Source organism: Bombina bombina, chromosome 1 (assembly GCF_027579735.1).
Source record: "Bombina bombina isolate aBomBom1 chromosome 1, aBomBom1.pri, whole genome shotgun sequence".
In the NCBI taxonomy this organism is placed as follows: Eukaryota; Metazoa; Chordata; class Amphibia; order Anura; family Bombinatoridae; genus Bombina; species Bombina bombina.
The window spans coordinates 164,469,267-164,613,445 of record NC_069499.1 but is presented as its reverse complement, the minus strand read 5'-3'; positions in this window follow the sequence as shown (position 1 = coordinate 164,613,445).

Below are 144,179 nucleotides of genomic sequence, written 5' to 3'. Positions count from 1 at the left end.
AAAACTGGCGGCGGAGGATTTTGCGGGCGATGTTGCATATGTAATGGAGGCCATAGTGTGTGGATGTGGACACTAAAAAAAAACATAATTTATGTAAGAACTTACCTGATAAATTCATTTCTTTCATATTAGCAATAGTCCATGAGCTAGTGACATATGGGATATACATTCCTACCAGGAGGGGCAAAGTTTCCCAAACCTTAAAATGCCTATAAATACACCCCTCACCACACCCACAATTCAGTTTAACGAATAGCCAAGAAGTGGGGTGATAAGAAGGAGCGAAAGCATAAAAAAATAAGGAATTGGAATAATTGTGCTTTATACAAAAAATCATAACCACCACAAAAAGGGTGGGCCTCATGGACTCTTGCTAATATGAAAGAAATGAATTTATCAGGTAAGTTCTTACATAAATTATGTTTTCTTTCATGTAATTAGCAAGAGTCCATGAGCTAGTGACGTATGGGATAGTAGATATCCAAGATGTGGAACTTCCACGCAAGAGTCACTAGAGAGGGAGGGAAAAAATAAAGACAGCCAATTCCGCTGAAAAATAAATCCACTACCCAAATCAAAAAAGTTTCAATTTTTATAATGAAAAAAACTGAAATTATAAGCAGAAGAATCAAACTGAAACAGCTGCCTAAAGTACCATTCTACCAAAACTGCTTCTAAAGAAGAGAAAACATCAAAATGGTAGAATTTAGTAAAAATATGCAAAGAAGACCAAGTCATTGCTTTGCAAATCTGATCAATAGAAGCTTCATTCTTAAAAAGCCCAGGAAGTAGAAACTTACCTAGTAGAATGAGCCGTAATCCACTGAGGCGGGAATCAACCCGACTCTGAATAAGCATGATGAATCAAAAAGTTTAACCAAGATGCCAAAGAAATGGCAGAAGCCTTTTGACCTTCCTAAAACCAGAAAAGATAACAAATAGACTAGAAGTCTGTGTGAAATCTGAAAAGCTTCAACATAGGATTTCAAAACTCTTACCATATCCAAAGAATGTAAGAATCTTACCATAGAAGTCTTAGGAAAAGACAATAATTCTTCCCTAATGTTGTTAGAAATCACAACTTTAGGTAAGAATTGAAATGAGGATAGCAAAAACCACCTTATCCTGATGAAAAAATCAGAAAAAGGAGACTCACAAGAAAGAACAGATAATTCAAAAACTGTTCTAGCTGAAGAGATGTCTAAAAAGAACAATACTTTCCATGAAAGTAAATAATGTCTAGAGAAAGCATATGCTCAAATAGAAGAGCCTGTAAAGCCTTCAGAACCAAATTAAAACTCCAAGGAGGAGAAATTGGCTTAATGACAGGTTTGATAAGAACCAAAGCCTGAACAAAATAATGAATAACAGGAAGGAACACTGCCTTATCCTGATGAAAAATCAGAAAAGGAGATCCACAAGAAAGAGCAGAAAACTCAGAAACTCTTCTAGCAGAAGAGATAGCCAAAAGGAACAATACTTTCCAAGAAAGTAATTTTAATGTCCAGAGAACGCAAAGGTTCAAACGGAGGAGCCTGTAAAGCCCTCCGTACCAAATTGAGACTCCAAGGAGGAGAGATTGACTTAATGACAGGCTTGATACAAACCAAAGCCTGTACAAAACAATGAATATCAGAATGAATAGCAATCTTTCTGTGAAAAAGAACATAAAGAGTAGAAAAATTGTAAAATTCTAGGAATTCTAAAAGAATGCCAAAAGAATTTATGAGAAGAACACCAAGAAATGTAAGTCTTCCAAACTCAATAATAAATCTTTCTAGAGACAGATTTACAAACCTGTAACATAGTATTAATCACTGAGTCAGAGAAACCTCTATGACTAAGAATCAAACGTTCAATCTCCATACCTTCAAATTGAATGATTTGAGATCCTAATGGAAAAAATGGGCCTTGAGATAGAAGGTCTGGTCTTAACGGAAGTGTCCAAGGTTGGCAACTGGCCATCCGAATGAGATCCGCATACCAAAACCTGTGAGGCCATGCTGGAACCACCAGCAGTACAAACAAACGCTCCATTAGAATTTTGGAAGAACTAGAGGCGGAAGATATAGGCAGAATGATAATTCCAAGGAAGTGTCAATGCATACGCTACTTCCACCTGAGGATCCCCGGACCTGAAATAGGTCCCTGGGAAGTTCCTTGTTAAGACGAGATGCCAACAGATCTATTTCTGGAAGCCCTCACATCTGAAAAATTGAAAAACATATCTGGGTAAAGAGACCATTCTCCCGGATGTAAAGCTTGATTAACAGAGATAATCCGCTTCCCAAATGTCTATACCTGGGAAAAGGACCACAGAATTTAGATAGGAGCTGGATTTAACTCAAGCAAATATCTGAGATACTTTTGTCACAGTCTAAGGACTGATAGTCCCACCCTGATGATTGACATACACCACAGATGAGATATTGTCTGAAAAAAACAATAAACGTCTCTTCTTCAAAAGAAACCAACTGAAGAACTCTGGGATTGCACGGAGTTCCAAAATATCAAATGGTAATCTCGCCTCCTGAGATTCCCAAACCCCATGTGCTGACAGAGAACCTCAGACAGCCTCCCAACCTAAAAGACTCGCATCTGTAGAGATCATGGTCCAGGTTGAAAGAATCGAAGAGACCTGTAGAACTAAATGATGGTGATCTTAACCACAGAATCAAAGATAGATAAACATAGAATTCGAAGATTTAAAAAGTGAAATCCTAGAATCCCTGCACCATTATTCAGTATAAAAAACTGGAAAGGTTTTCTATGAAAATGAGCAAAGGGAATTGAATCCAATGCTGCAGCCATAAGACCTAAATTTCCATGCATATACATCAACTGAAGGAACTAATAGAGACTGAAGGTACCGACAGATGGAACCCAATAAAAAAGTCACTTGTCTGTTAGAGACAAAGACAGTGACACAATCTATCTGGAAACCTAAAAAAGGTGACCCTTGTGTGAGGAATCAAGAGCTTTTGATAAAAAGATCCTCTAACCATGTCTTGAAAAAACAAAGTTGAATCATATGAGATTACGTAGTCTCAGAAAATAAAAATAATCTGAATGAAAACAGAAAATGAAGATATGCATCTATTGTATCTAATGAAAACAAATAATGCTATCACTGACCAAAAAAAGGCAGAATAGACCATATAAATACCAATCTAAAAGATGGTACATTTATATAATAAAAAGATTTTCTATCTTTGGAACAATGAATAGTTTTGAATAAAACCCCAAAACCCAGTTCCTAAAAAAGGAACTGGAATAAATACCCCAGAAGATTCCAGATCTGAGCAGCGCTTGAGCCCCAACAGGTGATCAGCCGCACTTCAACATTACCCAAAATATATAAGACTGAAACACATTAAGGAAAGTGTTAGCCTTACTGGAATAGCTGGAATATAATAGAGAAAAAAAAAAAACTTCTCATAGACGGTTTTACTCTAAATTTTATTCTGTACCCAAAATCTAAGAAATTTGGACTGAATAGAACCAAAACACTTCCAATTAAAAACATGTTACTTGAGTAAGAATTTAGAATTTGGTTCCTTAGTAAGAACAACCAAACTAAAATAAGCTTAAAGTTTTAGTCTTAGAACTCAATCTTGAAGCCCAGAGTAACAGTTAAGAATTGAATCCAATATGAACCAAATAATTGATTATCTTGGAAAAAAAGAAATAAGGATTTTTTAGAAATCACAAAATTCTTCTAGCTAAAAACAGCTAAAGACATAGATTAAACCTCATTTGTGAAAATATTCAATAAAATGAAATTATTAGCATGTTAATCCAATTAAAGGACCAGTCAACACACCGGACTTGCATAAACAAATGCAAGACAACAAGACAAATGCAACAGCACCCAGTCTGAACCTCAAATGAGCAGAAGACTTTGTCCCTTAACAATGCTAAATAAAACATAATCTGATACTTGATCTTAAAGTAAACAGAAAAATGAAGCAAATGCAACATCATCCAAATAAATCACAGGTCCAAGAAAAGAACCTGAAAATAAATAATTTTCCTTAAATAAGATACAACCATCTAAAAGGAAAATAAATACTATTTTGCTATAGAAACAATAGCATATTTTAGCAGGAGTAGAGATAGCCCCATTAAATTTGGAGAACCCTCAAAATTGAATTTAACTGCCGGCAAAGAATATAATTTAAAACCTTTGAAAAAGGAAGAAAATTCTCAGCCTATTCCATTCCCTAGTATGAAGAAATGGAAAAAAAACTCTGAAAACACAGAAGATAAAATAAGCAGAAATAAAATGTTAGCTAGTTTTGAAAAAGAACTAGTTACCTCAATATCCAAAATAATCAACACCTTTTCAACAAAAAACAAATGTACTCTAATAAAAAATAAAAAAGTAGATTTGTTAGTGTCAATTTCTGATGAAGAAAATTCTGAAAGCGAAAAAAACATCATCAGAGAAGGATAATCCAGTATGTTGTTGGTCATTTGAAACTTCATCAAAAGAAGTTTGAAAAAGACCTAAAAATTTCAATAGAAGGCGCAAAGTCAGACAAAGCCTTTAACATAGAATCAGAAAAATATTCATATAAATTTTCTAAGTATATCTTGTACATAAGATGTAAAAAGAATAGCAATACATAAAGCATAAATACTAATGGATTCTGCATGTAAAAGTTTATCATGATAACTTATTACAAACCATAGCTAAAGATAAACATTCATAACATTTAAAATAAATTAACTTAGCTTTGGTAGGACTTATCTCAGTCAACCGGAATCCTTCAGTATGTTCTGATCCAGGAATAGTTTATGGAAAATCTTGCAATATGTAATAGAAAAAAACAACATATAAAGCAAAATTATCAAATTCCTTAAATGACAGTTTCAGGAATGGGAAAAAATGCAAAACAAACAAGCCTCTAGCAACCAGAAGCAACAAAAAAGTGAGACTTAAATAATGTGAGAAAAAGTGGAACAAAAATGACGCCCACATTTTTGGCGCCAAGTATGAAGCCCACATTATTGGCGCCAAGTACAACGCCCATATTTTTTGGCGCCAAGTATGACGCCGAAAAACGACGCCCACATTTTTTGGAGCAAAAAAAATGTCTGAACACACATGCGTCAAAAAAATGAAGTAACAACGAACAACTTCCGGCGACAATTACGGCGCCAGAAATTACAATTTTGCGCCAAAAAAGTTTGCGCCAAGAATGACGCAATAAATTGAAGCATTTTCTGCCCCCGCGAGCCTAACAGCCCTCAGGGAAAAAAGTCAATTGAAAATTTTCAAGGTAAGAAAAAAATATTTATTCATATGCATTATCCCAAATAATGAAACTGACAGTCTGAATGAAGGAATACTGATTATCCTGAATCATGACAAATATAAGTTTAAAGACATATATTTAGAACTTTACATATAAAGTGCCCAACCATAGCTTAGAGTGTCACAAAAAATAAGACTTACTTACCCCAGGACACTCATCTACATATAGTAGATAGCCAAACCAGTACTGAAACGAGAATCAGTAGAGGTAATGGTATATAAGAGTATATCGTCGATCTGAAAAGGGAGGTAAGAGATGAATCTCTACGACCGATAACAGAGAACCTATGAATTAGATCCCGTAGAAGGAGACCATTGAATTCAAATAGGCAATACTCTCTTCACATCCCTCTGACATTCACTGCACTCTGAGAGGAAAACCGGTCTCCAGCCTGCTGCGAAGCACATATCAAAGTAGAATCTAGCACAAACTTACTTCACCACCTCCCTGGGAGGCAAAGTTTGAAAAACTGAATTGTGGGTGTGGTGAGGGTGTATTTATAGGCATTTTAAGGTTTGGGAAACTTTGCCCCTCCTGGTAGGAATGTATATCCCATACGTCACTAGCTCATGGACTCTTGCTAATTACATGAAAGAAAAAGCCAGCATTTTATAAACTGCTACAAGGGTAATTCAAAAGGGTACAGCTGTTTTGCTTCCATTGTCAAGATAGAAGGCTTACATAATTTGAAAATATTTTTAAACTTATCTTTTTATCTTTTTTTATCTATGTTTTTTCCCAGCAGTCAAGGGGTGTAAACCAGTTCTCTACTGCTATAGTGGTAAACTCAATGCTATGTCTATATCACTGGAAGTCGGTGGGTGTAAAACAGTTCAATATATCCATAGTGGTTAAAAGGACAGTCTATTCAAAACTTTCATGATTTAGATAGGACATGCAGTTTTAAACAACTTTCCAATTAACATTTATCATCAAATGTGCTTTGTTCTCTTGGTATTCTTTGTTGACAGCTAAACCTGGGTAGGCTTATATGCTAATTTCTAAGCCGTTGAACTGCCTCTTATCTCAGTAAATTTTGACAGTTTTTCACAGGTAGTCACTGCTAGTTTACATGTCATATAGATAACATTGTGCTCACCTCCGTGGACTTTATATATACACATATAGAGACATATATATTTACATACATATACATAATTAGACATGATTATGTATGAATCTCAATGTTAAAGGGACAGGAAACCCCAACAATTTCATTCATGATTTGCATAGAACATACCATTTTAAACAACTTTTCAATTTACTTCTTTAATCAAATGTGCTTAATTCTCTTGTTTTCCTTTGCTGAAGGAACAGCATTGCACTAATGGCAGCTAGCTGAACACATCTAGTTAGCCAATCCATCTAGTTAGCCAATCACAAGAGGTGAATGTGTGCAGGCACCAATCAGCACTTTTTAGTGAATTTAAAAGTGTCTTAAAATGATCTGCTCTATCTGAATCATCCAAGTTTAATTTTGACTTTTCAATCCCTTTAAAGCCCGTTGGTGGCTTTTTGTTCTAACACCCGAGATCTCATATCTTTGAGCCTTTATAGCTTTGGCATGCAATTTTTTTAAAATAATTTTTATTAGAAAGTGTTATTTTGATTTTAACTGCACTTTGAAATGTATTTTTGATGTGTTTTGTGACACTTTTATTTTTGCAAAACAGTTAACCACAGCTCTTAGTTTGCGGTAATGATTCTAGCGTAAATCTGGATTGCGCTCAACTTGTAATATCAGTGCAATTTAAATGGAGCACAAACTTTCACAAAAACCCTTGCAAAATCATTTGCACGCCATTTATCTCGCACAGTAAAAAAGAAACGCTAGCAACCAGGAAAAAGCAATAATTACAACTGTAACACTTTTGTAAAGTTTGTCATTATATTAAATTATAAAATATTTGCATGTCTGTTATATAAGGGTAAAGTAGTTACACTACAGAGAATAAGAATTGTCAGAAACTGTGCTGACACAAACAAGGGGGTACCTGTGGCCAGGTCAGTCGTTGATTTTTCTTGCCTAAACCTTGTTCAAGCATGCAGGATTCATAGCCATTGCCTCGGTGAAATATCTCATTTTACAGTGGTGCCTTGCTACTTCACAGCAGAGTCAAGTTGTCTTAAAGGGACACTGAACACAAATATTTTCTTTTGTAATTCAGATAGAGCATGCAATTTTAAGCAACTTTCTAATTTACTCCTATTATCAATTTTTCTTTGTTCTCTTGCTATCATTATTTGAAAAAGAAGGCATCTAAGCTTTTGTTTGGTTTAAGTACGCTGGACAGCACTTTTTTTATTGGTGGATGAATTTATCCACCAATCAGCAAGGACAACCCAGGTTGTTCACCAAAAATGGGCCGGCATTTAAACTTGCATTCTTGCATTTCAAATAAAGATACCAAGAGAATGAAGAAAATTTGATAATAGGAGTAAATTAGAAAGTTGCTTAAAATTTCATGCTTAATCTGAATCATGAAAGAAATTTTTTGGGTACAGTGTCCCTTTAATGTTTTCCTTATACATCTCTAGCAAGGGTATGTTAAAATCCCTCACACAACAGACTTCTATTGGAGAGTCAGTAAAATTTATATTGGATAACGCCTGAGCTCTAAGCCAATGGATCACAAAAGTCTGTTTAAGTAGTGGAGTTCATTGTTTAGTCCTGTGCTATACTATTTGCATTAACTTAAAGGGTCATTAAACGCCAAAATTTTCTTTCATGATTCAGGTAAATACAATTTTAAACAACATTCCAATTTACTTCTATTATCTAATTTGTTTCATTCTTTAGATATCCTTTGCTGAAGAAATAACAATGCACATGGGTGAGCCAATCACACGAGGCATCTATGTGCAGCCACTAATCAGGAACTACTAAACCTATCTAGATATGCTTTTCAGCAAAGGATATCAAGAGAATGAAGCAACATAGATAATAGAAGTAAATTACATAATTGTTTAAAATTGCATTCTCTTTCTAAATCATGAAAGAAAAAACTTGGGTTTAATGTCCCTTTAAGCATAAACAACTTCCCACACATAGATACACATACATTTTTGACCCCTTCATATTCCCTCCCCTTGTCATATACCATAACCCGTTTATTCTGCCACAAAACTTTTTTTTCTATTAATAAACCTGTTTTTCTAAGTATTATGTCTAATGTTATAACTTAAATTCTTTATTTCAATAGCATTTTCATGTGTTTTGTTATGCAAACAAGTGATAATTGTTTTCTTCAGCTCTCAAAGCACAATAAATTGGTATTTTTAATTGTGCTTGAGCACAACACTTAAAGTGATATGAAACCCAAATATTTTCCTTTTTGATTTAGACAGAAGATATAATTTTAACTCTTTGAGTGCTAAGCACTTTCCCACCTGGGTGCTAAGATTTTTTTAAGGTTTATTTTATTATTTTAATTTTTGAACAAAAATGTTTTAACTTTTTTTTTTTCTTTTCAGACCCCCAATACTTACACTGTTGGAAAGGTTAGGTGATTAATTTTCTAGGGGGTCTGTAGCTGCTTTGATGTCTGAGATACAGGCTTCTAAGCATCATGCCCCATGCTAGTTAAGTATAAATAAAGTTGCGCAGTGACGTCATCACGTTATTGCACATGACGTCACCACGCAAAACGGGAAGCCCTGGCGATGCCTGTAACTCTACAGGCACGATCACCGGGGTAGGAGCGGGTGGGAGCCCCCAGATCTCCCTCAAGGTGGGAGAGTGCTAGTGACGGCTCAGACTAGCACCGTGACCAGAGTGGGAAACTCTGTGACGGCTCAGAGCCGTCATTAGCACTCAAAGGGTTGAAAAAAGTTTCCAAATTACTTCTTTTATAAAATTTGCTTAGTTCCCATGATATTGTGTGTTGAAGAGATACCTAGGTAGGCATCTGGAGCACTATATGACAGGAAATAGTGCTAATGTCTAGTGCTCTTGCAAATGGATAACACTCATTCAAAACCACTGCCATATAGTGCTCCAGAAATGGGCCGACTCCTAAGCATATGTCCTTGCTTTTCAAAAAAAGATACCAAGCGAATAAATAAAAATTGATAACAAAAGTAAATTAGAAAATAGTTCAAAATCACATGCTATGGGGCCGATTTATCAAGGGTCGAATGGCCTCTGATGCCCCTGTTTCCGTGCAAGCCTTCACCGGAAACAGCAGTTATGAAGCAGAGGTCTTAAGACCGCTGCTCCATAACTGGTCCGCTGCCTCTGAGGCTGTGGTCTGCAATACGCCCAATCCTATACTATCAGGTTGATTGACACCCCCTGCTAGCGGACAATTAGCCGTGAATCTGCAGGGGGCGGCATTACACAAGCAGTTCACCAGAACTGCATGTGCAATGTTAAATTCCAACAGCGTATGCTGTCGGCATACAGCGATGTCTGTCGGACATGATACGCTACAGCGTATCATGTTGGACAGACAATGATAAATCGGCCCCTATGTCTGAATCATGAAAGAAAAAGTTTGGATTTCATATCCCTTTAACTCACCACGAGTGCAATAGTGCACTGATAGCGCTGTTTGCACATTCCATTAAAAGTATAGAGGGCACTAAATAAGTTTCAGCCACATTAACATGCTTTGGATAAATAGACAGTCTAGACCCAATCAGAGGCGTAACTAGAAACCACAGGGCCCAGGTGCAAGAATCTAAGAAGCCCCCCCCCCCCAAAAAAAAAAATGTGAATTTGATACGTCTTTTTTTTTTAACATTTAACACAGAAAAACAAATGTGAATCAGATTACATGTCTGCAAAAGGAGGTACCCTGTGCCCACAGTATGTAAGATGGTCTGACCCCCTATTACTATATATAATGACACTGTTTAACCCACCAGTACTGTACATAGTGAGTTAGTGACACAGTCTGTAATCTGCCGGTGAGATGGCTGGCCTGCCCCTACCCGCCCCAGTACTTTATAAAGTGACCACAGTAGTCTATGATAAGGTCCAGCCCCCCCCCGTACTGTATATAGTGGAACTGTATAAAGACACTGTTTACCCCCGCCCCCCCCCCCCTTGCTGTATTAACAAGGTATGTAATTTGCGGGTTCCACAAACATACACACACACACATACATGCATGCATACACACACAGTCACATACATACATGCATGCACACATACACACACACACACACACACACACATAAACACCAATGGGTAAAACAGAAACACTAACCCCTGTAGTCAGAGACACTAGTGAAGCATCACATCACACTCACATGATATCAGTGCAGGCCAACGTTTTTTTTATTGAGGGCCCAGTCGCAGTTGCAACCTCTGCACCCCCTGTAGTTCCGCCCCTGGACCCAACACATAATTTTGATTACTTATTGTTAGATACCATAGAAGCATCATACAACTGGTCCCACATCTATAAGCTTGTAAGAAGAACATGAAGCATTTAAATATTCATTGTTTGTTAGGAGCCAAAAATGGCCACCAAGCTACGTCCACCTATTGCATGCATATTTTTCTATGTTACGTTTCTCCAATCACGATTGACTCTTGAATAAGTTTTCCTACTTGCACACGTTGATTTACATGTGCAATTTGAAATAGCTAGCTGAAAAATATTAAACATGCACTGCTAAATTGTCATACAAGGAAACAGCTAACTGGACAAGAAGAAAGCTTGGTCGTCATTTTCGGCTGCTAACAAACGATCATTATTTAAAAGTTTCATGTACTTCTTACAAGTTCATAAATGTGTAACGCTTTGCAAGATACCTGTCTGGTATGTAACAATAAATAATAAGTATTGGGTCTAAACTGTCCCTGTAAAATTTGTAGTCATCAGCTCGTAATAACTGATTGAGTGTTATTGTTTGCGCTAGGCTGATTGATAATCCACCCTGTGCTATCAATTGTGCTTCATTTGTAATCTATGTTTAAACTTCCCAAATGTAAAGTCCAACTCTTAAGCCTCAAGCATTTCAGTTCCCAAGTAGGACACAGATGGTGATCCATTTGGGGGCAGCAGTTGAATGTAGCAGCCAATCACTTGCCATATTCTGCTCATGAGCTTCGCTAATTGGCTATCACCTAGATTACAAGTTCTGAGCGCTATAGGGAAAATAAAAAACGCAGCAAAAGTTGCGTTATTTAACCTGCCATTACAAGTTTAAAAAAAAAAACAGCTTGTGCGGGCGATATGGCTGCGTTGAGCTCCATACCGCACACAAAAGCAGCAGTGTTTTAACGTGCTCGTTCACGCTTTCCCCATAGACATCAATGGGGAGACCCGGCAAAAAAAAAGACCTGCGATCGCAGAAACAAAAGCTCCGTAATGCAGCCCCATTGATGTCTATGGGGAAAAAGAAAATGCAGTTTAAACCTAACACTCTAACATAAACCCTGAGTCTAAACACCCCTAATCTGCTGCCCCTGACATCGCCAATGCCTGCGTACAGTTATTAACCCCTAATCTGCCGCTCCCGATATTGCCGCCACATAAATAAAATTATTAACCCCTAATCTTCCGCTCCCAATATCGCCGCCACTATACTAAAGTTATAAACCCCCGCTCCGCGCCGGCTGGATGAAGATCGAAGAGGCCGCCTGGATGAAGACTTCTTGCCGCATGGATGATGACTTCGCCGGCTGGATGGATCCTTCAAGCGGGACTTCAACAACTGTAAGTGGATCGTCGGGGGTTAGTGTTAGCTTTTTTTAAGGGTTTTTCGGGTGTTTTTTTTACATATTAGGTTTGGGCAATGTAAAAGAGCTAAATGCCCTTTTAAAGGCAATGCCCATACAAATGCCCCTTTCAGGGCAATGGTTAGCTTAGGTTATTTTATTTGGGGGGGTTGCTTGGGTGGTGGGTTTTACTGTTGGGGGAGTGTTTGTATTTTTTTTACAGGTAAAAAAACATATCTTTGGGGCAATGCCCCACAAAAGGCCCTTTTAAGGGCTATTGGTAGTTTATTGTAGGCTAGGATTTTTTATTTGGGGGGGCTTTTTTATTTTGATAGGGCTATTAGATTAGGTGTAATTATTTTGAATTTTTTATAATTTGTTATTTTTCGTAATTTAGTGTTTGTTTCTTTGTAATTTAGCTTTTTTTGTAATTAGAGTAGTGTTAGGATTTTTTAATGTGTAGTTTAGTTTTATTTAATTGGTAGTTAGTTTAATTTTAGTTTAATACTTATAATAGTTTAATTGTTAGTTTAAAATAATTTTTTTAAATTTGACAGGTAAGTTTTAATTTAATTTAAGATAGGGAAGTTGTAATTTTTATATAAAGTTAGGGGGTCGTTAGGTTTAGGGGTTAATAGATTATTTTAGTATATTCTGTTGTGGGGGGCTTTCCGTTTAGGGGTTAATAATTTATTTTAGTTTATTTCGTTGTGGGGGGCTTGCGGTTTAGGGGTTAATAGGTTTATTATAGCGGCGGTGTTGACGGGCAGCAGTTTAGGGGTTAATAATATTTAAATAGTGTTTGGATGCGGGAGGGCGGTGGTTTAGGGGTTATTAGGTTTATTATAGTGGCGACCATGTCGGGTAGCGGCGGAATAGGGGTTAATACATTTTATTAGTGGTGGCGGTTTAGGGTTAAGGAGTTTATTATAGTGTTTGCGATGCGGGAGGGCCTCAGTTTAGGGGTTAATAGGTAGTTTATGGGTGTTAGTGTACTCTGTAGCAGTTTAGTTATGAGTTTTATGTTACAGATTTGTAGCATAAAACTCATAACTACTGACTTTAGATGGCGTTACTGCGCTATGGGAATCCCATGAAAAGACTTAATTTTTACAAGTGCGGTACTGACGTTGCGTTACAGGCTAAAAGGTGTGCGTTACACCTATAGTGACAAGACTTGTTATGGCTCCGATGCTGTTTTAACACTGAAAATGCCATATTTTCAGAATTACGAGCCGCAACGCAAAACTCGTAATCTAGGTCTCTCTCTCTCTCTCAGGTGTGAATGGGGAGCAGGTGTGTTAAATTTGGTGTTATCGCTCTCAGACTCTCTCATACTGGTCACTGGAAGTTCAACATGGCACCTCATGGCAAAGAACTCTCTGATTATCTGAAAAAAAGAATTGTTGCACTACATAAAGAGGGCCTAGGCTATACGAAGATTGCCAAGACCCTGAAACTGAGCTGCAGCACGGTGGGCAAGACCATACAGCGGTTTCACAGGACAGGTTCCACTCAGAACAGGCCTCGCCATGGTCGACCAAAGAAGTTGAGTGTACGTGCTCAACATTATATCCAGAGGTTGTCTTTGGGAAATAGACGTATGAGTGCTGCCAGCATTGCTGCAGAGGTTGAAGGGGTGGGGGGGTCAGCCTGTCAGTGCTCAGACCATACGCCGCACACTGCATCAAATTGGTCTGCATGGCTGTCGTCCCAGAAGGAAGCCTCTACTATAGATGATGAACAAGAAAGCCAGCAAATAGACAAGCAGACTAAGGACATGGATTACTGGAACCATGTCCTGTGGTCCGATGAGACCAAGATAAACTTATTTGGTTCAGATGGTGTCAAGTGTGTGTGGCAACCAGGTGAGGAGTACAAAGACAGATGTGTCTTGCCTATAGTCAAGCATGATGGTGGGAGTGTCATGGTCTGGGCCTGCATGAGTGCTGCCGGCACTGGGGAGCTACAGTTCATTGAGGGAACCATGAGTGCCAACATGTACTGTGACATACTGAAGCAGAGCATGATCCCCTCCCTTTGGAGACTGGGCCGCAGGGCAGTATTCCAAAATGATAAGACCCCAAGCACACCTCCAAAATGATTACTGCCTTGGTGATGGACTGGCCAAGCATGTCTCAAGACCTAAACCCTATTGAGCATCTGTGGGGCATCTTCAAATGGAAGGTGGGGGAGCGCAAGGTCTCTAACATCCACCAGCTCCGTGATGTCGTCATGAAGGAGTGGAAGAGGACTACAGTGGCAACCTGTGAAGCTCTGGTGAACTTCATGCCCAAGAGGGTTAAGGCAGTGCTGGAAAATAATGGTGGCACACAAAATATTGACACTTTGGACTCAATTTGGACATTTCCACTTAGGGGTGTACTCACTTTTGTTGCCAACGGATTAGACATTAATGGCTATGTGTTGAGTTATTTTGAGGGGACAGAAAATTTCCACTGTTAAACAGGCTGTACACTCACTACTTTACATTGTAGCAAAGTGTCATTTCTTCAGTGTTGTCACATGAAAAGGTATAATAAAATATTTACAAAAATGTAAGAAGTGTACTCACTTTTGTGAAATACTGTATATAGAATATTTATTACAGACCATCCCCTGAATACATTGGAAAAATTATTTATCAGTTTTTTTGTATAACATAATTGATCAATAAAATGAAAGTTACTTGAGTGCTTTAATTCCTAGATACATTAAATATATTCCAGCAGATACTGAAAGCCTCTGCAATATTAAATTACATGTATATCAACAAAATCAATATACAATTTAAAAAGACTAACGGCTAGATTACGAGTTGTGCGTTAGGCCGGTCCTAACGCTGCTTTTTAATGCCCACTGGTATTTACGAGTCTTGCAGGTACAGGTGTACCGCTCACTTTTTTGGCCAGACTTGTAAATACCGCAAATCCACATAAATTGCATATCCTATTTTTTCAATGGGACTTGCATAGCGCCGGTATTATGAGTCTGACAAAAAGTGAGCGGTAGACCCTCTCCTGTCAAGACTGGTACCCCATTTTAAAGTCAGTAGTTAAGAGTTTTATGGTACAACGCCGTAGCATAAAACTCTTAACTAAAGTGCTAAAAAGTACACTAAGACCCATAAACTACTTATTAACCCCTAAACCGAGGCCCCCCCACATCGCAAACACTAAAATAAATTGTTTAACCCCTAATCTGCAGAACCGGACATCGCCGCCACTATTATAAATATATTAACCCATAAACTGCCGCACTCCCGCATCGCAAACACTAGTTAAATATTATTAACCCCTAATCTGCCGTCCCCAACATCGCAGACACCTACCTACATTTATTAACCCCTAATCTGCCGCCCCCAATGTCGCTGCCACTATATTAAAGTTATTAATCCCTAAATCTAAGTCTAACCCTAACCCTAACACCCCCTAACTTAAATATAATTTAAATAAATCTAAATAAAAATAACTATCATTAACTAAATTATTCCTATTTAAAACTAAATACTTACCTATAAAATAAACCCTAAGCTAGCTACAATATAACTAATAGTTACATTGTAGCTAGCTTAGGGTTTATTTTTATTTTACAGGCAAGTTTGTATTTATTTTAACTAGGTAGAATAGTTACTAAATAGTTATTAACTATTTAATAACTACCTAGTTAAAATAAAGACAAATTTACCTGTAAAATAAAACCTAACCTAAATTACACTAACACCTAACACTACACTATAATTAAATTAATTCCCTAAATTAAATACAATTAAATACAATTAAATAAAATTAGCTAAAATAGAAAAAACAACAACACTAAATTACAGAAAATAATAAACAAATTAAAAGATGTTTAAACTAATTACACCTAATCTAATCCCCCTAACAAAAAAAGTCCCCCAAAATAAAAAAAGCCCTACCCTACACTAAATTACAAATAGCCCTTAAAAGGGCCTTTTGCAGGGCATTGTCCCAAAGTAATCAGCTCTTTTACCTGTAAATAAAATTACAAATCCCCCCAACATTAAAACCCACCACCCACACAACCAACCCTACTCTAAAACCCACCCAATACCCCCTAAAAAAAACCTAACACTAACCCATTGAAAATCACCTTACCGGGAGAAGTTTTCATCCAACCAGGCCGAAGTCCTCAACGAAGCCAGGAGAAGTCTTCATCCAAGCCGGGGCGAAGTGGTCCTCCAGATGGGCAGAAGTCTTCATCCAGACAGCATCTTCTATCTTCATCCATCCGGCGCTGAGCGGGTCCATCTTCAAGATATCCGGCACGGAGCATCCTCTTCCAACGAAGTCTTCTTACTAAATGACGGTTCCTTTAAGTGACGTCATCCAAGATGGCATCCCTTCAATTCTGATTGGCTGATAGAATTCTATCAGCCAATCGGAATTAAGGTAGAAAAAATCCTATAGACTGATGCAATCAGCCAATAGGATTGAGCTGGCATTCTATTGGCTGATTGGAAAAGCCAATAGAATGCCAGCTCAATCCTATTGGCTGATTGGATCAGCCAATAGGATTTTTTCTACCTTAATTCCGATTGTAATTTAGTTTAGTTTATTTAATTGTATGTAATTGTAGGTAATTTATTTAATTAATTTATTGATAGTGTAGTGTTAGGTTTAATTGTACCTTAGGTTAGGATTTATTTTACAGGTAATTTTGTATTTCTTTTAGCTAGGTAGCTATTAAATAGTAAATAACTATTTAATAGCTATTGTACCTAGTTAAAATAAATACAAAGTTGCCTGTAAAATAAAAATAAATCCTAAAATAGCTACAATATAATTATTTGTTATATTGTAGCTATATTAGGGTTTCTTTTACAGGTAAGTATTTAGTTTTAAATAGGAATACTTTAGTTAATAAGATTTAATTTATTTTGTTAGATTAAAATTATATTTAAGTTAGGGGGGTGTAAGGGTTAGACTTAGCTTTAGGGGTTAATACATTTATTATAGTAGCGGCGAGGTCCGGTCGGCAGATTAGGGGTTAATACTTGAAGTTAGGTGGCGGCAATGTTAGGGAGGGCAGATTAGGGGTTAATAAAATTTATTATAGTGTTTGCGAGGCGGGAGTGCGGCGGTTTAGGGGTTAATATATTTATTCTAGTGGCTGCGAGTTCCGGTCAGCAGATTAGGGGTTAATAAGTGTAGGCAAGGTAGCGGCGACGTTGGGGGGGGCAGATTAGGGGTTAATAAATATTATGTAGGTGTCGGCGATGTTAGGGGCAGCAGATTAGGGGTTCATAGGGATAATGTAGGTGGCGGCGGTGTCCGGAGCGGCAGATTAGGGGTTAATAAGCGTAAGGTTAGGGGTGTTTAGACTCGGGGTTCATGTTAGGGCGTTGGGTGCAGACTTAGAAACTGTTTCCCCTTAGGAAACAATGGGGCTGCGTTGGGAGCTTAACGCTGCTTTTTTGCTGGTGTCAGGTTTTTTTTCATCCCAAACTTCCCCATTGTTTCCTATGGGGGAATCGTGCACGAGCACGTTTTGGCAGCTTACCGCTACCGTAAGCAACGCTGGTATTGAGGGTTGAAGTGGCGGTAAATTAGGCTCAACGCACCCTTTTTGGAGCCTAACGCAGCCCCTCAGACAACTCTAAATACCAGTGTTGTCTTAAGGGTGCGTTGGGAAAAAAGCTGCCTTAGCTACGCAGGTCTTTACAGACAAAACTCTAAATCTAGCCGTTTGTGTTTTGAAGCCACAACCTAATAAAATGGGCTGAGCTTGTAGGTATAATCAGATCTCATTACTTTATCACATTGTGTACATATACCTGCTTCTTTATCTTATATCTGTTCAAAAATCAATCACCAATACTTGGAGAGAACAATAGAAAATTAACATTTTATTACCTTATCTCTTCTATAACCCACTGGGAGTGTAATTTCTTCTACTGACTGTCTTAACATAGCTTGGCCTCGAGGCCAAACACTTTAAGGATAGGTGTGGATACTACAGGCTACATAAACTATTTCAAATGCCAATATAAGGGCAATGGAAATACAATTTAATACACACGCAGGTAAAGTGGATCATTGGGAACAAATTAAAGGGGAGGAAATTTTTGAGTAAACTGTCCCTTTAAAGTCACCTCAGGATACTGAACCATTCTTTGTACTCCCTTTCTCTATAAAAATATTTTCCAACACCAGAGGTCACCTAAGGTTTGAACACCCTTAATCTTGCACATGCATATTTATCAGTTTGCCCATATAACATTGAACCTGCTCATGAATCACCTTGCAGATTGTCTTTATCAGGCTGCTCCAGCCTCCAGCTCATCATGTTAAGTACATCAATCAAAGCAGACAAGTGGCTGCAGCCCCAGACACTGCCGGCTTGAGGGATGGCAACATTATATTAGCTGAAGTACCCATGATTCATGTGGTAAATGTGCAGCATACATTTCAGCTCCCTCACCTCACTCATTATCTGTATAAGTAGTTCTGTCCTGGATAGACTAACCAGCAAATATTTTCTTGCTTTGAATGTATATAATATGTAAAGACTATTCCTTTAAAGGGTGATTTTTGTTATTATAATGCATATGAAAGGGCAGCATATAAACATATTGAAATTGTCATTTTTCCCTGGATTAATGTTAAATAAAGTTGTTCTCATTTAGGATGATCGAAAGTACAAAAGTGCCGACTTTACTCTTTAAAGGCAGCATCACAGAGGGGCAGTTTATTATATATCGCAATAGGTGGTGATGCTGGCAAAATATTCCAAGCAGTATTGGCACTGACATTGGTGATGTAAAGTAAAGGATTCCTTTTAAATATATAGCACTAAGCCTAATAACTATACCTATGTACCTCTTAGCCGTCATAACCAACCACTGCAAACTAACCCTGCACTAACTAACTCCTAAACCGCCAATATCCCACAATAAATTCCCTAACCTATTAACCCCTATACCGCTAATAGCCCACCGCAATAAACTTCCTAACCTATTGACCCCTAGACAGCCAATAGCCGACCGCAATAAACTCTCTAACCTATTAACCCCTATACTGCCAATAGCTCACAGCAATAAACTTCCAAAACTATTAACACCTATACCACCAATAGCCCACTGCAATAAACTTCCTAACCTAACCTATTAACCCCTTGACCGCCAATAGCCCAACACAATAAACTTCCTAACATATTAACCCCTATACCGCCAATAGCCCACCACAAATAACTTCCTAACCTATTAACCCCTATTCCGCCAATAGCCCAACGCAATAAACTTCCTAACATGTTAACCCCTATACTGCCAATAGCCCACCGCAATAAACTTCTTACCTATTAACCCCTATACCGCTAATAGCCCACCGCAAAATAAAACTACACTTTTCAACTCCTATACAGCCAGTACACCTATTAAACGCCACAACCCCCAACGCAAACTATCCCGACACTAAACTATCTAACCCCTAACCCTCCCACCTCTGAACTAAAAACCCCTAAATTACCAAAAAAAACACAGACTACATTTACAAAAAATAAAAAAAAATAACATTACAGAAAATAAAAAACAAGACTACTAAAAATAAAACTACAGTTATGCCTAAAGTAAATGGAATAAATTGACTACAATGTCCATTTAATGTCTCCTAAAATCACATTTCAGAATAGAATTTGAAAGAAAAAAAATATTGTGCAAGTGAGAGGGGAAAATGCTGCAGCTTATGGCAATTTTGAATGATAAGGTGATATAAATACACTTGTGTTCTAATGGTGCTAGCTTACTATAGGTTAGATAAAGTCAAGCTCAAATGAGAACATGAGATGTGTTATTTTGCACAAATATTAATGCACAATGGGATATTACAAGTTGTTGGTTAAAATGTTTTTCCAAAGCATTTTTAACACACCAAGGGCACGATCACATAGTCCACGTAAGTTTTAGCGCAACTGCTGAAACCCACGTCGCCCGTAAGTTAACCTAGCACATCGAGTGAATCACATAACACACGCCGCCATCAGCATTCCCTCTAAGGCCAGTTTTCTGTGCGGCCCAGCAATGAAACAGTTAATTGGATCAATTAACAAACATTTATATAATGCAGACTGCAAGATGTGGTTCACTAATTAACCGTTTCATTGCTGGGCCGCTCACAAAACTTGCCTTAGAGGGAACACTGGCCACCATATGATATACTGGCGTAAGTAGGCCAAACTGGCGATGTTCAGAAATGTGCACAACTCCACATTTCTGGCATCGCCAGTACTTTACACCAGTATTTTGCATGCGTAATTGGAGAATAAATAGTAGGAGTGTTTTGAGTTGACTTCACATGTAAAAATTGAAACCGAAACCAATTAATAAACCTACACAATTTGGCAGCACTATACAAATAAATGATAATAATAATAATACACATCAAAACGACATTCCAAACCCCTATATAAACCCATGCATAACCACCATATTTGGCCTGTGATTGGATTGTTCATTGAGCTACAACACAGGGCCCAGGAGAGGAGGTATAGATAGAGAGAAAGAGAGGCGCAAAGAGGAGCTGTAGAGTTAATTAGTATTGGATTAGAGTAGTAGGACACTGAGACATATTTGAACATATTGCACACATTACATCCATACATATACACATACACCACACTTTTATTTTCATACACCTGACACATTTATTATTTTTTTCTTATACAGTGTGATAGGCTGAGTGCCTGGTTGTGATTGTGTGTGACTAGAACATGGTGGGTAATCAGGGTGTGCATTGTTTGTCAGGTGTGATGTTGTGCTGTTTGTGATTGGTTTAACACACTTGCAGAGGGCGGATACTGGTTTGATTTATTAAGTGGTTATGCAAGGGTTAAATGTTTAATATGTGCGCCTGAAATGTATGTGAGTGCGCATGCGTTAGATGTTTGTTCAGCCTTCCAGGGATTTACGCTGCTTTTTTACTGTGCGCAAGGTTTGCTGGGCCTGCCTATGTGTGGCGAGCTGAAACTGGAGTAAAATATATCCATTCTGCACACGTAAGTTCATGCGCTTCCTTTGTGATAGCCATGTAAATCTACGCGTGTAACTTGTGTGCTCCGTCAGGTTTGCGATCGCGCGATTAGAGAAAAAAATGGAAAAGCTGGTTTTAGCGCACGCCCTATACTTTTAATAGAAGCCGACAGCAGTGGCCTGTTTGCACTAGCTCGCAATCTGAAATACTTCTTACATATAAAAGAATTTTGAAAGAAATTGGTATTAAATATTAATGATTGATAGTATGCATTCAAAAACACACTAAAATGCTTTAGAAATAAATGAATAAAGGTGAATTAAGGCATAATAAATGTGACATGATAGGTTAAAAATAATAAAACAAAAATGTTAGTTGCTTCCAAAGCTTTCGTTTCATCAAAAATAAATTTTTTGTTTTAGTTCATGGTCGCATTCGTTTCAAACGCATTTTGTGAGAAATTTTCATTTTAACTAAAATTTTCATTTTGAGCTTCAGTGTAGATTTTTGCCATTTTGAAGCAGTAATCGGCTATATAAGCTTTAGTTTTGATATTCTAGGTAATTTTTAAACATTCTTTTATTTACACATCTCATTTTTGTGCACTGGATTTTTGGTAAAACTAAAAAAATATACTTAAAGGTAAATAATAAACTTAAAAAAAAAAGTTCTGTTTTGTTTTTTTAATAACTATTAACTTAAAGGGACACTAAACCCAAATATTTTTCTTTCATGATTCAGATAGAGCATGCAATTTTAAGCAACTTTCTAATTTATTCCAATTATCGTTTTTTTTCGTTCTTTTGCTGTCTTTATTTAAAAAAAGCAGGAATCTAAGCTAAGGAGCCGGCCCATTTTTGGTTCAGCACCCTGGATAGAGCTTGCTAATTGGTGGCTACATTTTGCCACCAATCAGCAAGGGTAACCCAAGTGCTGAATGAAAAAGGGGCGGCCCCTAATCTTACATTATTGCTTTTAATAAAGATAGGAAGTGAACAAAGAAAAATTGATAATAGGAGTAAATTAGAAAGTTGCTTAAAATTGCATACGCTATCTGAATCACGAAAGAAGAAATTTGGGCTCAGTATCCCTTTAAAACAGTCCACAGCAGCCGCTAGCAGCAATGCAATAAAAGGTAAGAAGAACTTTTTCAACTTGCAAGTATTATAACTTAAAAACAGAGAACCTGTTTTTTTTAAACTATTAACTTAGTACTACTGAACTAAAAAAATGTCCCTTTAAAAGAAGACACTAGCAGCGGCTAGAACTTTTGAAACTTAATATAAAAAACATAGTGCAGAATTATGTAACATTAATTTGAACGTTGCCTGGCACTTTAATGACCTGACAGGTAAGAACATTCTAAGTAACAGAGCCTGAAGGTAACAAATTATCCCTAGGGGCCTTATATTCAAAAGCTCACCGGTATGGAGAGAAATCATACAAACTCTTTGGGATTTTTTTATATTTTTTTAGAGCTTATATTGTAATGTAGGGGTCTCATATACAAAACCCTGTATAGTGAGTTCAATATTTTTCAAATTAAAATTTGCAATTCTAAACAATTTTTAGGGATCTCTCCATACTGACGAGATGTCTTAGATCATCTCACCTGAGCGGGGAGCTTTTGAGGCCCTAGGTGAGATGTTGATTTGTGGAGCCACTTTGGTACTTGTTTAGGGTTGGATCACTCCCTCTCTGTTTTTATTATAGATGCTGTATTTTATTTAACCATTGAATGTGATTATTTTCTTTAAAGGAATTTGTAAATTCCATGTGCATTTAACATTTACATGCAACAACTTCTAACACATTTATCATTTAGCTTTAGTGTCTTCAGTCCGTGCCAAGGCTAGGACACAAGAATATTTAGTGTTGTCAGATGCAAACCTAGTCAGCACAGATAATTTAGTATGACATTTGCAGCTGAAGTAGCAAATTAGGTCAAAGTTAAAGAGATGTAAGATCAATAAACAAGTTTCTTAGATTTTTCCATTTCCACAACTAAAAAGCTCACATACTTAAAGGTATATGAATGTCAAATTCGGAATGCACAGTAGAAGTTTTCAATATTAAAGGGACATTTAACACTAAATAAATGCTAGATGGAACGATGCATTCAATGAAAAGATTAGTCTGAGAATAACATGTAGATGTATTTTTTAAAGTTTCATTAGCTGTTTAAATATTGACAAAATAAGTGTAAAGTTTTAGAATCTATAAAACAATGGGAGCTGCCATGTTGTAACTTAGGTTACCTTCTCTGCTGTGGCCAATTAGAAACAGTTTTAAATAGGTCACTAGATTGTGCAGCCAATGGCTGTGTGGAATATAACGGTGTTCTGCACTTTTATTTTTAGCAGGAACTGAAAAGCTTCAATTTCAGAATGGAATTACAGGAAAAGGGGACAAAATAAATAATGAAAGTATATTGCACAATTTATAATTTTATATTACTATCTCAAAGTGTTTAATGTCCCTTTAAATGGACAGTCTACTTCAACATTTTTATTTGTTTAAAAAAGATAGATAATCCCTTTATTACCCATTCCCTCGTTTTGCATACCCAACACTGTTATATTAATATACTTTTTACCTCTGTGATTACCTTGTATCTAAGTCTCTGCAGACTGCCTCTTATCTCAGTTCTTTTGACAGACATGTATATTTTAGCCAATCAGTGCTGACTCATAAATAACTCCACAGTAGTAAGTACAATATTATCTATATGGCACACATGAAATGGTGCTCTAGCTGTGAAAAACTGTCAAATTGCATTGAGATACGTGTCGGCCTTCAACGGTTTAGAAATCAATTTGAGCCTACCTAGGTTTAGCTTTCAAAAAAGAAAACTAGGAGAACAAAGTAAATTTGATGATAAAAGTACATTCGAAAGTTGTTTAAAACTGCATGCCCTATTTGAATCATGAAAGTTTCATTTGACTAGACTGGCCCTTTAAAACTAGAATTCTTAACACAAATGTGAGAGAAGATATCTGCAGCGATACTGAAGTAGCTTAATACCTAGTACAGTCTGAACTTAAAAGTGCAGTAAAAATATTCTAAAAATAATTGTTAATAATGTCTAAAACCATAGAAATCACAAATACAATATACAATAAAATTAGTCAATATAAAATGTACATTTAAAATTGAGCTTAATACAAGTGCACTCAATAAAAGTCCATATGCAATAATGATAGTCCGTTTACTGTGTTAGTTTTCTTATCGGAAGCAACTTTTTACCAATGTGTCTGAAATGACAAGGTATCCTTAATCCTTGCCACAAGTAAAACAATGGGCAGACAAATACAGTTGTTCTTAATTACTTACGCCACCGACATCTGTTCCACTGTCCAATTTTGTAACAGCGTGTTGCAATTTCTAGAAAAAACACCTTTATTTGTCTGGCCATTATTTTACTTGTGCCAAGGATACCTTGTCTGCATGCCTACCATAGTACCAAGGATGCCATGTCTGCATGACTACCATAGTGTCAAGGATACCTTGTCTACATGTCTACTATAGTGCCAAGGATACCTTGCCTGCATGCCTATCATGGTGCCAAGGATACATTGTCTGCATGCCTACCATAGTGCCAAGGATAGTTTGTCTGTATGCTTACCATAGTGCCAAGGAAACCTTGTCAGCATGCCTACCATAGTGCCAAGGATACCTTGTCTGCATGCCTACCATAGTACCAATGATATATTGTCTTCATGCCTACCATAGTGCCAAGGATACCTTGTCTGCATTGTTACCATAGTGCCAAGGATACCTTGTCTTCATGCCAACCATAGTGCTAAGGATACCTTGTTTGCATGCCTACCATAGTGCCAAGGATACCTTTCTTTCATGTAATTAGCAAGAGTCCATGAGCTAGTGACGTATGGGATATACATTCCTACCAGGAGGGGCAAAGTTTCCCAAACCTCAAAATGCCTATAAATACACCCCTCACCACACCCACAAATCAGTTTTACAAACTTTGCCTCCCATGGAGGTGGTGAAGTAAGTTTGTGCTAGATTCTTCGTTGATATGCGCTCCGCAGCAGGCTGGAGCCCGGTTTTCCTCTCAGCATGCAGTGAATGTCAGAGGGATGTGAAGAGAGTATTGCCTATTTGAATTCAATGATCTCCTTCTACGGGGTCTATTTCATAGGTTCTCTGTTATCGGTCGTAGAGATTCATCTCTTACCTCCCTTTTCAGATCGACGATATACTCTTATATATACCATTTCCTCTACTGATTCTCGTTTCAGTACTGGTTTGGCTTTCTACTACATGTAGATGAGTGTCCTGGGGTAAGTAAGTCTTATTTTTGTGACACTCTAAGCTATGGTTGGGCACTTTTATATAAAGTTCTAAATGTTTGTGTTTAAACATTTATTTGCCTTGATTCAGGATGTTCAACGTTCCTTATTTCAGTCAGTTTCATATTTGGGATAATGCATATGAATAAATCAATTTTTTCTTACCTTAAAATTGGACTTTTTTCCTGTGGGCTGTAAGGCTCGCTGGGGCTGAAAATGCTTAATTTTATTGCGTCATTCTTGGCGCGGACTTTCTTGGCGCAAAAATTTTCTTGTCATTTCCGGCGTCATACGTGTCGCCGGAAGTTGCGTCATTTTTGTGACGTTTTTGCGCCAAAAAATGTCGGCGTTACCGGATGTGGCGTCATTTTTGGCGCCAAAAGCATTTAGGCGCCAAATAATGTGGGCGGCTTTTTTGGCGCTAAAAAATTTGAGCGTCATTGTTGTCTCCACAATATTTATGTCTCATTGTTTATTGCTTCTGGTTGCTAGAAGCTTGTTCATTGGCATTTTTTCCCATTCCTGAAACTGTCATTTAAGGAATTTGATCAATTTTGCTTTATATGTTGTTTTTTCTATTACATATTGCAAGATGTCTCAGATTGACCCAGAATCAGAAGCCACTTCTGGAAAAACGCTTAACTGAGTTTCAGTTCTACCAAAGCTAAGTTCATTTATTTTAAATGTTATAAATGTTTATCTTTAGCTATGGTTTGTAATAAGTTATTATGATATACTTTTACATGCAGAATCCATTAGTATTTATGCTTTATATATTGCCATTTTTACATCTTATGTACAAGAAATATTTAGAAATATTTTTCTGATTCTATTTTAAAGGCTTTGTCTGACTTCGTGCCTTCTAATAAAAAATTTTTAGGTCTTTTTCACTTTTTTTTTAATTATTGAAGTTTCAAATGACCAACAACATACTGATTTATCCTTCTCTGATGATGTTTTTTCTCTTTCAGAATTTTCTTCATCAGATATTGACACTAACAAATCTACTTTTTTATTATTTTTTTATTAAAGTACATTTGTTCTTTGTTGAAAAGGTGTTGATTATTTTGGATATTAAGATAACTAGTTCTTTAAGACTAGCTGACACTATTTCTGCCTATTTATTCTTCTGTGTTTTCAGAGGTTTTCTTTCCAATTCCCCATACTAGGGAATGGAATAGGCTGAGAATTTTCTTTTATTCCTTCTTCAAAGGTTTTAAACTATATTCTTTGCCAGCAGTTAAATTCAATTTGTAGGGTTCTCCAATTTTTTAGGGCTATCTCTACTCCTACTAATTATGCTATTGTTTCTATAGCAAAATAGTATTTATTTTCCTTTAGATGGTTGTATCTTATTTATGGAAAATTATTTAGTTTCAGGTACTTTTCTTGGTCCTGTGATTTATTTGGATTTTGCAATTGCTTAATTTTTGTTCTGTTTACTTTAAGATCAAGTATCAGATTATGATTTATTTTAGCATTGTTAAGGGACAACATTTACTAGACTAGGTGCTGTTGCATTTGTCTTGTTATTTTGCATTTATTGATTATGCAAGTCCACTGTATTGTCTGTTCCTTTAAACTATCATGCTAATAATTTCATTTGTGTCTTCATTTTATTCAATATTTTCGCAAATGAGGGTTAATCTATGTCTTTAGCTATTTTAGCTAGAAGAATTTTGTGATTTTTATAAAATCCATATTTCTTTTTTTCTAAGATAATCAATTATTTGTTTTATAATTGGATTCAATTCTTAACTGTTACTCTGGGCTTCAAGAGTTCTAAGACTAAAACTTTAAGCTTATACTAGTTTGGTTGTTCTTATTAAGGAACAAATTCCTGAATTCTTTCCCAAGTAACATGTTTATAATTGGAAATTTTTCAGTTCGAAATCAGCTCCCTAATATTGCGATGTACGTGCCGTATTCCAGCTTGGCTGGCAAGGGGCAGGTTAAGACTTTTTTGAAATTTATTTGGTTCTATTCGGTCCAAATTTCTTTGATTTTATTCCAGTAAGGCTAACACTTTCTTTAAGTGTGTTTCGGTTCTATATATTTTGGGTACTGTTGAAGCATGGCTGGGCACCCATGGGGTTCAAGCGCTGCTCAGACCTGGAATCTTCTGAAGTATTTCTTCCAGTTCCATTTTTGGGAACTAGGTTTTGGAGTTTTATTCAAACTATTCTGCCTTTTGGTCAGTGATAGCATTATTTGTTTTCATTAGATACAATAAATGCATATTTTCATTTTTCTGTTTTCATTCAGATTATTTTCTGAGGATGCGGAATCTCATATGATTCACTTTGCTCTTCAGGACATAGTTAGAGGATCTTTTTTTCAAAAGCTCTTGATTCCTCACAAAAGGGTCACCTTCTTTAGGTTTCCAGATATTTGTGTCTCTGTCTTTGTCTCTATCAGACAAGGGACAATTTTATTGTGTTCCGTTTGTCGGTACCTTTAGTCTCTATTATTTCTTTCAGTTGCTATATATGCATAGAAGTTTTAGGTCTTATGGCCACAGCATTGGATTTAATTCCCTTTGCTCAATTTCAATAGAAAGAACCTTTTAGGTCTTTTATGCTGAATTATGGTGCAGGGATTCTAGGATTTCGCATTTTAAATCTTCGAATCCTAATATTTATCTCTCTTGATTTGGTGGTTAAGATCACCATCATTTAGTTCTACAGGTCTCTTAGTTTCTTTCAACCTGGACCATGATCTCTACAGATGCGAGTCTTTTTGGTTGGGAGGCTGTCTGAGGATCTCTGTCAGCACAAGGGGTTTGGAAATCTCAGGAGGCGAGATTACCATTTGATATTTTAGAACTCCGTGCTTTTTCAGAGTTTTTTTCAGTTTGTTTCTTTTTGAAGAAGAGACATTTAATGTTTTTCAAACAATATCACTATTATGGTGTATGTCAATCATCAGAGTAGGACTATCAGTCCTTAGGTTGTGACAGAAGTGTCTCGGATATTAGCTTGGGCTAAATCCAGCTCCTATCTAAATTCTGTGGTTTTTATCCCAGGTATAGATATTTGGGAAGCGGATTATCTCTGTTAATCAAGCTTTTCTTCCGGGAGAATGGTCTCTCTTACCCAGATATGTTTTTCATCTCATCTGAATAGAGAACTTCCCAGGGGCCTATTAAGGTCCGGGAATCTTCAGGCGGAAGTAGTGTATGCATTGACATTTCTTTGGAATTATCTTTTTGCCTATTTCTTTCCGCCTCTAGTTCTTCTTCCAAAATTCTTATGGAGTATTTGTTTGTTATGCTGGTAGCTCCAGCGTGGCCTCTCAGGTTTTGGTATACAAATCTCATTCGGATGGCCAGTTGCCAACGTTGGACATCTCCGTTTAAACCAGACCTTTTCTTTCTCAAGGCCATTTTTTCCATCAGGATCTCAAATCATTAAATTTGAAGGGAGTTTGAACGCTTGGTTTTTAGTCATAGAGGTTTTTCTGACTCATTGATTAATACTATGTTTCTGGCTCATAAATCTGTCTCTAGAAAGATTTATATTGAGTCTGGAAGACCTACTTTTCTTGGCATTCTTTTAAAATTCATAGAATTGTATTATTTTTTTTCAGGTTGGTTTGGATAAGGTTTTGTCTTCAGTTCTTTGTTAGGACAAATCTCTACTCTTTCTGTTCTTTTTTCACAGAAAGATTGCTAATCATCCTGATATTCATTGTGTTGTACAGGCTTTGGTCCATATCAAGCCTGTCATTAATTCAATCTCTCCTCTTTGGAGTCTCAATTTGGTGCTGAGGGCTTTACAGGCTCCTCCGTTTGAAACTATGCATTTTCTGTACATTAAATTACTTTCTTGGAAAAGTATTGTCCTTAATGACTCCGTCATTAATACTATGTTACAGGCTCGTAAATCTGTGTCTAGGAAGATATATTATCAAGTCTGGAAGACTTACATTTCTTGGTGTTCTTCTCATCATTTTTCTTGGCATTCTTTTAGAATTCCTAGAATTTTACAGTTTCTTCAGGATGGTTTGGATAAGGGTTTGTCTGCAAGTTCCTTGAAAGGACAAATCTCTTTTTCACAGAAAGATTGCTAATCTTCCTGATATTCATTGTTTTGTACAGGCTTTGGTTCGTATAAAACCTGTCATTAAGTCAATTTCTCCTCCTTGGAGTTTGAATTTGGTTCTGGGGGCTCTTCAAGCTCCTCCGTTTGAACCTATGCATTCGCTGGATATTAAATTACTTTCTTGGAAAGTTTTGTTTCTTTTGGCCATCTCTTCTGCTAGAAGAGTTTCTGAATTATCTGCTCTTTCTTGTGAGTCTCCTTTTCTGATTTTTCATCAGGATAAGGCGGTTTTGCGAACTTCATTTAAATTTTTACCTAAGGTTGTGAATTCTAACAACATTAGTAGAGAAATTGTGGTTCCTTCGTTGTGTCCTAATCCTAAGAACTCTAAGGAAAGATCGTTGCATTCTTTGGATGTAGTTAGAGCTTTGAAATATTATGTTGAAGCTACTAAAGATTTCCGAAAGACTTCTAGTCTATTTGTTATCTTTTCTGGTTCTAGGAAAGGTCAAAAGGCTTCTGCCATTTCTTTGGCATCTTGGTTAAAATCCTTGATTCATCATGCTTATGTCGAGTCGGGTAGAACTCCGCCTCAAAGGATTACAGCTCATTCGACTAGGTCAGTCTCTACTTCCTGGGCATTTAGGAATGAAGCTTCGGTTGATCAGATTTGCAAAGCAGCAACTTGGTCTTCTTTGCATACTTTTACTAAATTCTACCATTTTGATGTGTTTTCTTCTTCTGAAGCAGTTTTTGGTAGAAAAGTACTTCAGGCAGCTGTTTCAGTTTGATTCTTCTGCTTATAATTTCAGGGGTTTTTTTCATTATAAGATTTAAACTTTATTTTGGGGTGTGGATTATTTTTCAGCGGAATTGGCTGTCTTTATTTTATCCCTCCCTCTCTAGTGACTCTTGCGTGGAAGATCCACATCTTGGGTATTCATTATCCCATACGTCACTAGCTCATGGACTCTTGCTAATTACATGAAAGAAAACATAATTTATGTAAGAACTTACCTGATAAATTCATTTCTTTCATATTAGCAAGAGTCCATGAGGCCCACCCTTTTTTGAGGTGGTTATGATTTTTTTGTATAAAGCACAATTATTCCAATTCCTTATTTTATATGCTTTCGAACTTTTTTCTTATCACCCCACTTCTTGGCTATTCGTTAAACTGATTTGTGGGTGTGGTGAGGGGTGTATTTATAGGCATTTTGAGGTTTGGGAAACTTTGCCCCTCCTGGTAGGAATGTATATCCCATACGTCACTAGCTCATGGACTCTTGCTAATATGAAAGAAATGAATTTATCAGGTAAGTTCTTACATAAATTATGTTTTTCTGCGTGCCTACCATAGTTCCAAGGATACTGTTTCTGATTGCCTACCATAGTGCCAAGGATATCTTGTCTGCATGCTTACCATAGTGCCAAGGATACCTTGTCTGCATGCTTATCATAGTGCCAAGGATACCTTGTGTGCATGCCTATCATAGTGCCAAGGATACCTTGTCTGCATGCTTACCATAGTGCCAAGGATACCTTGTCTGCATGCTTACCATGGTGCCAAGGATACAATGTCTGCATGCCTACCATAGTGTCAAGGATACCTTGTCTGCATGCCTACCATAGTGATAAGGATACTTTGTCTGCATGCCTACCATAGTGCCAAGGATAGCTTGTCTGCATGCCTACCATAGTGCTAAGGATACCGTTTATGCATGCCTAACATAGTGCCAAGGATACCTTTTCTGTATGCCTACCATAGTGCCAAGGATACCTTGTCTGCATGCCTACCATAGTTCCAAGGATACCATATCTGCATGCCTACCATAGTGCCAAGGGTACCTTCTCTGCATGCCTACCATAGCAATGTGGAGACATGGGCCTCTATTTATCAAGCTGTCAACCGCAAATACACTGGAATTCCGCAGCGTATTTGTGGCAAGCCTGATTCGCCCTAGTTATCAAACCCTACAGACCGGCAAAAGTAGAATTTAGTGACGTAACATACGATCCACCGGACTCAGTACGACACAGATCGATGGTTACGTCACTCCAGATGTTCTGAATGCAAGTTCGGCACAATCTGACTACTTTTGGAAGTTATCAAAGAACTAGCAGGTACGCTCGCCACTTTTCCGGCCCAGCGTACCTGGTTTTCAATATGCCATAGGAATCAATGGGAGTCTGACAGCAGCGAAAGTTCATGTTCGCTGCTGCCCGATATCCCATTGATTCCAATGGGAACGTCTACACCTAACACCCTAACATGTACCCCGAGTCTAAACACCCCTAATCTGCCCCCCCAACCCGCCGCCACCTACATTATACTTATTAACCCCTAAACCGCCACTCCCGGACCACGCCGCAACTCAATAAACTTATTAACCCCTAAACCGCCACTCCCGGACCCCGTCGCAACTCTAATAAATGTATTAACCCCTAAACCGCCACTCCTGGACCCCGTCGCAACTCTAATAAATGTATTAACCCCTAAGCTGCCGCTCCCGGACCCTGCCGTCACCTACATTATACCTATTAACCCCTAATCTGCCGCCCCCTATACTGCCGCCACCTACATAAAGTTATTAACCCCTATCCTGCCGATCCCGGACCCTGCCGCAACGAAATAAATTGATTAACCCCTAAACTGTTGCTCCCGGAGCCCACTGTCACCTACATTATATTTATTGACCCCTAATCTGCCCCCCCACACCGCCGCCACTATAATAAACATATTAACCACTAAACCTAAGTCTAACCCTAACACCCCCCCCCCAACTTAAATATAATTTAAATAACTCTAAATAAATATTACTATAATTAACTAAATTATTCCTATTTAAAACTAAATACTTACCTGTAAAATAAACCCTAAGATAGCTACAATATAACTAATAGTTACAGTAGCTATTTTAGGATTTTATTTTATTTTACAAGCAACTTTGTATTTATTTTATCTAGGAACAATAGTTATTAACTAGTTTTTAACTATTTAATAACTTCCTAGTTAAAAAAAAAGACAAATTTACCAGTAAAATAAAACCTAACCTAAGTTACAATTACACCTAACTCTACACTATCATTAAAATAATTAAATAAATTAACTACAATTAAATAAAACTAATTACAATTAAATAAAATTAACTAAATTAAAGAAAATACAAAAATAATTACAAGAATTTAAAACTAATTACACCTAATCTAATCCCCCTAATAAAATAAAAAAGTCCCCCAAAAAATAAAAATCCCTACCCTATACTAAATTACAAATAGCCCTTAAAAGGGCCTTTTGCGGGGCATTGCCCCAAAGTAATCAGCTCTTTTACCTGTAAAAAAAAAAAAAATACCCCCCCAATATTAAAACCCACCACCCACACACCCAACCCTACTCTAAAACCCACCCATACCCCCTTAATAAAACCTAACACTACCCCCTTGAAGATCACCCTACCTTGAACCGTCTTCACCCAGCCAGGCACAAGTGGATCTCTAGAGGGGAAGAAGTCTTCATCCGATCTGGGCAGAAGAGGACCTCCAGACTGGCAGAAGGCTTCATCCAGGCGGCATCTTCTATCTTTATCCATCCGAAGTGGAGCGGGTCCATCTTCAAGCCAGCCGACGCGGAGCATCCTCTTCTTCCGACAACTCCCGACGAATGAAGGTTCCTTTAAATGACGTCATCCAAGATGGCGTCCCTTCAATTCCGATTGGCTGATAGGATTCTATCGGCCAATCGGAATTAAGGTAGGAAAAATCCTATTGGTTGATGCAATCAGCCAATAGAATTGAGCTTGCATTCTATTGGCTGTTCCAATCAGCCAATAGAATGCGAGCTCAATCCTATTGGCTGATTGGATCAGCCAATAGGATTGAACTTCAATCCTACTGGCTGATTACATCAGCCAATAGGATTTTCCTACCTTAATTCCAATTGGCTGATAGAATCCTATCAGCCAATCGGAATTGAAGGGACGCCATCTTGGATGACGTCATTTAAAGGAAACTTCATTTGTCGGGAGTCGTCGGAAGAAGAGGATGCTTCGCGTCATCTGGCTTGAAGATGGACTCGCTCCGCTCCGGATGGATGAAGATAGAAGGAGGTCCTCTTCTGCATGGATCGGATGAAGACTTCTTTCCCTCTGGAGGTCCACTTGTGCCCGGCTGGGTGAAGACGGCTCAAGGTAGGGTGATCTTCAAGGGGGTAGTGTTAGGTTTTATAAAGGGGGGATTGGGTGGGTTTTAGAGTAGGGTTGGGTGTGTGGGTGGTGGGTTTTAATGTTGGGGGGTATTGTATTTTCTTTTACAGGTAAAAGAGCTGATTACTTTGGGGTAATGCCCCGCAAAAGGCCCTTTTAAGGGCTATTTGTAATTTAGTATAGGGTAGGGATTTTTATTATTTTGGGTTTTTTTTTTATTTTATTAGGGGGATTAGATTAGGTGTAATTAGTTTAAAAAACTTGTAATTATTTTATTATTTTCTGTAATTTAGTGTTTGGTTTTTTTTGTACTTTAGTTACCGTAATTTTATTTAATTGTAATTAGTTTTATTTAATTGTAGTTATTTTATTTAATTATTTTAATGATAGTGTAGTGTTAGGTGTAATTATAATTTAGGTTAGGATTTATTTTACAGGTACTTTTGTATTTATTTAAGTTAGGTAGCTATTAAATAGTTAATAACTATTTAATAACTTTTGTACCTAGTTAAAATAAATACAAACTTGCCTGTAAAATAAAAATAAATCCTAAAATAGCTGCAATGTAACTATTAGTTATATTGTAGCTATCTTAGAGTTTATTTTATAGGTAAGTATTTAGTTTTAAATAGGAATAATTTATTTATATTAATTTAAATTCTATTTAAGTTAGTGGGTGTTAGGGTTAGGGTTAGACTTAGGTTTAGGGGGTTAATAAATGTTATATAGTGGCGGCGACGTTGGGGGCGGGAGATTAGGGGTTAATACATTTAATGTAGGTGGAAATGGGGTCCGGGAGCGGCGGTTTAGGGGTTAAACATTTTATTTAGCTGCAGCAGGGTCCATGAGCGGCGGTTTAGGGGTTAAACATTTTATTTAGTTGTGGCGGGCTCTGGGAGCGGCGGTTTAGGGGGTAAACCAGTATAGTATAGTGTGGGTGCTTAGTGACAGGGTAGCAAGAAAGCTGCGAATAAGCCGGTGAGCAGCGAGATCGATGACTGTTAGTTAACAACAGTCCGCTGCTCATTGCACTGTATTTGGTGCGCGGCTTTTTTACAGTTTTCTTGATAATTTTGACGAACGTATTCAGGTCCGTGGCAGCGATGTTAGGCGATCTTAGGCGAGCGTATTGGTGCCATTGAATGCAAGAAAGTTGACGGCTTGATAAGTAGGGGTCATGGAGTATCTGAATTTGCTGATTTAGAGAAGTTTCATTATCGACAGCACCAGAATATGGGTGTGTAAATCCTTTTACAGGTTCGATGTAAATCTTATATGGAAAATAACTTGAAAACCCTATTGGCTATTAAAATTTCCATGGCATGCTAAATGGCTTTATAGGGTGTATATAAATAATTAATAATATACTAAGAACTCTCTCAGGAGAGGAACGTAGGCCATGGTTGCACTCTGTGATGGAGGAACACAAGAAGTTACTTATATATTTTTTTGCAGGGCAATTCAAATTTATTTCATACAATCTATCTTAAATTCATTTTGTTTTACTTGATGTCAATGTTGTTCTTTATTACTTAAACCACCGACATCTGGTCCACTGTCCAATTTTGTAACATCTCCAGCGTGTTGCAATTTCTAGAAAGAACATTATTCTACATTATAACATTATTATTATTTGTCTAACATTATTATTATTTGTCTGGCCATTATTTTACTTGTGCCAAGGATACCTTGTCTGCATGCCTACCATAGTGCCAAGGAAAGCTTGTCTGCATGCCTACCATAGTGCCAAGGATACCTTGTCTGCATGACTACCATAGTGCCAAGGATACCTTGTCTACATGCCTACTATAGTGCCAAGGATACCTTGTCTGCATGCCTATCATAGTGCCAAGGATACATTGTCTGCATGCCTATCATAGTGCCAAGGATACCTTGTCTGCATGCCTATCATAGTGCCAAGGATACATTGTCTGCATGCCTACCATAGTGCCAATTATATATTATCTTCATGCCTACAATAGTGCCAATTATATATTGTCTTCATGCCTACCATAGTGCCAAGGATACCTTCTCTGCATTGCTACCATAGTGCCAAGGATACCTTGTCTTCATGCCAACCATAGTGCCAACGACACCTTGTCTGCATGCCTACCATAGTGCCAAGGATACTTTGTCTGCATGCCTACCATAGTGCCAAGGATACCTAGTCTGCATGCCTACCATAGTGCCAAGGATACTTTGTCAGCATGCCTACCATAGTGCTAAGGATACCGTTTCTGAATGCCTACCTTAGTGCCAAGGATACCATTTCTGCATGCCTACCATAGTGCCAAGGATACCTTGTCTGCATGCCTACCATAGTGCCAAGGATACATTTTCTGCATGCCTACCATAGTGTCAAGGATACATTTTCTGCATGCCTACCATAGTGCCAAGGATACCTTGTCTGCATGCCTACCATAGTGCCAAGGATACCTTGTCTGCATGCCTACTATAGTGCCAAGGATACCTTGTCAGCATGCCTACCATAGTGCTAAGGATACCATTTCTGAATGCCTACCTTAGTGCCAAGGATACCATTTCTGCATGCCTACCATAGTGCCAAGGATACCTTGTCTGCATGCCTACCATAGTGCCAAGGATACATTTTCTGCATGCCTACCATAGTGTCAAGGATACATTTTCTGCATGCCTACCATAGTGCCAAGGATACCTTGTCTGCATGCCTACCATAGCAATGTGGAGACATAGAGTGTCTGAATTTGTTGATTTAGAGAAGTTTCATTATCGACAGCACCAGAATATGGGTGTGTAAATCCTTTTACAGGTTCGATGGAAATCTTATACGGAAAATAACTTGAAAACCCTATTGGCTATTAAAATTTCCATGGTATGCTAAATGGTTCTATAGGGTGTAAATAAATAATTAATAATATACTAAGAACTCTCTCAGGAGTGGAACGTAGGCCATGGTTGCACTCTGTGATTGAGGAACACAAGAAGTTACTTATATATTTTTTTGCAGGGCAATTTAATTTTATTTCATACAATCTATCTTAAATTTATTTTGTTTTACTTGATGTCAATGTTGTGTTTATATTCTATATTATATTCAAAATCATTCAGTAACTAAGATGCATATGTATGGAATGCATTGATAATATTGCTTTGTACTGTTTGTTCTTTTTCATACCAATAAAGCTGAATTTAAAAAAAAAACTTTATATTATTGCTCAAATCATACTTTAAACAATGAAGGTATTTATGATACATAAAATAAAGAAATAATCAAAATGTTCATTTAAGATAGCAATGTAATATGTTAAGTAAATTGCTGATAAATATAGGGAAATATCACGACTAATAGTTAAAGGGACATGAAACACAAAAAGTTTCTTTCAGGAATCACATAGAACATACAATTTTAAAGAACTTTGCAATTTACTTCTATTAACTAATTTGCTTTGTTCTCTTGGTTTACTTTGTTTAAAAACAAACCTAGGTTGGTTTAGGAGCTGGGAGCAAGCTGCTAATTGGTTGCTGCACATATTTGCCTGTTGTCATTGGCTTACCAATGTGTACAACTAGCGTGTAGTAGTGTACCACTGCTCCTTCAACAAAGAATACCAAGAGAATAAAGAAAGTTAACAATAGAAGTAAATTATAATGTTGCTTTAAATTGTATTCTGTATCTGAATAATGAAAGAAAAAATGTGGGTTTCATGTGCCTTTAATTAAAAAATGCTTTCAAACACATTAGGCACTGGCAATCGTCATAAACAGTGAATTAAACTAGAAGCTGTCCAAAGGAGGGCTACTAAAATGGTACATGGTCTAAAATATAAAACGTACAAAGAAAGACTCTATGATCTAAATATGTATAGTTTAGAGGATAGAAGGGAAATAGGTGACATAATAGAAACCTTCAAATATATGAAGGGACTTAATAAAATAGAAGCTGAAAGCATTTTTCACAAAAAAATAAATGCCAAAACAAGGGGTCACAATCTAAAGTTAGAGGGTAGCAGATTCAGGAGAAATTTGAGGAAGCATTTTTTTTACAGAAAGGCTGATGGATTCGTGGAATAAACTTCCATTTGAGGTGGCAAACACAAAGACTGTAAAGGAATTTAAAAATGCCTGGGACATGCATAAGGCTATCCTAAAGAAAAAGTAACATGTAATATGGGTAGACTTGATGGGCCTTTTTGATTCTTATCTACCATCAAATTCTATGTTTCTATAATTGCTTAGCTAATATGTTATACTTTCACTTTTCCCTCGAAAAGCTTGTAGTTCACCTGCTTCTTAAGTTTTTTTATTCTAGGTTGCAGCTGTGATATCGCCATGTTGCAGCCCTCTCTGCAGGGACAGAACTACAGGGGGTGCAGAGGACACAACTGCGACTGGGCCCCCGAGGGTGGGAGCACAGCTTTTTTTTTTCAATAAAAAACGTTGACCTGCCACTGTCTGCACTGATATCATGTGAGTGTGACATGATACTTCACTAGTGTCTCTGACTACAGGGGATAGTGTTTCTGTTTTACCCATTGGTGTTTATGTGTGTATGTATGTATGTATGTGTGTGTGTGTATTTATGTGTGTGTGTGTGTGTATTTATGCATGTATGTGTGTGTGTGTATTTATGCATGTATGTGTGTGTGTGTATGTATGTATGTGACTGTGTGTGTATTTATGCATGTATGTGTGTGTGTGTATGTATGTATGTGACTGAGTGTGTATTTATGCATGTGTGTGTGTGTGTGTGTATGTATGTATGTGACTGTGTGTGTATTTATGCATGTATGTGTGTGTGTGTATGTTTTTGGAACCAGCAAGTTCCAGACCTTGTTACTACAGCATGGGGTAAACAGTGTCACTATACAGTACCACTATATACAGTACAGGGGGGGCTGGACCATGTCACAGACTACTGTGGTCACTTTATAAAGTACTGGGGCGGGTAGGGTCAGGCCAGCCCTCTCACCGGCAGATTACAGACTGTGTCACTAACTCACTATATACAGTACTGGTGGGTTAAATAGTGTCACTATATACATTAATAGGTGGTCAGTCCATCTCACAGACTGCGGGCACAGGGTACCTCCTTTTGCAGACATAATCTGATTCACATTTTTTTTTCAGTGTTAAATGTTAAAATAAAATAAAAATTATATGTATCAAATTCACCTTTTTTTTTGAGGGGCTTCTTGGATTCTTGCACCTGGGACCTGTGGTTTCAAGTTATGCCTCTGTCTCTCTGGCATCCAAAGGGTTAACTCTATTCATATCTAAACTTAGCCTAAAATTTGCAATATTTTGGCAGCCATGGTGTTTACATTAGATAAATGTTTCCAACAAAGGGCTAGATTACAAGTGGAGCACAATTTTAGCGTGTGCCCGTAAACTGGCAAATTACCAGCCATCACAAGTGCACTTTACGCTCAAATTCATTAACCAGAGATTAGATCTCTGGTTAATGGGGGGGGGAAATGTCCCCCAATTTTCTCCAAAATACAGTGTACAGTTAATTTAAAATAACTGCACAAAGCAGTTATAAGGGGTTTAAGTGCCTTTAGATTGCAGTCTATTGGAACTGTGATTATATATTGTTAATATTTATATGTAATGTATGCTTATATACATATATATTTATGTGTATATAAACACATAAATATATAAGGCTGCACCGGTATTACTAAGTGGAGCGCAAATATTGCGCTTGCGAAAGCACAATTTGGCAATAAACTTGTAATCTAGCCAAAAATTTGTCTAGGCTAGAATTTGTAGCAGCAAAGAAAATCCATAATTGAAGGAACAATTGTTGGAATAAGTTCACCTCATATTTTAAACTGTGGAATGCACAAGGTATTTAGTACAGATATAGGGGTCAATTTATCAAACCCGTGTTTTTTATGAAGTAGCGGTCTAAAGAAATCATTTCCGCTCGCACATTAATAAATTGACCCCATGGTGTGTTTGCAGCAGATATAGGGACCAATAAAAGGATCATTTTGCATGTTGCAATAATGCTCCTAATAATGTTATACATTGTGCAAATACTGCTGCCATTTAGTGCTTAAAAATATTCACCTAGATTACGAGTTTTGCGTTAGAGGCTGTGCGGTGCTAACGAGCAGTTTTCCCTCACCACTCACTTACCTGCAGCGCTGGTATTACGAGTTTTCAGAAACCCGTCGTTAAAAGACAAGAAGTGAGCGTTGAGCAAAATTTTGCTCATTACCGCACTCCAATACCAGCGCTGCTTAAGTCAGCGGTGAACTGGTTGCACGTGCTCATGCACGATTTCCCCATAGGAATCAACGGGGAGGGCTGGCTGGAAAGAAATCTAACACCTGCAAAATGCAGCGTAAAACTCCTTAACGCAGCCCCATTGATTCCTATGGGGAAATAAAATTTATGTTTACACCTAACACCCTAACATGAACCCCGAGTCTAAACACCCCTAATCTTATACTTATTAACCCCTAATCTGCCACCCCCGACATCGCCGACACCTATATTATACTTATTAACACCTAATCTGCCGCTCCGGACACCGCCGCCACCTACATTATACTTATGAACCCCTAATCTGCTGCCCCCAACATCGCCGCCACCTACATTATATTTATTTACCCCTAATCTGCCGTCCCTGATGTCGCCGCCACTATAATAAACATATTAACCCCTAAACCGCCGCACTCCCGCCTCACAAACATTAGTTAAATGTTATTAACCCCTAATCTGCCGTCCCTAACATCGCCGCAACCTACCTAAATTTATTAACCCCTAATCTCCTGCCCCCAATGTCGCCACCCCTATATTAAAGTTATTAACCCCTAAACCTAAGTCTAACCCTAAACCTAACACCCACTAACTTAAATATAATTAAAATAAATCTAAATAAAATTCCTATCATTACCTAAATAATTCCTATTTAAAACTAAATACTTACCTATAAAATAAACCCTAAGCTAGCTACAATATAACTAATAGTTACATTGTATGTAGCTTAGGATTTATTTTTATTTTACAGGCAAGTTTGTATTTATTTTAACTAGGTAGAATAGTTATTAAATAGTTATTAACTATTTAATAACTACCTAGCTAAAATAAAAACCTAACCTAAGTTATACTAACACCTAACACTACACTAAATTAAATACAATTACCTAAATTAAATTAAATTAGCTAAAGTACAAAAAAAAAAAAAACACAGAAAATAAACAAATTACAGAAATTTAAACTAATTACACCTAATCTAATAGCCCTATTAAAATAAAAAAGGCCCCCCAAAATAAAAAAAAACCCTAGCCTAAACTACCAATAGCCCTAAAAAGGGCCTTTTGCGGGGCATTGCTTCAAAGTAATCAGCTCTTTTACCTGTAAAACAAAATATAAACAACCCCCTCCAACAGTAAAACCCACCACCCACACAACCAACCCCCCAAATAAAATGCTATCTAAAAAAACCTAACCCCCTGAAGATCGACTTACCGGTAGATGTCTTCATCCAAGCCGGGCGAAGTGGTCCTCCAGACAGGCAGAAGTCTTCATCCAAGCTGGGCAGAAGTGGTCCTCCAGACGAGCAGAAGTCTTCATCCAAGTCGGGAAGAAGTGGTCCTCTAGACGGGCAGAAGTCTTCATCCAGACAGCATCTTCTATCTTCATCCAAATAGAAAATAGGATTGAGCTCGCATTCTATTGGCTGATTGGAACAGCCAATAGAATGCAAGCTCAATCCTATTGGCTGATTGCATCAGCCAATAGGATTTTGTTTACCTTAATTCCGATTGGCTGATAGAATTCTATTCTATTCTTGGATGACGTCACTTAAAGGTACCTTCATTCTGTTTTAGTCATCGGATGAAGAGGATGCTCCGTGTCGGATGTCTTGAAGATGGACCCGCTCCGCGCCGGATGGATGAAGATAGAAGATGCCGTCTGGATGAAGACTTGTGCCCGTCTGGAGGACCACTTCTGCCCGGCTTGGATGAAGACTTCTGCCCGTCTGGAGGACCACTTCTGCACGGCTTGGATGAAGACTTCTGCCCGTCTGGAGGAACACTTTGGATGTAGACATCTCCCGGTAAGTCGATCTTCAGGGGGTTAGTGTTAGGTTTTTTTTTTTTTAAGTGTGTATTGGGTGGGTTTTATTTTTTAGATTAGGGTTTGGACGGCAAAAGAGCTAACTGCCCATCCAAATGCCCTTTTCAGGGCAATAGGGAGCTTAGATTTTTTTAGATAGTATTTTATTTGGGGGGTGGTTGTGTGGGTGGTGGGTTTTACTGTTGGGTGGTGTTTGTATTTTGTTTTACAGGTAAAAGAGCTGATTACTTTGGGGCAATGCCCCACAAAAGGCCCTTTTAAGGGATATTGGTAGTTTAGTTTAGGCTAGGGTTTTTTTTATTTTGGGGGGGGGCTTTTTTTATTTTAATAGGGCTATTAGATTAGGTGTAATTAGTTTAAATTTCTGTAATTTGTTTATTATTTTCTGTAATTTAGTGTTTGTTTGATTTTTGTACTTAAGCTAATTTAATTTAATTTAGGTAATTGTATTTAATTTAGTTAATGTATTTAATTATAGTGTAGTGTTAGGTGTTAGTGTAACTTAGGTTAGGTTTTATTTTACAGGTAAATTTGTCTTTATTTTAGCTAGGTAGTTATTAAATAGTTAATAACTATTTAATAACTATTCTACCTAGTTAAAATAAATACAAACTTGCCTGTAAAATAAAAATAAATCCTAAGCTAGCTACAATGTAACTATTATTTATATTGTAGCTAGTTTAGGGTTTATTTTATAGGTAAGTATTTAGTTTTAAATAGGAATAATTTAGTTAATGATAGGAATATTTATTTAGATTTATTTAAATTATATTTAAGTTAGTGGGTGTTAGGTTTAGGGTTAGACTTAGGTTTAGGGGTTAATAACTTTAATATAGTGGCGGCGACGTTGGGGGAGGCAGATTAGGGGTTAATAAATTTAGGTAGGTGGCGGCGATGTTAGGGACGGCAGATTAAGGGTTAATAATATTTAACTAATGTTTGCAAGGCGGGAGTGCAGCGGTTTAGGGGTTAATATGTTTATTATAGTGGCGGCGACGTTGGGGGCTGCAGATTAGGGGTTAATAAGTGTAGGTAGGTGGCGGCGACATTGGGGGGTGGCAGATTAGGGGTTAATAAATATAATGTAGGTGTCGGCGATGTTGGGGGCAGCAGATTAGTGGTTCATAAATATAATGTAGGTGGCGGCGGTGTCCAGAGCGGCAGATTAGGGGTTAAAATTTTTATTTTAGTATTTGCATTGCGGGAGGGCCTCGGTTTAGGGGTTAATAGGTAGTTTATGGGTGTTAGTGTACTTTTTAGCACTTTAGTTATGAGTTTTGCAGTAAGGCCAAAGAAGTGTGCGGTCACCCTAAACCTTCAAGACTCGTAATACCAGTGGGCGTAAAAAGGCAGCGTTAGGACCTCTTAACACTGCTTTTTTACCCTAACGCACAACTCATAATCTAGCCGATTGTTAGCCAAAGGGGGCATAACAAAGGTACCTTAGTGTCATAAAAACTTGAAATTGTAAATCCTTTTAGCTCTTCATTAAAGGTATCACATGTGCTATTGTTTGTTTGTTTTTTTGTTTTTTTTAAAGGACTTTATTGGTAAAGCAATAAACACTAAACATAGCACTTTCCTCCACTATGGAAGTACTTTGTGTGTTTGTGTTTTCTGGGATGAAGAACTATTAATAAACTTACTACTGTGATACTGTAGCAGCTGCCATGATTGATATGACTTTGTGTGGAATATGTTAAATATGTTTTATGTTGCTAATATCGGCAATTAATTCCATAAAACTATGCTTGTCTGGATCACGCTCCTTAATATATGAAGTGTTATCTGGGTGTAACAGCGTCATTTACCACATCCTTAGAGTTTAAATATATATTTATCTGGTTTATGCTTTTCCTCTTGAATATTTATTTATATTCCTCTTTCCATTTATTTATCTGTCAAAACTATATATATTTTTTTTAAGTAGACACCCTAAGGTATTGATCTTGGCCCATTTTGGTATATTTCATGCCACAATTTAACCGCAAAATGCAATCATATAAAAAAAAATTGTTTCACAAACTTTGAGTTTCTCACTGAATTACAGTACCGCTTGTGCAATCATGACACAAATTATTGTAAAATCTTCTCTGGGATCCCCTTTGTTCAGACAATACATTGCTTTGTTATTGGTTTTTGGTAATTAGAGTGCCGCTAATTGCAGCTGTAAAACCACATTTTTATTATTCCCGGCAGTGAAGGGGGTTAATCAGGAAGCTTGTAAGGTTAATTTTAGCTACAGTGTAGAGATTACCCTACCACCTGACACCTCCCACGCTCTGATCCCTCCCAAATAGCCAAACCACCGCCAATACACAGACTTCTTTCTAGCATTATAACAAAATTTGGCTCATCGCTTCAACAGGCAATACGCCAAGCAGGATAAATGAGCAGTATAAATTATGGTAAGAAATGTAACATCTGTATAAATCATTGTTTAACTGTGTTTGTGTGAAACCCAAAATTTTTATTTTATGATTCAGACAGAGCATACAATTTACTGTGTATGATGAAACATGGTCATCATCCACACAAGGAGTTAAGTATGGATGACAACCATGTGTTTTCATCCAGGGGAGGGGCACTTTTAGAGCTCATTGTGCCTCCTACACTTACCCCCAAATCCCTGGTGGTCTAGTGAACCGGCATCACATGGGGAATCAAGAAAATAGATGAGAGACGGCAGCTCCATATGACTTAAGGGAGCTGGATAGGGGGGGTTAATATTTAAACCCCTCAATCTCAGCTCCCTTAAGTCCAAGAAACCCCTAAACACCCAGAAGCCCCTCTTTAAAATAAAGTCCCTATAAAGGTTTTTATAACTAGGTAGCACTCTGGTAATAGTAATCACCTGGCATATATAAATGTGTATTTTGTCAAAGCTTTAAACATATACCCAAAGTGTCTTTTCTTACATGTGACTAACCATTCTTATTTTTACTACAGACTTTAGGGGAAAAACCACACACATTTTTACATCCTTGTTTTTTTTTTAAATTTATAAAAATATATATTTTTTTAAACATTTTGTTGTTGAATTCTCATGTGTTATGACATATACATAAAATATTGCCGGAAACAGCAGTTATGAAGCAGCGGTCTTAAGACCGCTCCTCCTTAACTGGTCATACGATTGGGCTGATTGACACCCCCTGCTAGCAGCCGATTGGCTGCAAATCTGCAGGGGGCGGCATTGCACAAGCAGTCGGAATTCATCGATGTCTGTGGGACATGATCCGCTGAGCGTGTGTGTGTGTAAGTTTCTCACTAAATAATTACCTACAGTGGGGCTTAAATGTTATCAGCATCTGAAAACTCCAAAACAGAAATTCACTACTGGGAGCTAGCTGGTGATAGCTACAAACCTATTCACTCACCAGATATGTTCAGCCATCTCCCAGTAGTGCAATGCTGCTCTGGAGCTGACTTTATCTATGTATTTAACCCCTTTTCAGTTATATACCAGCAGTAGCGCAGTAATAAAATGCTCTAACACATTACATTTTTATGACCCTTTCATTTATACCAGGACAGGTTATATTACTCACAGCACGGGTGCAGAATTGGTCGTTATGCCCACTGTGAGAATGACGTCAGGAAAAGAATGAACGTTGAAGGGGACCAGTTGTAATATAAGGTTACATGAGAGCTTTTATCGTGTTATAGAAAGTGATTTTTGTTGTTGTTGTTATTTAGAGGCCTGAGGAAAAAATCTGTACTGTGAATCTTGTATGTTCTTTTAGTACTACAAATGTATTAAATAATTTTGGTGTATCGGGGGAAAATGAATAAGAGGAGAATCGACTTCTATTGCCTCACTGGGAAGCCATATAGATAAAGGACAGAGGGTACTAACTATTTCTAACTTGAATTTACTTGTATTATTTGCTGATAGGATTTAGTTTATGGATTGCATGCTTTAATCATATTAACTCATCTATGTAAGGTTTAGATTATACATTTGCACAATCACAGGAGAGCTGATCTGTTGTTCTGTTTTGTGATGTGTACTCTGGATGCGTTTTATGTTTTATATAGAAGATATTTTCAATAATAAATTATCTTTTTTTATGTTAAGTGCCTGTCTTCCTGTGTTCTGCTATAGGCAAAATTAGACACAGCCTCAGTGCACTCGCAAGTTCATTCATGCATTTACTGAGCATCTGTATTCATCTGTATGTATCGCTGAAGAATTTTTTACTTAGCTATAATCTGTAATATTCACAAAGAATAAATCTTTCAATGGATTCAGCTGAATAACAAGCCGTATGAAAAGGCTGCAGTCCGTCTTTAATATGGATTCATGGGAATTGGTGATTGGGAATTATTATATTACTTATTTTAGCTTTTGATTTTGTTAATAAAAAGTTTTTAGAAATTAGTGTTTTATTCTTTATACCTTTGCTGAAATCACCATTCAAGAAAAAAGCCTTTTTGTAAAATGCATTTTCTAGCTACTGCAGTACTTTTATTGCAGGCCCCAATATTTGCCTGTATTCTATAATGGCCTAATACCAGTCATACAGACCATGCAAGTACAGGTAGCCCTCAGTTTACGCCGGGGTTAGGTTCCGGAAGGAATGGTTGTAAATCGAAACCGTTGTAAATTGAAACCCAGTTTATAATGTAAGTCAATGGGAAGTGAGGGAGTAAGGTTCCAGGCCCCTCTCAAAATTGTCATAAGTAACACCTAATACATTATTTTTAAAGCTTTGAAATGAAGACTTTAAATGCTAAACAGCATTATAAACCTAATTAAATAATCACACAACACAGAATATATAATTAAACTAAGTTAAATGAACAAAAACATTTGCTAAACAGCATTATAAACCTAATAAAATAATCACAACACAGACTTTACTTGCATTTTTCTGCAAACAGTTCTTTCTATGCATTCCAATCTGGACTGATTTATAGACAAGAAGATCTTGTTCCTTTGCAAGCTGCTCGATAGCTCAGGTCTGGTTAAACTAACTGATTTCAGCTTGCTTGGCTTGCATATCTTTGCTGCAACACAAGCGGACAGCTCCACCTACTGGCTTTTTAATCAATGCACTGCTTCTCAATGCTTTTCAATAGCAGTCACATGACTGAAAAAAAAGGTTGTTATTCTGAAACGGTGCAAATTGAACCGTTGTAAACCCAGGGCCACCTGTATACCTAAAACTGTGAGGGAGGAGCAGACGGGTTGTGCAGCCCAGTAGTAGAATAGGGGTAGTTCATGCAGGTTGTTATGGCAGTTTATCAGTGCTAGAAATGGTGTTTAAAGGGGCACTAAACACTAGATACATTTCATGCACCTCCCCTTAATCATGGCTGCAATTAGCAATTTTGGAACCTGTTACACTGCAGGTATCGGAAGGAGAGTTACTGCACATGCGCAAGCAGGTCAGCACTAGAATATAGTGAAAGGTAGATTTCAACATAGCTGCAGCCATAAATAGAGGGAATGACCTTAATGCTATACTTATAAAATGTGTGTAATGTTTAATGTCCCTTTAATTAGTCACCTGCATTAATATTAGGGATGGGCGAATGTTTTACAACATTCAAAAAATGAAACAAATTTTAACGCATTTGTTTGTTAGTTTTGAATTTCGATTGTTTGTACAACATTCAAACATTCGTTTAATGTAATAGTATTTCTAATGTTCTCTTTAAATGTAATATTCGTTTTGAAGTTTTCTAATTAGATTCGAATTGTGCAATATTCAAATTTGAAAAATTAGAATAGAAATATTTGTAATATTATTTCTAATGTTCTCTTTAAATGTAATATTCGAATTAGACAATATTCTAAATTCATTGGTGTCAGTAGGATATTAATATGGATCCCACTGACACCAATTAATTATTACATAATTAAACCACTGTAAAAGAGCGAGGAGAGAGAGAGAGAGAGAAAGAGAGAGAGAGAGAGAGAGAGAGAGAGAAAGAGAGGGAGGAGAGAGAGAGAAAGAGATGGAGGAGAGAGAGAAAGAGAGGGAGGAGAGAAAGAGGGAGGAGGAGAGAAAGAGAGAAAGAGAGAGGGGAGGAGAGAGAGAAAGAGAGAGAGAGGGGAGGAGAGAGAGAAAAGAGAGAGAGGGGAGGAGAGAGAGAGAGAGGAGAGAGAGAAAGAGAGAGGGGAGGAGAGAGAAAGAGAGAGGGGAGGAGAGAGAAAGAGAGAGGGGGAGAGAGAGAGAGAGAGAGGGGGGAGAGAGAGATAGAGAGAGAGAGAGAGAGAGAGAGAGGGGAGGAGAGAGAGAGAGAGAAAGAGAGAGGGGAGTAGAGAAAGAGACTATATATATATATATATATATATATATATATATATATATATATATATATATATATATATATATATATATATATATATATATATATATATTTCTTCCAAACCTACTGCAACCCACTCCCGATGCTTACCGGGCCCTGGACCGGTCCGGCTAATATTTACTGGGCCTTGAGGTCACTTAGGTTGAGAAACACTGTTCTAAGTAGAAAATATATTTGTATCTATTGTGTATAAATTTACTAAATTCCCTAACACATGATCTAAGGAGCTTCTGAATAGTGTTTGTTAAATTTCATGTTACATTCGAAATTTCTAATATGGATATTCAATCTAATTATGAACATTTGGAAACAAAAGTAACATTCGAGAAATGGAAATTTAGTTTTTAAAAGAAAAAAAAATGCTGACTTAAAGGGACAGTCTACTCCAGAATTGTTATTGTTTAAAAGATAAATAATCCCTTTATTACCCATTTCCCAGTTTTGCATAACCAACACTGTTATATTAATATTCTTTTTACCTCTGTGATTGCCATATATCTAAGCCTCTGCTGACTGCCCCCTTGTTTCAGTTCTTTTGGCAGACTTGCATAGTCAATAATTGTTGACTCCTAGGTAACTCCACAGGAGTGAGCACAATGTTATCTATGTGGCACACATGAACTAGCACTGTCTAGCTAGGCCTTATCTTGAATATTGTGTACATTTCTGAAAGCTGTGGCTAGACCCTATTTGAACCACTACTGATAATGACAGTGCCACAGCATACAGACAGCCTTATAGAGTCTAATAACAGTGGGTAATCCATGACACTCAAGTTACAGCACTCAATAAATAATTACAGCTTTGACTTTCTATTGGAGACACAAAACATGAAAATCCTATAATTTTTGCTATTACGTGTAGCAAATCGCCATTCTCCCGCTGACCTATTTTTGTCATGGGCTCCTTAAACAGTGTGTAAACATTTTTTGGGGGTAGTGTAAATGTAAAGGGTTAAAAAGAAAAGAATCTTCCCTGCTTATTAAGCAGCCACTATGAGAAATGTGCTACTGTTACTTTAAGGTGACCTGCATAGGATCTCCAGAAGAATCTAAATAAACCACAAGTTGTTCAAATGAGGAATATAAAATGTTAAATGATTTAAATGTTTAAAAAATGCAAATGAAGCAGTAGGGTTAATGCACATCCCCATTGGGTGAATTAATCAACCAATAGGGTGCATGCTATTTCTATTGGCTGATTTGAATTTTCAAATTAACCAACAGGATTACTGACAATTCCTATTCCTTCTGTAACTTTTTTTAGAACTATTGCAAAAAGGTTACACAGCTTTTTTCTTTAAAGGGATATGAAACCCAATTTTTTTTCTTTTATGATTCAGATAGAGCATGCAATTTTAAGCAACTTTCTCATTCATTCCTATTATCAATTTTTCTTTGTTCTCTTGGTATCCATTTGAAAAGCAGGAATGTAAGCTTAGGAGCCGGGCAATTTTTGGTTCAGCACTTAGGTAGCGCTTGCTGGTAAAATGTGTGAGGCAGAGTGTTCCATTTCTTTTTAAAGGACCATTAAATACAGTAGAATTGCACAACCAAGTGCAGAATAAAAAGACAATGCAATAGCACTTACTTAAAATTTACTTCAATTTGCCAGCCCCCTTTATCATGTGATTGCCACCAGCGAATCACAGCAGACTTATGTAAATATACAATAGGATGGCTTGTACACACTCAGAAGTAGCTGGTGCCTCAGAAAGTGTGAATATAAAAAGAAAGCACACAATTTGATAATAGAAATTAGTTGTAAAGTCTCTTAAAACTGTATATTTCAATACTGAAATATGAGAATACTGTTTTGGTTTTATTCCTATTTCCCCCTGAGTGAGTAAGTAAAGTACACAGCCAGATAAATGCACTTATCTATGCAGTAATACTGCAGTAAAGCTTGGAGTATCTGCCACACAATCTACTGTTTCAATCCTTTCAGATTTAGGCACTCAGTTCTGTAATTAATGGAAAAGACAGAAATGTATTTTAGACTTTGTGCTATTTTTTTTTTAATTCCACAGCTAATGTACTCCTCAAGGCCTGAAACTTTAATTATTTTTTCCCATTCTCTTACTAAACCTGATAATAACCAGCTTTAGTTTCAATAACTATCTCTTGCTGCTGCAAGTCTGCACCATAATCCTATGTTATGAACTGATTAAGAACTCTGAAGCCACAGTGAGATAAAATGTGCATGAAAGACAGAATTTACATTAAAAATGTATGAATAGCGTAAGTGATTTTATAACATAAGTGATTTGAACACTATGTAACACAGTATTTGTTAACTTTCAAAATTGTTGTTTTGAACATGGATGCAATAAAAGGAAAATTAAGCTCAAGATGTAATTCCCAATAAAATTATTTATCAGGCTCCCTAAAAAATCCTTGTAACATCCTGTCATTATTTTTCCCCCCTGTCATTTAACCCTGAAAAGTGTTGTTTTCAGATTCTGCAGACCCCGCAATGGTCACTCATTTTAATGAAATGAAAAACAAACCATTTTTGTTCTGATCTTTTTTTAGTACAGTGCTTAAAGGGACAGTTCACCCCTTAATTTGTTGCCATTGATCCATTTCTCTTGTAAGGTGTATCCAGTCCACGGATCATCCATTACTTGTGGGATATTCTCATTCCCAACAGGAAGTTGCAAGAGGACAACTCTTGCAACTCTCAACAAGCAAGGACGTTGTAGGAGAGAGTGGTTAAATATAGCTAGTTTATTTTCTTCAATCAAAAGTTTGTTATTTTTAAATAGTACCGGAGTTGTGCTATTTTATCTCAGGCAGTATATAGAAGAAGAATCTGCCTGAGGTTTCTATGATCTTAGCAGGTTGTAACTAAGATCCATTGCTGTTCTCACATATGTCTGAGGGGATTACACAGATGAGGTAACTTCAGCAAGAGAATGGCGTGCAGTTTATTCTGCTATCAGGTATGTGCAGTTATAATTTTTTCTAGAGATGGAAAACACTAGAAAATGCTGCTGATACCGGATTAATGTAAGTTAAGCCTGAATACAGTGATTTAATAACGACTGGTATCATGCTTACTCCCAGGGATAATACCCTTATGATATTGCAATATAAAACGTTTGCTGGCATGTTTAATCATTTTTATATATGCTTTGGTGATAAAACTTTATTGGGGCCTAGTTTTTTCCACATGGCTGGCTTAAATTTTGACTAGAAACAATTTCCACTGTTGTAGTATAAAAGTTACAGCTGGTGCAGTTAAAATTACAAACTGTGACATCCAGCTTCCCTCAAAGGCCCTCTGAATGCTATAGGACATCTCTAAAGGGCCCAAAGGCTTTCCAAAGTCGTTTATTGGGGAAGGTAGGGCCACAGCTTGCTGTGGCATTTGGTTGTGACTGTTAAAAAACGTCTATTTCGTTTTTTTTATCCGTTTTTTGAACTAAGGGGTTAATCATCCATTTGCAAGTGGGTGCAATGCTCTGTTAGCCTATTATACACACTGTAAAAATTTCATTTGATTTACTGCATTTTTTCACTGTTTTTCAAATTCTGACAAAATTTGTTTCTCTTAAAGGCAACTTATCGTTTATTATATTTGCTTGTTAACTTGATTTAAAGTGTTTTCCAAGCTTGCTAGTCTCATTGCTATTCTGTATAAACATTTCTGACATAGAAGAAACTCCTTGTTTATTATGTTTAAAAGCCATGGTGGAACCCCCTCTTAGAATGTGTACCAAATGTACTGATTTCATTTTATGCAATAAAGATCATTTTCTGTCTTTAAAAAATGTATCACCAGAGGAATCTGACGAGGGGGAAGTTATGCGATCAAGCAGGAGAGAGCATCAGTGATTCTGATAGCACCTGCGTGGCCACGCAGGACCTGGTATGCAGATCTAGTGGACATGTCATCCTTTCCACCATGGTCTCTGCCTCTGAAACAGGACCTTCTACTTCAGGGTCCTTTCAACCATCCAAATCTAATTTCTCTGAGGCTGACTGCCTGGAGATTGAACGCTTGATTTTATCAAAGCGTGGCTTCTCCGGGTCAGTTATTGATACCTTAAGACAGGCACGAAAGCCTGTCACCAGGAAAATTTACCATAAGGTATGGCGTAGATATCTTTATTGGTGTGAATCCAAGATTTACTCATGGAGTAAGGTCAGGATTGCTAGGATATTATCTTTTCTCCAAGAAGGTTTGGAAAAAGGATTGTCAGCTAGTTAAGCGTCTGGCAGATGTTCCAGACGTTCAGGCATTTTGTCAGGCTTTAGTTAGAATCAAGCCTGTGTTTAAACCTGTTGCTCCACCTTGGAGCTTAAACTTGGTTCTTAAGGTTCTTCAAGGAGTTCCGTTTAAACCTCTTCATTCCATAGATATCAAGCTTTTATCTTGGAAAGATTTTTTTTTTTGGTAGCTATTTCCTCGGCTCGTAGAGTCTCTGAGCTATCTGCCTTACAATGTGATTCTCCTTATCTGATTTTTCATACGGATAAGGTAGTCCTGCGTACCAAACTTGGGTTCTTACCTAAGGTGGTATCTAACAAGAATATCAATCAAGAGATTGTTGTTCCATCCTTGTGTTACACAATTTGGACGTGGTCCGTGCTTTAAAGTTTTACTTACAAGCTACTAAAGATTTTCGTCAAACATCTGCTTTGTTTGTTGTCTACTCTGGACAGAGGAGAGGTCAAAAGGCTTCGGCAACCTCTTTTTCTTGTTGACTAAGAAGCTTAATCCGCTTAGCCTATGAGACTGCTGGACAGCAGCCTCCTGAAAGGATTACAGCTCATTCCACTAGAGCTGTGGCTTCCACTTGGGCCTTTAAAAATGAGGCTTCTTTTGATCAGATTTGCAAGGCGACGACTTGGTCTTCGCTTCATATTTTTTCAAAATTTTACAAATTTGATACTTTTGCTTCTTCGGAGGCTATATTTGGGAGAAAGGTTTTTACGGGCAGTGGTTCCTTCCATTTAAGTTCCTGCCTTGTCCCTCCCTTCATCCGTGTACTTTAGCTTTGGTATTGGTATCCCACAAGTAATGGATGATCCGTGGACTGGATACACCTTACAAGAGAAAACACAATTTATGCTTACCTGATAAATTTATTTCTCTTGTGGTGTATCCAGTCCACGGCCGCCCTGTCATTTTAAGGCAGGTAATTTTTAAATTTAAACTACAGTAACCACTGCACCCTATGGTTCCTCCTTTCTCGGCTTGTTTTCAGTCGAATGACTGGCTATGACAGTTAGGGGAGGAGCTATATTACAGCTCTGCTGTGGGTGTCCTCTTGCAACTTCCTGTTGGGAATGAGAATATCCCACAAGTAATGGATGATCCGTGGACTGGATACACCACAAGAGAAATAAATTTATTTGGTAAGCATAAATTGTGTTTTTACCTGCTAGAGTGTATTAAATTGTTTTACAAGTAGCTTGTTTACCCTTATTTCAGCATTTGAAATAGCTGATTTAGCCTGTGGTATCCCCACCTATAATGAAAGTTTCTATGCTGAAGTCAAGGCTATTGACATGCTATGTAAACACAGCCAGCAGAAGAAATTACAATTACACTACCGGTGGGGTGTAGAATAAATAACTGATAAAATTATAATTTTACAGTATACTGTCCCTTTAATAAATGATGATGTGGTTGGGTATTTAGTAGACAGAACCAAGCAGGCCCTGGAAACTGGGATATTTTCCCTGAGAGGGGAAGCTGAAGCAGGGACAGCAAACAGATCTACCAACTTGTGCCAATACTGCAATACTCATGATAGTTGAGAGGTATGCAATGAGCACTAGCAGGAAGTACCTAGCAGTCAATGAGCATTAGCAGGCCCAGCAGCCAATGAGCATTAGCAGCCCCAGCAGCCAATGAGCATTAGCAGCTCCAACAGCCAATGAGCATTAGCAAGAAGTACCCAGCAGTCAATGAGCATTAGCAGGCCTAGCAGCCAATGAGCATTAGTAGGAAGTACCTAGCAGCCAATGAGCATTAACAAGAAGTACCCAGCAGCCAATGAGCTTTAGCAGGCCTAGCAGCCAATGAGCATTAGCAGGAAGTAGCTGGCAGCCAATGAGCATTAACAAGAAGTACCCAGCAGCCAATGAACATTAGCAGGAAATACCTAGCAGGCAATAAGCATTAGCAGTTAGTACCTAGTAGCCAATGAGCATTAGCAGTTAGTATCTAGCAACCAATGAGCATTAGCAGTTAGTATCTAGCAACCAATGAGCATTAGCAGGAAGTACCAAGCAGTCAATGAGTATTAGCTGGAAGTACCTAGCATCCAATGACCATTAGCAGTTATTATCTAGCAGCCAATAAGAATTAGCAGTTAGTACCTAGCAGCCAGTGAGCATTAGCAGGAAGTACCAAGCAGCCAATGAATATAAGCAGAAAGTACCTAGCAGCCAATAAGCATTAGCAGTTAGTACCTTGCAGCCAATGAGCATTAGCAGTTAGTACCTAGCAGCCAATGAGCATTAGCAGGAAGTACCTAGCAGCCAATGAGCATTAGCAGGAAGTACCTAGCAGCAAATAAGCATTAGCAGTTAGTACCTAGCAGCCAGTGAGCATTAGCAGGAAGTACCTAGCAGCCAATGAGTATTAGCAGTTAGTACCTATTAGCCAGTTTACACTAGTAGGAAGTGCCTATTAGCCAATGAGTATTAGCAGTTAGTACCTTGCAGCCAATGAGCATTAGCAGTTAGTACCTAGCAGCCAATGAGCATTAGCAGGAAGTACCTAGCAGCCAATGAGCATTAGCAGGAAGTACCTAGCAGCCAATAAGCATTAGCAGTTAGTACCTAGCAGCCAGTGAGCATTAGCAGGAAGTACCTAGCAGCCAATGAGTATTAGCAGTTAGTACCTATTAGCCAGTTTACACTAGTAGGAAGTGCCTATCAGCCAATGAGGATTAGTAGGAAGTATACAACATTTACAAATGTATTAGTTGTATTAATTTAAATAAATCTTTCTACTTCACATTTTTAAAGGCAGAAAAAGACATTGAAAATAAACACATTTAGATGCTGCTCGTTCATAAAGAGGACAGATAATTCTGTCCTTTAAGTAAACAGAAAAAAAGAAACAAAGGAATTTCAAGACCTGTAAAGAAGAACATAATTATTAGCATTAATAAAATTTTATAATTATTATGCAGCACTGCCAAGGAGTACAACCAGATACAGCACTCTACAAAGCAGAGAAATTCAAAAATGTCTATGAAAGAACAGCAGTTAAACATTGAAACAAATTAAAGGGCCATAATACCCAAATGTTTAAACACTTGAAAGTGATGCAGCATAGCTGTAAAAAGCTGACTAGAAAATATCTCCTGAACATCTCTATGTAAAAAAGAAAGATATTTTACCTCAAAAGTTCCTTAGTAGCCACCCATTGTAAAGGACTTCTAAGCAGCATATTAGTGTGTCTGTCCTGGGTCAGCTGAAAGGATGAGCTTCATGCACTCTCATATTATTTCACCAATCAGGTAAAGGAAGCTTACTATGAAATCTCATGAGAGTTAAGTCAAATCTCATGAGATCACAGTAAGAGTTCATGACCTCAGCACTGCTGATGCTGATTGGCTGCTGTTCATTTCTTCATTTTTTAAATTTTTTTACCTGCAGCTGGGAGCAGCTGAGTATAACGTTTTACACAGAACTTACTCTGCTGAGCTGAGGAGATTGTGAGGTAAAATATCTTCCTTTTTTTACATAGAGATGCTCAGGTGATATTTTCCTGTCAGCTTTTTACAGTTATACTGCATTGGTTTCAAGTGATTTAGCATATGAGTATTATGTCCCTTTAAGTAACATCTGTATAAATTTAAAGCGAAAAGTATAAGAAGCGCATGACTGTGTACAGCTGAGTGCCTAGACAGTTCTCTGGCTGCTAGAGACAACTGCCACAGTAAAAAATGTTATTCAGCGCAATGTTTTTTTCTTAAAGGGACATGGAACCCAATATATTTATTTCATGATTTAGATAGATTGTGCAATTTTAAACAACTTTCCAATTTACTTCTATTATATAATTTGTTTTATTTTCTTCATATCCTTTGTTGAAGGAACAGTAATGCACTATTGGGAGCTAGCTGAAAGCAAATGACAAGAGGCATATATGTGCAGCCAGCATTCAGCAGCTTCTGAGCCTAACTAGGCATACTTTTCAACAAAGTATATAAAGAGAGCGAAACAAATTAGACAATAGAAATAATAATGCCAGTTATTTAAAGTGGCATTAGAAAAAATGTGTATTTCACGTCCCTACCTATATTTTTTTTCCATGATTCAGACGACATAGCATGCCGTGATTGGAAACAACTTTCTATTTTACTTTTGTTATCAATTTTCTACGTACTGTACTTTTTGTATCTTTTGTTGAAAAGCAGGGAAATAGGCTTAGGAGCTGGCCCATTTCTGGAGCACTATATGGCAGCAGTTTTGCAAGAATGTTATCCATTTGCAAGATCACTAGATGGCAGCACTATTTCCTTCCCTGTAGTGTTTCAGACGCCTACCTATCTCTTCATCACAGAATATCATGGGAACAAAGCAAATTTGATAATAGAAGTAAATTGGAAACTTTTTTTAAAATAGTCTGCTCTGTCTGAATCACAAAATATTTTTTGGGGGTTTCATATCCTATACTATATATCCTATACTATATATCCTATATACCCTATATCCTATATACCCTATATCCTATATACCCTATACTATATATCCTATACTATATATCCTATACTACATCTCCTATACTACATATCCTATACTACATATCCTATACTACATATCCTATACTATATATCCTATACTATATATCCTATACTGCATATCCTATACTATATATCCTATACTACATATCCTATACTATATATCCTATACTACATATCCTATACTACATATCCTTTACTACATATCCTATACTATATATCCTATACTATATATCCTATACTACATATCCTATACTACATATCCTATACTACATATCCTATACTATATATCCTATACTATATATCCTATATACCCTATATCCTATATACCCTATACTATATATCCTATACTATATATCCTATACTATATATCCTATACTACATATCCTATACTACATATCCTATACTACATATCCTATACTATATATCCTATACTACATATCCTATACTATATATCCTATACTATATATCCTATACTTTATATCCTATACTACATATCCTATACTACATATCCTATACTATATATCCTATACTATATACTATATATCCTATACTATATATCCTATACTATATATCCTATACTATATACTATATATCCTATACTATATATCCTATACTATATACTATATATCCTATACTATATATCCTATACTATATACTATATATCCTATACTATATATCCTATACTATATATCATATACTATATATCCTATACTATATATCCTATACTATATATCCTATACTATATACTATATATCCTATACTATATATCCTATACTATATATCCTATACTATATACTATATACTATATATCCTATACTATATATCCTATACTATATACTATATATCCTATACTATATATCCTATACTACATATCCTATACTATATATCCTATACTATATACTATATATGCTATACTATATACTATATATCCTATACTATATATCCTATACTATATATCCTATACTATATACTATATATCCTATACTATATACATTTTGATGCATTCTCATTTATATAGAATGGCGGATAATTTTAGTTCAATGCCATTGTGTTTGGCATCGTTTAAATCCCTCTTGTTTCTAGTTATTTTTGTCATTAATATAATACTATATACACGTTGATTTAATACCATGTTTACCTCCACCACAGCCTATTAGTATGTGACTAGTCTTAAAGGGATACTAAACCCAAATTTTTTCCTTCGTGATTTGGATAGATCATGCAATTTTAAGCAATTTACTTTTCTCTTCGTATCTTTATTTGAAAAGCAGGAATGAACGCTTAGAAGCCGGTCCATTTTCGATTCAGCACCTAGATAGCGCTTCCCGATTGGTGGCTAAATGTAGCCTTCAATCAGCAAGCGCTATCCAGGGTCTGAACCAAAAATGGGCAGGCTCCTAAGCTTTCATTACTCTTTTACAAATAAAGATAAAAAGAGAACGAAGAAAAATTGATAATAGGAGTAAATTAGAAAGTTACTTAAAATCGCATGCTCTATCTAAATCATGAAAGAAAAAATGTGGGTTTAGTATCCCTTTAAAGCCCATGTACACGGACCAAAATAAGAGCCTCCTCCCCCCTCCCCACTCACTACCACTCTAAATATTTTTTTTTCTGTAGCATAGTGGTCCCACCCACTCCCACCTCCCTCCTAACCCTCCCACACCGCCAACGATTGGCACCACCGCTGCCTGATGCAGAGAGGGACACAGAGTGTCACTTTCTGCATCGGTACCTCTGCCCTTCTATTTCTGCACTGCCCCACTTGTGTGGCATGCAGAAATAGTGAGATCCCGGCAGAGAAAGGCCCAGGGTTAAACGACCAGAAAAGTCCTCACGATTGTTTCGCACAGTCTCTACAACGCATCGCCGCTGGTCATTAAGGGAAGGCCAAGTATGTTTGTCTCTACTGCACATGACTGCATCGAACAAACATTCTTGGCCTTTTATAATATAGGATGGGTGACGTCAGACAGTGTGGAGTTCCCAGGCTTAAATGGACAGTATACACCAAAATTGTTATTGTTTAAAAATATAGATAACGCCTTTACTACCCATTCCCCAGCTTTGCACAACCAACATTGTCATTTTAATATACTTTATAACTTTTAAACCTCTAAATTTCTGCCTGTTTCTAATCCACTACAGACAGCCTCTTATCACATTAATGTTTATTTGCTTTTCACAACAGGAGACTGCTCGTTCATGTGCGCCATAAAGACAACATTGTGCTCACGCCCATGGAGTTGTGACTGACACTGCACTAATTGGCTAAAATGCAAGTTAATAGATAAATAAATAGCCATGTGGTCAGGGGGCTGTCAAAAGAGGCTTAGATACAAGGCAATCACAGAGGTACTAAAAAATATATTAATATAACTATGTTGGCTGTGTAAAACTGGAGAATGTTTAATAATAAACAATAACAATTTTGGAGCAGACTGTCCCTTTAAAAAAAATCTATTATATTTGGATTTGAAGTAGTGGTAACAGGTATACACCTGCAAATAATATAATCAAAGCATGAAGCCTACCAATTTCTACAGCAATGACACAAAAACATACTGGCATGGAGTTAACAGGGGCAGGTCTTGCTGATTTTTTTTTTTTAGAAAAGGGCTTATACTGGAAGCCCCAGAGAGCTGTAAACTGCTTCCCATACAAAAAAATTAACCTCTCTGGAAATCAGAATCTCCTAGGAGAGAATGAGGAGGGTGCAGATAAAAATTTTTTAAGAAGAAACAAAATTCAGCTGCAGTGTAATTTAGCTTCTATTCATTTTATGTTTTTATATAAAAAAATGTAGGCAAAAACAAATCCAACTGCAGTGTAGTTTAATGTGAAACAAAGACGAGTATCCATCTCCCAAAGCAGTGTGCTATGAAGCAAAAGGAAAATAGATGGGTAACCGTGTCTCACAGTCAAGTGAAGGTACTACCGCTGTACAGGGAGTGCAGAATTATTAGGCAAATGAGTATTTTGACCACATCATCCTCTTTATGCATGTTGTCTTACTCCAAGCTGTATAGGCTCGAAAGCCTACTACCAATTAAGCATATTAGGTGATGTGCATCTCTGTAATGAGAAGGGGTGTGGTCTAATGACATCAACACCCTATATCAGGTGTGCATAATTATTAGGCAACTTCCTTTCCTTTGGCAAAATGGGTCAAAAGAAGGACTTGACAGGCTCAGAAAAGTAAAAAATGGTGAGATATCTTGCAGAGGGATGCAGCACTCTTAAAATTGCAAAGCTTCTGAAGCGTGATCATCGAACAATCAAGCGTTTCATTCAAAATAGTCAACAGGGTCGCAAGAAGCGTGTGGAAAAACCAAGGCGCAAAAATAACTGCCCATGAACTGAGAAAAGTCAAGCGTGCAGCTGCCAAGATGCCACTTGCCACCAGTTTGGCCATATTTCAGAGCTGCAACATCACTGGAGTGCCCAAAAGCACAAGGTGTGCAATACTCAGAGACATGGCCAAGGTAAGAAAGGCTGAAAGACGACCACCACTGAACAAGACACACAAGCTGAAACGTCAAGACTGGGCCAAGAAATATCTCAAGACTGATTTTTCTAAGGTTTTATGGACTGATGAAATGAGAGTGAGTCTTGATGGGCCAGATGGATGGGCCCGTGGCTGGATTGGTAAAGGGCAGAGAGCTCCAGTCCGACTCAGATGCCAGCAAGGTGGAGGTGGAGTACTGGTTTGGGCTGGTATCATCAAAGATGAGCTTGTGGGGCCTTTTCGGGTTGAGGATGGAGTCAAGCTAAACTCCCAGTCCTACTGCCAGTTTCTGGAAGACACCTTCTTCAAGCAGTGGTACAGGAAGAAGTCTGCATCCTTAAAGAAAAACATGATTTTCATGCAGGACAATGCTCCATCACACGCGTCCAAGTACTCCACAGCGTAGCTGGCAAGAAAGGGTATAAAAGAAGAAAATCTAATGACATGGCCTCCTTGTTCACCTGATCTGAACCCCATTGAGAACCTGTGGTCCATCATCAAATGTGAGATTTACAAGGAGGGAAAACAGTACACCTCTCTGAACAGTGTCTGGGAGGCTGTGGTTGCTGCTGCACGCAATGTTGATGGTGAACAGATCAAAACACTGACAGAATCCATGGATGGCAGGCTTTTGAGTGTCCTTGCAAAGAAAGGTGGCTATATTGGCCACTGATTTGTTTTTGTTTTGTTTTTGAATGTCAGAAATGTATATTTGTGAATGTTGAGATGTTATATTGGTTTCACTGGTAAAAATAAATAATTGAAATGGGTATATATTTGTTTTTTGTTAAGTTGCCTAATAATTATGCACAGTAATAGTCACCTGCACATACAGATATCCCCCTAAAATAGCTATAACTAAAAACAAACTAAAAACTACTTCCAAAACTATTCAGCTTTGATATTAATGAGTTTTTTGGGTTCATTGAGAACATGGTTGTTGTTCAATAATAATAGTCACCTGCACATACAGATATCCCCCTAAAATAGCTATAACTAAAAACAAACTAAAAACTACTTCCAAAACTATTCAGCTTTGATATTAATGAGTTTTTTGGGTTCATTGAGAACATGGTTGTTGTTCAATAATAAAATTAATCCTCAAAAATACAACTTGCCTAATAATTCTGCACTCCCTGTATAATAAATGCATAAATGTTTACTTACTGATCCGGCTCAGCTCAATCCTTGGAGCCCGTCCGGTAACCAAAGTAAGTGGTTGTGTCGTCTTCAGCTCTGTCCTCATAGCCCGTTCAAGTAGGAAGTGATAAGTGGCTGGCCAAAGCTATCAAATAGCAAACACGGCTTGTTTCTGCTCCGGAGACCCTGTCTGAGAGCGACGCGTCCCTGCACTCCTCTTCCCAGCGACTGCAGGTCAATCAACATTGTCTTCCTGAAGCACGTGATAGGACCAACCAATCACACGACACCTGGGACAAAGCAGTTAAGCAGCAATCCAATGTAGTGCTGGCGGTAGATTGAAATCCACAAATTGAACACCGACCCGGTTCCGGGGGGTAAAGTGTGGATGGGTCCAGGGGGGATAGGGGAACTCCTGGCAATCCTCATATTAAATGAAGCAAAAAGGAAAAAGTCCTGGAAGCATCCATAGTGATAAAACCAGCTTTATTCAAAATTCATTAAACTTTAAAACGAAGTGTACAGAAAGAACACAGAAATACTGGCCGGTCTTACGCGATTTGGCCGTGCCGTATTCATAGACCTAACAGTTGTTGGCCAGGTGAGCTTAAAAACCCTGTTTAGGCGATTTCATTGGATAATACTAAAAGAAAAAAAAACTCCTCCCATAATACTATTTTAAAAGAGTGTTACAAATCAATTAACAATGTATTGCAGCGCTAAATATACTTAAGATTTTAAAAAAAATATTACATATAGCAAGTGTAGTATCATACATACAGTTTTTGCGATTTAACTGGTACATAGTATAAATATACAAAGGCAAATACTTACAAAAAAGCTAACAACGTTGGTGGCAGAAACAGCACATAACATAACAAAGTTACAAAACTCCAACAAGTTTAATGATGTATTAAGATACAAACCATGATAAAAACGTATCTAATGATGACACATAATGGTTCTTTCCCTATGCAAATGTCACTCTGTACAAAGTGACTATGGTATACAAATGGGGTAATTAAAACAATGTTAATGGAGAGAAAGAGGAGGCTATAAAAAAATATGTATATGTATATCAGGACGGAGTAAACAGGAAAATTAAAGAAACATCTAAAAAAATAAAAAATTATATAGATGTCAATGGCAAAAAAAATTGTTTATATAAAAATATAATTCCAATATGAGGAACATAGAATATATACTGGTCATAATTACAAAATATATATTTGTTTAATGTATAGAGTTAAAATAATTTCAAATGGTTAATAATATCGTAATATCATAAATTCAAAATTCTCATCCTGATCTACAAAGCCCTTACCAACGCAGCCCCCCCCCCTACCTGTCCTCACTCATCAACAAATATACTCCAGCCTGCCCACTACGATCCAGCAATGACCTGCTCCTTGCATCTTCTACCATCACCTCCTCCCATGCTAGGCTACAGGACTCTCGTGTGGCACCAACCATCTGGAATGCACTTCCTAGAGCTGTCAGACTCTCCCCTAACCTTTCCTCCTTTAAACGCTCCCTAAAGACCTTTCTGTTCATGGAAGCCTATCTCCAAATCAGTAACAAATGAATTCCACTTGCCTAATTGCTGCCCCCATCTAACTCCACACTAACATCATTCTCACCTTTGCAGTCCCCACCTCCTGTTTCTCACCCTCCTATCCATCTAGATTGTAAATTTCCACGGGATTAGGACCCTCAATTCCCCCTGTATTTGTTTGTTAAACTTCGTCTGGTGTCTTTTATATTGTATTGTATTGTACTTTTATTTTTGTACCCATGGACAGCGCTGCGGAATCTGTTGGCGCTTTATAAATAAAGAATAATAATAATACTCTGAATTAAAACCCAGAGGTACCTGGTTTTTCAATTTAAATATCCAGAATACCTCCTGTTTAGACAAGAGGTATTCTCTGTCCCCACCTCTCTTAGGACATTTGACAGTTTCCACTGCCCTCCACTTGAAACCATCCACACATTTCTGGTGAAGGTCCAAAAAATGTATGGATAGGGCAGAGCAGCGTTGTTCGTTAGTGATATACCCTAAGTGCCCTTGTATGCGTAATCTAACGCATCTAGTGGTCATGCCCACGTACTGCATTTGATGTTCAGTGCACTCAATAAGGTATATCACATAAGTGGTCGAACAATTGATACATCCTTTGATGGTAAAGTGTTGCCCAGTGACACATGAGTAAGAGTCGTTACCTGTGATTAAAAAAATCACATGGTTTGCACCTATTGCTACCACATCTAAAGGTGCCATGAGAACTAAGCCAAGAGCTAGGGAAGGCAATAGTGGGGAGTTGGCTGGGTGCTAGTTGATTCCCTAGAGTAATATTTTTTGAGAAGACACACTTGCAACCTTTGTCCACCACTTTTTTTTAGATCTTTATCTCTATAGCATAAAGGAAAATATTTCTTCACTATCTCACAGATAGAGTAGAGCTCTGTGGAGTATTTGGTGATGAACAAAGGTTGTTGTTCTTTCTTTTTAAGTCTTTGCACAAAGGTATCTGACCTATAAATGCTAGAAATCTCATCAGAAACTTTTTTTAACAAGATGTTTGAAATAGCCTCTTTTCACAAAACGTGACTCTAGTACCTTACATTCTCTCTCATACAGGGAGTGCAGAATTATTAGGCAAGTTGTATTTTTGAGGATTAATTTTATTATTGAACAACAACCATGTTCTCAATGAACCCAAAAAACTCATTAATATCAAAGCTGAATAGTTTTGGAAGTAGTTTTTAGTTTGTTTTTAGTTATAGCTATTTTAGGGGGATATCTGTGTGTGCAGGTGACTATTACTGTGCATAATTATTAGGCAACTTAACAAAAAACAAAAATATACCCATTTCAATTATATATTTTTACCAGTGAAACCAATATAACATCTCAACATTCACAAATATACATTTCTGACATTCAAAAACAAAACAAAAACAAATCAGTGACCAATATAGCCACCTTTCTTTGCAAGGACACTCAAAAGCCTGCCATCCATGGATTCTGTCAGTGTTTTGATCTGTTCACCATCAACATTGCATGCAGCAGCAACCACAGCCTCCCAGACACTGTTCAGAGAGGTGTACTGTTTTCCCTCCTTGTAAATCTCACATTTGATGATGGACCACAGGTTCTCAATGGGGTTCAGATCAGGTGAACAAGGAGGCCATGTCATTAGATTTTCTTCTTTTATACCCTTTCTTGCCAGCCACGCTGTGGAGTACTTGGACGCGTGTGATGGAGCATTGTCCTGCATGAAAATCATGTTTTTCTTGAAGGATGCAGACTTCTTCCTGTACCACTGCTTGAAGAAGGTGTCTTCCAGAAACTGGCAGTAGGACTGGGAGTTGAGCTTGACTCCATCCTCAACCCGAAAAGGCCCCACAAGCTCATCTTTGATGATACCAGCCCAAACCAGTACTCCACCTCCACCTTGCTGGCGTCTGAGTCGGACTGGAGCTCTCTGCCCTTTACCAATCCAGCCACGGGCCCATCCATCTGGCCCATCAAGACTCACTCTCATTTCATCAGTCCATAAAACCTTAGAAAAAAAAGAAGATATTTCTTGGCCCAGTCTTGACGTTTCAGCTTGTGTGTCTTGTTCAGTGGTGGTTGTCTTTCAGCCTTTCTTACCTTGGCCATGTCTCTGAGTATTGCACACCTTGTGCTTTTGGGCACTCCAGTGATGTTGCAGCTCTGAAATATGGCCAAACTGGTGGCAAGTGGCATCTTGGCAGATGCACGCTTGACTTTTCTCAGTTCATGGGCAGTTATTTTGCGCCTTGGTTTTTCCACACGCTTCTTGCGACCCTGTTGACTATTTTGAATGAAACGCTTGATTGTTCGATGATCACGCTTCAGAAGCTTTGCAATTTTTGAGAGTGCTGCATCCCTCTGCAAGATATCTCACTATTTTTTACTTTTCTGAGCCTGTCAAGTCCTTCTTTTGACCCATTTTGCCAAAGGAAAGGAAGTTGCCTAATAATTATGCACACCTGATATAGGGTGTTGATGTCATTAGACCACACCCCTTCTCATTACAGAGATGCACATCACCTAATATGCTTAATTGGTAGTAGGCGTTCGAGCCTATACAGCTTGGAGTAAGACAACATGCATAAAGAGGATGATGTGGTCAAAATACTCATTTGCCTAATAATTCTGCACTCCCTGTATTCTTGTTTTTCTGAGCATATCCTCCTCGCTCTAATGTATTGTCCCTTCACCACGCCTTTGAACACATGACTGGGATGTGCACTATTGGCATGTAATATGGAATTCCCAGATATGGGTTTACGATAGAGGTAGCTAGTGACCCTATGTGTATGTACTGACCCTGTTAAAGTTAGGTCCAAAAAATTAGTACTGGACTGATGCCACTAAAATATGAACTTGACTCCAAAATCACCATTATTGAGCAAATCAACAAAATTAGAGGCATCATCTCTTAAGGTAAGGTCATCTATAAACTGGCGAAAAAAGCGGATATGCTCTTGGTGGGGATTACTATCCGCAAAGACAAAGGAACGCTCAATCCAGCCCATAAAAATATTGGCATATGATGGCGCAAATTTTGTGCCCATTGCCGTCCCCTGTCTCTGCAGATAGTAATCGCCTTCAAAAAAGAAATAATTGTGATTTAATAGAAAGTCTGTGACCCTCAGTATGTATTGAACATCATGAGAGTTTAATCCACTGTACATCTATAAGCAATCCTGCAAAGCGTGAAAACCCTTATTGTGTGGAATGCTGGAATATAAGGAAATTACATCAACTGTCAGCCAGCTACAATGTTTAACCCAGTTGACACTTTCCAAAAGGCTCAGGATGTGAGTGGTGTCATGGATGTAGGAAGGCATATTGATAACACATTTTTGGAGAATATTATCCAGCCATTCCGACAAGGGCTCCAATAAGGAGCCTATGCCGGAAACAATGGGTCTACCTTTAACATCAACTAGGCTTGTATGGGTCTTTGGCAGGTGATGGAACACTGGAGTAACAGGATTATCTACTAGTAAATAGTGTGCAGTGTCCTGATCAATAATACCGTAGTGTACTCCATCATCCACCAAGGATCTCAATTCAATTCCCTCTGAAAGCGCCTAACAGGATTGTTGTGCAAAATAGTGTGAGTATTGTCTTCTCTAAGCTGGCTAGAGGCTTCAGCTACATACTTTGTTTTGTCACGTACCACCACACTGCTTCCCTTGTCTGACTGACAGATGACTATTTGACTGTTTTTTAAGGGAATCGATAGCCTGTTTTTTAAGGGAATCGATAGCCTGTCTTTCTTGCAGTGTAGTTTAGCTTCTATTCATTTTATGTTTTTAGATAACTTTAGGCAAAAACAAATCCAGTTGCAGTGTAGTTTAGCTTCTATTCATATTATGTTTTTTCCTACGTCTTTATCAATGTAAAAAGTGTACTTTGAGATAAAATTGGCAGCATATAGCTGGAGATATGTCAGTGAGACCTTACACAATAAAATTACATCTGTGAGAGAACTTCAGACACTCCCACTCACCCAATGCATTTTGCATTGAAAATGTAAAGTACAATAATGTACTTTGAGGTATGATTTTTATTTGTGCACTTGAATTTTTTTTTTATTATTATTACTATTTTGTACTTCAACTATTTTGGATGTCAAATAACAATTTTTACTTTGAACGTCAAACACAATTTTTACTTTGTATTTTAAAATTAAGATTTTCTTTATTTTGTAATTTCAGCAAGGTTTTTAAAAAATTATATTTTTTACTTTCAATAAGAGCTTTACTTTGTATTTTTTGCTTTGTACTTTTTGTTTTATTTTTAAACTGTTATGTCTCTTCTTCACATAGAGAAATCTAGGGTGCGCCTCTTTCAAATTTCATGGTCAAATTTGTCTTCAACACCCCTATGAAGAATCTCATAGTACTGACAAATGTTTTTTAGAAAATGTTGCTTGCGTTGTGAGTATTTTGGTAATCAGACCCTTAAAGGTACATTAAACACTAAATACATTTTATATTTTATGCAATTTGTATGCACATTTATATTTTATGCAAATCATGAATTACATTTTTGTGGTTTCCTGTCCCTTTAATTTACTCATGATTCATAATTATTTGTTACATGAGTGCCATTGTTTATTGCCACTGTTGCAATTAACAACATTGAAACCTACCTCCTCTGGCCCATTGTATTTTAACAGCTCAACTCAATGTTCCCACCTAAACCTGACCCACAGTGCACAGTTGCTACCCTTGTATATCATGTGCATCACATGGTTTCCATAGCAACCCAAGATAACCAAACATCCTGAAGCAACAGTGTACATAATATCTATGCAAACATGAATTATGTGTGTTTTTTTACCTAATAAAAATATTTTTTTTTTTAAATGAGTAGAGGGAGTGAACTATCACAGAACAAATAAATAATAGCACATTAGGCAGAGAGCCTGCAGATTAGCTTCCCATGTGTATGCATGCAGATTAGCCTCCCATGTGTATGCATACAGATTAGCCTCCAATGTGTATGCATGCAGATTAGCCTCCTATGTGTATGCATGCAGATTAGCCTCCCATGTGTATGCATGCAGATTAGCCTCCCATGTGTATGCATGCAGATTAGCCTCCCATGTGTATGCATGCAGATTAGCCTCCTATGTGTATGCATGCAGATTAGCCTCCCATGTGTATGCATGCAGATTAGCCTCCCATGTGTTTGCATGCAGATTAGCCTCCTATGTGTATGCATGCAGATTAGCCTCCCATGTGTATGCATGCAGATTAGCCTGCCATGTGTTTGCATGCAGATTACCCTCCTATGTGTATGCATGCAGATTAGCCTCCCATGAGTATGCATGCAGATTAGCCTCCCATGTGTATGCATGCAGATTAGCCTCGCATGTGTATGCATGCAGATTAGCCTCCCATGTGTATGCATGCAGATTAGCCTCCCATGTGTATGCATGCAGATTACCCTCCTATGTGTATGCATGCAGATTAGCCTCCCATGAGTATGCATGCAGATTAGCCTCCCATGTGTATGCATGCAGATTAGCCTCCCATGTGTATGCATGCAGATTAGCCTCCCATGTGTATGCATGCAGATTAGCCTCCCATGTGTATGCATGCAGATTAGCCTCCCATGTGTATGCATGCAGATTAGCCTTCCATGTGTATGCATGCAGATTAACCTCCCATGTGTATGCATGCAGATTAACCTCCCATGTGTATGCATGCAGATTAACCTCCCATGAATATGCATGCAGATTAACCTCCCATGTGTATGCATGCAGATTAACCTCCCATGTGTATGCATGCAGATTAACCTCCCATGTGTATGCATGCAGATTAACCTCCCATGTGTATGCATGCAGATTAACCTCCCATGAATATGCATGCATGACCCCTGTGCCATCTGAAGCTGTGCCAAGCTTAGTACAAGTTCACAAAGAAACAGTAACAGCGAGGTGCAATAAATGATGGGAGGGGAAAGAAAAAGAGAGACAGTAGCTCCATTATGCCCTTTAGATTAAGAGAGTATAGAGAAGTTCAGCACTGCATCAACACTAACACAGAATCTCAACAGACAAAAAAAACTGAATACAAACCTGAGCAGGATACATAGTCAGGTTCTTTTGATGAGAACGTGCTCCCTTCTGTGTACTAATCACAGTACTAACATATACAGGGTTTGCTTTATCTTAAATACAGGAAATGCTGGTATGTGATATTGCTTTCATCTATTCTTTAATTTCACAGTTAGGTCTTGTAAGCAATCTTTGTTATCCTTTGCTTACAGGTTTAGGAGCAGCAATGCTAGGTAGCCAATAACAAGAAGGCATTTATGTTCAGCTGCCAATCACCAGCTAACTCTCAATAGTACATTGCTGCTTCTGAGCCTACCCAGATATGCTTTTCATTAAAGTTTACCAAGAGAACAAAGCAAAATAGAAGTAAAATGGAAAGCTGTTTAAAATGGTATGCTCTATCTAATCTATGAAGGTTTCATTTTTGATTCAAGGTCACATCCATGGACCAGATATGGGCCCCAGACATCCAATTCCCTAAAATGTGCCAGTAATGAGTATGGACCTGGAAGGCCTGGCAAATGGAGAGCGGCCTCCTAGAGAAGTAGTAAAGCTTTCTGGAATTGAGACTCTCATGATAGAGAATTAGTTTAATAGGGAGTACCTGACTTGTGGTGTTTCCAGTGTGCTTTAAACGTACATCTTTCTTCTAATTTCTCATACATGTCGTTTTTATCAGTATAATAAATTGTGTATTTTTAAACAAATACGACAGTTTACATTTGTGGGTTAAAATCTCTAAAGGTCTCTGGTGTGGCGAGATTATGTAAGAAGTCTTGTCAGTACTGAAATGGTCCTCAAAGAATGTTAGAAACGCAAATATTAGCTTGAGAGCTATTTATATTACCATGCAAGGTACTGAACGTGAAAGAGAGAGACCTACATTACTATATTATGCCAAGAAAATGCAGGATATAGATGTAGTATATTATATGCAGTACCTAGTAAATTATTAGCCTAGCCATAGTAGTGATATAGATGTTGTATATTATATGCAGTACCTAGTATAATTATTAGCCTAGCCATAGTAGTGATATAGATGTAGTATATTATATGCAGTACCTAGTATAATTATTAGCCTAGCCATAGTAGTGATATAGATGTAGTATATTATATGCAGTACCTAGTATAATTATTAGCCTAGCCATAGTAGTGATATAGATGTAGTATATTATATGCAGTACCTAGTATAATTATTAGCCTAGCCATAGTAGTGATATAGATGTTGTATATTATATGCAGTACCTAGTATAATTATTAGCCTAGCCATAGTAGTGATATAGATGTAGTATATTATATGCAGTACCTAGTATAATTATTAGCCTAGCCATAGTAGTGATATAGATGTAGTATATTATATGCAGTACCTAGTATAATTATTAGCCTAGCCATAGTAGTGATATAGATGTAGTATATTATATGCAGTACCTAGTATAATTATTAGCCTAGCCATAGTAGTGATATAGATGTAGTATATTATATGCAGTACCTAGTATAATTATTAGCCTAGCCATAGTAGTGATATAGATGTTGTAGTCATTGTAAGCAGGCAAATCAAGGGGCATTATACCAAAAAAGAAAATACTTTAATGTGTTAGAGCATTTTATTCTTGCATATAACCACCAATCAGTAGCTAACTCTCAGGCATCACTGCTCCTGAGCCTACCTACTGTAGGTATGATTTTTAACAAATACCAACACAACAAGGTAAATATCGATAACAGAAATAAACTAAAAAGTCCCTTAAAATAACAAACTCTATCATGAAAGCTGCATTTTCACTTCCATGTCCCTTTACAAGGGCAATGAAAAATAACAGCTTGGTTTTATTAGTGCAGATATGAAACCCCAAATGTTTCTTTCATGATTTAGATAGAGCATGAGATTTTTATATAATTTACTTCTATTATTATTTTTTAAAAAGCAGGAACATATGCTTAGGAGCTGGCACATTTTTGGAGCACTATATGGAAACAGTTTTGCAAGAATGTTATCCATTTGCAAGGCCACTAGATGGAAGTGCTATTTCCTGCAATGTAGTGCTTTAGATGCCTACCTAGGTATCTCTTCAACACAGAATATCATGGGAGTTGTCAATTTGATCATAGAAGTAAATTGGAAACTTTTTTTTGAAACTGTGCTCTGTCTGAATCACAAAAGAAAATGTTTAGGCTTCATATCCCTTTAAACTTAATTGCACATCTAGCTACCTGCCAAGCTGACCCTGGTGAAGATACAAACTATTAGTCAGTTTAGGGCAGCAGACATTTCTATGCTACAATCACTGGCCATATCCTTATATTGAGCAGAATTGTACCTCACCTAGTCCATAGCTTTAGCTGGAGTTAAACACATACAGAAGGGAAAAGAGCACTTTATTTTCTGCCTTTATCAATAAGACAAAATAAGCACTGAAGTGAACCTGATTCCAGAATGGATTCTCACAGTTACCTAATTATCACTTAGGACCTTTATGGAGCTTTTCCTTTCAAGATGAATGTTATATTGTTATAGTCTGGTCGACAAGGAAAGTTATATGTAACAATTTAATATGATGTGTAGTTTACTAAGCGCAATATGATAACTGATGTGTATGCATTGTATAAAGATCCAGGGAGTATCTGGCAGTAGAATTTGGGGAGAAGCCGTACATTTTCATAGGCAGTTGTACGATTCCTTTCCACTACTATGCTCTGCAAATGTATTACATATCAATGGCCACTGAATGTCTCTTGGGGGTGCATGAAACATATGGGAAATAGGAGATAAAATGATTTGGGGTGGGGGGAGGAGGAGATTTTTTAGTGCCTAGGGCAGCACAAAAATGACATTTTACACTGGTAATGATTTTCATTACGTAACATTATTTAAAACGATGTCCATACGTGAATTTAATATTGAAAATGCTAAATCTTAATAAAGGCTAACACCAACATATTCACTATAGGCTAATCCAGGGACATCAACCCTTTTTTCTATGGACACAAGTAACTAATGGTGGAATTATCCAGAGACCACATTGCCATATACTCACATTTAAACTAAAAATAATTCCTCATAATGCAATTAGATGAGAATCATATTAGTAACTATCAACTACTGTAATTAATTTAACTGTATATACTACTCATTTAAAAAATATGATATACCAGCACATGGCTAATTACATAATAATAAGCGGGGAACTAATTTTGATAACTTACTGATGTCTGTTGAGTGGCGCTGAGGGCAACTTAAAACCCCTTAAAAGGGCAAGATGTGACCCTAGGGCCATAGTTGACCCAGTCACAATGCAGATACAAGGCACCATGAGTAATTAACAAAATACTTTTTTAGAAAACACAAAATTGAGTTTGTATTTTCAATATAAAAATGTCATAACATGACAAGTTAAAAAGTAACACTCATAAAATAAGGAAGAAGAAAGTGTTTTTCTAAGAAGAGGGCTATCCTTAAAGGGACAGTCTAGTCAAAAGTAAACTTTCATGATTCAGATAGGGCATGTCATTTTAAACAACTTTCCAATTTACTTTTATCCTCAATTTTGCTTTCTTCTCTTGGTATTCTTAGTTGAAAGCTAACCCTAGGTTGGCTCATATGCTAATTTCTAAACCCTTAAAGACCACCTCTTATCTGAATACATTTTGACCTTTTTTCACACCTAGAGGGCGTAGGTTCATGTGTGCCATATAGATAACATTGTGCTCACGCACGTAGAGATACCTAGGAGTCAGCACTGATTAGCTAAAATGCAAGTCTGTAAAAAAAACTGAAATAAGGGGGCAGTTTGCAGAGGCTTAGACACAAAGTTATCACAGAGGTAAAAAGTGCATTAATATAACAGTGCTGGTTATGCAAAATAGGGGAATGGGTAATAAAGGGATTATTTATCTTATTAAACAATAAATATTCTGGTGTAGACTGTCCCTTTAAAGGTCAACACTAAACTTTTATGGTTCAGAATAGATAGAACATGTCATTTTAAGAGACTTTTTAATTTACTCCTATTATCATATTTATTTTGTTTACTTCGTATACTTGGTTGAAAAGCATACCTAGATAGGCTCAGAAGTAGCAATGTACTGCTGGGAGCAAGCTGCGGATTGGTCGCTACACACATATGTCTAGCCAGATGTGTTCAGTTAGGTCCTAGTAGTCCATTGCTGTTTTGGATCTGACTTTTACTATGTGTTTACCCCTTTGCAGGGGTTAGCCACACAGTTATATTCAAGCAACAGTGTAATAATGAAATACACTTTCTCTCTTGTTAACCCTTTACATACCAGAAAGGGATAATCCTGACCTGTGCCCATTATTATTTAAAGAGCAAAACATTTCAACTGCAATTTACCTAATGGCAAAATTAAAATATAGCAATACTAGTGACATTAAGAACATAGAAGCATTTCAGTTACTCTTTTTGTGAATATTTTAATGTTAAAAGGACAGTAAAGTCAAGATTAAACTTTCATTATTTAGATAGAGCAAGCAATAAACATCTTTCCAGTGTACTTATTTTATCTAATTCATTTGTTCCTTTTGTATCCTTTGTTGAAAATAGCGTATATATATATACTTCTTGTCATTGGCTCACCAGATGTATTCAGCTAGCTCACAATGTTACATTGCTGCTTCTTCAACAAAGGATACCATGAGAATGAAGCAAATTTCATAGAAGAAGTGAAATTGAAAGTCGTTTAAAATTGTATGCACTGATCTGATTCATGAAAGAAAAATTTTGGTTTTCATGTCCCTTTAATGTTTTCACTGAGAAATATTTTTTTCAACAACCTTTTCATCACATTACAGTTGTTTTCATTGGGTGTCAATAATGAACATTGTGTATTGGTCAATGTTAACACTTCCTATTGATGTAAATATTTAGCATTTATAAAACTAGACATTAACACTGTGTAGAACTAGCTGTCACTATATACAGTAGCATTGTGTAAAGCTAGAAAGTTTATCATTACTAACTTTTTATTAAATTTTATTTAATTTCAAGAAAACTATAAGTAAATAGTTTAATGTACTATTGGAATTAGGTGCCTGTCTATGCTTATGGACTACATTTTACATGTATATTCCCCAGACGTTTGTAATGTTTTAAAATATTCTTATAAAAGAATTTACAGCATATTAAATGTTAGTTGACAGAGCGTGGGAAGCATTTTAAAGCAGAAAGCAAAAGAAATTCACATCTCAGGGGATCTACTTCAGAAGCTGATTGGCTCTCACATAGAACAAGGAGTTTATATAGGGTCACCAGTAGCTAATATAAGTAATGTTGATATAAAAGCAACCTGATCTAGCTTTCAGTATTAAAGGGACAGTCAACATCAAAATTGATATTGTTTAAAAAGATAGATAATACCTTGTTGGTTATGCAGAACTGGGGAATGGGTAATAAACAGATTATCTATCTTTTTAAACAATAACAATTTTGGAGTTGACTGTCCCTTTAAGGTTAGCCAAAAATGTCCTGATGTAACATTGTGTGTAAAAATGTACCATAAAACAACATGTTAATTGAAATATAATTAAAAGTATGTATTTCTATTAAAATTAATTGCATTTGCCATTCATGTTATTTGGTGTTTCAAGACCACAACAATAATGCATTTACCATGGCTATGAAGCAGCCAGGGCTTTTGCCTGCACAATATGCTGATGTACTTACTATAGCACAGACATCTGTTACAGAGAAGCTGTGCACTGTGAAATGTGTATACAGAAAGAACTGGGAGTGACAAAATACCTTGTGGCACAGCAGGCAGGAAAATGCTCTCCAAGAATACAGCTTCACTCACAATATACATATTACAATTAACCTTTGCATGTGCACTACTTACCATATCATACACATTTAATAGAACTGGTTCACTAGCCATTGTGTGTGCTGTTCCTTGTGGCTGTCACAAGCTTTTAAATCCCTTGTAGTCAACAGAGCATCCAGTCTGATTGCAGAGATGTGTTCATCCTAGTATATCTGTATAGGCAGGTCTGGGGTCCCTATTTTCTAAAGTTACATACAGATCTTTTTTTTTCTCACACTGCAGCTCATGGGTGAAGCTGGATAAGAAATGAAATAAAGCGAAATCTGAAATCTCCAGCAGAGAATACAAAATTCCAGTCCATTATGGATGATTACTATAGGATAAAATAAACATGATTAGTCTAATGGTGTTGCACCCTAGGGAACCTATTGCTAGAGCTATGCTTATGACCTTTGAAAGGTTTGAGGTTATCTCAGCATTGGAAAACATGCAGAGCTACAACTGCTTCCTCCTTTCACAAACAGCTACGATACATAATGTGCCAGGATATCCAGATTTTGTGCATCAGGGAATCTGCCTCTCGGTCTGTCCTGTAAACCCATTAAATTGGAGAAGCTGCTTCCCTGCGTGTTCCTCTGCTGCTGGGATGCTCAGGGTTTGGATGTGGTTTGGTCCTGATGCTGCTGGTGGCTCAGGATGTAATGAGAAATCTCAGGATGCTGGGAGGGGTAATACAGAAATCCATGAGGAAGCTGATCAGCATGTCTTTCCCAGGAAGCTGGATTACGGAATAGCAATCTGTACCTGCTTGTGTTATAGTGAAGACTATATAGTATCCATAAAAAGAGAGGCACACAATGACCTCATCTAAATAGGAGGTGTAGCCAGGGCTCTGTGCCAGATGCTACCCAACACATCTGAATGAGAGCTGCAGGGAGGAGACTGACATCATTCAGCATCTTAGCTCCCTGGAGATATCCTGCATGCTAACCATTCATTGAACAGAGATCCCCTGTATTTTACACCAAGCACAAGGAATTCCCCTATGAAACACTGTATGCTCAAACCACTAGATACAATACAGTTTCATTCATTATTGCCTCAACTAAATATTAAAAAACCTTTTTTTTTTTTGCTTGATTAATAATGACTCCAAAATAAAAAGGTAAAACAAATTGAGATATTATTAATTTTATTTATAATGTAACCACGGATTAGGCAGAGATAACCTGTATATATATTGCATTATGAAACAGATGATAAAATAAAGTGGGTAAATAAAATAAAAATAGAAGTAAACAATGGTGCATAAACAGTAATATAATGACCAACAGAGCATAAAACAATATAAAAAAAAACGAATCAGAAAAGGGTCATATCGTGTAGTGTGTTTTGGTTTCAGGACTTATTGCAAAACACTGAAGTTTCATATATTAGAACCCTTTTTAAACATTTATGGTGAGATTATATATGTGGAGTAAGTTTCAGCGTAACTGCTGAAACCCACGTCACCTACAAGTTCACCTCGCACATCGGGTGAATCACATAAACGGCGTCAGCAGATGATATACTGCCGTAAGTCAGATAAACTGGCGAGATTCAGAAATGTGCGCAAATACACATTTCTGGCGTCGCAAGTGACTTACACCAGTATAGCATCTTGCGGCCCATAAGTTACAAAAAACATAAAGTTGAAAACACCTGTAAAAATCTAACCCGTCTAAAAAAAATTAAACCGACACATCAAAACCCCTATTTCCGCCATCCCCCCACATCGCAATAACTAATAAAAGTATTAACCCCTAATCTGCCAACCCCGACATCACAAACTAACTAATTACACTATTAACCCCTAATCCGCCAACCCCACATCGCAAACCAACTAATAAAAATATTAACCCCTAAACCGCCAACCCCCCACATCGCAAACAACTAATTAACCTAACACCTAAACCGCCAACCCCCCACAACGCAGTCTACCTAATTACATTATTAACCCCTAATCCGCCAACCCCCCACAAAGCAAAGCATTTCTCTTTTAACTAGGCCCCCTAACCTAACACCCCCTAAATTAACCCCAATTAAAATACAATTACATAAAATAACAAAATACTAACTACATTAAAAATTTATTTAAAATTACCAAAAATAAAAATAAAAATTACTTAAAAAAACCTAACATTATCCAAAATAAAAAATCCTAACTTTACATGAAAATAAAAAATCCTAACATTACATTAAAAAAAGGCTAAGATTACAATAAATAAAAAAGCTAAGATTACAGAAAATAACAATACCCCCTTAAAAAACACCCCAAAATAAAAAAGCCACCTAATCTAACAATAAACTACCAATAGCCCTTAAAAGGGCCTTTTGTAGGGCATTGCCCTAAAGATATCAGCTGTTTTTAAATAAAAAAAATACAAAGTACCCCCTAAAATGACAACTCCTAAAACCCACCCACCCAACCCCCCAAAATAAAAAACACCTAACTAATAAAACAACTAATCTACCCATTGCCCCACGCCACCGGGATAAAGATGGAATATAGACCAGCGCTGGATGAAGATGGAGCCGCCTGGAATAAGATGGATGTCCGGACTTCCACAATGGTTAGTACCTATTTTGGTGTAAGTTGTTTTTTTTTTTTTTAAGATTATGGCTTTTTTTTATTTTAATGGGCAGTAAAAGAGCTGATTGCCCTTTTAAGGGCAATGCCCATACAAATGCACCTTTAGGGGCAATGGGTAATTTTTTTTTTTTTAGTTAGGTGTATTTTATTTTGTTTTTTGTTTTTGTAATTTTAGGGGGTATTTTTTTAAGAAAAAGAGCTGGTATCTTTAGGGCAATGCCCTACAAAAGGCCCTTTTAAGGGCTATTGGTAGTTTATTGTTAGATTAGGGGGCTTTTTATTTTGGGGTGGCTTTTTTGTATTAAGGGGGTACTAGATTAGGAATAACTTTTTTAATTTGGATAATTTAGTTTGTTATTTTCTGTAAACTTATTTTTTTTTATTCTCTGTAGAAACAGAAGAAAGAGGCGCCACATAGGATAATATTGTCTGCAAAGCAAGCCAACAATACAGAGATAAAAACCCCTAAGGGTGGCTACTCACAAGAGCAGCAGCACAACCAGATTGCCGAGCTGAGCGGTTTGGGACCAACAGAGTCGCCCGATAGACTCAAGACACACGCTAAACATCAGGTCACGTGGTGTGGGCAGACCAATCTCAGAAGCGGATTCTCTCAATGGAAGGCCGATCACCAAACATCCACAGGAAAGTGTAATGTTATCGTAGGTGTATTTACCATTATTTCAGAAGTGTTATGTAGTCAAATAGTACAGCAGATTGATCCATGCAATCTGCTATTCTTATACTGAGCAGTGAGTGCGGGGGTAGCGCTAGATAGTCTTTTCTGTGTAATTCCATCTTAGATTGAAACTTTCAGATCGATCCTCCCTTTAGTTATCTATAGCTAGAGCACTAGTATAATTCTCTGTACTTTTTCCATCTAAGATGGAACCGAAAAAGAGAGATTCCTCCAGAGATTGTGCAAGGTCTTCATATATATAATGGGTCTGAACATTCCCTCCTTCTCTGGAACTGCAAATAGAGTGAAACAGAAAAAAAAAAAAAAACTAAAACTCCCATATCCTATAGATCCTGTATGGAACAGACTGAACCACACCTTCTGTAAATACCTTATCTGCACCCTACCAGCAACGAGACTGGGTTGTGGCTTGAGAGGAACCAGATACCTGATTCCTGGATTGGCTAAAGGACTGAAACCAATTGACGGATATACTCTTAGCTATAAACATTTTTATTATCCTGGGGATAATTTATTAGGGCCCTGAGGAAACAGTTCATCTGAGAAACGCGTCACACTGTTTCTCTACTTGCCATACTTGTGCTGGCACTTTAATGAGTGTAAACAAATTTTTATATATTTTTAAATAAATATGTTTTTACTTTTTATTCACTCATAGTGCTTGTATGGTTTTTTTGCTACGCTACATTTGGGGTGTGTATCATATACACCAATCGTTGTCTATCTTTATCGTATGGATCAGCCAGCTGGATTCCTGTCAAAATCCAGCCTGTCCCAATAGGCATAACAGATTGCCTTCCATACATGTGAGTACCCTGTGTATATAATTGGATATTAACACTCACTAGTCACTATTGATCTGCACTATTGGCGCCTCTATATATTGCTTATTTCTTCAGACTGTCTCCATTTGGAAGTGGGTAGAGAGCTGCCTCGAGGACCAGCTAGCTGGACTGCTGATAAAATCCAGCCTGTTTCTATTGGCATAATTGATTGCCATTTACACATGTGAGCAGTGGCGTAGCGTGGGTTGTCAGTGCCCAGGGCAAGGCAAGTATTGCGCCCCCCCCAACCCCATTTTAGATATGCTGCTTCTTCTTACATTTGGGACAAACCAAGCAAAGACCCAAGCCTGGTAGATCACATAAAGCAAGGGACACTGTCTCCTCTCCCACAAAATGCCCCCTTAACCATCTTTACTGGATAACTAACAGTTATTGCTGATGATACCCATATCCCCAAAATATGTCCCTTGTCATAAGCAGCTGCTAATCAGTAGCGCCTTACAAACAAAGCCATGAAAATAATATATTGGCAATACAAGAGGCAGTGGGTGAAGCCTGCAAGCATTATGTGCTATCCCCCTGTGATCAAACCCTGTCTGCAGCTCTCCAGAGCTGGGCAAATATATACAATATTAAATTTTAAGATTTATTCTCGTTTTACACATGGGGGAAAGCCCCCCTTAACCCCCATCTGGTGGTGACATGTCCTGATCTGTAAAACTTCATGGTACAAATACTGCAGACCACAGGGTGCACCCACCCCCACATTGCAGCAACCCATATTGTATATGTGGTGCAATAGGTTTTTGGTAAGTTGTTAAAAAGAGGAAAAGGGGACACACAGGTTGGCAGCTGTTACATAAGGTTGTCCCTGCTGGGCAGACTGTCTTTTGGGTGCCAATGACATATAAAAGTGGGGTATATATTCTACCTTAATAAATATAACAATTGTAAGTAATCAATATAAAAGGGGCATGGGACAGACAACCCAGCATTACATACATATATGGGGGGAGGGTGTATGGTATTTAGGGGGGTGCTGTTAAATTTATTTACTAACACAAATTATAGTTATTTTTTTTACTTTAAATGCAGTAAGGGTGGGTTTAATGTAAATAAAAAAGGCAATGAGCACCCAAACCCTAAAAATCGGTAAAAGTCCACACCTCAGGAGTCCAGCAAGAAATAGATTCAATATGGTGAATTCATAGGACTTCTTTGATAGGAGACAAACACAGTGAAATGCCTGGTGAGCAGCACAATCATGGTGCCAGACAGCACACAAATCCCTAAATCTACTTCTGCCCTAGGAAGATCATGGAGGGGAAAAATCAAATACAGGAAACAAGGCCTCATTTTTGTCAACTGCCACAAATATACTTTTTTTGTGCAAGGACAAGATGGCATAAGTTGTAATCAGAATCCGGTCAAACATGAAAGTATGGTCTCTGATCACCCCACCATCCCACTAACTAGGTAACTGGGGTTAACAGAAAGGCAGAGCCCAGCCATGCTGCCACCAGTGCCACGGGTTTGAAAGAGATTTATTGCACTTTTTAAGGATTCCTCCCCCCCCACCTCTGCTTAGAGATCCTTAAAAAGTGCCCCAGGCAATGCATGGCATTCTTGCTCTGGGTCCTTTGTTGGAAGGGAACTTAATTGTTGGGTAATAATAGAACCGTAATTAAGCTGCATTTTGCATGTTGCTAGTATCAGGCAAAAACAGGGCTATAAGTAAGTCTGGTCCTGACACCTTACCTTAGTCGTGGCATCACCACATTCCTGACTGGTCGAGAACAGAGCTGGGGGCCTGTCAGAATTTTTAGCCTCCCTTCTTCCCTTTGCTAAGTTGAGGCTGGAAGCGCCCCTCAGAATTATGCGCCCGGGGCAACCGCCCCTGTTGCCCCCCCCCACGCTACGCCACTGCATGTGAGTACCCTGTGTTAGCCACATTACAGTTTCATACTGTACCATCATTGATCTGCACCATTGGCGCCTCTTCCTTGTGTCTTGTTGTTTCATGTTACAATAAGTGTTCAGAAACATTCACTTAGATTATGACAACGTCAATGAGCGCTCATACACTTATATAGTCAAATGTAAATTAAATGTAAATTAGAAACATTTCCAAAGAAAATCCAAAGTGAGCACACATAATAGAGTGTAACAAGCTAACCTGAAACCTCATTTTATGTTTGAAAGCATCTCCCTCTCCTATTGTGTTAAGCCACTTCTGGACTCACTGAACCCTATATGTTATCTAAAGGGAGTAAAATGATGAAAATGGTCTCTCTTGGACCAGTGAAAAATTAAAGTAGAATTAACAACTGCTAAACGCAATGGAAGAATTTAAAAAAATAGTAAATGCTGTAATCGCTTCTTACATCTCCATTGCAATAATATCTTTAAATTTGCAAAACGTAGTATAGGGTAACATATGATATAGATGTAGCCTAAACTCACTACTGTACAATTTTTAATAAACAAACACATAAGCTATGCAACCTAAGAACAAATTGTGTTACAAAATAGCGGACCAAAGCCGCTCTTGTAAAATCCCAGCCAACTAATACTGGGTGTATTACATAACCCAGTCTTACTACTGGGAATGTAGATTCACCCCCTGCAAGGTGTAAATATGTTATTATAGAATAGCTAACTAGATGCCACAAAAACATGTTTACAACCTTAGAGTAATATATTTAACAGCGAATAAACGCTGCTGAAAATTGAAATACGGGGAGGGGGTACAGGTTAGAGCAAAACTGTATTATATAAAGGGACAGAGTGCTAATGATACAATAGACCTCTAGTCAATATCGGGGACCACATGAGCCCAGAAGGTCTAGCATTTAGAGATAGGCGCTGTTGTTTAAATACTTAAATGAATAGTGAGTCCCATTTGCTTTAACTTATAGGTTAAGATCCACCCCTGTAGCAGGAATAAAGAAAGTAATTCCATATCAAGCCACCTCGGCCCCAGGTAGCTTCTTAAATATATTGCTAAAGTCCCACAACAGGAGGGAGGCTATGGCATCGTTGGGGCTACATGAAGTCAAAAGGGATGTTAATATATAGACATGGGGTCACATAGAAACACATTTGACATACAGTGTGAACCCTAAATAAGAGTATGGTGCATAACATAGGCCTCCATAAAAATAGATCTAGTAGTTGGTCCGCGACACTTATTCACAGTGAGCTATAAGAACAAAACAAGCCAGTGCCCTATCCAAAACATACCTACCAGCCAGCTCATGTAGTTAGTTTGTAGGGAAAACTATAATTATTTACGGCCCACATTATACATGTTTGACTATGACCCCTCCTATACTTTACCTCCTTAGTTTTAAGACAATTTTGTGTCTGCATTTTATGAAAAGGGACATACACAGTATCAAAAATATGGTCAGTGCATGTTTACGTATTACAAACCTTCTGGATGCTTATTAATAGTTGTTAGTTAAAAACATTGCAAATGTATATTTAAATCAGCTGCCATGTGACAAACCACAGGAGGGGCCATTCACTCCTCACCTCCTCGTAAGCATACAGTATGTGCAGTTATATCGTATGACGTGCCAACGAAGCTCAAACTATGGGGCTACATTATATATTAAAACTTTAGTGATATGAATATAAAATTTTAAGGCATACACATATATGAGTACAACACATGAATTCCATATATACATCTACTTGCATGACTAAGGATGTTCAACTTAAAATAACCAACTATAGAGACGCCTGCCAGGTAGCTAGAATCTTAAGGGGAATATTATAATGACCAAGACTATAGTTTTACATCTGTCAGGCCCTAAGGCCATCATCCAGAGTATGGTCTACCCAATGCCTAAAGACTAGAAGTCTCAAAGTACATGCTCAGTCTGAACAGAGTCTCATCATTAAAAAAATAGGACAGTGGCCTGCTGAATCCCACATGAAGGCAATCTGGACACTACCCAAAGTTCGTCAAGCAGTCATCCCACACCAGATCTTTCGGTCAAAAAAGAGTACAAAGGGACCTGGACAGGTTCAGAGCTAGAGTATCGCAAATAGCCCAGATGTACATCGAGTCCATTCCCCCTATGCCTGTCACTGTGAGGCAGCCGTAGATCAGGCTTTTGCATTAAGAGCGTTGGAATAGATCGCTGAGGCCCCCAGGGAGCGAGGCCAGGCGTTTGCCCACCAAGTACACTCTGAGACCTCCTCAACAGGTTAGTAGGAACTGCGCTGTGTGCGGACTGCAAAGCCATCCGTCCCACTAGCCGTAGCTCTTGAAATATATTCTCGCCCTCACCTCTCCAAACATCACTTAGCTGCATTGTGCTCGACTTCATCCGGGGCGACTGCTGGGGCCCTGCAGCGTCACACTCGGTAAGCGGGCCATCTCTGCCAACAGCGGCACAAGGAGGTTCGGTGGGGGATCTCAGCAAGGCGATGCAGCTTTCATGATGGTAATCCAGGCGTATACAGAGGTCTCTCAGAAGGGCCACCACCGCTTCCATCATGATAGGAGGGAAGTGTCGCACATACCAGACTGTTGCGTTAGCACAGGAGTCTGCCTCGTGGTTGCGTCATCTGGAGTAAGCTAGATGTACGATCCAAGTTTAACTTTTGGAGTCTCTGAGGCTCAAGATCGGTCATCTAACTATTAAGCAAACTTTGTCACCCTTTTGTAAGCATATAGGGGCATATGGTAGATAGTAATTTATAGCTTAGCACCGGAGCTCTATCAAAATGCATCCTTCCATTCCAGGAGTTAGCTCCTCCCCCCTATTTTTAGCGGTTTTTAAGGTGGAACCGGCAGGCTTTAGCCAAGAACTGAATGTGAGGAGTGAAAGAAAGACCTGAGTCAAATGTGACCTCAAGACATCGGGCATGTGAGGTTGGGGTAATGATGGAGTTATCAACAGTTATGGAGACATGGGGGGTGAGATTTTGGAAGAAGTGTGGAAAATAAGGAACTAAGTTTTGGAGAGATTTAGCTTGAGGTAGTGAGAGGATATCCAAGATGAGATATTAGAGAGAAAGTTAGTGACACGGGTTAGCAAGGAAGGAGATAGTTCTGGTGCAGAGAGGTAGATTTGGGTATCGTCGGCATTCAAATGATAAAGAAACCTGTGGGACTATATTAAGTAACCTAATGAGGACGTGTAGATTGAGAAGAGGAGACCGAGGACAGAGCCTTGCGGTACCCCAACAGTAAGAGGTAACAGGGCAGAGGATGCCCCAGAGAAGGCTACACTAAAGGATATTTTCTCATAAAGACTTTTTCATGTGACCTAAAAAAGAACAAAGCCTTATCTAAAGGGAATTCTCTTGTAATCTATATGAATATGCAATCATTTGGTGATGGTATGATGTCATTTAATTATTTAGTGTCATTTAAAGTAATGTTTGGTTGTAATCGAAATAAGTGCTCCTCCTAATAAGTGAATTTGTATGTGGTCTGAATGAATGCTGTCTGTTAATTGATATTATGTTTGCATCAATCTATGGTAGACTCCACCTCCCCAGACGTCACCTTCCTCACCGAGACCTGGCTGAACCCTGCATCAGCACTGGAAATCGCCACTGCAATACCCGACGGCTACAAGATCTGCCACAAAGACCGCAGCAACTGACCTGGAGGAGGCATCGCCATCATCCACAAACACACCATCCAAGTCATAACCAGCTCTGACGACCACTGACCAGGCCTAGAACACCTACACTTCAAGATCCAACACCACCCTCTGCGGCACCCTCATCTACAGACCTCCCGGACCTCATCCCGCCTTCTGCAACTCCATCACCAACCACATCGCACCCAATGCCCTCGCCTCAACAGAATACATCCTCCTCGGTGACCTCAACTTCCATCTTGACAATCCCTACGATCACAACACCTCCACCTTCCTGGAAAACCTTGAAACCATCGGACTGAAGCAACTCGTAAACTACCCAACCCATGCAGCCGGCCACACCCTCGACCCGATCTTCTCCTCAGGCAACCACATCTCAGTCAATCACATCACCAAACTCCTCTGGACTGACCACCACTGCATACACTTCTCCTTCAACAAACCCACCTCCGACAGTACCACCCGCTCCGCAGAAACTGGAACATCACCCAAGACCAACTACACCGCACCCTAAACAAATCCTCCACACCTACCTCCACAGACACCAACTCCTCTGCCCACAACCTCCACCGATGGATTACAGACTGCTCCAACACCCTCGCCCCCTCAAAAAAACATCCAGCCGCCAAACCATCAACAAGGCCAGCTGGTTCACCACGGCCCTCCAGGACTCCAAACGCCACTGCAGATGATTGGAGATCCAGCAAGACCCTTCTGGAAAAAGCTGCCTTTAAGGAAGCAATCACCACCTACCACCACCTCATAAAAACCGCCAAACAAACAGCCATCCAAGACAGAATCAACTCTAACGCACAGAAAAGCAAGGAGCTGTTCTCAGTCATCAAGGAATTCTCTAAACCCAACAGCGACACCACCAACATCCCACCATCCCAGGACCTCTGCAATACCCTCGCTGCACACTTCCACTGCAAGATCCTCAACATCTATGACAGTTTCAAGCCTCATAACTCAACCTCCACCACCCACTCCTCTACATCCAATGACACCCCTCCCAAATTTGCCCCCCCCACACCACACACGGACTATCTGGAGCCCCCTCACCACAGAGGACACCCTCAGAATCATGAAATCCATCCACTCCGGCGCACCCTTGGACCCATGCCCCCATCACATGGAGGGGCAAGTGACACCATTGCCCCTGAACTCCGCCGCACCATCAACTGCTCCATCAAAACCGGCACCTTCCCGGATGTCTGGAAGCACATGGAACTGAAACCCCTGCTGAAGAAACCTCGGCAGACCCCACGGACCCGAATAACTAACGCCCCATTTTACTACTCCCCTTCCCAGTCAAAGTCATAGAGAAGTCCTTAAACTTGCAACTAATTGACCACATTGAGGCCGACCACTCCCAATCCGGTTTCTGAAGCAACCACAGCACCGAGACAGCCCTCCACGCTGCCACAGATGTATTCAGAACGCCTCAGCCAGACTCATCCTCGACATCCCTCTCCAATGCCACATCACCGAACACCTAAGGAACCTTCACAGGCTCCTCATCAACAAGAGAATCACCTTCAAGCTCCTTACCCAGGCCCTACACAACATCAGACCCTAATACATCAATCACTGCGTAAATTTCTACACCCCCGCTAGACAACTCCGATTGGCTGACCAAGCACTCGCAGTCATCACCTGCATCAGCAAATTAACAGCGCGCAGAAGATCCTTCTCCCACATGGCAGCAAAGACATGGAACACCCTCCCACTGCACCTCAGACAATCCACCTCCCTTACAAAGTTCAGAAAGGACCTCAAAACCTGGCTCTTCGACTGAACGCCCATCCCCTCCCCCCTCCTCCTATCTGCTTTACCTTAGCACCTGGAGACCCTCACAGGTGATTCGTTTGCGCTCTATAAGTACCCGATAGATAGATAGATAGATAGATAGATAGATGGTATAATATTAAGAAATGTCCAGATGTTCTCTCATCTGTTCTCATGTGATTTGAAGGAACCTTCATCTGTTGTGAATCAACACTCATCTGTTCTAAAAGAAAACTCTCTCTGGCCTGAAGAAATGCTTGTTGATTTGATTTTTAATCTGGGTAGATTCACCTTATTCCAAAAAGCAGTTATTGCCATTAAGTCGGGGTTCTCGGCTGTGTATAAGTTCCTAAAATGATCTGCAAAAATCTTTTTAATTTCAGAGTTAGATGTGTATCTATTTGACCCATATTTAATTGCCGCAATATGATTATTAGATCTTTGCCTTGTAATAGTGGCACTTTAATTTGCAAATCCTCTTCATATGCATCATATTCTGTTTTAAGAAAAAATCTCTTTGTGCTTTCAAATTTGTATATCTATCCCAATAGTACTTAGTTGGATTAGCGAGATATGCATTAAAACAATTTTTAACAGAATTTGATAACTGTAGATCCCGCTGTTTAATTTTCTTTTTAATTCCGTATAAATAAGCCTTGATTTCACCCCCAAGAACTGCTTTCCCAGCCTCCCAGAAAATTTTGATTGTATCTCTGTATAGGAAGTTGTAATCTGAGAACTCTTGCCATCTATGTTTTAACCAGTTCTGAAATGTACTATTATGTACCAAATGTTTAGGAAAAAATAGCCCATTAGTAGTGGGAGATTGACACGTTTTAAGTTGGAGTTCCAACGTAATAATTGCATAGTCAGAAAGTATTATGTCTTTAATATCAGCTTTTATTCCCCGACCTGTCAAAAAATCAGTGACTAAAAACATGTCTATTCGTGACAGTCTGATGGCCTTTCGACGTGCACTTTATTGTTCTTTTAATCGTGGTATCACTTTCCAAATAATATATTTGCTCCAGTACGTAGTAAAATAATTTGTATACCGAGTGGTGGGAAGTGCATGTGCAACACTTAAACACTTTCCGTTCCTTCATGTGTTTAGCTTGGGCCTCATTTAACAACAGAATATGAGATATTTACTTACTGATATTGGTTTTCCTCATGTTCAGTTTGACAAGATATTTAGGCCAAAGCAAAGGCTTTTCCTTATTTTGTTTTCAAGTATGTAGGTTTATTCCTTTATTCTTAGTAGCTTGAAACCCAGATTTAGATTTCTAAATATCTATGCAGAGTTGTTGTTTTTTTTTTTAATCTTTTCGCTGTTAAAGGGCCCATGTCTGCTAAGCACCTGAATAAACTGATGCTGCAAAGCACAAATTGTCATGAAGAGTGTATCACTGAATTGGCACTGCATGACAATATTGCTTCAACCTATTCAGTATCATCATTTATTTCATATATCCTACATGTGATGAGTCATGGGCTCTCATCGTCATATTTCCTAACAGAAAGAGGCAAAACATCCCTATATTTTCATACGTTATGTGGTAAGAGCATTGAAATGCATTTCATAGCATTATATATAACTTCTATTAAATGCATTTTTGGGACTGCTGTAAGTTCTTTTCTGCCTTACTTTGTGCCGCCCTATTCTGGTGGTATTGGATAACACGTGATGAATACCTTTATAGGTAGCATTTACATGTCTGAAGTAATACCTGACAGGAAATAGTGCTGCCATCTAGTGCTCTTGCTAATGTATAGCATTGTCGCAAAACTGCTGCCATATAGTGTTGCAGACGCGTGAACTCTCCTAAAGTAATCTATCTGCTTTTCAACAAAGGATAACTAAAAAACTAAGAAAATTTGATAGAAGTAAATTGAAAAGTTGTTTAAAATTGTATCTGAATCATGAAAGAAAAAACATAATTTATGTAAGAACTTACCTGATAAATTAATTTATTTCATGGTGGCAAGAGTCAATGAGCTAGTTACTGATGGGATATACATTCCTACCAGGAGGGGGCAAAGTTTCCCAAACGTCAAATGCCTATAAATACACCTCCCACCTCACTCATACCCCAGTTTACCATATAGCCAAGTTAGTGAGGTGTATAAGGAGTAAAAGCATAAAAAAGAGGAACAGGATAAATAATGTGCTTTAGAGAAAACAAATCATACCCCCCCCCGCCAAAAAGAAATGGGTGGGACATAAATTATGCTTTCTTTCATATATGTGGCGAGAGTCCATGAGCTAGTTACTGATGGGATATAATACCCAAGATGTGGAAGTCCACAAGTAACTATAGAGGGAGGGATACAATAAAAACAGCTATTTCTGCTGAGAAATTAAATCCAAAAAAAAGAATTTTGTTTTCTAAAAAATAAAAATCATAGGCACTAGAATCAAACTGAGACAGCTGCCTGAAAAAGCTATGAAAAGCTGCTTCCAAAAAAGCAAAAACATCAAAATGGTAAAATTTTGTAAATGTATGCAAAGAAGACCAAGTGGCTGCTTTGCAGATTTGATCAACTGAAGCTTCATTCTTGAAAGCTCAACTGATCTTGTAGAATGAGATGTTATTCTCTGAGGCGGAGACTGACCCACCTCCAAATAAGCTTTGTGAATCAGAAGTTTCAACCAAGATACCAAAAAATTGGGAGAAACTTTCTGACCTTTTCTGGAACCAGAAAAAATAACAAATAGACTAGAAGTCTTTCTGAAATCTTTAGTAGCCTCAACATAATATTTTAAAGCTCTTACCACATCCAAAGAATGTAAAGACCTTTCAAGAGTAGGATTAGGACACAATGAAGGAACAATCATTTCCCTATTCATGTTGTTAGAATTCACAAGTTTAGGCAAAAATTAAACAAAGTCCGCAAAACAGTTTATCTTGATGGAAAATCAGATAAGGAGACTCACAAGAGAAAGCAGACAATTCAGAAAGAGATAGCCAAGAGAAATAACACTTTCCAAGAAAGTAGTTTAAAGTCCAAAGAATGCATAGGCTCAAAAGGAGGAGCCTGCAAAGTCTTTAATATCAACTTTAGACTCCAAGGAGGAGACATAGATTGAATAACAGGTTTGATACGAGTCAAAGTCTATACAAAACAGTGAGCATCAGGAAGAAACTGTAGAATCCTAGGAATTCTAAAAGAATGCCAAGAATAATCAAGAGTGGAACCATGAAATATATCTTATAAAATCTTGTGATATATTTTCCTTGAAACAGGCTTATGCACCTGTATCATAGTGTTAATCACAGAAGTTTCTCTGACTCTGTGATAAAGGACGACGCATTACATTTCCATGCCTTCAAAGTTAGAGATTTGAGATCCTGATTGAAAAACGGGCCTTAAGACAGAAGGTCTGGTCTTAGAAGAAGTGACCAAGATTGGCAACTGGACATTCGGGCAAGGTCCACATACCAGAACCAGTGAGGCCATGCTGGTGCTATCAGAAACACATAAGATTATTCCATTATGATCTTTGAGATCACTCTTGGAAGAAGAACCAGAGGTGGAAAAATGTAGGCAGGTTGGTAAAACCATGGAACTGCTAAAGGAACCATCAATTCCGCCTGAGGATCCCTGGACCTGGAGAGGTATCTGGGAAGTTTCTTGTTTAGAAAAGAGTCCATCAGATCTATGCCTGGAAGACCCCACATCTGCACAATCTGATAGAACACATCTGGATGGAAACACCACTCCCCCAGATGTAGAGTTTAACGGCTGAGATCATCAGCTTCCCAATTGTCTACACCTGAAATATGAATCGCAGTGATTAGACAAGAGTTCGATTCCACCTAAGAAGTATTAGAAAAACGTATTTAATTGCTAGGGGATCCGAGTCCCCCCTTAACGATTGACATATGCGAATGTTGTGACATTGTCTGTTTGAAACCGAATATATGATTCTCTCTTTAATAGAGGCCAAGCCTGAAGAGCTCTGAAAATAGCACAGAGTTCTAAGATATTGATTGGTAACATGGCCTATTGAGGATTCCAAACTCCTTGTGTTGTCAAAGACCCCCAAACAGCTCCCCAACCTGTAAAACTTGCATCTGTTATGATCACAGTCCAGGTAGGATGAAAAAAGGAGGCCGCTTGAACAATAAGGTGATGGTTTAACCACCAAGTCAGAGAGAGTTGAGATTTAAGTATATCAGTTGTGATATCGGAGTATAATCCCTGCACCATTTGTGCAACATGCAAAGCTGTAGAGGTCTCATATGAAAATCAGCAAAAGGGATCGCTTCCGATGCTGCAGTCATGAGACCTAAAACTTTCATGCACAAAGCCACTGAAGAGAATGATAGAGACTGAAGGTTTAGACAAGCTGAAACCAATCTCAAACATCTCTTTTCTGTTAGGGATAGGGATCCTCCGACAATGTCTTTGAAGAAACAACAGAAGTTGTTTTGTGTGAGATTCTGCTAAATGAAAAGATTGAGCTAGTACCAATATATCGTCTAAATAAGAAAACACCGCAATATCCCACTCTCTGATTACAGATAGAAGGGCACCTAGAACTTTTAAGAATATTCTTGGTGCTGTCGCAAGGCCAAATGAAAGAGCGACAAATTGGTAATGCTTGTTTAGAAAAGAGAATCTCAGATTCTATAGTGATCTGGATAAATCGGAATATGAAGGTAAGCATCCTGTAAGTCTATTGTGGACATGAAGTGATCTTACTGAACGAAAAAGGCTGAATAATCCTTATAGTCACCATCTTCAAAGGGTGGACTCTTAGAAAACGATTTACAGTTTTCAGATCCAAAATTGGTCGGAAAATGTTTTACTTCTTTGGTACAATGAATAGATTTGAATAAAAACCCAATCCTTGCTCCTGCTGTGGAACTGGGACAATTACCCCTGAAAGTTCTAGATCTTAAACACATTTCAGAAAGGCTTGAGCTTTTACTGGGTTTTTTGGTACATGGGTAAGAAAGAATCTTCCCAAAGGAGGTCTTATTCTGAATCCTATTCAATACCTCTGAGAAATTATATTCTGAATCCACTGATTTTAGACAGAGTCTGTCCAAACTCTCTGAAAACATAATTTATGTAAGAACTTACCTGATAAATTCATTTCTTTCATATTAGCAAGAGTCCATGAGCTAGTGACGTATGGGATATACATTCCTACCAGGAGGGGCAAAGTTTCCCAAACCTCATAATGCCTATAAATACACCCCTCACCACACCCACAATTCAGTTTAACGAATAGCCAAGAAGTGGGGTGATAAAAAAGTGCGAAAGCATATAAAATAAGGAATTGGAATAATTGTGCTTTATACAAAAATCATAACCACCCCAAAAAAAGGGCGGGCCTCATGGACTCTTGCTAATATGAAAGAAATGAATTTATCAGGTAAGTTCTTACATAAATTATGTTTTCTTTCATGTAATTAGCAAGAGTCCATGAGCTAGTGACGTATGGGATAATGATTACCCAAGATGTGGATCTTTCCACGCAAGAGTCACTAGAGAGGGAGGGATAAAATAAAGACAGCCAATTCCTGCTGAAAATAATCCACACCCAAAATAAAGTTTAATGAAAAACATAAGCAGAAGATTCAAACTGAAACCGCTGCCTGAAGTACTTTTCTACCAAAAACTGCTTCAGAAGAAGAAAATACATCAAAATGGTAGAATTTAGTAAAAGTATGCAAAGAGGACCAAGTTGCTGCTTTGCAAATCTGATCAATCGAAGCTTCATTCCTAAACGCCCAGGAAGTAGAAACTGACCTAGTAGAATGAGCTGTAATCCTTTGAGGCGGAGTTTTACCCGACTCAACATAGGCAAGATGAATTAAAGATTTCAACCAAGATGCCAAAGAAATGGCAGAAGCTTTCTGGCCTTTTCTAGAACCGGAAAAGATAACATATAAACTAGAAATCTTTCGGAAAGACTTAGTAGCTTCAACATAATATTTCAAAGCTCTAACAACATCCAAAGAATGCAATGATTTCTCCTTAGAATTCTTAGGATTAGGACATAATGAAGGAACCACAATTTCTCTACTAATGTTGTTAGAATTCACAACTTTAGGTAAAAATTCAAAAGAAGTTCGCAACACTGCCTTATCCTGATGAAAAATCAGAAAAGGAGACTCACAAGAAAGAGCAGATAATTCAGAAACTCTTCTGGCAGAAGAGATTGCCAAAAGGAACAAAACTTTCCAAGAAAGTAATTTAATGTCCAATGAATGCATAGGTTCAAACGGAGGAGCTTGAAGAGCCCCCAGAACCAAATTCAAACTCCAAGGAGGAGAAATTGATTTAATGACAGGTTTTATACGAACCAAAGCTTGTACATAACAATGAATATCAGGAAGATTAGCAATCTTTCTGTGAAAAAGAACAGAAAGAGCAGAGATTTGTCCTTTCAAAGAACTTGCGGATAAACCTTTATCTAAACCATCCTGAAGAAACTGTAAAATTCTCGGAATTCTAAAAGAATGCCAAGAAAAATGATGAGAAAGACACCAAGAAATATAAGTCTTCCAGACTCTATAATATATCTCTCTGGATACAGATTTACGAGCCTGTAACATAGTATTAATCACAGAGTCAGAGAAACCTCTTTGACCAAGAATCAAGCGTTCAATCTCCATACCTTTAAATTTAAGGATTTGAGATCCTGATGGAAAAAAGGACCTTGCGACAGAAGGTCTGGTCATAGCGGAAGAGTCCACGGATGGCAAGAGGCCATCCGGACAAGATCCGCATACCAAAACCTGTGAGGCCATGCCGGAGTTACCAGCAGAACAAACGAGCATTCCTTCAGAATCTTGGAGATTACTCTTGGAAGAAGAACTAGAGGCGGAAAGATATAAGCAGGATGATACTTCCAAGGAAGTGATAATGCATCCACTGCTTCCGCCTGAGGATCCCGGGATCTGGACAGATACCTGGGAAGTTTCTTGTTTAGATGAGACGCCATCAGATCTATTTCTGGAAGCTCCCACATTTGAACAATCTGAAGAAATACCTCTGGGTGAAGAGACCATTTGCCCGGATGCAACGTTTGGCGACTGAGATAATCCGCTTCCCAATTGTCTATACCTGGGATATGAACCGCAGATATTAGACAGGAGCTGGATTCCGCCCAAACCAGAATTAGAGATACTTCTTTCATAGCCAGAGGACTGTGAGTCCCTCCTTGATGATTGATGTATGCCACAGTAGTGACATTGTCTGTCTGAAAACAAATGAACGATTCTCTCTTCAGAAGAGGCCAAAACTGAAGAGCTCTGAAAATTGCACGGAGTTCCAAAATATTGATCGGTAATCTCACCTCCTGAGATTCCCAAACTCCTTGTGCCGTCAGAGATCCCCACACAGCTCCCCAACCTGTGAGACTTGCATCTGTTGAAATTACAGTCCAGGTCGGAAGCACAAAAGAAGCCCCCTGAATCAAACGATGGTGATCTGTCCACCACGTTAGAGAGTGTCGTACAATCGGTTTTAAAGATATTAATTGAGATATCTTTGTGTAATCCTTGCACCATTGATTCAGCATACAGAGCTGAAGAGGTCACATGTGAAAACGAGCAAAGGGGATCGCGTCCGATGCAGCAGTCATAAGACCTAGAATTTCCATGCATAAGGCTACCGAAGGGAATGATTGTGACTGAAGGTTTTGACAAGCCGAAATCAATTTTAGACGTCTCTTGTCTGTTAAAGACAGAGTCATGGACACTGAATCTATCTGGAAACCCAGAAAGGTTACCCTTGTCTGAGGAATCAATGAACTTTTTGGTGAATTGATCCTCCAACCATGATCTTGAAGAAACAACACAAGTCGATTCGTATGAGATTCTGCTAAATGTAAAGACTGAGCAAGTACCAAGATATCGTCCAAATAAGAAAAAACACAATACCCTGTTCTCTGATTACAGACAGAAGGGCACCGAGAACCTTTGTAAAAATTCTTGGAGCTGTAGCTAGGCCAAACGGCAGAGCCACAAACTGGTAATGCTTGTCCAGAAAAGAGAATCTCAGGAACTGATAATGATCTGGATGAATCGGAATATGCAGATATGCATCCTGTAAATCTATTGTGGACATATAATGCCCTTGCTGAACAAAAGGCAAGATAGTCCTTACAGTTACCATTTTGAATGTTGGTATCCTTATATAACGATTCAATATTTTTAGATCCAGAACTGGTCTGAAGGAATTCTCCTTCTTTGGTACAATGAAGAGATTTGAAAAAAACCCCATCCCCTGTTCCAGAACTGGAACTGGCATAATTACTCCAGTCAACTCTAGATCTGAAACACAATTCAGAAATGCTTGAGCTTTCACTGGATTTACTGGGACACGGGAAAGAAAAAATCTCTTTGCAGGAGGTCTCATCTTGAAACCAATTCTGTACCCTTCTGAAACAATGTTCTGAATCCAAAGATTGTGAACAGAATTGATCCAAATTTCTTTGAAAAAACGTAACCTGCCCCCTACCAGCTGAGCTGGAATGAGGGCCGCACCTTCATGTGGACTTAGAAGCAGGCTTTGCCTTTCTAGAAGGCTTGGATTTATTCCAGACTGGAGATGGTTTCCAAACTGAAACTGCTCCTGAGGATGAAGGATCAGGCTTTTGTTCTTTGTTGAAACGAAAGGAACGAAAACGATTATTAGCCCTGTTTTTACCCTTAGATTTTTTATCCTGTGGTAAAAAAGTTCCTTTCCCACCAGTAACAGTTGAGATAATGGAATCCAACTGAGAACCAAATAATGTGTTACCCTGGAAAGAAATGGAAAGTAGAGTTGATTTAGAAGCCATATCAGCATTCCAAGTTTTAAGCCATAAAGCTCTTCTAGCTAGAATAGCTAGAGACATAAACCTGACATCAACTCTGATAATATCAAAGATGGCATCACAGATAAAATTATTAGCATGCTGAAGAAGAATAATAATATTATGAGAATCATGATCTGTTACTTGTTGCGCTAAAGTCTCCAACCAAAAAGTTGAAGCTGCAGCAACATCAGCCAATGATATAGCAGGTCTAAGAAGATTACCTGAACACAGATAAGCTTTTCTTAGAAAGGATTCAATTTTCCTATCTAAAGGATCTTTAAACGAAGTACCATCCGACGTAGGAATAGTAGTACGTTTAGCAAGGGTAGAAATAGCCCCATCGACTTTAGGGATTTTGTCCCAAAATTCTAATCTGTCAGACGGCACAGGATATAATTGCTTAAAACGTTTAGAAGGAGTAAATGAATTACCCAATTTATCCCATTCTCTGGAAATTACTTCAGAAATAGCATTAGGAACAGGAAAAACTTCTGGAATAACCACAGGAGATTTAAATACCTTATCTAAACGTTTAGAATTAGTATCAAGAGGACCAGAATCCTCTATTTCTAAAGCAATTAGTACTTCTTTAAGTAAAGAACGAATAAATTCCATTTTAAATAAATATGAAGATTTATCAGCATCAATCTCTGAGACAGAATCCTCTGAACCAGAAGAGTCATCAGAATCAGAATGATGATGTTCATTTAAAAATTCATCTGTAGAGAGAGAAGTTTTAAAAGATTTTTTATGTTTACTAGAAGGAGAAATAACAGACATAGCCTTCTTGATGGATTCAGAAACAAAATCTCTTATGTTATCAGGAACATTCTGCACCTTAGATGTTGAAGGAACTGCAACAGGCAATGGTACATTACTAAAGGAAATATTATCTGCTTTAACAAGTTTGTCATGACAATTAATACAAACAACAGCCGGAGGAATAGCTACCAAAAGTTTACAGCAGATACACTTAGCTTTGGTAGTTCCAGCACTAGACAGCGATTTTCCTGAAGTATCTTCTGACTCAGATGCAACGTGAGACATCTTGCAATATGTAAGAGAAAAAACAACATATAAAGCAAAATTGATCAAATTCCTTAAATGACAGTTTCAGGAATGGGAAAAAATGCCAATAAACAAGCTTCTAGTAACCAGAAGCAAAGAAAAAATGAGACTGAAATAATGTGGAGACAAAAGCGACGCCCATATTTTTTGGCGCCAAATAAGACGCCCACATTATTTGGCGCCTAAATGCTTTTTGGCGCCAAAAATGACGCCACATCCGGAACGCCGACATTGTTGGCGCAAAAGGACGTCAAAAAATGACGCAACTTCCGGCGACACGTATGACGCCGGAAACAGAAAAGATTTTATTGCGCCAAAAAAGTCCGCGCCAAGAATGACGCAATAAAATGAAGCATTTTCAGCCCCCGCGAGTCTAACAGCCCACAGGGAAAAAAAGAGTCAAATTTTAAGGTAAGAAAAAAATTGATTCAAATGCATTATCCCAAATCTGAAACTGACTGTCTGAAAATAAGGAATGTTGAACATCCTGAGTCAAGGCAAATAAATGTTTGAATACATATATTTAGAACTTTATAAATAAAGTGCCCAACCATAGCTTAGAGTGTCACAGAAAATAAGATTTACTTACCCCAGGACACTCATCTACATGTTTGTAGAAAGCCAAACCAGTACTGAAACGAAAATCAGCAGAGGTAATGGTATATAAATAAGAGTATATCGTCGATCTGAAAAGGGAGGTAAGAGATGAATCTCTACGACCGATAACAGAGAACCTATGAAATAGACCCCGTAGAAGGAGATCACTGCATTCAAAATAGGCAATACTCTCCTCACATCCCTCTGACATTCACTGCACGCTGAGAGGAAAACCGGGCTCCAACTTGCTGCGGAGCGCATATCAACGTAGAATCTATCACAAACTTACTTCACCACCTCCATAGGAGGCAAAGTTTGTAAAACTGAATTGTGGGTGTGGTGAGGGGTGTATTTATAGGCATTTTGAGGTTTGGGAAACTTTGCCCCTCCTGGTAGGAATGTATATCCCATACGTCACTAGCTCATGGACTCTTGCTAATTACATGAAAGAAATAGCTTTAGTCTGCCCCCTACCAGAAGAACCAGCTTGAGGGCTGCACCTTCATATAGGTTTAGGGGCAGGATTTGGTTTCTTATAAGGCGTGGACTTATTCCAATTAGAGCCAGAGGCCTTAGGGGAAGGAGTGGTTTTCTGTTCTCTATTCTGACTAAAGGAAAGAAAATGATTGGGAGCTTTAAATTTACCCTTAGATTTCTCGTCTTGGGGCAGAAAAACTCCCTTACCACCAGTATCAGTGGAGATAATAGAATCCAATTGTGAACCAAAAAGATTTTTACCTTGAAAAGAGATAATCTAGTTTTAGATCCCATGGGGCCGATTTACCAATGTCTGGCAGACATCGCTGAATGCCAACAGCATACGCTTTTGGCTTTTAACATTGCACAAGCAGTTCTAGTGAACTGCATGTGCAATGCTGCCCCCTGCAGATTCACGGCCAATTGGCCGCTAGCAGGGGGTGTTAATCAACCCGATCGTATAGGATCGGGCGGATTTATTTCTGCAGCCTCAGAGGCAGCAGAACAATTAAGGTGCAGCGGTCTTAAGACCACTGCTTCTTAAGTCCTGTTTCCAGCAAGCCTGAAGGAACGCGCAGAAACAAAGAGATCAGGGGCCATTCGGCCCACATGTTAGCATTCCAAGATTTAAGACATAAAGCTCTTCTTCTTTTTTTTTAAATCTTTATTTAACGTCCATTTTCTTTTACAACAAGCAAAGGGAAAGAGCAGCAAATAAAAATCCTGACATTTGTACAAGACATTACTATTATATCCTTCAAACAACATTTTTGCCAATAGTCATCGTACTAACAGAGAACACAATTATAGAACTTAACCTTTTATCAGAATAGGTAATCTGTCATAATAGACAGAATCCAAACCCGAAAATTGATCATTTTCTGTATAAAAATAAAATCAAAACAAAACTGGAGAAAAAAAAAAAAAAACCCAGGGAACAACCTTCTCCTCCAGCCCCCTAACCCACCTCTCTGAAGTTTGCGACCCACAGTGGAGGGAACTCGTTGTATAGAACCATTTAGAGCTCAGAAAAGGTGAGAGAATATTTTTGTGAACCATTAGAGGATAAGACTTAATTACTGGAAGCCAGCTGTATATAAATTTGGAGATTTTTTTTTCTGTAACAAGTTGTTTATGAAAAGATTTGAATATTATATGTAGTTGGATTTCTTTAAAGAATGTAACAAAAGAAGGAGCTGTATGAGCCAGCCAGTTCTTGATTATCAAAAACCTAGAAGTCAGTATAATAATCTTAAGAGGATATTGATATTGTGGGGCTAAATCACTACCTGACCTTAGAAATATTATCTGCTCCGCTGTAAGTTGGAAAGATAATTTAAACAGGTGACTAAACCAATACTGAATTTTTTGCCAAAATTGAGATATTTTGGGGCAGAGCCAGAAGATATGTAATAAATTAGCTTTAGGACAGCGGCATCGGTTACATACAAAAAGCTGATTAGGGAAAAACTGAGACATCTTCAGAGGCAATAAATAGTAATTATTGATAAGTTTAAAATGTGATTCTTTCCAACTTATAGGAATAACACATTGATCTAAGGAGACAAAACTTTGCTTAATGATGTCCGCCCTCAACCCACGGGAACATATAGGTCCAAATGTTACATAGTTTGTCAAGTAAAGGCAAGTTTTGTTTGGACAACATAAGATCATACATAGGAGAAATTGATGTGTTACCTGTAATATATTTATTAATACAAATATTAATCTCTGCCCACTTACTTAATGGCTCAGCCAAACCAATCTGCGTAGATTAAAAATGTCAAAGCTGAAAGTAGGCAAATAAATTATTCCTAGATAGACCAAATTGATGAAAAAGAGCATCTTGTGGTAGGATTTCCATATTCTCTGAAAGTACTTGAGAAACATATTTAAGCCCCTTCTCCTCCCAAGATCTAAAGATTTTATGAAGATTTCCTGGAATAAATTCAGGATATCCAACTATAGGTAAAAATTTTGAAAAATAAGGTACTACTTCCAGGATATTACAAAACTTTTGCCAGGCTACAATAACATTTTTAATTGTAATCAATTATTTGATTTTAGGAGAAATTTTTTGCAGAGAGCAATGTAGAATAGCCTTTAATGCAAAGGGTTGGATTTCCAAATCAATCGTTGCAAAATTATTGGATTCTGTAATCCAATCCAAAGGAGCAAGATTATAGAGTCTAAGATTAGGTAATGCCAATCCAGCTGCACTACGCTTTTGCATTAATCTATTCAATGAAATATGAGGTTTCTTTTCTCCGCATATAAACCTGGAAAAACACATTTGGAATTGTCGTATATCTACATTAGTAAGCAAGAGAGGTAAATTTTGAAGCAGATACAAGATGCGTGGGAAAATGATAGTTTTAATTAAACTAATTCGAGCAGAAATGGAAAGTGGTAATGCAGCCCATAAATCAAAGCTCTTCTAGTTAACATGGCTAAAGACATGGATTTGACATTGATCTTCATAACATCAAACATAGCATCACAAAAAAAATTATTTGCATGTTGAAGTAAAACAATGTTAGATAATTCAGAATCTGAAGACAACTGCTGTGCTAAACTGTCCAACTAAAAAGTAGAAGCAGCAGCCATAGATATAACAGGTCTAAGAGCTATAGCCAATATGTAAATCTGCCCTTCTTATATAAGATTCAAGCTTCCTAAATCTAAAGGATCCTTAAAAACAAAATGTATGCTTACCAGATAAATTCCTTTCTTTCTTGGCAGGGAGAGTCCATGACTTCTTTTATTACTGTAGGGAACCAATACCCAAGCTCCAGAGGACACTGAATGAACCAAACGGAAGGGCAAAAAAGAAAAAGGCGAACCTTAATCTGAGGGCAACACAGCCTTTAACACTTTTCTCCCAAAAGCTGCTTCCGCAGAAGCGAAAACATAAAATTTATAGAACTTTGAAAAAGTGTGCAAGGAGGACCAGGTAGCCGCCTTACAAATCTGATCCTCAGAAGCTTCATTCTTAAAAGCCCAGGAAGAAGAAACTGCTCGAGTGGAATGAGCTGTTATCCTCTCAGGAGACTGTTGTCAGCCAGAAAGGTAAGGAAGTCGCAGTTGCTTTCTGACCCTTGTGCTTACCTGAATATAACACAAATAAGGAAGAGGATTGCCTGAAATCCTTAGTAGCCTGAAGATAGAATTTTAAGGCACGTACAACATCCAGATTGTGGAGCAAATGTTTCTTTGAGGAAGAAGGATTAGGACAAAGGGAAGGAACAACAATCTCCTGATTGATGTTGCGATTTGAGACTACCTTAGGTAGGAAACCTAACTTAGTATGTAAAACCACCTTATCTACATGGAAAATGAGGTAAGGTGAATCACACTGTAAAGCAGAAATCTCAGAGACTCTGTGAGCTGAGGCGATAGCCAACAAAAACAAAACCTTCCAGGATAGAAGCTTAAGATCAACAGAATGCCTAGGCTCAAACTGAGTCTGCTGAAAAACATGAATAACAAGGTTGAGGCTCTAAGGAGGAGCAACAGGTTTAAACACAGGCCTGATTTTAGCCAGAGCCTGAACAAAGGACTGCACGTCAGGAAGATCCGCTAATCTCTTGTGCAGTAAGACAGACAGGGCTGAGATCTGACCCTTCAGAGAACTGGTGGATAGACCCTTCTCCAAACCATCTTGGAGAAAGGCTAGAATTCAGGTAACCTACACCTTATGTCATGGAAGACTGCGTTCCTCCCACCACTGAAGGTAAGTATGCCATACCTTGTTGTAAATACGGTGAGTGACCGGCTTGCGAGCCTGGATCAAAGTATCTATCACGTTATCCAGAAAAACCTCTCTTGGATAAGACTAAGCGTTCAATTTCCACACAATCAGTCTCAGAGAATCGAGATTTTGATGTAGGAAAGGACCCTGAATCAGAAGGTCCGCACAATAACATAACTTCCGTGGAGGAGAGGAGGACTTTCTTAGTAGATACGCAAACCAGGTCCTTCGCGCCACAATGGTGCTAATAGTATCACCGGAGCCTGCTCCTGCTTGATGTGGGCCATTACGCGAGGGAGCAGAGCCAATGGAGAAAAAACAAAATTATGCTTACCAGATAATTTAATTTCCTTCTGTATAAGGAGAGTCCATGGCTTCATTCCTTGCTGTTGGGAAATATTGAACCTAGCCACCAGGAGGAGGCAAAGACACCCCCAGCTAAAGGCTTAAATGGTAGATATCTGTAAGGACAGAAGAAAAAAAGAGGCGCCTTATGGGACAGTATCGTGGTGTCGCTAGGGTGCAAGAAACGACGGGCAGCACACACAGATGGCAAGATACTCACAAGTGAGATGGCATATGCGTATGCCAAACTAGACAGGACGGAACCTTAGTCGTCCGCCAGACGATCCAATAGGAAGAAGGCTCTAACACTCCAACGGTCCAATCCGCAACGGCGGAAGTATACCAACGTCAGAGACCCACAATGTTTATGGGAAGATTAACGGCTCAGAGTCTTAGGTTTAAAAGGCAGGATACCGCACCCAACATAATTTCAGAATGATGGTCAGCGAGAGCGGGGGTATCGTAGGAAAGAGTTTTATTTTAAAAAAAGTTATTATTAAAACAGTTTAAAATACAGCAACGCGTTTCTCGACCTTCCGGTCGTTTCATCAGGCTGATATTCAGATTGAAAACCCCGCTCTATTAAACATAATAATCAACCAATCACAGACCGGTCTGTTATCCACACCCATCGTAGAGCCAATCATAAATTGTGATTGGTATCTATAGTAACAGTTGCACCTGTTCTATAATCAAAGATGGAGAATGTGAAAACAACAATACCGACTGTGATCAGTGTATATAATAGACTTAGATTACATACAATAACCACAAGATGGGTAGTAAACACAGTGTCAGAAACCAATTTAAATCATTATTATCAAATAGTTGACAATTATTGCTAGCATCGAAAAAGTGTTTAACTAAAAAATAAAACAAAATTGTGTCTGTATTTCTCATGTGTACGAATTTACAATAAAAAATTAAAATAGACGGCCAGACATATAAAGGCAATATTATTCCACCATCTGTAAGTTTATGATGATCGTAATAAATTCTTGATCATACGGCGTAAAATAAATTAATATTCATAGACATATTGGTAATGTAGTAGTATTTCGATAAAGAGACCATGTATTCTGATAAATGGGTATAATAAATTAATATCCATATATGTTGATGGTGTAATGTATTTTAATAAATTGGTATCCATAAGTATATTATTAGTGTGATAGCCTCTACATATTTAAAGGGCATGTGTCTTTTAACGGATAAATATCAGTGTGTGATCAAGTATATATCGTCTTATGTCTAAATTTGAATATAATTAACTTAATAGGAATTCTTAATGGTGCAACTAGTTCTATCTAATTGGTCCGAGACCATAGACGTCTACTCCAATAGAGACAATTAATTGGTACTGTAAAACCTCCATCAGACTCAGGCAGAGGGACTAAAGGATCAAACCTTTATGTGAAGGCCGCCAGATCGACACATAAATTGAGACCATCAGGATGCATGCTTTTCAGCAGATGGATCCAATAAGTCTCCCTCTGTCTGAGCCTAAAAAACCGATTATAAAGATGGGATTTAGGAATGAATTCTATGGGATTGACAGAGTAACAGTTCAAATTTCCCCTATGTACATCGTTACAATGTCTTGATACACTATGGAGTCTATAATTATTCTTCATATTCCGATGGTGTTCAGACCATCTGGTACTAAGGCATCTACAAGTCATTCTTTATAATCGGTTTTTTAGGCTCAGACAGAGGGAGACTTATTGGATCCATCTGCTGAAAAGCATGCATCCTGATGGTCTCAATTTATGTGTCGATCTGGCGGCCTTCACATAAAGGTTTGATCCTTTAGTCCCTCTGCCTGAGTCTGATGGAGGTTTTACAGTACCAATTAATTGTCTCTATTGGAGTAGACGTCTATGGTCTCGGACCAATTAGATAGAACTAGTTGCACCATTAAGAATTCCTATTAAGTTAATTATATTCAAATTTAGACATAAGACGATATATACTTGATCACACACTGATATTTATCCGTTAAAAGACACATGCCCTTTAAATATGTAGAGGCTATCACACTAATAATATACTTATGGATACCAATTTATTAAAATACATTACACCATCAACATATATGGATATTAATTTATTATACCCATTTATCAGAATACATGGTCTCTTTATCGAAATACTACTACATTACCAATATGTCTATGAATATTAATTTATTTTACGCCGTATGATCAAGAATTTATTACGATCATCATAAACTTACAGATGGTGGAATAATATTGCCTTTATATGTCTGGCCGTCTATTTTAATTTTTTATTGTAAATTCGTACACATGAGAAATACAGACACAATTTTGTTTTATTTTTTAGTTAAACACTTTTTCGATGCTAGCAATAATTGTCAACTATTTGATAATAATGATTTAAATTGGTTTCTGACACTGTGTTTACTACCCATCTTGTGGTTATTGTATGTAATCTAAGTCTATTATATACACTGATCACAGTCGGTATTGTTGTTTTCACATTCTCCATCTTTGATTATAGAACAGGTGCAACTGTTACTATAGATACCAATCACAATTTATGATTGGCTCTACGATGGGTGTGGATAACAGACCGGTCTGTGATTGGTTGATTATTATGTTTAATAGAGCGGGGTTTTCAATCTGAATATCAGCCTGATGAAACGACCGGAAGGTCGAGAAACGCGTTGCTGTATTTTAAACTGTTTTAATAATAACTTTTTTTAAAATAAAACTCTTTCCTACGATACCCCCGCTCTCGCTGACCATCATTCTGAAATTATGTTGGGTGCGGTATCCTGCCTTTTAAACCTAAGACTCTGAGCCGTTAATCTTCCCATAAACATTGTGGGTCTCTGACGTTGGTATACTTCCGCCGTTGCGGATTGGACCGTTGGAGTGTTAGAGCCTTCTTCCTATTGGATCGTCTGGCGGACGACTAAGGTTCCGTCCTGTCTAGTTTGGCATACGCATATGCCATCTCACTTGTGAGTATCTTGCCATCTGTGTGTGCTGCCCGTCGTTTCTTGCACCCTAGCGACACCACGATACTGTCCCATAAGGCGCCTCTTTTTTTCTTCTGTCCTTACAGATATCTACCATCATCCTTTCTCTGGGAGTGCTGCCGTCAGATTGGGTCACCTGCGGTGGGGAATACCTTGCTCTCCCCGAGACTGTTTTCCTTCCATTGTGTTCTGTTTGTCACATGTGCGCACCTCCATAAGGACTCAATCCTTGTTTTTTCCTAAAGGCTTAAATACCTCTCCCACTTCCCCTATCCCCCCAGTCATTCTGCCGAGGGAACAATCAACAGTAGGAGAAATATCAGGGTATAAAAGGTGCCAGAAGAAAAACACATAATTTAGGGAGCTGCCCATCGGAGAAATACGGGCGGGAGCCGTGGACTCTCCTTATACAGAAGGAAATGAAATTATCTTGTAAGCATAATTTATCTTTTCCTTCTTAATATAAGGAGAGTCCACTGCTTCATTCCTTACTGTTGGAAAACTTATACCCAAGCTCTAAAGGACACTGACTGATAATGGGAGGGCCAAAAAGAGGTAGACCCTAATCTTAGGGCACCACAGCCTGCAAAACCTTTCTCCCGAAGGCTACTTCAGCTGAAGCAAAAACATCAAACTTGTAGAATTTAGAAAAAGTGTGTAAGGAGGACCAGGTAGCTGCCTTACAAATCTGATCCATAGAGACCTCGTTCTTATAGGCCCAAGAGGAAGTCACTGCTCTAGTAGAATGAGCCGTAATTCTCTGAGGAGGTCTATGCCCTGCTGTCTCATAAGCTAAAGCAGATAAGACTCCTCATCCAAAAAGATAAGTAAGTCGAAGAGACCTTCTGACCCATCTGCTTCCCAGAATATGCCACAAAAAAGGAAGAAGTTTGTCTAAAGTCCTTAGTAGCTTGAAGATAAAACTTTAAGGCACGAACCACGTCCAAATTATAAAGTAAACGTTCCTTCAAAGAAGGAGGATTAGGACACAAAGGAGGGACCACAATCTCTTGATGTTGCAGTCTGATACAACTTTAGGGAGAAACCCTAACTTAGTACGTAGGACAGCCTTATCCGAATAGAACACTAGATAAGGAGGCTCACATTGCAAGACAGTAATCTCAGATACTTTGCACACCGAAGCAATAGCCAGTAGAAAGAGAACTTTCCAGGACAACAACTTAATATCAATTTCATGCATAGGCTCAAACGGTGCCGTTGTAAAACTTTAAGAACCAGATTCAGACTCCAAGGGGGAGCTGAAGATCTGAACACAGGCCTGATCCTAATCAGAACCTTAACAAAAGACTGAACATCTGAAAGCTCAGAGAGCCTCTTGTACAGTAAAACAGACAAGGCCAAAATCTGTCCCCTTAGGGAAATGGCCGAAAGACCCTTCTGCAGACCATCCTGGAGAAACAACAGAATCCTGGCAACCTTAACCGTATACCAAGGAAAACCACGCTCTTCACACCAGAATAAGTAGGTTTTCCACACCTTATGATAGATGCGACGAGTAACCGGCTTACAAGCTTGGATTAGAGTATCAATAACTCTCTCAGAAAAACCTCTCTTGGCTAGGAGTAAGCGTTTAATCTCCACGCAGTCAGCCTCAGAGAATCTAGATTTTGATGAACAAAAGAACCTTGTTCCAGCAGATCCCTGCGACAAGGGAACTTCCATGGAGGCGAAGATGACATCCTCACTAGGTCCGCGAACCACGTCCTTCGCAAGCATGATGGAGCAATCAGTATTACTGATGCCTGCTCCTGCTTGATGCGGGCCACTACCCGAGGAAGGAGTGGTAATTGAAGAAAAAAGGTAGATTAGATTGAACCTCCAAGGCACCGCTAATGCATCCATTAGCTCTGTCTGAGGATCCCTGGACCTCGACCCATTTCTGGGTAGTTTGGTATTGAGATGAGACACCATGAGATCTATCTCCAGCGTCCCCCACCTGTAGCCTATCTCCGCAAACACTTCGGGATGGAGAGACTATTCCCCCGGATGAAAGGATTGTCTGCGGAGAAAATCCACTTCCCAGTTGTTCACACCCGGAATGTGGATCGCTGACAGCGAACAGCTGTGGGCCTCCGCCCACTCTAGGATCCGAGATACCTCCCTCATTGCTAGGGAGCTTCTCGTTCCCCCCTGATGATTGATGTAAGCCACCAAGGTTATATTGTCTGATTGTAATCTGATAAACCGGGACAAACCCAGAAGAGGCCAAGCCTTCAGAGCATTGTAGATTGCTCGAAGTTCCAAAATGTTCCCCATCCTGAGAGGCTTGCATTCGTAGTCACAATCTCCCAGGATGGTCTGAGAAAGGATGTCCCTCGGGACAGATTATCTGGACAGAGCCACCAAGCGAACAATTCTCTTGATCGGTCGTCCAGAGAAATCTGTTGAGACACATCCTAATGATCACCGCTCCACTGCCTCAGCATGCACAGCTGTAGCAGTCTGAGATGGCCTTAAGGAGGTCCGGAGGGCAAGACTTGCCGAAGCTAGCTTGCACCATCTCTGGTCGGTTAGAAATATTCTCATGGATATTAAATCTATTGTAGTACCCAGGAATTCTACCCTAGTGCTTGGAATGAGAGAACTTTTCTCTAAGTTTATTTTCCATCCATGTATTCGAAAAAGAGAGAGAAGAGATACCAAATGTTCCTCTGTTAATTGAAAGGATGGTGCTTGAACCAGAATGTTGTCCAACTTGGGTTCTGGCGACCATCAGGAGAGCTCATAGAACCTTTGTAAAGATTCTTGGGGCCGTGGCTAGATCAATCGGAAGTGCAATGAACTGGAAGTACTGATCCAGGAACGCAAACCTTAGGAACTGGAAGTGGTCCCTGTGGATTGGAACGTAAAGGTAGGCATCCTTCAGATCTATAGTGGTCATGAACTGTCCTTCCTGAACTAGAGAAAGAATGGACCTTATTGTCTCCATCTTGAACAAGGGGACATTTAGAAACTTGTTTAAGCACTTTAGGTCCAGAATTTGTTGGAAAGTTCCCTCTTTCTTTGGGACCACAAACAGGTTTGAGTAGTATCCCAAACTTCTTTCTGCAATAGGAACTGGGACAATTACCCCTAAGGAGGACAGATCCCGCACGCACCCCAGAAAGGCTCCCCTCTTTTCTGGTTTTAAAGATAGGCTTGAGAGAAGAAATCTGTCATTGTGTGGATGAGAACCTATCTTGTATCCCTGAGATATGACCTCCAGGACCCACGGATCCTGCACGTCCCTGGACCAAGCATCTGAAAGATTTGTCCTTTTTAAAAGGGAGGGAAAGAAGTCTACCAGTAGGTTACAGCTCCAGCAACCGAGGCAACAGCCGCTGCCGGTTGAAATAAATATCCCGTATGCTGAAACATTTTCCTGAGAAACGTTTCCATTTTCTTATCCATCGGCTCTCTCAAAGACGAGCTATCCTTAAGAGGGATAGTAGTACGCTTAGCCAACGTGAAGATAGCACCATCCACCTTAGGGACGGAACCCCACAACTCCAGCTGAGAGTCTGGGAACAATATTTCAAAGGCAGACGAAGGGGAAAAGGAAGATCCAATTCTTTGCCATTCATTTTTAATAATACTCACCATTTTAACAGGTACAGGAAAAGTTAGCGGCGCTACCCTGTACACTTTGTCTAATTTAGGGATCAAGGGTTAATCAGGCAACTTAGCCTCTGGAACCTCTAATGTCGACAGAACCTCCTTTAGAAGAAAACAAAGGTGTTCAATTTTAAATCTAAAGGCTGGCACCTCCGCAGCCATAAACCTAGAGGTAGCAGACTCCGATCCAGAAATTTCGCCCTCTGAAGACTCTGTGTGACCTATCCTGGGATACTTGAAAGGCAGACAAATCAAGTAAATCACTGGATGTCCCCTGGACCGGAGAGCTATGTTTAACCTTTCGCTTGTGCTTAGCAGGGGGTGGTAGAGCACTAAGGGCCTCAGACACCGCCATCTTTATCTGCGCGGTAAAGTCTGATGGTAAAAGGCTCCCTCCATACGGAGGATCAGGCGTGTTATGGGAAGCTGCATGTGACAATGGAGATGATTGATGGGTATGCACCTCACCGGATGGCGAGTCCTAAGAGGTGGACGGCTCAGTCGTACTAAAGGGGTTAACCTTCTTAGACATAATAACCTTGTGGATGCATATGGAACATAGTTGAGAGGGCGGGCACACCAAGGCCTCCTCACAAAATAGACAGGTATTACTATTAGGAATAGAGGGAGTACTCTCAAGCATATCAGGATCCTCCATACCTTGCGCTAACAACAGTAGGATACAAATAAATGAACTTTTTATTTCTCACAAAAACGGCACCTATATACCCCCAATGACTGGGGCACTCACCACCTCCTAGGCCCAGGCAACCAGAGAAAAAGCGACCTCTCTGACAGCTAGCTCGTTCAGGAAAGAAAAAATGAAAATGCGGTCACGTAATGCGCAAGGCAGGACTGCTCTGCTATGAGAAAAAGCATGTCAAGCTACAAGCTGCGCAGCGTTCAAAGTGAAAGTAAAACACCTGTATGTTCCGTTACCGCATAACAGTCTTTGAGCCCAAAATAAATCTTATGTAAAGCAGCATAAATCAAAGAAAACACATTTGATTAATCCCCACTGTTCAATAACTTCCCTCAGGAGATATTCTATAAAGATAAAAGGAGTCACACTGTGACCCTGTCTTCAGCAATTTCAACATAAGTAAAAATTGAAACGATCTTACCAGAATCCGTGCTGTGGAACAGAAACACAGCCTCTCAAGTGTGAAAGCTCTCCTTGCATCTCCAGACTCTTTCATCAATGCTCTCACTGAGAGGCTGACAAGACTACTTAAAACTCCAGTTCCATAACAAAAGGCATATATCCCTCCTGAGGAACAACTCCGAAATCTTCTGACACTTCTCTGCCATCCTCCTGTGATGAAAGGCAAAGAATGACTAGGGGACAGGGGAAGTGGGAGAGGTATTTAAGCCTTTGGCTGGTGTGTCTTTGCCTCCTCCAGGTGGCCAGGTTCAGTATTTCCCAACAGCAAGGAATTAAGCCGTGGACTCTCCTTATATTAAGAAGGAAAAGATATATGAGATTGAACCTCCATGGAACCGCTAAAGCGTCTACTAATTCCGCTTGAGGATCCCTCGATCTCGACCCGTACCTGGGTATCTTGGTATTGAGACAAGAAGCCATGAGCTCGATCTCCGGAACCCGCCATTTAAGAGTTCTCAGAAAACACCTTGGGGTGTAGACCCTCTCCCCCAGATGAAAGGATTGTCTGCTGAGGAAGTCCACTTCCCAGGTGTCCACGCCCGGGATGTGAATTGCAGAAAGAAGGCAGTTGTGAGCTTCTGCCCATTGAAGAATTTGAGACACCTCTCATCACTAGGGAACTTCTTGTTCCTCCTTGGTGGTTAATGTAAGCCACAGAGGTTATGTTGTCTGATTGGAATCTTATATACCGGGCAGAACAGAGCTGGGGCCATGCCATTAGAGCATTGTGAATCGCGCCAAAGTTCCAAGATATTGATCGGAAGAGAAGATTCTTCTCAGGACCATCTCCCCTGCACCTTCTTGGGGCCCTAGACTGCACCCTAGCCTGAGAGGCTGGCATCCGTAGTCACAATCTCTCAAGATGGTCTCAAGAAGCACGTGCCTAGGGCTAGGTGATCTTTGCAGAGCCACCAAGAGAGAGTCTCTCGTCAGATTGTCCAGAACAGTTTGTTGAGGTTTAGGTGATCTCCGTTCCATTGCCTTAGAATGCATAGCTGTAGAGGTCTGAGATGGAATCGAGCAAAAGGAATGTCCATGGAGGACACCATGAGACCAATTACCTCCATGCACTGAGCCAGGGACTGGAGGGATAGACATGTTGCAACCAGCTTTGAATGTCTCTGATCTGTCAGAAAGATCTTCATGGATATTGAATCGATAATAGTTCCGAGAAAAACAACCCTGGTACTGGGGAACAGGGAACTCTTTTTTCGATTTATCTTCCATCTGTGAGTTCATAGAATACACAGAAGAGACTGCGTCTTATATCTTGCAAAAGGAAAAGATGGAGCTTGAACCAAGATATCGTTCAGGTACGGAGCTATAGTGATACCCTGATATCTGGCCACTGCTAGGAGAGCTCCCAAAAGCTTTGTGAAAATTCTGGGATCAGTAGCTAAGCCAAATAACAAGGCTATGAACTGGAAATGTTGGTCCAGGTATGCAAACCTCAGAAACTGAAAATGATCCTTGTAGATCGGAACAGGGAGGTATGCATCCTTCAAATCGATAGTGGTCATGAATTTTCCCTCCTGGATTAAGGGAAGGATGGACCTGATAGTCTCCATTTTGAAGAAGACCCTGAATAACTTGAGACATTTTAAGTCTAGAATTGGGTGATAAGTTTCCTCCTTTTTGGAAACTACAAAGAGGTTTGAGTAAAACCCCCGACCCCTTTCTGATGAGGGCACCGGGACAATTACTCCCAAGGAGAAGAGATCCCAAACACAGTCTAAAAAGGGTTCTCTTTTCTCTGGACTTGAAGATAATCTTGAGAGAAGAAATCTGCCCCTTGGGGGATGAGATTTGAACCCTATCTTGTAACCCTGACAAACAAGGTCTAATACCCAGGGATCCTGAATGTATTGGGCCCAAGCCTCTAGGAAAAAAAGACAGTCTGCCCCTTACTCGATCCAGACCCGGATTGGGGGCCGGCTCTTCAAACTGATTTGGCCTGTTTGGACTTGTTCCAGGACTGGTTGGGTTTCCAAGTACTCTTAGACTGTTCAGGTTTGGAGGAGGACTGAGACCGCTGAGTCTTGTCTGAACGAAAGGAACAAAAATGATTGGTGACCCTTAGTTCTCGCCTTCTTATCCTGGGGAAGGAAAGCCTCCTGTTACTGTGGAGATAATGGAGTCCAGGCCTGGCCCGAACAAAATCTTCCCCTTGAATGGTAAGGAAAGAAGTTTGGTCTTAGATATCATATCGGCAGACCAAGACTTCAACCAAAGAGCGCTACGCGACAAGACCTTAGCATTCAGACGGACAATTTGCATATTAGCATCACAAATAAAGGAGTTGGCTATCTTCAGAGCCTTAATCCTGTCCTGTATATCCTCCATGGGGAATTCAACCTCAATTAATTCTGACAACTAATCACACCAGTAGGTAGCAGGACCTGTGACTGCTGCCACAGCAGCACCCAACTGAAATAGAAGACCCATATGTTGGAACATCCTTCTTAGTTAGCCTTCCAATTTCCTGTCCATAGTATCTCTAAAAGAGGAGCTATCCTCTTGGGGGATAGTAGTACGCTTGGCGAGAGTAGAAATGGTTGAAGAAAGGGAGAAAGGAGTCACAATCTTTTACCATTCTCTTGAAATAATTTTCGCGAATCGCACAGGTACCGGGAAGGTTTCAGGAACCTTATTTTCCTCATAGACCCTATCTAATTTAGGGATAATAGGTTCCTCAGGAAGCTTAGGGTCCGGAACCTCTAGAGTAGACAATACTTCCTTAAAAGAAAATGAAGGTGCTCAACTTTAAATCTAAAATTCGATTCGTCAGGAGTAGGACGAGATTTAATTTCAGATACCTCTGACTCCGAAAGTCCACCCTCAGATGCAACAGAGATTAGTTCATCCTCAGAAAGGTGAGACAAGCTAGCCAACTCAGACTGAATCGAGGTATTAACCCCCAAGTCAGTGAAACTATGCTTAACCTTTCTCTTACATTTCCCAGAGATAGGTAAAGCGTTTAATACAGCTGATTGAAGTTGGGAAGTAAAATCCGCTGGTAAAAAATTAACTCCAGCAGGAGATAAAGGTGCACTGCCTGTGTCATAGGGTTAAAAGGGGACTGCGGATGCAGAATAGGCATCTCATGGACAAGGGAGTCCTTAGAGGTGGAAGGCTCAGAGCAAATAAAAGTGCCAGGGGATAAACCAAATTTAGACCCTACTTGGTCTTTAACACAGAACATAAGCAGATAGAACATAATTGTGCAGGTGGGCAAACCATAGTCTCCTCACAATACAAACATGCATTCATTACAGTGATCGATGAAACAGAACCCTCTGAGAGGTTAATATCAGAATCGTCCATAGCGGGTATAAGATCTCAATACCGTTAAAAATTACAATTTTTGCATGGCACCTCTACTATCAGTAAGGTACTCACCACCTCCTAAGCTAGACAACCTGGATCGGAATGAAGACGGATCTCTCCCAATGCCTGCAGCGAACTATGTATGCTAATCGCTATGCAGGAGCAAATTCCGACCAGCATCAGAGAAAAACTGCGCCCGTGTCACATGGAGCACATCGAGACCGCCCCCAGCTAGTAGAGAAACTGTGCAAAGCTGAATAATCGCCCCAGTAGGAAAGTTTTTCCAAACTACCCTGCATCATCTATCTGCGTCCTCATGAGCCAAAAAATAAATAAATGTAAACACGTGCTCCGGTTGGCAAGAACATACAAATTAGCACATACAAATTAGCCCCAACTGCTCAATATAATAACCGTCTTATATAAAACGGTATTAAATGTTCCCAAATCCAGAAGAGGAATAAAAAGTATCACACTGTGAACTGTTTGCTTAAAATGTCCCCATAACCTCATGGAATTTGCAGCCCTACTAGGCATAATCCCTAAAAGTAAAATAAAGGACTTACCCTCCAGGATCAAAGCTGTGGAGTGTCTCAAAGTCTGACAGTCTCACCAAACACATCTGACAGGTACTTGAAGAGAGGGAGAAAACAGTGTAAAACGTTAACACTGATTTCCTAGGAGGTGATAGCTTTAATTCTTAGATAGTGATCAGAGAGTGTTCACTGTGACATCTAGAGCCATCTTTCACCACAACTCGCACTAAGAGGATTACATTGTTTCTCAAACACCCCAGTCCACACTTGAAGGAAAATACCCATTAATGGACTAAAATTTTCTTTGAACACTTCTCTGCCATCCTCCTATAGTGACGAAAGGCAAAGAATGACTGGAGCGATAGGGGAAGTGGGAGGAATATTTATAGTCTTTGGCTGGGGTGTCTTTGCCTGCTCCTGGTGGCCAGGTGTTGATATTCCCAACATAATTGTCAGGGTTTTGTCCCTGTTTTGTTTTTTTTAGACATGTGCGGTTCGTTTCGGATTAATTCGGAAATTCTGTAAATTCGGTAAATTCGGAGATTCGGATCGATTCGGATTTCCGAATTAAAATACTTCCGAATCTACCGAATGAATCCGAAATAGCTGCCGTATCTCCGAATAAATCCGAATTAGCTCGTTAAGATTCGGCATTCCCCATAGGAAACAATGGGAGTTTCGGCTGAAAAAAAACTAACACCGCAGCCCCATTGTTTCCTATGGGGAAACACTAAGTCTGCACCTAACACCCTAACATGTACCCCGAGTCTCTAAACACCGCTAATCTAACACTTATTAACCCCTAATCTGCTGCCTCCGCTATCGCTGACACCTGCATTATTTTATTAACCCCTAATCTGCCGACCCGATATCGCCGCCGCCTACATTATAGCTATTAACCCCTAATCTGCTGTCCCTAACACCGCCGACCCCTACATTATAGTTATTAACCCCTAATCTGCCTCCCCCAACGTCGCCGCAATCTAACTACAAGTATTAACCCCTAATCTGCCGACCGAATATCGCCACCGCCTACATTATAACTATTAACCCCTAACCTGCTGTCCCTAACACCGCCGACCCCTACATTATAGTTATTAACCCCTAATCTGCCTCCCCCAACGTCGCCGCAATCTAACTTTAAGTATTAACCCCTAATCTGCCGACCCGATATCGCCGCCGCCTACATTATAGCTATTAACCCCTAACCTGCTGTCCCTAACACCGCCGACCCCTACATTATAGTTATTAACCCCTAATCTGCCTCCCCCCAACGTCGCCGCAATCTAACTACAAGTATTAACCCCTAATCTGCCGACCGCAAATCGCCGCCACTATAATAAATGTATTAACCCCTAAACCGCCGCACTCCCGCCTCGCAAACACTATAATACATTTTATTAACCCCTAATCTGCCCTCCCTAACATCGCCGCCACCTACCTACAATTATTAACCCCTAATCTCCCGCCCCCATCGTCGCCGCTACTATAATAAGGTTATTAACCCCTAAAGCTAAGTCTAACCCTAACACTAACACCCCCTAACTTAAATATAATTTAAATAAAACGAAATAAGTTTACTATAGTTAAATAAATGAATCCTATTTAAAACTAAATACTTACCTGTAAAATAAACCCTAAGATAGCTGCAATATAACTAATAGTTACATTGTAGCTATTTTAGGATTTATTTTTATTTTACAGGCAACTTTGTATTTATTTTAACTAGGTACAATAGTTATTAAATAGTTAATAACTATTTAATAACTACCTAGCTAAAATAAATACAAATTTACCTGTAAAATAAATCCTAACCTAAGTTACACTAACACCTAACACTACACTATCATTAAATTAACTAAATAAATGAATCATATTTAAAACAAAATACTTACCTGTAAAATAAACCCTAATATAGCTGCAATATAACTAATAGTTACATTGTAGCTATTTTAGCATTTATATTTATTTTACAGACAACTTTGTATTTATTTTAACTAGGTACAATAGCTATTAAATAGTTATTGACTAATTAATAGCTACCTAGTTAAAATAATTACAAAATTACCTGTAAAATAAATCCTAACCTAAGTTACAATTAAACCTAACACTACACTGTCATTAAATAAATTAACTACAATTATCTACAATTAAATAAACTAAAGTACAAAACCCCCCCACTAAATTACAAAAAAAAACAAACACTAAATTACAAAAAATAAAAAATATTACAAGAATTTTAAACTAATTACACCTAATCTAAGCCCCCTAATAAAATAACAAAGCCCCCCAAAATAAAAAAAAATGCCCTACCCTATACTAAATTACAAAAGTTAACAGCTCTATTACCTTACCAGCCCTGAACAGGGCCCTTTGTGGGGCATGCCCCAAAGAAAACAGCTCTTTTGCCTGTAAAAAAAAAACACAATCCCCCCCCCACATTACAACCCACCACCCACATACCCCTACTCTAACCCAAACCCCCCTTAAATAAACCTAACACTACCCCCCTGAAGATCTCCCTACCTTGAGTCGTGTTCACCCAGCCGGGCCGAAGTCTTCATCCGATGGGGCAGAAGAGTACATCCAGACCGGCAGAAGTCTTCATCCAAGCGGGGCAAGAAGAGGTCTTCCATCCATCATACAAGTACCAAAATACAAACAAACACTAAATTACCAAAAATAATAAAATATTACAATAATTTTAAACTAATTACACCTAATCTAAGCCCCCTACTAGCTATTAATATAGCTTCAATATAACTAATAGTTACATTGTAGCTATTTTAGGATTTATATGTATTTTACAGGCAACTTTGTATTTATTTTAACTAGGTACAATAGTTATAAAATAGTTAATAACTATTTAATAACTACCTAGCTAAAATAAATACAAATTTACCTGTAAAATAAATCATAACCTAAGTTACAATTACACCTAACACTACACTATCATTAAATAAATTAACTACAAGTACCTACAATTAAATGCAATTAAAAAAACTAAACTAAAGTACAAACCCCCCCCACTAAATTACAAAAAATAAAAAAATATTACAAGAATTTTAAACTAATTACACCTAATCTAAGCCCCCTAATAAAATAACAAAGCCCCCCAAAATAAAAAAAATGCCCTAACCTATACTAAATTACAAAAGTTAACAGCTCTATTACCTTACCAGCCCTGAACAGGGCCCTTTGCGGGGCATGCCCCAAAGAAAACAGCTCTTTTGCCTGTAAAAAAAAAACACAATCCCTCCCCCCACATTACAACCCACCACCCACATACCCCTACTCTAACCCAAACCCCCCTTAAATAAACCTAACACTACCCCCCTGAAGATCTCCCTACCTTGAGTCGTGTTCACCCAGCCGGGCCGAAGTCTTCATCCGATGGGGCAGAAGAGGACATCCAGACCGGCAGAAGTCTTCATCCAAGCGGGGCAAGAAGAGGTCTTCCATCCATCAGAAAAGTACAAAAAAACAAACAAACACTAAATTAGCAAAAATAATAAAATATTACAATAATTTTAAACTAATTACACCTAATCTAAGCCCCATACTAGCTATTAATATAGCTATAATATAACTAATAGTTACATTGTAGCTATTTTAGGATTTATATTTATTTTACAGGCAACTTTGTATTTATTTTAACTAGGTACAATAGCTATTAAATAGTTAATAACTACCTAGCTAAAATAAATACAAATTTACCTGTAAAATAAACCCTAACCTAAGTTACAATTACACCTAACACTACACTGTCATTAAATTAACTAAATAAATTAATCCTATATAAAACTAAATACTTACCTGTAAAATAAACCCTAATATAGCTACAATATAACTAATAGTTACATTGTAGCTATTTTAGCATTTATATTTATTTTACAGGCAACTTTGTATTTATTTTAACTAGGTACAATAGCTATTAAATAGTTATTGACTAATTAATAGCTACCTAGTTAAAATAATTACAAAATTACCTGTAAAATAAATCCTAACCTAAGTTACTATTAAACCTAACACTACACTATCATTAAATAAATTAACTACAAGTACCTACAATTAAATACAATGAAATAAACTAAACTAAAGTACAAAAAAAACAAACACTAAATTACAAAAAATAAAAAAAATTACAAGAATTTTAAACTAATTACACCTAATCTAAGCCCCCTAATAAAATAACAAAGCCCCCCAAAATAAAAAAATGCCCTACCCTATACTAAATTACAAAAGTAATCAGCTCTATTACCTTACCAGCCCTGAACAGGGCCCTTTGCGGGGCATGCCCCAAAGAAAACAGCTCTTTTGCCTGTAAAAAAAACACAATCCCCCCCCCCCACATTACAACCCACCACCCACATACCCCTACTCTAACCCAAACCCCCCTTAAATAAACCTAACACTACCCCCCTGAAGATCTCTCTACCGTGTCTTCACCCAGCCGGGCCGAAGTCTTCATCCGATGGGGCAGAAGAGGACATCCAGACCGGCAGAAGTCTTCATCCAAGCGGGGCAAGAAGAGGTCTTCCATCCATCAGAAGTCTTGATCCAGGCGGCATCTTCTCTGTTCATCCATCCGGAGCGGAGCGGCAGCATCCTGAAGACATCCCACGCAGAGCATCCTCTTCTTTCTTGATCCGACGACTAGGTGACTGTACCTTTAAGTGACGTCATCCAAGATGGCGTCCCTTGAATTCCGATTGGCTGATAGGATTCTATCAGCCAATCGGAATTAAGGTAGGAAAAATCTGATTGGCTGATTTAATCAGCCAATCAGATTCAAGTTCAATCCGATTGGCTGATGGAATCAGCCAATCAGATTGACCTCGCATTCTATTGGCTGTTCCGATCAGCCAATAGAATGCGAGCTCAATCTGATTGGCTGATTGGATCAGCCAATCGGATTGAACTTGAATTTGATTGGCTGATTGAATCAGCCAATCAGATTTTTCCTACCTTAATTCCGATTGGCTGATAGAATCCTATCAGCCAATCGGAATTCAAGGGACGCCATCTTGGATGACGTCACTTAAAGGTACAGTCACCTAGTCGTCGGATCAAGAAAGAAGAGGATGCTCTGCGTGGGATGTCTTCAGGATGCTGCCGCTCCGCTCTGGATGGATGAACAGAGAAGATGCCGCCTGGATCAAGAATTCTGATGGATGGAAGACCTCTTCTTGCCCCGCTTGGATGAAGACTTCTGCCGGTCTGGATGTCCTCTTCTGCCCCATCGGATGAAGACTTCGGCCCGCTGGGTGAAGACACGGTAGAGAGATCTTCAGGGGGGTAGTGTTAGGTTTATTTAAGGGGGGTTTGGGTTAGAGTAGGGGTATGTGGGTGGTGGGTTGTAATGTGGGGGGGGTATTGTGTTTTTTTTTACAGGCAAAAGAGCTGTTTTCTTTGGGGCATGCCCCCGCAAAAGGCCCTGTTCAGGGCTGGTAAGGTAATAGAGCTGTTAACTTTTGTAATTTAGTATAGGGTAGGGCATTTTTTTATTTTGGGGGGCTTTGTTATTTTATTAGGGGGCTTAGATTAGGTGTAATTAGTTTAAAATTCTTGTAATTTTTTTTATTTTTTGTAATTTAGTGTTTGTTTTTTTTGTACTTTAGTTTAGTTTATTTCATTGTATTTAATTGTAGGTACTTGTAGTTAATTTATTTAATGATAGTGTAGTGTTAGGTTTAATAGTAACTTAGGTTAGGATTTATTTTACAGGTAATTTTGTAATTATTTTAACTAGGTAGCTATTAAACAGTAAATATCTATTTAATAGCTATTGTACCTAGTTAAAATAAATACAAAGTTGCCTGTAAAATAAATATAAATGCTAAAATAGCTACAATGTAACTATTAGTTATATTGTAGCTATATTAGGGTTTATTTTACAGGTAAGTATTTAGTTTTATATAGGATTAATTTATTTAGTTAATTTAATGACAGTGTAGTGTTAGGTGTAATTGTAACTTAGGTTAGGGTTTATTTTACAGGTAAATTTGTATTTATTTTAGCTAGGTAGTTATTAACTATTTAATAGCTATTGTACCTAGTTAAAATAAATACAAAGTTGCCTGTAAAATAAATATAAATCCTAAAATAGCTACAATGTAACTATTAGTTATATTGTAGCTATATTAATAGCTAGTAGGGGGCTTAGATTAGGTGTAATTAGTTTAAAATTATTGCAATATTTTATTATTTTTGCTAATTTAGTGTTTGTTTGTTTTTTTGTACTTTTCTGATGGATGGAAGACCTCTTCTTGCCCCGCTTGGATGAAGACTTCTGCCAGTCTGGATGTCCTCTTCTGCCCCATCGGATGAAGACTTCGGCCCGGCTGGGTGAACACGACTCAAGGTAGGGAGATCTTCAGGGGGGTAGTGTTAGGTTTATTTAAGGGGGGTTTGGGTTAGAGTAGGGGTATGTGGGTGGTGGGTTGTAATGTGGGGGGGGGGGATTGTGTTTTTTTTTACAGGCAAAAGAGCTGTTTTCTTTGGGGCATGCCCCGCAAAAGGCCCTGTTCAGGGCTGGTAAGGTAATAGAGCTGTTAACTTTTGTAATTTAGTATAGGGTAGGGCATTTTTTTTATTTTGGGGGGCTTTGTTATTTTATTAGGGGGCTTAGATTAGGTGTAATTAGTTTAAAATTCTTGTAATATTTTTTTATTTTTTGTAATTTAGTGGGGGGGGGGGTTGTACTTTAGTTTAGTTTTTTAATTGTATTTAATTGTAGGTACTTGTAGTTAATTTATTTAATGATAGTGTAGTGTTAGGTTTAATTGTAACTTAGGTTAGGATTTATTTTACAGGTAATTTTGTAATTATTTTAACTAGGTAGCTATTAAACAGTAAATATCTATTTAATAGCTATTGTACCTAGTTAAAATAAATACAAAGTTGCCTGTACAATAAATATAAATGCTAAAATAGCTACAATGTAACTATTAGTTATATTGCAGCTATATTAGGGTTTATTTTACAGGTAAGTCTTTAGTTTTATATAGGATTCATTTATTTAGTTAATTTAATGATAGTGTAGTGTTAGGTGTAATTGTAACTTAGGTTATGATTTATTTTACAGGTAAATTTGTATTTATTTTAGCTAGGTAGTTATTAAATAGTTATTAACTATTTAATAGCTATTGTACCTAGTTAAAATAAATACAAAGTTGCCTGTAAAATAAATATAAATCCTAAAATAGCTACAATGTAACTATTAGTTATATTGAAGCTATATTAATAGCTAGTAGGGGGCTTAGATTAGGTGTAATTAGTTTAAAATTATTGTAATATTTTATTATTTTTTGTAATTTAGTGTTTGTTTGTATTTTGGTACTTGTATGATGGATGGAAGACCTCTTCTTGCCCAGCTTGGATGAAGACTTCTGCCGGTCTGGATGTCCTCTTCTGCCCCATCGGATGAAGACTTCGGCCCGGCTGGGTGAACACGACTCAAGGTAGGGAGATCTTCAGGGGGGTAGTGTTAGGTTTATTTAAGGGGGGTTTGGGTTAGAGTAGGGGTATGTGGGTGGTGGGTTGTAATGTGGGGGGGGGATTGTGTTTTTTTTTTTACAGGCAAAAGAGCTGTTTTCTTTGGGGCATGCCCCGCAAAGGGCCCTGTTCAGGGCTGGTAAGGTAATAGAGCTGTTAACTTTTGAAATTTAGTATAGGGTAGGGCATTTTTTTTATTTTGGGGGGCTTTGTTATTTTATTAGGGGGCTTAGATTAGGTGTAATTAGTTTAAAATTCTTGTAATATTTTTTTATTTTTTGTAATTTAGTGTTTGTTTTTTTTTGTAATTTAGTGGGGGGGTTTTGTACTTTAGTTTATTTAATTGTAGATAATTGTAGGTACTTGTAGTTAATTTATTTAATGACAGTGTAGTGTTAGGTTTAATTGTAACTTAGGTTAGGATTTATTTTACAGGTAATTTTGTAATTATTTTAACTAGGTAGCTATTAATTAGTCAATAACTATTTAATAGCTATTGTACCTAGTTAAAATAAATACAAAGTTGCCTGTAAAATAAATATAAATGCTAAAATAGCTACAATGTAACTATTAGTTATATTGCAGCTATATTAGGGTTTATTTTACAGGTAAGTATTTTGTTTTAAATATGATTCATTTATTTAGTTAATTTAATGATAGTGTAGTGTTAGGTGTTAGTGTAACTTAGGTTAGGATTTATTTTACAGGTAAATTTGTATTTATTTTAGCTAGGTAGTTATTAAATAGTTAATAACTATTTAATAACTATTGTACCTAGTTAAAATAAATACAAAGTTGCCTGTAAAATAAAAATAAATCCTAAAATAGCTACAATGTAACTATTAGTTATATTGCAGCTATCTTAGGGTTTATTTTACAGGTAAGTCTTTAGTTTTAAATAGGATTCATTTATTTAACTATAGTAAACTTATTTTGTTTTATTTAAATTATATTTAAGTTAGGGGGTGTTAGTGTTAGGGTTAGACTTAGCTTTAGGGGTTAATAACCTTATTATAGTAGCGGCGACGATGGGGGCGGGAGATTAGGGGTTAATAATTGTAGGTAGGTGGCGGCGATGTTAGGGAGGGCAGATTAGGGGTTAATAAAATGTATTATAGTGTTTGCGAGGCGGGAGTGCGGCGGTTTAGGGGTTAATACATTTATTATAGTGGCGGCGATTTGCGGTCGGCAGATTAGGGGTTAATACTTGTAGTTAGATTGCGGCAACGTTGGGGGAGGCAGATTAGGGGTTAATAACTATAATGTAGGGGTCGGCGGTTTTAGGGACAGCAGATTAGGGGTTAATAGCTATAATGTAGGCGGCGGCGATATCGGGTCGGCAGATTAGGGGTTAATACTTGTAGTTAGATTGCGGCGACGTTGGGGGAGGCAGATTAGGGGTTAATAACTATAATGTAGGGGTCGGCGGTGTTAGGGACAGCAGATTAGGGGTTAATAGTTATAATGTAGGCGGCGATATCGGGTCGGCAGATTAGGGGTTAATACTTGTAGTTAGATTGCGGCGACGTTGGGGGAGGCAGATTAGGGGTTAATAACTATAATGTAGGGGTCGGCGGTGTTAGGGACAGCAGATTAGGGGTTAATAGCTATAATGTAGGCGGCGATATCGGGTCGGCAGATTAGGGGTTAATACTTGTAGTTAGATTGCGGCGACGTTGGGGGAGGCAGATTAGGGGTTAATAACTATAATGTAGGGGTCGGCGGTGTTAGGGACAGCAGATTAGGGGTTAATAGTTATAATGTAGGCGGCGATATCCGATCGGCAGATTAGGGGTTAAATAATGTTATTATAGGGTTTGCGATGTGGGGGGGCCTCGGTTTAGTGGTTCATAGGTAGTTTATGGGTGTTAGTGACTTAGTGTACTAAATGGGTGTTAGTGTACTAAAAACATACCGAATTTCGGAACGGAATAGAACCGAATTCAGCCGAATCCGAATAAATCCGAAACGAATTTATTCGGATCCGAATAAATCCGAAACTAATTTATTCAAATTTTGCCGAATCAGATTCGATCCGAAACGAAATTCTAAAAGTCCGAATCGATCCGAACCGAAAACGAACAGAATTTTTTAGCGGTGCACATGTCTAGTTTTTTTTACTCACCTCTCTTGCTGACTATGGTGCATTGTGGGGGATGCTGCTCATTTCCTGCACTTCTTTTTATGGCCAGACTGGTGTGAATCATCTGTGTGAGACAGGATGCAGTCTCAGAATTTGCGTTGTCTCAGATCTGTTTGTGAGAGTTCCTTTGTATTACCTGGCTGCCTGACATCCTTCCTGGTTCCTGATCCCTGGCTTGTTCCTGACTCTGCTGTTCCTGATTATGGCTCGTCTGACTATTCTCTTTGGCTCCTGACTCGGCTCGTCTGACTACCAGCTCTGGTTTTGACTCCTGGCTTGTTATTTTATTTGTGGACTTTTTATTATTTTTTTGTTATTAATAAAGGTGTGATTATGTTTGCACTTCTCGCATCAGTCTGATTCCTAGCACCCTGACATTACGCAAAGGCCATGAATCCTGATGGTGCTAATAATCCACCTTTACCTGCCATCATTTCCAGGATGGATGAACAGGATCACTGCATGGATCATTTTGCACTAGCTTTGCAAACCCTGCAAATCACTGCACATTTGGACCAAAGTGTCCCACAAGTTATGGCTGCTCCTGCTTCCGCTGCTGCACCTAGTCCTACCAGGAGCATGTCCGGTTCTGTACCTCTACCTCAGCGATATGGAGGCGATCCTATTCAATGCAGAGGGTTTTTGAACCAGGTGGGCATTTATTTTGAGATGTTACCTAAGGCGTTTTCCTCTGACAGAGCTAAGGTGGGATTTCTCATCTCTTTACTCTCTGACACAGCTCTTGCCTGGGCTAATCCCTTGTGGGAGACTAATAAACCTGTGATTTCAAATTACCCTGAATTTGTGGCCTCCTTTCAAAGGGTATTTGATGTTCCGGCTCGCTCCTCCTCTGTTGCTAAACGACTCATGTCCATTCAGCAAGGTACAAGATCTGTTGCTCATTCTTACTGACCACCACAATTTAACTTATCTATCTGAAGCAAAACGTTTGTCGCCCCGTCAGACCAGATGGGCGCTATTTTTGTCTCGGTTTAATTATGTGGTCTCCTACCTGCCTGGTAGTAAGAATGTTAGGGCTGATGCCCTCTCCTGACAATTTTCGCCTCTGTCCAAGGAGGAGTCTGTACCTACTCCTGTTATACCTCCTGACCATATTTTAGCTACCATAAGTACTAATTTGAATTCTCCCTTGGGGGAGGAGATCCTGGCTCCACAAACCAATGCACCTCCTGAGAAACCTAGTGGTAAGTGTTTTGTTCCTGAGATTCTTCTAACTAAACTTCTGCACATTTGACACTATCCTAAAGCCGCAGGGCACCCAGGCAAGAAACAAATGATTTGATCTGTCACTCGACAATTCTGGTGGCCAGGTCTTCGTTCTGATGTTGCTGCGTATGTTGCCTCCTGCTCAGTTTGTGCACAGAATAAGACTCAACGTCTTCCTGTGGGTCTTCTTCAACCTATTGCTAATGGTGAGCGTCCTTGGACACATCTTTCCATGGACTTCTTTGTCGAGCTCCCTGTTTCCAATGGCAATACTGTTATCCTTATGGTGGTTGACCGTTTTTCTAAAATGTCACATTGCATTCCTTTGATGAAGTTGCCTACCGCTCAGGAGCTTTCTTCAATTTTTGCCCGGGAGGTCTTCCGTTTACATGGGTTACCCAAAGAGATAGTGTCAGACCGGGGTGTCCAGTTTGTCTCCAGATTTTGGCATTCCTTTTGTGCTCAAATGGAGATCCAGCTTTCCTTCTCCTCGGCATATCACCCTCAATCCAATGGGGCTGTGGAACCGTCTAATCAAGCTCTGGAACAGTTCCTCCGTTGCTATGTCTCAGATCACCACAATAATTGGTCTGAACTGTTACCTTGGGCAGAGTTTGCTCATAATAGTGCTATTAATGCTTCCTCCAAGTTATCCCCGTTCATGGCAAATTATGGGTTTCAGCCATCCTTGTTGCTCGATTCATTCATGTCTCAGGGTATTCCGGCTTTGGAGGAGCATCTCCGGCAACTCCGTTCCATGTGGGTGCAGATTCAGGATTGCCTTCATCGTTTTATGCATCCCCAAAACTTCCAGGCTGATCGTAGGCATCTGCCCACGCCTTCCTACCAGGTTGGTGAGAGTTTGGCTGTCCTCTCGCAACTTGAACCTTCATGTACCTTCCAATAAACTGGCTCCCCGTTATGTTGGTCCTTTTCGAATACTCCGACGGGTCAATCCTGTGGCCTACGCTCTTGAACTTCCTCCAGCAATGCGCTTCTCCAATGTTTTTCATGTCTCCCTCTTGAAACCATTGGTTTGTAATCAGTTTACCACTGTTGCCTCGTCCCTGTCCTATCTTTGTTGACAACCATGAGGAGTATGAGGTCAGCAGCATTATTGACTCTTGTATGTCCAGGGGCCGTGTACAGTATTTGGTTCACTGGAGGGGCTACGGTCCAGAGGAGCGTTTTTGGGTTCCCTCCTCTGATGTTCATGCTCCCGCCCTCCTCTGTGCCTTCCATGCCCATTTCCCCAATAAGCCTTTTGTCCTCCCGAGGGGGAGGGGTTGTTGAGGGAAGGGTACTGTCAGGGTTTTTTTCCGTTTTGTTTGCCATGTGCTGTGGACAGCCATTTTACTCACCTCTCTTGCTAACTATGGTGCATTGTGGGGGATGCTGCTAATTTCCTGCACTTCTTTTTATGGCCAGGCTGGTGTGCATCATCTGTGTGAGACAGGATGCAGTCTCAGAATTGTGATGTCATCACTTATTATTTAAAGGGCCTCTGTTCAGTATGCTTTGCCTTTGTATTGCCTCAGACCTGTTTGTGAGAGTTCCAGTGTATTACCTGGCTGTCTGACGTCCTTCCTGGTTCCTGATCCCTGGCTTGTTCCTGACTCTGCTGTTTTCCTTGTTCCTGATTCCAGCTCGTCTGACTATTCGCTTTGGCTCCTGATTCGGCTCGCCTGACTACCAGCTCTGGTTTTGACTCCTGGCTTGTTATTTGACATGTGGACTTTTTATTATTTTTTGGTTATTAATAAAGGTGTGATTATTTTTGCACTTCTCGTCTCAGTCTGATTCCTGGCACCCTGACATTAATGAATGAAGTCGTGGACTCTCCCTGCCTTTGGAAAGAAAGAAGTACTGTCTTCCATAGGAATAGTAATATGTTTGTCAAGAGTGGAAATTTCCCTATCAACTTTAGGAACTGTTACCCAAAGTTCTAAATTGGCTACAGGTAAAGGATACAATTTCTTAAACTTAGAAGAAGGGTTAAAAGATGTAAGAGACTTAGACCATTCTTTAGCAATCACATTAGAGATAGCGTCTGGAATACAAAATTCTTCAGGAGTAATAACGGTAGATAAATACAAAATTTAGATGGTTACTAGCTTTATCATCCGGAGGTTTCTACTCCTCAATACCCAAAGTAAACAAAACTTTCTTTAACCCTTTAAGGACACAGCTTTCAGTTTGCTCAATTGTTTTATGACGGAAAAATTCCGTCATATGTCCTTAAGAGGTTAAGAGAGAAAGAATATATTCTATCTTAAATAAAAAAGATGATTTATCTATATCGGTTTCTGACATGGCGTCCTCTGAATCAGAGAAAACCCCATCAGTAGAGGATACATCAGTATGCTGAAGGTCAGAACTTAATTTACTAGCTTTAGGGAAATGTTGCAAAACCCTTTTACGTTTATTTGAAGGCGGAATAGCAGTCATTGCCTTCTCTATAGCTGCAGCAATAAAATCTTTCATTTCTGCAGGAATGCTATGTACATAACAGTGGGCGCATTTGTACTCAGATATATTATCATTATTTAACAAATAGTTCAAACAAGAGCCACATAATTGAGCTGAAGAATTTAGATCAGCTTTTTTACAACAAAAACACATGGTGTTCAGGCAGCTCAAATCTCAACATCAGAGGCAGGTTTAATTTGAGACATAATTGCAAAAAAACAAAATTTCCATGCTCCTAAATATATATGATATATATATAACAGGCTTGAGAGAATGGGAAACTGAGCAAATATTTATAAAAAAGAAAACGGATCCATAAAATAATTCTGCATGAAAGATCTCTAAGAGCACTGAATGAGCTGAGGGCGGAGCTTATAACAGCAAATTAGATGGGAAATTTTGGCGCAAAAAAAAGGCACGAAATGACGACATCATAAATAGCGTCATCACATACGTGTTTGTTCTTGTTGCAAGGCCAAATGAAAAATACAAGTAAGAATTTAGTTCATATTAGTGCATATACAAAAAAACAGAATTTATGCTTACCTGATAAATTACTTTCTCTTACGGTGTATCCAGTCCACGGATTCATCCTTACTTGTGGGATATTCTCATTCCCTACAGGAAGTGGCAAAGAGAGCACACAGCAGAGCTGTCCATATAGCTCCCCCTCAGGCTCCGCCCCCCCAGTCATTCGACCGACGGTTAGGAGAAAAAGGAGAAACCATAGGGTGCAGTAGTGACTGTAGTTCTACAAAAATAAATTTGAACCTGACTTAATTGCCAGGGCGGGCCGTGGACTGGATACACCGTAAGAGAAAGTAATTTATCAGGTAAGCATAAATTCTGTTTTCTCTTACAAGGTGTATCCAGTCCACGGATTCATCCTTACTTGTGGGATACCAATACCAAAGCTTTAGGACACGGATGAAGGGAGGGAACAAGACAGGTAACCTAAACGGAAGGCACCACTGCTTGTAAAACCTTTCTCCCAAAAATAGCCTCCGAAGAAGCAAAAGTATCGAATTTGTAAAATTTGGCAAAAGTATGCAGTGAAGACCAAGTCGCTGCCTTACAAATCTGTTCAACAGAAGCCTCATTCTTGAAAGCCCATGTGGAAGCCACAGCTCTGGTGGAATGAGCGGTAATTCGTTCAGGAGGCTGCAGTCCAGCAGTCTCATATGCCAATCGGATGATGCTTTTCAGCCAGAAGGAAAGAGGTAGCAGTCGCTTTTTGACCTCTCCTCTTACCAGAATAGACAATAAACAAAGATGATGTTTGAAATCTTTAGTTGCTTTCAAATAGAATTTTAAAGCAAGATTGTGTAATAGTCGTTCCTTCTTAGAAACTGGATTAGGACACAGAGAAGGAACAATGATTTCCTGGTTAATATTCTTATTAGAAACCACTTTCGGAAGGAAACCAGGTTTGGTACGCAAAACAACCTTATCTGCATGGAACACCAGATAGGGTGAATTACACTGCAAAGCAGACAATTCTGAAACTCTTCGAGCAGAAGAAATAGCTACCAAAAACAAAACTTTCCAAGATAACTTAATATCTATGGAATTTAAAGGTTCAAACGGAACCCCTTGAAGAACTGAAAGAACTAAATTTAGACTCTATGGAGGAGCCACAGGTTTATAGACAGGCTTGATTCTAACTAAAGCCTGTGCAAACGCCTGAACGTCTGGTACTGCTGCCAGACGCTTGTGTAACAGGATAGACAGAGCAGCTATCTGTCCCTTTAAGGAACTAGCTGACAACCCTTTCTCCAATCCTTCTTGGAGAAAAGACAATATCCTTGGAATCCTAATCTTACTCCACAAGTAACCCTTGGATTCACACCAACAAAGATATTTCCGCCATATCTTATGGTAAATTTTCCTGGTGACAGGCTTTCTAGCCTGGATCAGAGTATCTATAACTGATTCAGAGAACCCACGCTTAGCTAGAATTAAGCGTTCCATCTCCAAGCAGTCAGTTGCAGAGAAACTAGATTTGGATGCTTGAATGGACCCTATATTAGAAGATCCTGCCTTGATGGCAGCTTCCATGGTGGAACAGATGACATGTCCACTAGGTCTGCATACCAAGTCCTGCGTGGCCACGCAGGCGCTATCAGAATTACCAAAGCCTTCTCCTGTTTGATTCTGGCTACTAGCCGAGGGAAAAGGGGAAACGGTGGAAAGACATAAGCTAGACTGAAGGACCAAGGCGCTACTAGAGCATCTACCAATGCCGCTTTGGCGTCCCTGGACCCGTAAAGGGGAAGCTTGGTGTTCTGACGGGACGCCATCAGATCCAATTCTGGAATGCCCCATAGCTGGGTCAGCTGAGCAAAAACCTCCGGGTGGAGTTCCCACTCCCCCGGGTGAAAAGTCTGACGATTCAGAAAATCCGCCTCCCAGTTGTCTACTCCTGGGATGTGAATTGCAGATAGATGGCAGGAGTGATCCTCCGCCCATTTGATGATCTTGGTTACTTCCTTCATCACTAGGGAACTCTTTGTTCCTCCCTGATGATTGACGTATGCTACAGTCGTGATGTTGTCCGACTGAAATCTGATGAATTTGGCCTCCGCTAGTTGAGGCCATGCCTGGAGCATGTTGAATATCGCTCTCAGTTCCAAAATGTTTATCGGGAGAAGAGATTCTTCCCGAGACCATAAGCCCTGAGCTTTCAGGGAGTCCCAGACCGCACCCCAGCCTAACAGACTGGCATCGGTCGTGACAATGATCCACTCCGGTCTGCGGAAGCACATTCCCTGAGACAGGTGATCCTGAGACAACCACCAGAGAAGAGAATCTCTGGTTTTCTGGTCCAGTTGTATTTGAGGAGACAAATCTGCATAATCCCCATTCCACTATTTGAGCATGCACAGTTGCAGTGGTCTGAGATGAATTCGGGCAAAAGGGACAACGTCCATTGCCGCAACCATTAATCCGATTACCTCCATGCACTGAGCTACAGAAGGCCGAGGAATGGAATGAAGAACTCCGCTAGTTGAGGCCATGCCTGGAGCGTGTTGAATATCGCTCTCAGTTCCAAAATGTTTATCGGAAGAAGAGATTCTTCCCGAGACCATAAGCCCTGAGCTTTCAGGGAGTCCCAGACCGCACCCCAGCCTAACAGACTGGCATCGGTCGTGACAATGATCCACTCCGGTCTGCGGAAGCACATTCCCTGAGACAGGTGATCCTGAGACAACCACCAGAGAAGAGAATCTCTGGTTTTCTGGTCCAGTTGTATTTGAGGAGACAAATCTGCATAATCCCCATTCCACTGTTTGAGCATGCACAGTTGCAGTGGTCTGAGATGAATTCGGGCAAAAGGGACAACGTCCATTGCCGCAACCATTAATCCGATTACCTCCATGCACTGAGCTACAGAAGGCCGAGGAATGGAATGAAGAACTCGGCAAGTAGTTAGAAGCTTTAACTTCCTGACCTCCGTCAGAAATATTTTCATTTCTACCGAGTCTATTAGTGTTCCCAGGAAGGGAACCCTTGTGAGCGGGGACAGAGAACTTTTTTCGACGTTCACCTTCCACCCTTGAGACCTTAGAAAGGCCAGAAAAATGTCCGTATGAGCCTTGGCTCTGTGAAAAGACGACACCTGTATTAAGATGTCATCTAGGTAAGGTGCTACTGCAATGCCCCGCAGTCTTAGTACCGCTAGAAGGGATCCTAGCACCTTTGTGAAAATTCTGGGAGCGGTGGCCAACCCGAAAGGAAGGGCCACAAACTGGTAATGCTTGTCCAGAAAGGCGAGCCTTAGGAACTGATGGTGATCTTTGTGGATAGGAATATGTAGGTAAGCATCATTTAAATCCACAGTAGTCATATATTGACCTTCCTGGATCATCAGTAAGATTGTCCGAATGGTTTCCATTTTGAATGATGGAACTCTCAGGAATTTGTTTAGAATTTTTAGATCCAGGATTGGCCTGAAAGTTCCTTCCTTTTTGGGAACTACAAACAGGTTTGAGTAAAAACCCAGTCCTTGTTCTGCAATTGGAACTGGGTGTATCACTCCCATCTTTAGTAGATCTTCTACACAGCGTAAGAACGCCTGTTTCTTTGTCTGGTCTGAAGACAAACGAGACATGTGGAACCTTCCCCTTGGAGAAGAGTCCTTGAATTCTAGAAGATACCCCTGAACAACAATTTCTAATGCCCAGGGATCTGGGACATCTCTTGCCCAAGCCTGAGCAAAGAGAGAAAGTCTGCCCCTTACTAGATCCGGTCCCGGATCGGGGGCTACCCCTTCATGCTGTCTTGGTAGCAGCCGCAGGCTTCTTGGCCTGTTTACCCTTGTTCCAGCCCTGGAAAGGTTTCCAGGTTGCTTTGGGCTGTGAAGCGTTACCCTCTTGCTTTGCGGTTGCAGAGGTTGAAGCAGGTCCGCTCCTAAAGTTGCGAAAATTAGCCTTATTTTTGGCCTTAAACGGTCTATCTTGCGGAAGGGCATGGCCCTTTCCCCCAGTGATATCCAAAATAATTTCTTTCAACTCGGGGCCGAAGAGGGTCTTTCCCTTGAAAGGAATATTTAGTAATTTTGTTTTGGACGACACGTCAGCCGACCATGATTTGAGCCAAAGCGCTCTTCGCGCCATAATGGCAAAACCAGAATTTTTTGCCGCTAACTTAGCGAATTTTAAAGCGGCGTCTGTGATAAAAGAATTAGCCAGCTTTAGAGCATGAATTCTATCCATGACTTAGTCATATGAAGTCTCCCTCTGGAGCTACTCCTCCAGCGCCTCAAACCAAAAAGCCGCTGCAGTAGTTACAGGAATAATGCAGGCAATCGGTTGAAGAAGGAAACCTTGTTGAACAAATATTTTCTTTCGTAAACCTTCTAAATTTTTATCCATAGGATCTTTGAAAGCACAACTGTCTTCTATTGGTATGGTTGTGCGCTTGGCTAGTGTTGAAACTGCTCCCTCTACCTTAGGGACCGTCTGACACGCGTCCTGCCTGGGGTCAGTTATGGGGAACATTTTCTTAAAGATAGGGGGGCTACAAAAGGTACACCTGGTCGATCCCACTCCCTAGTCACAATATCCGCTATCCTCTTAGGGATTGGAAATGCATCAGTGTATACAGGGACTTCTAAAAATTTGTCCATTTTACACAATTTCTCTGGGACCACCATGGGGTCACAATCATCCAGCGTGGCTAGTACCTCCTTAAGCAGTACGCGGAGATGTTCCAGCTTAAATTTAAATGCTAAGAATCTGATTCTGCCCGCTGAGAAACCTTTCCTGAGTCAGAAATTTCTCCTTCAGACAGCACATCCCTCGCTGCCACTTCAGAGTGTTGCGAGGGTACCAGTGATAAATCATCCAAAGCTTCTGATTGCTCATCCTCTGTTCTTAAAACCGAGCTATCACGCTTTTTTGGAAAAACTGGCAGTTTGGATAGAAATGCTGCAAGGGAATTATCCCTAACTGTTGCCAATTGTTTTAATGTAATAGGGGCCAATGCGCTAGAGGTAGTAGACATTGCTTGCGCGGAAGTAACTGGTGTAGACACATGTGGAGAGGAAAGTGGGCTATCCTCATTACCTTCTGTCAAAGAATCATCTTGGGCTACATCTTTAAGTAAGCTAGGAACATTAGCGCATTTAAAACAAAAATGTAAGGGGGGTTCCACCACGGCTACTAAACATATAGAGCAACGTCTATCTGTAGGCTCAGACATGTTAAACAGACAAGTATAGTCACAAGTCGACTTAGACAGCACTCAAATACTTAAAAAAAAACAATTTGAGAAAAAAGGGTACTGTGCCTTTAAATAATAAAAAGCGCACACTTTTTTACTGAAACTTAAAAAATTATCCAATCTTCCTGAAATTTTTAACACATTATCCTAATGCCTTGAAATGGATGCACAGTAAATTTCAAGCCAATTAACCCCTTAATGCCCAAACCAGAGCCACCTAAATTAAAACAACCGGTTAGCAACTACAGCACCGTGCTACAGCAGTCTGCTGTGGCCCTACCTTCCTCTGGGGGTTAGATGAATGGAAGATAAGCCTCTATGTCCTCAAGAAGTCTCTAGACCCTCCACGTGAAGCTGCATGAAGCTGTCTGCAAATGTGACTGCACAACTGAGGCGCAAAATTTAGGCCCCCTCCCTCTCCACTCCGGAGTTGTGGGGCCTTCAAAACCCTAATTAGGTGTCTAAATCTATGCCATGTGGAATAAAACCCCATAAAAACACATCCCAAGTAATAAAAACTTGTATAATGATTATATTTTGCTTAAAAATAATCGATTGCCCCTTTGACAGTGTCCACCAGTGTTTGAGCCCTGCAAATTAAGCCTTCCGTCTATACTGAGTCTTAGAATATGGCTTACCTTCCCCACGTGGGGATTCCTGACAGTCTTCTAGCATTACTAAGTCTTGACTAGAAAAAATGACTGCACATACCTTATAGCAGTTAAGCCTGCAAACTGTTCCCCCCAACTGAAGTTTTCCTGTACTCCTGAGTCCTATGTGGGAACAGCAGTGGATTTTAGTTACAACATGCTAAAATCATCTTCCTCTCAGCAGAATTCTTCATCACTTTCTGCCAGAGAGTAAATAGTACAAACCGGCACTATTTAAAAATAATAAACTTTTGATTGAAGATATAAAAAACTACAAACAACTAACACCACATTCACTTTACCCTCCCGTGGAGATGCTACTTGTTAGAGCGGCAAAGAGAATGACTGGGGGGGGGGGGCAGAGCTATATGGACAGCTCTGCTGTGTGCTCTCTTTGCCACTTCCTGTAGGGAATGAGAATATCCCACAAGTAAGGATGAATCCGTGGACTGGATACACCTTGTAAGAGAAAAGCCTAATGGATACTTCTATTATACTGCATAAAAAAATTAATTATCAGCATTCCATTAGAATAACATAATACGTAGTATCCTAATTTATAAATAAATTACTAACTCCAAAAAAAAACAAACCTGTATGTTTCACAGACTCTACCAACCTTGACAAATATTTAGCCACCAAAATAAACTATTATCTGGATTTACGCATTCACAAGAATAAATTTGGTTCCAAGATTCCCGACTGTCTCTTGCAGATGCCATCTTTAATCATTAGTTACTCTCCCGAATGCCACAAATGCACATGCCTATTTCTAAAACACAGCCACACAAGGGGGTCGTGACATCTACAGGAAGGCAAAGGAATAGCTTTGTCTTTGTAAAGTAAAAAAAAAAAAAAGTGCTGCTGCAAATTACTCCTGAATTTACTACTCTCCATCCTCAAACCATGACCCCTTGTTCTGCTGCTCCAGTTTTATATATCTATTGTCAACTCTCTCCATTTTCTCCTCCTCCAAGTTGTACTTAAAAGGAATATGAAACACAAAAATCTTCTTTTGTTACTCAGACAGAGCATACAATTTTAAAAAAGGTTCCAATGTACTTCTATTAACAAATTTGCTTTGGTCCCATGGTATTTGTTGCTGGTGAGATACCTAGGTGTCTAGAGCACTACATGGCAGAAAATAGTACTGTCATCTAGTGTTCCTGCAAATGGCTAGTGCTGCCGTATAGAGCTCCAGACACCTGCCCTCCCCTGAGCTTACACTCCTGCTTTTCAACAAAGGATACCAAGAGAACAAAAAATGATAATAGAAAGTTGTTTAAAACTGCATGTTAAAGCTGAATCATAAAAGAAAAATGTTGGGTTTTATATCCTTTTAAGTCAAGGTATTTCCACAAACTGTAAGTTTGATTTTATCATGTACCATTTTAGTACTAAAATTATACATTCATGTGATTTTAAATGGTTTGATACTATATATCTATTTGTGTAACATAAATCTAAACTTCTGGGGACATAAAACCCCAAATTAGTCTTTCATGATTTAAATATTACAAACATTTTTAAACAACTTTGCAATTTAATTCTGTTATCAATGTTGCTTCATTCTCTCTCTATCTTTTATTGAAGGTGCAACAATGCAATACTGGGAGCTAGCTTATCTTGTCATTGGTGGGCCAATGACAAGAGGCATATATGCGCAGCCACCAATCAGCAGCTAGCTCCCAGCTCCTGAGCCTACCTAGGTATGTTTTTTTAACAAAGGATACCAAAATAACAAAGCAAATTAGATAACAGAAGTAAATAAGAAAGTTGTATAACATTGTATTGTCTTTCTGAATCAGAAAATATTTTTTGGGGGTTTCATGTTTCTTTTATAAAATAAATTATAAACAATCAGTAGAAAGTCAAACCAGTACTGAAACCTATCAGCAGAGGTTATGGAATAGGATTATATTGTAGATCCATATAAGAAGGCAAAAGACAAGTCCCTGCGACTACCATGGAAGGTCTGTGACAACATTTCCCATGAAATAAAAAATAGAGTGACTAACCAAACCCCATACACATCCATCTGTCAAGCACTGTACAATTTGGGGGGGGGGGGGGAGGGCCTCAACATAAACTGAAAACCCCACTCACTGAAGAATCATATGCCCATCTTTATTCTTCACCTTCCTCAGCGGAGGTAAAGACAAGACTAGTTTCTGGTAAGGTGAGAGGGTTTTCATAGCGCTCTTGGGGTTTGGGAATCTTTGTCTCCTAGTGGTCAGGAAAGGTAATTTAATTCCCAGGAGTAATGGATTGTGGACTCTCACTAACTATATGAAATAAATCATTGTATTCTTTCTTAACCCTTTAAGGACACAGCTTTCAGTTTGCTCAATTGTTTTATGACGGAAAAATTCCGTCATATGTCCTTAAGAGGTTAAATAAATAGTCATAAAAAAATGGGTAGAGCAGTGGCAGACAATTTTAAAGCATGCAAAATTATGCTGCAATCACTTGGAGTTAAAAGGTTATTTCATACACAGTTTTAGATGCAACTAGCAAAACAGAATTACTGAAAGTGCATTATTTTTTACAGCCTTGGTTCAAAGTTGTATATTGACCTGTGCACAATAGCTTACAATCTAAAAGATGTTTAATTCTGTTCACACACACATTAATACTTCTATGCTGGTCAAAATGAGCAAATAATATACAACACAATCAAGAGATATCAACAATAATACCAAACTTGATGAGTTTTGTCTCAGTGGAAAGAACAAAGCTCCACCTCACTAATACTAATGGTATAAGTGGGAATTATGATGCAATGTGAAAGCGCATACAATAAATTGAAAGCAGTTGATTAAATAAAAACATAAATTTTATTTATTTTGCATACACTTTATTTTTTCTGTTCGGGGGCTGCAGTGTTTGTATCCCAACCAAATGGCCACATTGTGCCCATATTCACTCTTCAATTCCCTTTACACCAGTTTGCAGTGTATGTGCTGTTCCAAAAAAAAAATTAAATAAATAAAAAAAATTATCACACACAGTAATCAGATTGCTCAGAGGCCAGCACCTAAGTCTTTATAAGATTATGGCAAATTTAGAAAACTAGTCTAATTTGCACAAGAATGTCTCTTTAATTCACTCTCACCTACGCTTGCAGTATATTTAAAACATATTTGTTGATAGTTAATTTTAACAAACAAAAGTAAAATGTAACCCTTTTTGGACAACGAGCGAGTTGTGCACGCCTTTACATACTGCACAGTCAATATTAAACTTTCATTGTTTTGAGTATTCTCTTTAAAAAAAAAAAAGTGCCTCATTCTCTTGGTGAACCCTATTCCCAAAAACTCTGGCATGGAACAAAAACATCAGCTTATTTGACGGAGAACTATATTGTAAAGTAAGGGTCTCTCCTTCACATAAAGATTAGTAAAATCCCTTTAACGAGATACGTTTCAAAAGGTACATTTTTCATTTAAACAATCCCTGTAAGGCATCTAGTAAAATCTCTTCAGACCAGAAAGCTTTACAAATTCAGGCCTGGTATCCTTTGTTGAAGAGCAAACGTAGGTACACTCATAGGGGCTTAGAAGTGTGCATATATCTTTAGCACTCAGACAGAAACCGCATGCAGCAGTGTTTGTGGAAAAGTTATACATTGTTACCAATACTGTTTCCATACAGTGCTATAGACATGTGCACACCCCATAAGTTCCAGTGAGCTAATATGATTGCTCTTCAACAATGGATATCAGGAGTACAAAGCAAATTTGATCAAATAAACCATTTCTAAACCATGAAGAGATGATTTTGCTTTTAGCTTCCATTTAAAATGATACTGGCTACTCTGCATTAAAGTGATAAAACATAATTTATGTAAGAACTTACCTGATAAATTCATTTCTTTCATATTAGCAAGAGTCCATGAGCTAGTTACGTATGGGATATACAATCCTACCAGGAGGGGGCAAAGTTTCCCAAACCTCAAATGCCTATAAATACACCCCTCACCACACCCACAATTCAGTTTAACGAATAGCCAAGTAGTGGGGTGATAACAAAAAGGAGTAAAAAAGCATACAAAAGAGGAACTGGAAATATAATTGTACTTTTATACAAAAAAAACCCACAACCACCATAAAAAAAGGGTGGGCCTCATGGACTCTTGCCACTATAAAAGAAATTAATTTATCAGGTAAGTTCTTACATACATTATGTTTTCTTTCATGTAATTGGCAAGAGTCCATGAGCTAGTGATGTATGGGATAGAAATAGCCAAGATGTGGAAGTCCACAGAAGAGTCACTAGAGAGCAAGGGATAAAATAACAGCAGCTATTTCCACTGAGAAATTAAATCCACACAATAATTAAGGTTTTCTTAAAAAACAAAAACAAATCAAAAGCAGTAGAATCAAACACTGCAAAGTCAGATGTACTCCAGCACCAGTGGTTGTGTGCGGGCTGAAAGAGCCACCGCTTGAAGACTCCAACACAATCCAAAGTCAATAACTTTAGCAGCACAGCAAAGGTAAGTAATATTCCAGCTTTATTTAGTACCAGGAGGAAAATATACATGACGTTTCGGGCTCAAATGCCCTTAATGATATGACCTCTTGCAGTATACGCCTTACTTAAATACCTGTCACCACAGGTGCAACTAATTACATCTTTACCTAACTTTGTCAGAACATATTATTTAAATCTAAGCGCCACCTACTGAATAGTCAATATATAATACATCTTAATAAAATAATAATTGACTTGGTTTTATTAAGATGTATTATATATTGACCACTAGGTGGCGCTTAGATTTAAATAATGTGTTCTGACAAAGTTAGGTAAAGATGTAATTAGTTGCACCTGTGGCGACAGGTATTTAAAGTAAGGTGTATACTGCAAAGAGGTCATATGATTAAGGGCATTTGAGCCTGAAACGTCATGTATATTTTCCCCCTGGTACTAAATAAAGCTGGAATATTACTTACCTTTGCTGTGCTGCTGAAGTTATTGACTTTGAGTAGAATCAGACAGCTGCCTGAAGAACTTTTCTACCAAAGACTGCTTCAGAAGAAGCAAAATACATAAAAATGGTAAAAACAATAAAAGTATGCAAAGAAGACCAAATTTCTGATTTGCAAATTTGATCAACTGAAGCTTCATTCTGAAAAAGCCCAAGAAATGGTGACAACATTGGTAGAATGAGCTGTAAATCTCCGAGATGGGGCCTGCCCTGCCTCCAAATAAGCCTTGAGAAACAAAAGCTTTAACGAGGATGCCAAAGAAATGGCAGAGGCTTTCTAAGCTTCTCTGGAACCAGAAAAACAACAAATAGACTAGAAGTCTTCTGAAATTCTAGTAACCTCGACATAGAATTATAAAGCTCTTACCACATCCAAAGAATTCTTTAGGATTAGGATACAAAGAAGGAACAACAATTTTTCTACTAATGTTGTTCAAATCCAAAACCTTAGGAAAAAAAGAAGTCCACAAAACAACTTATCTAGATGAAAAAAAACAGATAAGGAGACACACAAGACAGAGCTGATAAATCAGTAACTCTTGTAGCAGAAGAGATAGTCAAAAGAAACAACACTTTCCAAGAAAGTAGATAAACTTAAAAGAAAATATAGGCTCAAAAGAAAGAGCCTGCAAAATCTTTAAACCAAATAAGACTCCAAAAAGGAGAAATTTATAAATGAACAGGCTTGATACCAACCAAAGCCTGAACAAAACAGTGAATATCAGCAAGTTTAAACAATCTTTCTAGGAAATAAAACCGAAAGAACAGAGGATTTGTCCCTTCAAAAAAATTGCAGACAAACTTATCCAAACCATCCTGAAAAAAACTGTAAAATCCTAGGAATTCTAAAAGAATGCCAAGAGAATTTATGAGAAGAACACCATAAAATATAGGTTTTCCAAACCTGATAATACATGTTCCTTGAAACAGACTTATAAGCCTGCAACATAGTGATAAAAACTGAGTCAGCAAAACCTCTATGACTAAACACTAATCAATTTCCATCCCATCAAATTAGTAATTTGAGATCCTGATGGAAAAATAGCCCCTAAAACAAGAGGGCTGGCCAAAGAGAAAGCGGCCAAGGATGGCAACTGGACATCTGAACAAGATCCACATACCAAACCTGTGAGGCCATTCTGATGCTATCAAACACATGAGACTATTCCAATATGATCTTGGAAATTACCCTTAGAAGAAAAAAACAGAGGCGGAAAAATGTAGTTAGGTTGCAAAACCAAGACACTGCTAATGCATCCACCATTTCTGCCTTAGGATCCCTGGACCTGAAAAAGTACCTGGGAAATTGAGAAAACATCTGTATAGATATACCACTGTCCCGGATATAAAGACTGACGGCTGAGATAATCCACCTCCCAAATGTCTAAACCTGAGATAAAAAAAATCATAGAAATTAGACAGGAGATGAATTCCATCTAAGAATGTATTCAAGATACTTCTTAATTGCTAAGGAACTGCGAGTCCCTATTTTGATGATTGACATATGCCACATTTGTTATATTGTCTGTCTGAAAGCAAAATGAAAAGTTCTCTCTTAAAAAAAGAGGCCAAGCCTGAAAGAGCTCTGAAAATAGCACAGAGTTCTAAAATAATGATTGGAAACCTCGCCTCCTGAAGTTTCCAAACCCCTTGTGCTGTCAGAGACCCTCAGACAGCTCCCCAACCTGTAAGACTTGCATCCATTAAGAATAATAAAAGGAGGCCCCCTGGAAAAAACGATGATAGTCTAATCACCAAAGAGAGTGTTAGGATTAAAGAATATCAACTGTTATATCTGAAAACAATCCCTGCACCATTGATTCAGTATGCAAAGCAAAAGAGGTCTCAGATGAAAAATGAGCAAAAGGAACCACGCCCAATGCTGCAGTTATAAGACCATAAACTTCCATGCACATAGCCACTGAAAGGAATGTTCTAGACTGTAAATTAGACAGGTTAACGCCAATTACAATTGACTTTTGTCCGATAAAGGCAAAGACATGAACACAGAATCCATCTAGAAACCCAAAAAGAGGTGACCCTTGTCTGAGGAATCACGAAACTATTAGGTAAATTAAATCCTCTAACCATGTCTTGAAGAAACAAAACTAGTTGATTCATGAGAGATTCCAATAAAAGAAAAGAGTAAGCTAATACCAAGATGCCATCCAAATAAGGAAACTTCACAATACCCTACTGTCTTATTACAGAAAGAAGGGCACCCAGAACCTTTGAAAAGATTCATAAAACGGTTGCTAGACCAAATGGAAAAGCGACAAATTGGTAAAGCTTATCTAAAAAAAGAGAATCTAAGAATCCGCAAGTGGTCTGAATGAAATAAAATATATGAGGATAAACATCCTGTAAAATGGAGTGGACATGAAATGACCTTGCTGAACAAAAAGGCATAATAGTCGTTATAATTGCCAACTTGAGAGTTGAGACTCTAACAAAACAATACAAAGTCTTCAGATCCAAGATTGGACTGAATAAACCTCTCTTCTTTGGGACAAACAATAGAACTGAATAGAAACCCAATCCATGTTCCTGCTAAATAACTGGTATAATCATTCCTGAAAAAAAATCCACAGAGTGTACTGAGAAAGAAAGATTCTTCCCATAGAAGATCTCATTCAAAAAAATCTATTCAAACCCTAAGAATAATATAGATTTTGGACTGAGTTCATCCAAAACCAATCTAATCTGCCCCCCACCAGAAGGACTGGTTTGAGAACCGCACTTTCATGCAGACTAATAACTAGTAATTATATAGCGTTTTTTCTCCCAGGAGGATACAAAGAAACGCTTTTTCAGTGCTTACAATCGGAGTTAACCAAATTAGCAGCTGATAAAACGGTTATTATCCAAATACATGGTACACAATAAATTGACCTCAAAAGGCCGAAGGGCTGTATTAACCCTGCCTGGATATGAATCTATGAACCTTGGATCTAGAACAAGCGTTTGTAGTCAGGACATCTCCAACTGATCTACATCACTAGACTTAAAGTAGGGCAGAAAAAAACTCTAAACGTCCAAATAGTGGAGATAATAGAAATCAAACAAATTATTATCCTAACAAGCTAGAGATAATAAAAAATATTTGAAATCATAATCATAGATATAGTAAACCTAATAAAATGAATACATCAGAAGTAAATACTTGAGAATCTAAAACTGCTTATGCTAACTGTTCAACAAAAGGTTGAGAGAACAGTAATCTCAGCCACAGATAAAGCTGAGCTAAAATTATAAACAGTACGTGAATATGCTCTACTAAAGTTATATTCAAACGCTAAAGAATCCTAAAAATAAGTACCAATTTCCACAGAAACAGTAGTACAGTCCCAAAAGGGAATCAGGATAAACCATTCGTTAGAACATAATACAGATAGTATCTTGAATAGGAAAAAAACATCAGGAGCAAAATTAAAATCTTAAAATCCAGATTTTAAAATAACAGTTAATAGGACTAGGCTCCTAAAAGCTAAAAAATAACAAATTTTCCTTAACAAAGAACAAAGTGTTCAAATGAGAAATAAGGAGAATTTTTAACAAAACTGTCTCTGATACAGGATCCTTTGAATCAAAGAAAACCATCAGTAGAATAAACTTAAGTATGCTGTCTGTCAGAACAAAATTAATTAAATCTTAATTTTGAAAAGACCTCGTAAGTTTATTTAAAGGCATAATAGCAGTCATAACCTTTAATGATAAAAGCAATAACGTGATGTTTGCAGATGAAATCAAGTACATGAACTGGGTAAGTATAAACAGTAAATGTCATTGAACATGTAAAAACATTATTAGCATAAAATATAATAAATGCCACATAATTGAGCTGAAGAAATAACAGCTTAATAAATGGAAAGAACACGCTTAGCTTTGTAGAATTGTGTTTCAAGGCATCATGGTTTCTACAGTAACAGAGTCAGGATCAGAATGAGACATCTCGCAAAATGTAACAGAAATAAGAAAAATAACATTAGGCAAAACATTCAATTTCCACAATGTAACAGTTTCAGTAGATAGAAAAACAAAGATAGGATATATATTTAAACAAAAAAATAAAATAAAAAAGCAGGCATAGGGGGGGCGGAGCCTAACCAGGCAGTGGAATGGCTGCTAGTGAATAAAGCTCCGGGAACAGTTACCATTCCTGGGTATGAAGATAAGGTGAAACAGAGCCTAACAACCTTGCATCGTGCAGCTCAACACCTATAAACAGGTCGTACATGCCTGGGTGAAAATATTACTGCGGAATCACAGAGACAGAGGCACCGGAGGTTTCTCACATACAGACCCGGGCCTGTAAGCGCATGTAACATACAGCACAAGACCACCTCTACAGCTATATGACCGCAGGCAGAGACACAAGACTCGCACACAGAGGCGACTAACAGATCGGGAAGCTCTTCACTTACTTACACCGGCTCCAGCCCGACGCCATTATAGCCCACGTGGCTTGAAGTGAAAAGAGCCTCCGGACACGGAACATAAACATGAGGTACAAGGGCATGATGAGATAAATGGGGAATGACAAATATGTAACCCAGAACAGGCACACCTGAACAATAAGGGGCTAATCGCTGAGACAGTACAAGTGCTGCAAGTTTTTTAAAGGGGATGTCAGCGTAACATGCCCTGATATATGACACTAACAGTAATGGAGATTTAGGGCATATAACTATAACTACTATTGATATAATTGCTGCGCCCTGTAACTACGATTAGAGACCTGGAAACAGATCTAAATTGGTGTGTTGGGCTGTTTACTTCTCCTTTTGGGCCTACTCTCTCCTCCCTAACTTACAAGTGTCAAAGACACCATTACATAATAATAAAATGGCTGCTAAGTCAAGATCGAAAGGCGACAAAGTTACTAAAAGTCAGGCCTCACTGCCAGCTTCTGTCAGCAGCTTCTTCCAGTTTCTGTCAGCAGCTTCTTCCAGAGTTCAACTAACAACTGTACAGACACAGACACCTTCTCACAGCAACCTAACAACACTACTTCATCACCCTCCATCTTAACTGATCTTCCCACAGATTATGCAGCTCAGATTAAAGCAGACATTGCAAATCTGCCCACAAAGGCAGATTTTGATGCCCTCAAGGACATTATGACCTCAGATCTGGCAAATATGAAGAGGGACATAAATGAAATAGGGCAGAGGATTGAATGTGTGGAGGAATCGCAAGATACAATAAACTCCCTATTTGATAATATTTCCACTCAAACCAATGTTCAGTACGCTCAAATAGAGTCGCTACAGGACAAAGTCGAAGAATTAGACAATAGGGGGCGTCGCAACAATTTATGGATCAGAGGGGTCCCAGAATCAGTGTTACAGTCTGATATTATTGGCTATTTACAGGGCCTTTTCAAGTTTTTATTAAAAGACCAACAGGCTCCAGACATGGAGCTAGATAGAGCACATAGGGCGTTAAGGCCCACCCCTCCACCTAACGCACCCCCCAGGGACATAATATTAAGATACCTACATTACACCGATAAGGAGAAGGTGTGGCAAGCGGCTCGCTCGACACCTACTATCCAGTACCTGGCTCATAGTTTACAGATTTATATGGATCTAAGTCCTGCTACAGTCCAGAGGAGAAAGGAGGTACGATACATTACTAAAGTCCTGCAAGACAAACACATCAGATACAGATGGGGATTCCCGTTTAGCTTGAATGTGACTCATGAAGGACGCTCCATCACCTACAGAAACGAACAGGACTTACCCCTCCTCTCTGAGGCACTGGGCCTTTCTTTCCAGCAACCCCACCCATCGGATGTCCGACCGGAGGGATCAGAATCATATAAACAACACCAGTATGCCAAAGGTCCATCTCAGAGTTGGACGAAAGTTCCCCCGAAAAGAAAGCAACATAAAATCCCAGCTAGCCCGAACTTAAATGGAGACAAAGCCAACACATGACATTTATTTCAAGCTTTTGGATAGCTGGGTGAAGTTACAGCAATGACACTGTAGGGGATGGTACCGGGGATATCCCGTCCCTCCTAATGGTAATATATTATGGGCAAAAGTAAATATGAGGACCATTAGGTTGAGTCCCTTAAAACTTATTACTTTAAGATCTGTTTAGTATAAATTGAAGCCTTCTTTGATGATAGGAGGAAGTTGGCGGGAGGAGAAGTTAGTTTGGAATATTTAACTTAGTTCAGGTTTAGCCTTGTTCTTATGAGCTGATCACAATTGCTTTATTTTGCTATTTGTTATACTCTCTGTTTCAAAACAAGATAATGTTATTATGACAATGGAATAGGTATTGAGCAAACTCCTCAGTACGATGCTTACCTCACTTGGCGGGTTCGACCAAGAGGTTATATGTATTGTTATGTTTTTGTATGTTTTTTGTTGTTTTTGTTCTTTGTTTTGTTTTTTCACTAGTTTACATGTAATGTCAGAATACGAGCACACCCATGTTTCCATACCAGTGCAGGTGCGGTCTTCTCTACATAAACGTCAACATAGTCCACAGAGTCTTCTCTACATAAAACAGAATTTATGTTTACCTGATAAATTAC